General features: G+C 40.1%; 5 protein-coding genes, 1 long non-coding RNA gene and 4 pseudogenes across 10 annotated transcripts; 7 read left to right on the top strand and 3 right to left on the bottom strand.

The window, feature by feature from the left end:
• Positions 1-10,974: 10,974 nt before the first annotated feature.
• LOC137719926 (egg cell-secreted protein 1.4 pseudogene) lies at positions 10,975-11,427 on the bottom strand (annotated as a pseudogene).
• A 1,545-nt stretch (positions 11,428-12,972) lies between these two features.
• LOC137720503 (Transducin/WD40 repeat-like superfamily protein) lies at positions 12,973-16,383 on the top strand. Of its 2 annotated transcripts, none has more exons than XM_068459579.2 (6): positions 12,973-13,285; positions 13,384-13,704; positions 13,872-13,979; positions 14,065-14,110; positions 14,309-14,440; positions 16,115-16,383. In XM_068459579.2, the coding sequence occupies exons 1-6, from the start codon at positions 13,077-13,079 to the stop codon at positions 16,196-16,198; spliced, it is 900 nt and encodes a 299-aa protein (XP_068315680.2). In that variant the 5' UTR covers positions 12,973-13,076; the 3' UTR covers positions 16,199-16,383. The 2 variants fall into 2 exon arrangements, with proteins under 2 accessions (XP_068315680.2, XP_088555663.1); XM_088699537.1 differs by lacking the exon at positions 16,115-16,383 and adding an exon at positions 15,920-16,081 and having other exon boundaries at positions 13,047-13,285.
• A 6,688-nt stretch (positions 16,384-23,071) lies between these two features.
• Positions 23,072-23,716, bottom strand: LOC137719925 (extradiol ring-cleavage dioxygenase pseudogene; annotated as a pseudogene).
• Positions 23,717-52,382: 28,666 nt separating this feature from the next.
• LOC148699319 (uncharacterized) lies at positions 52,383-66,582 on the bottom strand. The gene is made up of 3 exons (XM_088696524.1): positions 66,312-66,582; positions 65,693-66,218; positions 52,383-52,671 (listed from the first exon to the last, which is right to left on the bottom strand). The coding sequence occupies exons 1-3, from the start codon at positions 66,580-66,582 to the stop codon at positions 52,383-52,385; spliced, it is 1,086 nt and encodes a 361-aa protein (XP_088552650.1).
• LOC137720095 (extradiol ring-cleavage dioxygenase) lies at positions 66,565-67,821 on the top strand. Its single transcript, XM_068459107.2, has one exon. The coding sequence runs from the start codon at positions 66,851-66,853 to the stop codon at positions 67,649-67,651; it is 801 nt and encodes a 266-aa protein (XP_068315208.2). The 5' UTR covers positions 66,565-66,850; the 3' UTR covers positions 67,652-67,821.
• A 19,827-nt stretch (positions 67,822-87,648) lies between these two features.
• LOC148699318 (uncharacterized) lies at positions 87,649-93,415 on the top strand. The gene is made up of 2 exons (XM_088684567.1): positions 87,649-89,086; positions 93,345-93,415. The coding sequence occupies exons 1-2, from the start codon at positions 87,661-87,663 to the stop codon at positions 93,413-93,415; spliced, it is 1,497 nt and encodes a 498-aa protein (XP_088540693.1). The 5' UTR covers positions 87,649-87,660.
• Positions 93,416-95,651: 2,236 nt separating this feature from the next.
• Positions 95,652-99,743, top strand: LOC137719923 (extradiol ring-cleavage dioxygenase-like; annotated as a pseudogene).
• A 5,252-nt stretch (positions 99,744-104,995) lies between these two features.
• LOC148699317 (cellulose synthase A catalytic subunit 6 [UDP-forming]-like) lies at positions 104,996-111,957 on the top strand. 3 transcript variants are annotated; one of them, XM_088699525.1, is made up of 7 exons: positions 104,996-105,207; positions 105,268-105,646; positions 106,621-106,697; positions 106,784-107,016; positions 107,129-107,515; positions 107,806-107,900; positions 111,839-111,957. In XM_088699525.1, the coding sequence occupies exons 2-5, from the start codon at positions 105,627-105,629 to the stop codon at positions 107,276-107,278; spliced, it is 480 nt and encodes a 159-aa protein (XP_088555651.1). In that variant the 5' UTR covers positions 104,996-105,207; positions 105,268-105,626; the 3' UTR covers positions 107,279-107,515; positions 107,806-107,900; positions 111,839-111,957. The 3 variants fall into 3 exon arrangements, with proteins under 3 accessions (XP_088555651.1, XP_088555647.1, XP_088555650.1); XM_088699521.1 differs by lacking the exon at positions 111,839-111,957 and having other exon boundaries at positions 107,806-107,995; XM_088699524.1 differs by lacking the exon at positions 111,839-111,957 and having other exon boundaries at positions 107,783-107,995.
• An 8,072-nt stretch (positions 111,958-120,029) lies between these two features.
• On the top strand, positions 120,030-126,617 carry LOC137719921 (cellulose synthase A catalytic subunit 2 [UDP-forming]-like; annotated as a pseudogene). The gene is made up of 10 exons (XR_015963955.1): positions 120,030-122,267; positions 122,521-122,667; positions 122,804-123,128; positions 123,267-123,404; positions 123,788-123,913; positions 124,063-124,275; positions 124,351-124,623; positions 124,931-125,127; positions 125,224-125,542; positions 126,045-126,617. The product of XR_015963955.1 is annotated as a cellulose synthase A catalytic subunit 2 [UDP-forming]-like (transcript).
• Positions 126,618-127,216: 599 nt separating this feature from the next.
• LOC148699316 (uncharacterized) lies at positions 127,217-128,551 on the top strand. The gene is made up of 2 exons (XR_015966223.1): positions 127,217-128,244; positions 128,318-128,551. It is a non-coding gene; the product is annotated as an uncharacterized LOC148699316 (long non-coding RNA).
• The last annotated feature ends 15,628 nt before the right edge of the window (positions 128,552-144,179 follow it).

Below are 144,179 nucleotides of genomic sequence, written 5' to 3'. Positions count from 1 at the left end.
GGGTTTGCTATTATAAATGGAGAAGAGAGTGCATTAGTTAAGGCCCCTCCAATTCAACATACAAATTGCCATGTGCAAAGCTTCTCAACAACCTTTGAGATTTTAGCCTTCTCCCCTTTCTTCCCGCCAACATATCTTCAGTTTGGATAAACAACACTGTGTAGGCAATCGGCAACATCTTTAGTTTGGATAGACAGCACTGGAGCTGTAAAATCAGCCGACCGAGGAGCACCTTCATCTTTGATAAACAGCATTACTTCAAGGCCGACTGGTTATTTATCCAAGTCTCAGTTGAGAAGGATTTCTGAATCCTTGTTGGCAGAGGTCATCTCATTAGCCTTCTCAACGAGTTGTTTTATGATTGGATACTCGCAAGTAAGTTTCAGAGTTCGGCATTCCAACGACCGAACCACATTTACCATCAAGACATACATCTCTTTCGAGTATTTGTGTCCATATAGTTTAGTGCCAGTTTGATGTGCTTATACTCTCACGAATATAATCACCGTGACCGAACCTAGTGCTTACAATTTGTGAACTTCGCAGAACTAGCAACCTTGTCTTCATGCTCTAAAACCCAAAGGTCGAGATGTGTTCCTTCCTCGGTCGCAATCGCAAGATGTAGAAGTCAGCAGCACACCCAACGTGACATCAACACATTTTACTCCCCGACCGAGCTCGGCCGACGAGTTGGCATGCCTTGCACATAACTGAAGGACGTAGTTAGCTTATTAGTTACTTGGCCCGCACGCCACGTAGGCTTGGTAGTTTTTAGGGTCAACAATATCATAAGCAAATTAAAGGGAAACTACATATTCTTGCTAAGGCTTGTGGCCTCGCCCTAGCAAACAAACTAGTTACTAACAATTATAAAACAAAATATTGTTAAGAACATGGGTAGAAAACACCTTGAAAATAAACTTGAATCTTCCAAAGTAGTGCGTGCGATGTCCTCTCCTTAACCCTAATGGCTAAAAAGCCTTATTTATACTACTACAAAATAAAATCCTTGCTAGAAAAGGTCTTCTAAAAATTAGAAACGTAAAAACGTAGAGAAACTAGGAAATAAAAGGGTTCCTATTTGAAATAATATTCGAACTTCTCAGAAAATCAGACTTTTAACCAATCAAATCAACTCTGATTTAGTCCCAAAAGGTCTCTTTTGAAGGTTGAAGACGTCCTTAACAAATCCTCAGAAGGAATCTTCCTCAACATATGCCATCTTGACCTCCAAAATGCCCAAAGTGTCCAAAAATATCAATCTGGGAAAGCTGCATGCTGGGTCTTAATTTCATCACCATGGTTAAATGGCTTGGTAGAAAAATCTGAAATTTTGATACAATCATCTTGAAAGACTTACGAACATCCTCCAATTAGAATCACTTCAAAATTCATCCGTTTGATCACTTTTTTCTCAAAAGGAAGTCGAATGTCCTACATTGAAAATACATAACAACGTATCAAAATTATACCAAAATAACCAATAAACTATAACTAAGAATAGGGTAAAATATATGGCATAATATGGACTCATCATTGATCTTGCAAAAAGACTTCTTTTCCCGCTCTTGAAGGAAAATATCGCATAAATTTGAGATGAAGAGCGTGTAAGCATTCTCACTAAGAAGTTCTTGCACAATAAAAAGGTTCTTCTGGTACTTGATGATGTGGATGAATTAAAGCTACTCCAAGTATTGGCTAGAAACCAAGGTTGGTTTGGTATGGGGAGTAGAATTATCATTACAACTAGGAATAGTAGTAGCATCACGTCCTTTCTATTGAACCAACTGGAAAAGTTTCAAACCAATTTCCCCTAATTTTCTAAAACGTTGTGTGGAAGTGCAATGAGTTTCAAATGTTGGGCCAGAGATGACAAGCACTACGCAACTTCGACTGGGTTTTGAATGAGAAGGAAGTTTTCAAACGAAAAGAAAGTCGGCTGCAAATGTTTTGAAACCGTTCGCGGGAAAGGGAGAGTTTTGGGCGAAGGAGATGACAACTGTTGTTGAGGAGAGGGAGAATTTAAGTTGATAAAAAATAACTATTGTCGGGGGTTGTGATTTTCACACATCCTTAACTACTTTTCCCACACCCCTCCATATTTTTTAATACTTAATTGGTATCCTATTATTTAATCTTTCATATATACCCTTCCTACTTTTTTATGGTAATTAATGAAAGATTAATGAACGATTAAATAAGGGCCGTCAAAAGAAGACGTGCAAAAACTGCACAAAAATTTCTTCAATTAAAATAAAATTTTCAAAAGGGTTTTTATCATAAATTATTTTAGAAATTGATGCATTCCATCTAGATGGTTTCGAAAATGAAAATTGATCAGTAGTTCATGAAAACGGATGTCGAAAATAAATTTGGTATTTTCATCAAAATTTTGTAAGAAATTTGTTATGAGCTAACGTGGCACGTACTTGAGTCCCACAATTATAATTAAATATTATCATGTAGCTAAAATACATAATAAAAATAATAATAATAAAGAAGAAGATGATGATTTGGGAACTCTACAGACAGAGCTGGGATGCCTCGACAACAAATGCGAAAACAACAGAACCTCTCCCCTCCCCAAAACAAACCCTAGAAATGTCCAAATTAAAAGAGCAAGCATCAGACTTGGATCCCAGACTTGGATCCCAAAAAGCCATGCGTCAAATGAAACCACCGCTCCCGCGCGCCGCTTCTATTACGAGAAATCAAGTCCCTCTCAACTGAAATCGGTTCCAATCCCCTTCAATTTCTTTGTAATTTCCAAGAAATCCTCATCGGCTTCGATGGAAATCCTCTGTTAGAACTATAAATCTTCCATCCTCAAACGAATGACCACATTGACCTCCCAAACCCCTCAATGCGGCGCCTATAGCCCTATCTAAACCAGCTCCATAGTCCTAGACTCCAGTAAACGCGGCGCCCTTGGGGCCGTTGAATTTGGTGGTGGATGAGGTTCTGGAGCCTGTATTTGGAATGAAGGATTGTATGGTATGGTGGTGGTGAATCAGAACATGGAGGGGAGATGGGGGCTCTCGTTTCCGTTTCGAAGTGGAGGAATCGAAAATTGTTTTTCCGTTTGGAAGGGGAAGTGGAAGTGGTGTTGGAATTTGGATCATCGATTTTTTTTATTTTTTAAGTTTTTAATTATATTTTGTCCTCTCAAGTTGTAATTTTAAGTTTTGTTCTATTTTTTTAACTAATTTTTTAATATTTAATTATTTTTATTTACCACATCAGTAAAAATATATGAGCCTTATATTTAATACGTTATCATTTAATGGTCAAATTAACAGTTTGACGAACGCATATATGTGATGAAGCTAATGCTGTCCACTAATAATCTCATGTTGTCCACTAATAATCCCACTAGCTGCTGTACAACCTGGACAACAGAAGGAATACTCCCAGCCAGACAATCACATGGCTTCTAACGCCTTTATTGTTGTTTAGTTTCTGCCACCTTTATTGTTGTTTATTGCATGCGTGTATATGCAAACTGTATATAAACCATGCTGCCATTGCAGCATTGGTAAGCATAAATATAAGTCATCAAAGACAATATTCTTTATGGTATCCAGAGCCATTTGTCTAACGACAAAACCTCCTGCATCTGTTTCCTCTTTCCTCTAACCCAGCAAGCTCGCGACTGTATTTTTTTTCTTTCTTTTTTTTTTTCCTCTGCCTTCTCTTCTTCTCAAATTTTCTTCCGCTTCCATGGCTGCTTCTTTTTCTCTTCTTACCAGCTCCCTTCCTAATATTTCCTATCTGGTTTCCATCAAACTTGATCGAACCAATTACATGTTGTGGCTTGCCCAGTTTAATCCCATACTTAAAAGTAATGATCTTGTTGCCTATGTTGATGGTACAAAAACATGTCCAACCAAGTTTCTTGAGAATACTACTACTCTCAATTCCGAGTACGTAACTTGGCAGCGACAGGACCAACAATTGTTGAGTTGGATTAACTCAACTTTGACACCTAATGTGTTTTCCATCGTCGCAACCTGTGACACATCCCGAGCTGCTTGGGATACTCTGAAAACACGCTTTGCTTCTCAATCTCGCACCCGTGTTCTTCAACTTAAGCACCAAATGCAGTCCACTAAAAGAGGTAACATGTCCATCACAGACTATGTTGATAAATTAACTAACTTTGCTGATCAATTGGCTCTTACGGGAAAACCTGTTGATGACGATGATCTTATGGAGCTGATTTTGAATGGTGTTGGTCCTGCTTTCGAAAGTATAGTTACTTCGGTTCAAGCAAGAGAAAATCCTATGAGTCTTGACGATATGGTTGCTTTGCTCTTGAGCGCTGAAAGCCGTATGGACGACTATAGCCCTACTTTCAGTCCTGATCACTAATGCGAGAATTATACGCACACAAATTAAACCCTATTTGTGACAATTGTAGTAATAATGTAAGTAGGGATCATTCTAACCGGGGATTAACTAGGGTTGCTAATCTATTTTGAATTGACTTGAAAACACAAAAACTAAATGTAAAGACTCTTAACAAGACTACTATGACTCAGAATAGCTTTGAAATACTCAAACTGCCTAAAACAATCAAATTGACTCAAACAGAAACTAGAACTTGATTTAGACGAATTTGAAAATGTTTATGACTCCAAATGCTTAAAGACACAAAAATAAAACAAATACGAATGATTAAGACTCAACGAAATATGGGGGAAATGTGTTTGGACGATATTAAATTAAATGGACAGAATATAATTAAAGGCAAAATGTAAATATGAATGTGATGAAAATATGGATGATGGAATAGCCAAGGGGTTCTTCTCCACATATGTTACACTTGCATACAAGATTGATTTTTAGTTGGTCTTTCGATAAGTTATGAAACTCAACACCCCGGGTTAATTAGGTCCGCTTAAATTAACTGTCAAGTTCTCCTTAAGTTAATGAATTGGATGGGTTAGCGCAACACAATTCACCACATTCTCCAAAAGTCCTTTACGTGAAAAGCACAATAAAGATACAATCAAAGATCATTAAGCATTATGAAAACTATAAGTGTTGACAAGGCATTCGTTACTATGATGAGCATGAAACTAGTGCCAAGAATTCATTTAACGCGATTGTTTATAAGCAACCTCCACTACTTGTGAATATAAGTTCATAACTATTAGGTGAAACTCACTTATATTTTAGCGTCGTATTCATGCATGAAAATTAAGCGTGCACTCTTAATAAACATACATAAATAAGTTATCAATCAAACGGTTAAACAAATTGAATCCACAACTTATGAAATTCCAACCGAAGATAATCAATTCATATTGCAAGCATAAACATAGTTTCGAATCACCCCCTAGCTAAAGGGGGTTTAGTTCCTCATACGTACAAGACAAAGAGAATTGAAATTAAACATTGAAATCAAAGAAACACCTAAACATTCCAACAACTCAAACTTGAATTGTATGAACGTTTAGGCCCTCTTCTCTTCCTCTTCGTTGCGGCACAAGGTCTAAGGAAGTGTTTAGGGCTTTAGGTGTATGTGGAATGGAGTGGGGAATGGTTGGAGTGGCTGCAATGGAGGAGAGAATGCTGGAAAACTGGAAGGGATAGGCACGGCATAGGTATTTGTGTTGTGTGTTGTGTTGTGGTGAATGGAATGAATTGTATGAATGCATTGCATGGTTTTATAGGGAGAGAATGGAGGGGAGAGCATGTTAATGGCAGCTAGGATGAATGATTAAAGGGGTTGCTAGGTTGGAAATGATTAAAGAGTGAGGGGATGCATGTGAAAACAGCTAGGAAAACTTGGTGGAATGCTGGAATTGCATGGGAGTACATGGCAAGGATTTGTGTTAGGTGATGGGTGCATGTGTTGGTTGAATTAATGATGGAAAAACAGCTAGGATGAATGATTAAAGGGATTGCTAGGTTGGAAATGCATGTGGAAGTGTGGCTTCAAAGAGAAGGAGAAAAGCTGGAAAATGGAATGGGATGCACGGCAAGGTGTGTTTGATGTTGGAAATGCATGTGTTTGCATGTGAATTAAAACTAGAGTGAATGATGATGAATGCATGTGGATTAAAGAGGGAGAATGTGGTGTAATGATGAAGTGGAATGCTGGAAATGCAAGGGGAAGGTACGGCTAAGGGTTGTGGTTTGTGTGAAGTGTGTGTGGATGGTGGTTTTGCATGGCTCAAAGGATTGTTTGATTGGGCTAGGCCCTTTGTTTTATGTCCAAAGTGCATACAAGGCCTTCAAATTCGTCCAACACTTTGGCTCCAAGCATATGCTATCCATTCCAAGCCCAATTTTGCTCCAAAATGCTCCAAAATGCATCTTTTTGCTTCCTTAGCCATATGAACCTAGAAACACACGGAAATGGCATAAAGGACTAAAATAACTAAAGAAACACAACGTAAATGCATGAGAACAAGCCAATTAAGTCGCATAAATATGCTCCTATCAATCACACCACTACAGCTCTCTTTGCCCCTTCTGGCTCCACTCCCAATCTTGGTCGTCGAACCACACTTCACCGAGGAAATGGTCGTACATCCTCATTCCGTGTTGGTGGTTTTCAAGATCGTGGCTTTTTTCAAGGTCGCGGTGCTGGTAATCCTTTTGTTGGCCGTCGTGGTGGTTCAAACAGTGGTTTGTTTCATGGTGGATCCGGTCGTGGCTCGTTTCAGAATCGAGGACTTCTTCCTACACCAAATGCTGGTCTTCGTCGCTCTTCCTATCTTCCCAACCATGCTGCGGATGCTCCCTCTTCCTCTAATATTTGTAACTATTGTGGTGATCATCGTCATTCTACCGCAAATTGTTTTAAGTCTCCTTTTTCCGAAGGCCGCTATCCACAATCTCATGCTATGATGGCTGCCTCTCCTGTGGTTAATGCACGGTCCCCTACATGGTATACCGACAGTGGCGCATCGTCACACATCACCAATGATTTAGCTAATTTGAGCCTCTCCACAGAATATATTGGCCAAGACCAAGTCGCGGTTGGTAATGGTGCAGGTTTGTCTATAAAGCATATTGGTTCCGGTTTCGTGTCTCAATTTCCTTTAAATTCTGTGTTGCATTGTCCTTCTGCTTCTGCTAATTTATTGAGCGTTCATCGCTTTTGTTGTGATAATCATTGCTACTTCATTTTCACTCCTACTGATTTCTTTGTGAAGGATCTATCCACGGGGAAGACGTTTTTCCACGGCAAGAGCGAGAATGGATTGTATCCGTTTCGTGTGGGTTTGTCGAAGTTTCCTTTCAAGAACGTGGCATTATTTGGACAACGAACCTCTTCATTTATGTGGCATCAGCGTTTCGGTCATCCATCTCCTACAATTTAAAAAAAAAATTATGTCCTCTATTCCTATTAAGGATTCTAAGTTCCCTAGTTTTTGCCCTACTTGCCCATTGGGCAAAAGCACTAAATTACCATTTGCTTTGTCTCCATCAGTTTCAGTTTGTCCTATTCAATTGATTCATTGTGATGTTTGGACTTCACCAATTGTCTCTGTTAAGGGTTCCAAGTATTTTATAATATTTCTTGATGATTACTCTCGTTATACTTGGATATTTCCTATGAGATTTAAACATGAAGCTTTTTCTTATTTTCAAAAATTTAAATTGCTTGTTGAAAATCTTCTATCTATCCATACTGTTTATAAGATAAAATCTTTCCAAACTGATGGCGGGGGTGAATTTATGAGTAAGGAATTTCAACAATTTTTAATTAATAATGGTATTGAGCACCGGTTAACATGCCCTCATACTCCTGAACAAAATGGTGCTGCTGAATGGAAACAACGCCATATTGTTGACATGGGTCTTACTTTACTTGCCACTGCTAAAATGCCTTCTTCTTTTTGGGTGGATGCTTTCAACACCTCAGTTTATTTAATTAACCGTCTTCTAGCACGCCAATTGAATTATATTTCACCTTATGAAAAATTGTATAGTCGCAAGCCCTCTTATTTATGTCTTCGTGTTTTCGGTTGTGCTTGCTTTCCCTATTTACGCCCTTATAATAAAAATAAATTGGAATTTCGTTCAAAAAAATGTGTTTTCATTGGTTACTCACTTCATCATCAGGGCTATCGCTGTTATGATATGTCAAATGGACGAGTTTATTTGTCACGTCATGTGGTTTTTGATGAGGAAACTTTTCCATTCGACAACCCTACACAATTCTCCTCAGTCTTGCCGTCAGAAGCTTACTCTCCCGTGGTTATCACTCCTTCTCCCTTACCACCTCTCCCTCAGGTACCTTCATCATCTCATATTTCTATTCCTCATACTCTAACATCCTCTTCTAGTGCAACACCTCTCTTCCCCTTGCAACCTTCCTCAAGTTCACCATTGTCTACACCTTCACTTTCCTCGCCACCTCATTCTCAACCTGCTCCTGATAGCTCTGACAGTTTGATTTCCATTAATGAGGCTCCTCCACCTTCCTCCGCTTCTGCTCCCCATCCCATGCTCACTCGATCTAAATCTGGCATTCGAAAACCAAACCTCAAATATGCTTTATTGACATCATTACAAGCTCCTGATTTTGAACTAACCTCGTTTCGTGAGGCAAATCAATTATCTCATTGGCGTGATGCAATGACATTGGAGTTTAAGGCCTTGAAAGCTGCTGGTACATGGGAGTTGGTACCTTCTTCAATTGCTACTCATGTTCTTCCTTGCAAGTGGGTCTATCGCACAAAGCGGAAATCTGACTGTACAGTGGAGCGATATAAAGCTCGTCTTGTTGCCAATGGATTTCATCAAACGATGGGTGTTGATTACACGGAGACGTTTAGTCCGGTGGTTAAGCATGTCACCATTTGTCTAGTTCTTGCCCTTGCAGTTTCTTATAATTGGCCTATACGCCAACTTGATGTCCAAAATGCGTTTTTGCACGGGAATCTCTCTAAAGAAGTTTTCATGAAACAACCACGTGGTTTTGAAGACCCCGAGTATCCTCATCATGTTTGTCGTTTACGCAAGTCCTTATATGGCTTGAAACAAGCCCCAAGAGCATGGTTTCATCGCTTTTCTGAATATCTTCTTGATTTGGGTTTTGTGGCATCACAAGCAGATCATTCTCTCTTCATTTTTAATAATCATGGAGTATATTTGATTCTTCTAATCTATGTTGACGACATCCTTATCATAGGCAATCAATGCTCTCATGTTGACTCCCTTATCCATGCACTTGGTCAGAGTTTTTCTATGAAAGATTTGGGACCCCTCCATTTTTTCTTGGGTCTTGAAGCAACTCGTGGAGCTGATGGGTTACATCTAAAGCAGACAAAATATGTTCTCGATTTGTTGCAGCGTGTAGATATGTTGGACGCCAAGCCTTGTGCTACTCCAGCTCAATCTAGCTCCCCACTTCATTCTCTTGATGGTGTTCCCTTGCCTAATCCTACCAGCTACCGCAGTGTGGTCGGCGCTCTGCAATACTTAACCATCACCACACCTGACATCACGTATGCTGTAAATCAGGTATGTCAGCATATGCACCAGCCCACCTCAGTTCATTGGATTGCAGTAAAACGCATCCTTCGTTACTTAAAAGGCACACCTGAAGACGGGCTTCAGTTTAGTCGTGGTGGTACTGATTTGGTCGGATTTTCAGACTCAGACTATGCCGGGGATCCACACACTAGACGCTCCACTGGTGGTTTTTGCATATATTTTGGTCCAAATTTAATATCTTGGAGCTCCAAAAAGCAACGCACAGTTGCTCGTTCAAGTACCGAATCCGAATATCGGCAGTTGGCCATCACGGCAACTGAACTTGTTTGGATCCAACAACTGCTGCAGGAGCTTTGCATCCGTATTTCGACTCCTTTAATTTGGTGTGATAACACAAGCTCCATTGCATTAGCATTAAATGTCTATCATGTGTCTACTACTTTTCAGATTGCAGACATATTCACCAAGGGCTTATCTGCTGATCGTTTTCATTTCTTAAAGTCCAAGCTCGTTCGTCGTCCGCTCATGAGCTTGCAGGGGGATGATGAAGCTAATGCTGTCCACTAATAATCCCATGCTGTCCACTAATAATCCCACTAGCTGCTGTACAACCTGGACAACAGAAGGAATACTCCCAGCCAGACAATCACATGGCTTCTGACGCCTTTATTGTTGTTTAGTTTCTACCACCTTTATTGTTGTTTATTGCATGCGTGTATATGCAAACTGTATATAAACCATGTTGCCATTGCAGCATTGGTAAGCATAAATATAAGTCATCAAAGACAATATTCTTTAATATGAAATTGCAATGAAATAATTAGTCAGGTATAAGATTGAAATATTTTAAAGATGATGTATAAAGTTACCACTGCATCAAAACCTGTGGCGTAAAATGTAATTTACCTTTCTTATTATTTAAATAGAGCACATAATTGAAAGAATTGTGATGAAATTGCCACGTTGATTTTCGATAACTATTTTCAATGAATACATTGATTGATTTTCAGTTCTAAATGCAATCTTGATAGAGTGAAACAATTTGAGAGACCATTTTTGATAAAAATTTATTCGAAATAGAGCAGATGCTGGACAAAATCAGGGGTTCCTACTTCCTAGAACCAAATCATTCCATCCACCACATAGAAGCCAAAATTGGCTAAATGATGCACCACACTATACTATTAGCTTGCCTACGTACATATATCAGAGACGTTCGACGCACTGAAAGTATTCAACAACATCCTGGAATTTTCTATAAGCATGCCCGCCCATCTCTTAGTTATCAGGTTCCTACTTCCTAGACTTCAATAACAAATAGAGGGAACATGGAATTAAATTCGACCGATGCGAAACATATAAGAAATGCCCAATTAAAATTACCATTCATTCAACAAATTAAGGAGTAGGTAGTACTACTTGAGAATGGAGATACATATTTTTATTCTCTAATTAAAGGGCCAAATATTAAACCAACACGGTCGCATTAATTGGCAGGAGGTGACAAGCGTGGCATTAGTGGGCGGGAGGCACAGGCGCGGTGGCGGTGGCAGCAAGAGGTGGCGAAGCAGGGGCGGAGGAATTAGTACTAGTAGAAGATACAGCGGCATCACAGTAGCCACGCAAAATGTTACCCTCCTTAGCCGTGAAACCAATAGAAGTGAGCATTGCAGGCCAGCAGTGGTGTGTAATAGTGGCAATGGCTTTGCAACAGTCGGGCCCTATATCAGCCTGCCCATTCAGGAAAAACAAAACCACCTCATTGGAGCATGATTTCAGCTCCACAAGGGCATTCCAGCAATCCGCTAATCTACCATCCCCTTCGCTTCCAGTTTTGATCCTTGCGATGATGGGGATGTTGTAGCCTGGCTGCATGGGATTAATCACGTTTCTTGCTGCAAGTGCGTGGTCTGCACCCAAGAATATTAGGCATACTGCCACCAGGAAAGCCACGTTTAGGGAAGCCATTGTACTTTACTGCTACTACTACCGATGGAATATGTGTATGAATTTGTCTTTGGTGAAAATCTGAGGGCTGACTGAGTGATGAAAATGTGAGGATTTGGGAAATAATTTATAGTGGAGATGAGTCCGGTGAGAAACCCAAGAGGGCTGCTAATTATTGATTAAGGTATTTATTAGTTTCATGATCATGGGGATTCATAATTTAATTTTGGTGTCTGGTTAATATTCCACCAAACGGTAACATGGGAAACAAGGTAATGAGCTGAATGTTGATGCCTGGTGGGTTTTCAGGAGGCGTTACACCGTCCACTCCGGAACTGCAATTTCATCGTTTCCATTATATATATATATATATATATATATATATATATATTTATAGTTTTGGAGCCACTTAGTGTTTAGTATATTGAAAGTCCCTTTGGATATTAGGGTTTTTCGGTATAGCTGTTTCTTAGAGTTTAAGTCAACTCTAGGAGATGTGTTTTACCTAGTTAATAGCTGTTTCTTATTTTCTTGTGTTTAGCAATTGTAAGAGGTCTTTTCCTTGTTGTCATCTCCGTAATTCAAGGTGATTAGTTAGGCTCCCTTGGTCAGCCTGTGTGGTGTAATTAAGGAGCTAATTGAGTGCTCATATGATCACTCAATCCCCTATATGTATTCTTGTAATCCTTACGATTTTCATAATTCAAAAAAGATCATATTGTGGAGCCAAAAATAATCAAGAAAAATATGAAGGCGACACGTGGACTTTTGGGTAAAAAAGATAAAATTACCCTTCAATCACATCGGGACTCCCACGCGCATGCAACAGACAATAACCGCTCAATCGAGGTCAAAGGTGATTGAAATGGTATTCTTTTAAGCTCTCTTATCACTTCTCATCAAATCCAGACCCATAAGGTAACTCCCAATTATTCTTTTCAAATTGGGATTAATTACCAAAATTAATTGATTAATTCCTTAATTAATTGACTAATTTCTTAATTAATTGCAAGATATTATTTGGCATAATATCTTGCAATTAGAGCAAAAAAAAAAACCACCATAAGTGGCCGGTCCCCATTTCTCCAAATAGGGACAGCCACATCCTTATATATAGCCCCTCATTTCTCCAAAATCCTAAGTCCAATTCTCTTAGCATTTCTAGGACAAATTATTGTTTAAAAAACCACCAAAATCTTAATCAAGTATAGTAATCTTCTACATGCTAGATTTAAACTTAGATACAATAAAAGTACATTGTTTTAACCAACTTAACTGGACACATGTTTGCAACAAGCACAAAGATTAGTTTGGGGAGTTGAGATCCTCTCTAGATCCCATTATCCAAAGCCCCAAGACCTTAAAATTCGGACGGTTCAAAGAGAGAGATAAGGACACTTGTTTTTGTGTGAGATGGTGGCCAACGGAATGGATTCATGAGAGCTGGAGAATTCAATTGAAGTGGTCCAGATTTCTTGGTCCTTGAGCTCCTAACAATGAGATCTGGGACGATCTAAACTCAGTTTTGGATGCAAATAGAAATCTTTTAAAGTTCAATCGTTTTCTAAAATGTGAGCCCAGAAACAAACGTGACTTTAGGCCCAACTCAAATAGTCCAGACGCAAACCCAGAAATAGCTGCAGCGAAGAGGTAGGCAGAGAAAGTGGGAGATGAGCGAATCGGAATTGCCAACGAAAGAGGCAATCGTGCTGAGGGGGCACGAGGGCGCTGTATTAGCCGCCAGGTTCAACAGCGACGGAAACTACTGCCTGAGCGCCGGCAAAGACCGAACCATCCGACTATGGAACCCTCACCGCGGCATCCACATCAAGACCTACAAATCCCACGGCCGTGAAGTCCGCGACGTTCATGTGACCTCGTAAGTCTCTAACTTTAATGTTGTCCTTCTGTCTTTCGAGCTTTTTGATTGAACCCAAATTTCCAAATTCCGATGAAACCATGTAAATTGTTGTTTAGGGACAATTCCAAATTGTGTTCCTGCGGAGGTGATAGACAAATATTTTACTGGGATGTGGCCACGGGTCGAGTGATTCGAAAGTTTCGGGGACACGAAGGGGAGGTGAATGCTGTCAAGTTCAATGATTATTCGTCGGTTGTTGTCTCCGCTGGTTTCGATCAGTCGTTGCGTGCTTGGGACTGCAGATCTCACAGCATTGAACCAATTCAGATAATTGACACATTTACAGATAGTGTAATGTCTGTTTGTTTGACAAAGACCGAGATTATTGGTGCAAGTGTTGATGGAACTGTTCGAACATTTGACATGCGTATTGGGAGGTAATGTTGTTACAGTGCCCTGAAAATTCAGAGACGAAAAACCCCATGTTTTTAGTTCAGCTGTACTGCTTTGTGACTTTGTGAAAATGCTAATATGTAGACACACCGAAGTTTAATTAGAAATTTCGTAAGCTTATTGTGACGATATTTAATGTTGTATTACATAGAGAACTATCCGATGACTTGGGGCAACCTGTAAACTGCATCTCAATGTCAAATGATGGTAACTGCATACTGGCTGGCTGCTTAGATTCAACTTTACGCCTTATTGACAGGTATACATTTGAGTTTACTTATTGTAGACGTGTATCTTGCTTAATTTGCACGCACGCTCCATTCAATAACTGTTTCTTATGATAGAACTTCTGGTGAATTGCTTCAAGAATACAAAGGACACACTTGTAAGGTTAGTATGCAGCTGTGTAGTGCGACTCCTTGTGATTTTTATTACTATACCATCCCCTTCATGTGTGTTCTCGGCTCTTTTCATCACTTTTTCTCTGTATCCAGTGGTGACTATGCAATATTTGACACAGGGTATTACGTAAGTTTTACTCTTTTGTTCATGACTTCTTATCATTTTAATTGGTTGTTTCTGTACCAGTCTTACAAATTGGACTGCTGCCTTACCAATACCGATGCCCATGTAACTGGTGGGTCGGAGGATGGTTACATTTTCTTCTGGGATCTGGTAGATGCATCTGTGGCAACAAGTTTCAGAGCGCATTCATCAGTGGTAAAGCTTATTTTTCTTTTCCAATCATTGTGTTTTTTACTTTTAAAATAGTGTTGATGTTGAATGCTCATAGCGCCTCTTCCTGTTTCTTGTGTATAAAGTTGTACATGTGACTAATCCAGCCTAATTGAATAAGATTGGCAACAAATTTAAGAATAATACGCTGTCTTTCATCATATTGTTACAGTTCTGATATTTTTCTTCTTTTTAAGGTGTATTTCTTTGTGATTCCTTGTTAATTGTTCTGTTATAATTTTGATTTTCCTCAGGATCTTGCTCTTTGATGTATCCTGCAATAGACTACACTTAGAAAATTAGAGAATAACTAGAAACACACAAGATTTATACTGGTACGGGCCATACGGCAGAACTTTTGCCTACGTCCAGTTGTGATTTCCTTGGGTAGAGAAACCATGGCTTCTTTGATTAATAATAGAGTTACAGTACTTTTGCAAAATCCTAGAACTAATCCCTCTTTGTCCCTCTCAGCTATCTCTGGCTTTTTCTCCCTAATTTCTAGCCTTGCCGCACCCTATTTATAAGTATAGGTTGTGGTTTACATGCCTATTTTCTGATTAAGTTTTCTATTTATGGAAATAGAAAGTAGACTTTCTTACCTATTCCAATTAGACTTCTAGGATTCCTAATCTAATTGTACAAGGAAACTATGATTCTTTCCTAGTCGAGGAGAAGAATCGGTGCACCGTTTCCCTAATACAATCCTAAACAAAATAGGACACTAACTTTTATGAGCCAAAATCCTAACATGTTCTTTTTAAATTTTCTCTATATTTTTTTGCTCTTCAATTGTGGTAGCTTTTGCTAAAGCTTTTTCTTTCTGTATATTGTGAACTGGTACATACTAATATGTCGTCCATTTTGTTCCGATTTATTGTCATAGAGTAGACAAAACATCATGGAGGTTAGTCCTCCCTCTTATGAAATGCTCCCCTCAGATAGAATTAATCAGACTGTCCTTGTAGAACTTGGGGAGCTTCCACAGGCATATGACTGCTATCTGTGGGAAGTTGGAAACCTCACCCACAATTATTGCTCTCTCCCCAGAGCAAACTCCACAATAACTTGAGACTGAGTCTTAAGGGCTTGCTGCTTGCTGGGTACTTTAATAATGTATTAGTTTTAAAGTGAAATGGTAAAGAAAATGCAAAACGAGTTAAACTTCGATGGTGAGTATGGAAAACACAAACTGAAAAGACCAAATTGTGAACTAGTCGAAGTTTACCTGTCACAAAATTATTCTATGATCTCAAAACAAACTTCGTCAAGAAATTGTGTTGCAACATTCATCGTGATTGTAAGGGGTTTAAAAGTAGTGTATTGGTTGCAACATTTTATCATTGCTGTGCTTCTTTCTCAAGCAAACTAGTTTACAGAATCAAAAATTTTACATGTACATTTGATTTTGACCTCGACCATATATGTTTCCTGTTCCTCCGTGTGTATTGTTATGTGGCCCAGGATCTGTTCCGGGTGAAGAACCGTACCGTTGTTGAAATATGGATGTTGATTGTTGAATGAAGCGATCATCAGTCATCCCCTGAGGACAATAACACTAGACATCTTAGTTTATGAAAATGTTCAAGTTTTGTTTTCCATGTAATGAATGGTTTGGAATACAATGTCAAACAAAAGTGGTTGAATTTTCTTTTATAGGTCACAAGTGTCAGTTATCACCCAAAGGACAACTGCATGATAAGTTCGTCTGTTGATGGCACCATTAGGGTGTGGAAGACTTGAAGAAGCAATTAAGCAACTGGACCTCGAGGCGTTGCTGTTTTGTACCAACTATCTTGCCCTGCACGGAGATTTTCCAATGACTATTCTACTGTTCAAAGGACAAGTACGTTCGAGCACCTTGTATTGATGATAGAAATTTGTTATATATACCTTGATTGGTTAAATATTTCGGAACTTTCCATCAATTTGCACAATGTTTTTGCATGGACATAGAGCAGGTAAATCTCCAATCATGTCCAAGCCAAGCGCCATTTTGAATAATAATCGAAATCCTGTGAAAGAGTGAGAATCCGCAAAGAGGAGATAATTGCTCGCACACTTAATTCATGGTGGGGTGAATGAAGAACGAGATGAGAGGGCATGAGAGAGCTCAAAGTTGAAGCCTCAAGCGGTTTAGGAGAATATCAAGAGGGTGCCTTTTACTTTTACCCCAGTACTAGAGCACTCGGCCCATTATGCCTACCAAATAATTGATCGTGCCCGAGCTGACGTCTCTACCTGCGTTCACTAGAGTTGGTCCCCGACGGCGTTCGAAAACTAACATTGTAGAATTCCTAAATGAAAACAAAAATCTTTGCAAAAACAAACCAATTAAAAGCAGGGGAAAGCACATACATGGGAAACTAAGTTGAGGTAACAGAGGAAGACGCGGTACGAAAAATGGCACAGTTCTAGCTGAAGCGACTATAAAAATTTGAAATTACTCCGAAGAAAGTCTATATGGACATGACCAGACGATCCCAGCCATTCATAAAAGAGGTGCCAAACGATTGGATCATGACACGTGGCGACTCGGTAGCTTTGCTTTTCAAATGGAAGGGACCTGCAAGGACTTCGCAGCCTACAAGGCCACGCATGTCTGCGGCATTTAATGTGAAGACGCCTCGATTCAGCCACCAACTCGCAGCGGACTCAAATTGAGCAAGCACCCACTTCTAACAACACTAGGTCCCCACTCAAAATTTGGTGACTAATGGAATTCTTAGCCAAGCGCTCACAAAAGAAGGAGCCAACCGCCAAAGGCCCACCATTCCGGGTATGTGACGCAATGCCTAACAGCCACCCCCGAATCCGACCGACTCATGCAACTCCCTACCTAAGAAGGACCCTTGGACAAGGAGTTAGGAGACTTGTTAATGCAGGGTTCATTCCGATTCCGATAGGCCCAAAGGAATATGGGCAAAATGAACACTGCCCCAAAGAAAGCAAAAGTCCAATGAGCATGGAAAGATGAAACCAAGCACTTTAAGGAGCCCATGGCCTCCCAATGTCTAATTGGCAATCGGGCCGAACACTTCTCTATCAAACACCTTCCGAGCACCAGAGGGCAAGTTGGCCACTAACAACTTTTGGGCACAAGGCTCTAGGAACATAAAGGGTAGCCTAGTCAAGCTTCTACTCCATGCCACATGGCAGCCATACAAGGGAATATAGGCCTACGAAGGGACATAATGGTTGACAAGAGAAGTGCTCGATTACGAATCCCCACCAACTTCGAGGGCCGAGCAAGGCGCTTGGTTGCGTCATCCCAAGAAAGGACACAAGTGGACCTACACAACACTACTACAAAAGTCCCCAGTAGTGTCATTTTAGAAAGCAACAAGAAAAACTCATTCATGTCTGATATTAAGGAAAAATCCGACAAAAACTCATGTAATGGCGGATAGAAGAACCGACATCATTGCTAGCGTCACGAAAAGGCTTTTGATGTCGGTTAGTTCCCTTAATCCGCCAAGAAAAAGGAAAGCGTTTACAAATAAAAAAATGACAATAGTGTCAGAGAAAAGTGACATTGAAACTCCCATAATAAACAAGCATTTGTGTTGCTCATAACCAACACCACTAACCATTAATAATAATAATAAATTTAAAAAGCCTATTTCAGTTTTTGATTAAATAAAATAAATAATTAACGGAATCTAAAAACACAAACCAATTTAACAGAGTTCAAAATTTCATTAAATCATAGAATATAAACTGAAAACAAACTAACAAAGTCCAGCTTCTCAATAAATTATAGATTCTAATACCAAAACCAACTAAAAAAATTCAAGACCAGTTAAGCGAATTTGCAAAAACCTATGGATTTTCAAGTCAAAAAATTTCACTTTTTCAGTAATTTTCAAATCAAAACAAAACACAATAGAAAAAAAAAAAATCACTTGTGCATTGACTCTAAATCAAAATCTAATCTAAAAGAAAAAAACAAAGAAAAAAAAAACTCAACTCTCAAATTTACCTGATAGAGGTAAAGAAGGCAGAGATTGGCATTAAACCCAAGTATCGATTTGTGAAGAAAGCTAAAACAACCAAATTACCAATCATTCAATCGAAATTAATCAAACCCAAGAATCGATTTCCATCAATAAAGAGACAGCGATACATACTTGCTCGTTGACGTAATTTTCGAGATCAAAAAGGATGTCAATGTTGTAAGGAGCTGCTCCACTACGACGCCACCTGTTGCTGTTGTAGAACTAATCTCCACCTCCTTTGAAAGTCAAAACCTTTTTAAATTCGCAACCTGAGGACCAAACCCAAAAAGAAAATTTTAGAGATGTGCAAGAATTCCATAAAAAAATTTAAACATTTTCTGCAAAGATGGTTTTTTTTTTTTTCTTTTTTTTTTTTTTTTTTTTTTTTTCTTCTAGAAAATACATTGAGAAAAAAGAGATTGAAAGTTTTGAGGAGTAGTGGAAAGAGAGCCGCGAGAATGCTTCGAAGGGGTAAGGTGAAGGGAGATGAAGGGAGAGCGGTGATGTTTCAAAGGTAGGTGAAAGAGAAAGAAACGAGGGAGAAGCGGTGCATTAAGAAAATGGGGGAAAAGAAGGCTTTTATTTAGGATAGAAAACTAGCGTTGGACAAAACCTACAGCATATATTAATTCTGTCGGTTACTAACAGCACCCTGAGCCCGCTGACATCACTCTTGTCACATCTCGGCCCGGGCCCCCACCACATCCTGGGCTCGACTCCACCGTAGCATGATATTGTCCGTTTTGGGCCCCGACCATGCCCTTACAATTTTATTTCTAGGAACTCACACGAGAACTTCCCAATAGGTCACCCATCCTGGGATTGCTCTCGTGCGAACTCGCTTAACTTCGGAGTTCCTACGGAACCCAAAGCCAGTGAGCTCCCAAAAGGCCTCGTGCTAGGTAGAGATGCGAATATACATATAAGGCATAGAGGATCCACTTCCTTGGGCAATGTGGGATGTTACAATCCACCCCCCTTAGGGGCTCGACGTCCTCGTCGGCACACCACGGCCAGGGTTAGGCTCTGATATCAAATTGTCACATCCTGGCCTAAGCCCCCACCACATCCCGAGCTCGACTCCACCATAGCACGATATTGTCCGCTTTGGGCCCCAACCACGCCATTACAATTTTGTTTTTGGGAACTCACACGAGAACTTCCCAATGGGTCACCCATCCTAGGATTGCTTTCGTGCGAACTCGCTTAACTTCAGAGTTTTTACGGAACCCGAAGCCAGTGAGCTCCCAAAATGCCTCGTGCTAGGTAGAGGTGTGAATATACATATAAGGCATAGAGGATCCACTCCCCTGGGTAATATGGGATGTTACAACTCTGCCCAACTCCGAGTGTAAAATGTGATGACCTGTCCCTACTTTTTCACTGTGATTTCTTTTCTGTTGGGGTGATTTGACGATTTTACCCTTTTTGGACAAAAGTGGAATCTGACGTGGATGTGGTTTTTGGCTTTCAGTTTCATTTTTCTAGTTTCCTACTAAATTAGTACTCGTCGTCACAAACGCGTGGACGCTAGTTAGACCCGAATTGGATTTGTAACGAAAAAGTTACGCTTCGTTAAAGTACGTTAATTATGGGTATTTTTGTACACGCGGGTACAAATTTATTAGTGCTTGAAACATTGTAGGGAGGGAGGCATATTTTGTAATTAAAAATTGTAAAAAATCCACCAATCCTTTCCTTAATTGGTGGATCCGGTTCTCTTCACCAATCAAATTCCTCCAATCCCTCTCCACCACTCATATCTTCTCCCTCTTTTACCTCACCAATCAAGAACTCCCTCTCACTGTCATTTTTAGAACGCAACTCTCTCTTCTCTCTCTCCCTAAAGACTCTCTCTCATACTCTCACTCTACAACTCCCTCAAACAGACACCACAACACACAAACGTGGCTTGAAAACCACACCGTCGAACTAGTCTCATCACCACAAACACAACCGTGCCCTTGGATCGTGGTTTGACCGAGTTTTGAACGTTGAACTCGAAAGCTCCAACTTGGTTCAGTTTTTCCCTGACGAGTTGCAAACGAGTTGCGAGTTTTTAGGAAGTCTAAAGGCTTCCACTCAACTCCCGGAGGTCTTTAGTGAAGGTTTAGAGAACCTTTGACGTTAAACAACCCAGTTTTGAGCAATCCCAGTTTTAGCTGTACTTTTCGAGGCTTTTTCAGGCCACCTCTATTCACTTTTTGGACTCCAAAAAGGTATAACATGATTCTACTCTTCATAAGCTTCATTTCCATATAAATTTTGTGAAAAATTGTTGAGCAATGAAGAAGATATGAAGGTTTGAAATTCTACCCAGAAACTAGCAAAAATTTCCAAAATCCGGCGAGCTCAGACGGTGGCGGACGGCGAGGGCCACCGGAGAAGATGACGGAATATTCTAACGGTGTTAGGTAACATCGTTAAACTTTGTTAGTTATTTAACAGAATATTCCGTCAAACTGACGGAATATTCCTCACGAACATCAGGCATTTGCCTGCGTGTGGTGATGCGTATGGCCATGCCTTAGCCAGCGCGTGAGGGCATGTCCGGTTTCCGATTTTCTTTCTGTCAATTTGTGTAGGTCCGTGACGTCGAGTAGATCGATTTCATATATTTAAACCTTAGGTTTGAGCAAACTATGGAGATTTTATTTAAGTTTCCGTTATGTGTTATTAAACTAAGTTAATTAGTAATTTCACATATAGGGGAAACGTATCCTGAGGACGTACAGGGTCAAGCAAGGCTTGGAGACTTCGTTTCGACTACGTAGTTGTGAGTGGGCAATTTGTTTTTATACCTATACATAGTTATAGTTTCCACAAACGCGTATTTACTCCATTTTTACGCTTATATTGCCAAGTATCGTTATTGTGACATTAAATGTGATAAATGCTACTATATGGTAGGGATATTACTGTCATGACATTCATACATATTTGTACATGCTTATCTTGCTGCACCCTGGTGTTAATACTCCGCCCAAGGCCAGGGCCAGTCCTTCACGTGTATGTTCACATCCGCTTAGGGCGAAGTTAGGTGCCAGTCCTGTCGTACAGATTGCATTAGGCAATTCTGACTCGTATGTGACCGCGCCTTAGGGCCAGTCTTCACGTGATCGTAGTACTAGAGTGTATTGATTACACCCAATCCTATCGTACAGGTTGCGTTAAGCAACTCCGACTCGTGTGCTAGCATAGATGGATGAGCGATTGTTTATACTTGATTATCACATGATTATATTACTGTGGCATTTGGTATATTATGACATTGCATATTTCTGGTTATATTGCTGTTATATTTTTGTTACATACTTACATAGTATGTTTTATGGAAACTATACTTGTTTTACAGCGAGAGGTTACTATGTTCAAAAATAAAGGTTTTCTTACAAAAGTTGTTTTGTTGACCCACTCAACTTTGTTTTTCGCCCTTCCAGGTTTAGTAGTTGTGCTTACGTGTAAATGAGGATTCTGGAAAATCTTAGGAGATGGTTATCTTCAGTGGTATAACCCTCGTCCTATTTACTATATTGTCTTATGCTCTGACATCACGTGTGAAATGGCTTCAATCCCACTCACCGCACACTCTTTTGACTAGGCACTTTTAGGTTTAAATTTATTCACATCCTTTTTCCACTACACTACACTTTATGGCTTCGTCATCCCCAAAGTGTCGGCCATCACAACTTGATTCGGAGTCCACGTGGACATTCCAGGTCAGGGTGTGTCACAAAACTAGCAGGAAAATTCTCGCCCAAATATTTCATGTCAATTTCGTCAGATAAAACCAACATTATGATATCCGACACAAGTTTGAAAATATTAAAAAAAAAAAACAAAAAGCAAGTCCTGTCGGTTATAAGTGACAGTACTGCCCAGTTTGAAAATATTTAAAAATAAAAAGCAAATCCTGTCGATTATAAGTGACAAGAATACCAACATTAAGCTATGCGACACAAGTTTGAAAATATGTAAAAACAAAAAGCAAGTCCTATTGGTTATAAGTGACAGTACTGCTTTGTTATCCGACATCATCTAAACAGGCTGTCAAAAATGTCTTTTCGAACAGTACATTGTATAAAACTGCCACCAGTCTCCGATACAATAATCATTTTTGTAGTAGTGCAAGGTTTAGAAGAAGGCCTATTTAAGGAGAATGAGCACTCCTTAGAAGGAGTCGGACGAATTGAGAGAGAAATTGGACCACATTAGTCGAGTGCTATTTGTAACATTGTTCTCCATTCATATAAAAAACTTAGTGGACATAACCGTGTTTTGAGTGTCGACCTGCTTAAATTTCGTGTCTATTATCATTTGTTTGCAAAGCCCAAGTCTATCTAGTGCAAACGCTCGACCCATTCAACCTTTGTTAAACTCACCATTTTTAAGCGTTAACAATCAACAACACAAAGTTGAGCCATAAATTATTCACCATAAAACAAAGAAAACAATCTCTCATTAGTCTTTAAATCCTTGAACTCTTAATATAGCAGCAATTCTATTGAAAACTACAAAAAATATAACTGCAATTTTATTGACATATATGGTTAATCGGCTGCAGCGGCGGCGGAACTAACACTATTTCAATCTTGAATTGGCAATTGGTACTTCAAGTTCAAGGTGATGTAAACTGGTATGAGGCATACAAAATAGCACCGAGGTCCCAACTGTTATGGATTTGCTTAGCCTTTGTTGCCAGACTAGCAGCACTGATCACCATATGCAGCAGGTAAAGATGGTCCGGCCAAGGGTACGCCATTTTCACATGCGGCACCTTATTCGCGTTCTCATTCACATCCTCGTACCTTCCTTCGAGAAGAACGTCCTTGATCCATGTGTCAAACTCAAGAGCCCAAGGATCAACCTCATTGTTCATGGTCCTCCTCATTGCCCTCAAGTTGTAAGCGGCGCTGCCTGACCCCACAATAAGAACACCCTCGTCTTTTAGTAGGGCCAGGGCCTTCCCCAGGTTGTTGTGATAGGTGACGTCCCTCCCCGTCTGGATGGACAACTGGCAAACCAGGATTCTCCCTCCAGGTACATCAACATGAAAAGGACCCAGGAGCCAGAATGTCTCCCTCTAGGTCCATGTCAACGCGGCCAAATCCGAAGGATGCAAGTACCTGCTTGACGCAGGTGGCAAGGTGAGGGGGGCCCGGGTGAGGTACTTAAGCTGGTACATAGATTTGGGGAAGCCGTAGAAGTAGTAAATTGTGCTGTAGTGGTCGAAAATGGAGCTAACGGTAAGGAAAAAAGGCATTGACAGTAAATCCAAAACCAAAAGGCACGTTATCTCATCGGTGATTAAACACATATTTTGAAAAATGTTAGAGTGATCAAATTTTAAATCAAATTTGTAAAATAAATGATGTGTCACTAATAGGAAAAAAAACATGTTAATTAATGCTTAAGTAATAATCCAATAATCAACAATGACATCATTTGGCTTGCAAATTTGGTATAAAAATTTTAGTCCCCCTAAAATTACCAAATATTACTAGTCAAGCGAAGAATTTTAGATTAGGAAGAATTTGTTAGGTTTTTATACAAATTTTTGTCATGTTGGTTTTTTTGCATAATTCAAAGCCGGCTTAGGGGAGCGAAATATACAATCGTACAGGGCCTCAAATTTGAAGTGGGTTATAATTTGAAATACCTCAAAATATGACAATTTCTTAATCTTGGAACATAAATATGACATTTAAAATATGCACACGCCAATGCCTTGCGCACGCGATGCACAACAATTGAATAGAAATAGGATTTTCCTACACCTTGAAATGATCTAATTGCCCTTGTATTTAAATGGGTTAATTTGTCAAATCAAGTCAGTATTTCTTCCTCCTTATTCGAAAATCTGTGGCACCCAACCCTTAGCTCCAAAGTCCCTAAACCCAAACGGTGCCACCCTCTTCCACCACATTTTTGACCGACGCAACCTTTTATGCCCTATTTCCGGCCAACACAACCCTTTTCCATCCCAGTTTCCGACCGACGCAACATTTTCCATCTACTCTATATATTTAAGAGGTGTTGTGCTGTGCATTTGCACATCCTTTCAAAATATTTGAAAAAGTTGTTTCCACCCTAGCATTTGCACATCCTTTCCAAAAGGTGTCAAAGGAAAAATCCAAAAAGAGGTATGCTTTCAAATGAAATTTAATTATTTGAACCTAGGTCTTGTAAAATTGGGAAGTTTGGGTTTTGGGTGTGAATTAGTGTTTTGTACAGTTAAGTTGTTTGATGTTAATTTCTATTGTGCATGTGGTTTAGAGGTTGGTGGAAATTAATTGATTGAAACATCTTCATCAATTCGTGCATACTGCATGCATAATCCGTGAATGTGTACATATTGGGCAAACTTGAATTTGGTCCATGAATTTGTTGAATTTGTGGATACTATATGTATATTTTGTGCATATGCTTTTGATATTCTTGGAAATATTCGAGTGAATTTTGTTCATGAATTGGTAGATACTATGTGCATATATTGTGCATATTCTATGCATATCATGTGGACGCATTGATGTTGGGCATAATTGATTAAATTTGGTTGATGAACTGGTTTAATTTGCGCAGACAATATGCATAAGATGTGCATATCATGTGTGCATGCTAATCTTATTTAATTGATTTGCTTATGTTTTAAATATTGTAGGTCCAAAGTCAAATCCACGTCTCCGACAGAACTCGTGTGTCCGTGGAATGAGGTGTTTCATGCAACCATCTCTTGTTTGTCATATGCCTCGGGATGTGTGGGTAATATTAGAGGCCGATTTACAAAGGATCTACTGAACAAATTGGAGGCTTTGTGTTTCAGCCATTTGGTTGATGTGGACTGCATTGACTAGTTTTGGTAGCTCACCCACTAATCTATCCTTAGAGCTATTAAGGATAGAGTGAGTGATGATTCCATCTCCTTCCTTTTTGGGGAACATATTGCGACTTTCAAAAGCCGCATGTTTGGTGACGAGACTTGGGTTTGGAGAATTCCCCCTCCCCCAAAGAGAAGGATGATGAATGTCGTCTCAAAGACATCTATTTGAAGAGGAAGAAAAAGATAACCCTGAAATAATTGGAGGGGCAATACAACATGTGCCAACATCCAGAAGATAGGTACAAGCTTGGTCCACTATACTTCACCCACTTTATTGTTTTGGGTAAGGAAAAGGAGTCAACCATTGATTATCACCTACTTCAGATGGTAGAAGATGAAGAAAAATGGGATATATATCCCTGGGAAACCGCATCATTCCAGGTGTTGATGCCAAGCATATCCGCAGCCACTTTGACCTACCACAAGGTTGTAAAAGAAAAAGCTGTAAAGAAACCGGGTACGATCCGGGACTCCTATAACTTGAGGGGGTTTCCTTATGCTTTTCAAGTAATTTCCCTTTTATTTTGTTGTTATAAGTTGAATGCACTTTTGCATTTGTTTTCGCTACAACTTATTAACATTATCACTTTAAATTTTGTAGATCTGGTTGTTTGAAACATTGTCGTACTTGAGGTTGAAAAACTATGCAAAGATGTGCATGAAGAACCCTCAGCTATTGCCCCGGATTTGTCGTTGGGACACCTACCTAAATTCGTCCCATCACAAGCTGAAGAGTGGCCTTTTTGCTCAAAAAAGGGTATCTGTTTGTTCGAGTTTTAATAAACTTAGTGAATTTTGTATTATGACTTGGTTGTACTTACGTATGCAACATTGATTTTGTTTGATGCAAGTTGTTGTCCACCTGATTACTTCGATCGTGAAAGAAAAGATGGCGCCTTACTGGAACGTCATGTTTGATGATGTGGAGGATGGTAGGGATGCAACACCGGAGGACAAAAGTAAAGGTGTTGCCGATGTTGATCAGGACTCCAAGGTCACGTCTTCATCTGAACTGAAAGGGAAAGCAAAGAAGGCCACACACGGGTGGAAGCATTGCCATCATCGTCCAAGTCAATGGTGAGTACATGAATCCCCGTAAATTGTAGTTTGAATTTACACGCATGTACTATTTCTGACCGGGTATCGATTTCGGTGGACATATGGTATGAAATCACTATTTTTTATACAAAGGAGTTTGAGTTTGTTTCTAAGCGACAGTTTGAAAAGTTTTTAATGACAATGGAAGTCTGGTTGAGGACAGTTGTAGAGGCATTGGAGGAGGAGCAACACGCCCACATGGAGTTGGCTGCTAAGTTTGAGCGTCTCCAAAGCGATGCACCTAGAAAATCGTTTGACAAGCCCTGGACGTCCACTGAAGATGAGAAGGTCAACAATTCCCTAGATGGTCCACCGAGTTATGAAGATCTCATCGCACCTTCCCCTCAACCTGAAACCTTTAGCGGGGAAAGGAAGTTAAATCAAGGAAAGGACATAGCCTCCGTTGCGAATTTGCCTACTGTTGATGTCGACTTGTGATAGGATTAAAAGCACACCACAAAGTAGCACACAAATGTCCTATTGATTTTCCTTATTAACACTAAGATTTGTCAATTGTAGCATATGAAAATAAGGGTCTTCCCGCAGAAGATTGTTTTATCTAACTACTTAAAATGTCACAAAAACTGGGCTGCTGTCACTACTGACCAGCCACCGAAAAATAATTATTAGACCGACCTACACTTATCTAAAGTCTACGAAATTTTATATGCAGATACTAGACACATAGAGCTACACTCACACAAATTTTTGGGATTTTTGGAGTTGATTTGATATTTAAATTAAATCGAACAAAAACAAGACAGAGACAGATTTTTAAGTAGTTCACAAATTAAGAAAAACGAGTTAGGGGAATTGCTATCCACCACCAAATAATCATGCAAACATGTTATGTTTCATTCAAATTCCTTTCATTTTCGGATGAAGATGCTCAAGTTGGCTCAATGTTAGAACCCAACCTATTACTCTTTCTTATGTAGTATGTTAAGAGAATGACGTTTTCAACTTAACTTAGTCCCTAACATGCAATCTAGAATGGTGTGTTCATAGATTTAACAAGTAGAAATCATTAAGAACAAAAAGAGTTTGAGTCATCATAAGGCATCGTAAGTACTAGCGTTGTCTTACTTATCCTAGAAATTGATTCACATGTTAATCGCAATTAACAAGTACTACTCTAGAACATATGTAGGTGCTCATTTGACAAGGGCAGGCACACACATATTCATAGCATTAGAATCCTAGATATGCTTACTAAGTATGCATCCATAGAAACACACATAAAAAATTCATCAATGAGACAAGTAGTGAACCAATCTTCATCCATTCGTAAAAGTAATTCAAACGAAATGTCATAACAAACTTGCAATCATATTCGGGGCTTCAAAACAGCCCCTAACTACTAAAAATTAGTTACACATAATTCTCAAATTAAACCAAAAGAAAGACATGAGTTTGAGAAGATAAAACCGAGAGAAGAGAATGCCAAGATTTCCTCCTTCCTTTCCTTCCTTCCCCAACGCAGCAGCCTTTTCTTTTTTCCTTGCTTCCTTCCTTGTTTTTTTCTATATTTTTTTCACACTTTTTCTCACCCTTTGCTGCTGCAACCTGTAGGTCTTTTTTTCTTCTGCTGCCACAGTTTTTTCTCCATAACTCCCCCCACTAACAGCCATTTAGTGATGACAATAAGTGGGAGGAAATGCTAAAACAATTGTAACTCTTTGGGCAGCCTTTATGCCCATTACTCTCACTTAATTTTTCATTTCCTCTGATATTTGAAGAGGTGTTAGCTGGCTTGTTCTTGGCTGCATCAGTTTTGGCTGTTAGTTTTGTGGGATTTATTGCTTTCAATGCTTTCTTGTCAGTTACAAACTGCTCAGCCTCCTGGGAACCTTTCAGTGTTAGAACGACCATAACTTTTTCTAGAAAAATGATATTAACAATCCGCAAAATGCTCCAGAAAAAAGACATCTGTAGCTTTCCAAGCATATAAGGCTCATTCTCTAATTCATTCTGAGCTGTCCGTAACTTGCTTCCAAAGTCAGCTGACCTGCACAGGCAGTTTTGACGAATTTATTACTTAGAATTCCACTTGTGTTATTTTTCTTTTCTTTACTTGACAAATCCTACAAAACACAAAAACAAAGTAAATAACTCAAAAATATAAGGAACTAACTAAGAAAAGACAAGTGAATTTGATATAAAATATATATAAATATGAGCTTATCAAATACCCCCACACTTAGCTTTTGCTAGTCCTCAAGCAAAACAAAGAAAACATGAAAAAGTAGCAACATGAAAAACATTAGCTTCCCCCTACGTGACCCTCATAGAATTTCATTCAAGAAAACAAATCATCAAGAACCTTAGCTAGCATCAAACAAGCTAATCCAAGCTCATCTTCCTGATTCAAATGTTAACAACGACCTTTTAATCATCCTTGAAGTGTAGTGTGTGTAATAGCCATGCTAATGCAATTTCAAGTTTTGTTTTAAAACACCACATGCAAACTAGTGACCTTCTCACGGGACATACACTCAATCACACATATGTTTAGTTTAACATGTTTCGCTCAAAGAATCAAATGTGAAAGATCTACCATAAGCTTGCATAAAGATCTCATCTCCACAATCATAATTGCAAAACTAAAATCAAGAGGACTTTTATTGGTTGTAATGAGGTTTAGGGAGAGGGTTATAGAAATGAAAGGATAGGTAAACACAAGTTCCAAGCTACATTGCAAGCAATTCTCTTGTTGAGATTTATAAGAACTCCAGCTCTCCAGCCACTCTACTAATACCTCCAATCACACCCCTAAACTTTATATTTGGTTTGTATACAATTTTTCTTTTTCTTTTTTTTTTTTTTTTAAACCAATTTTTGCACATAACTAAATACAAACATGAAATACCCCCACACTTATTCTTTTGCCAAACTCCTTCAAAGTACTTCACAAACATTTCTCATAAGACAATCTCACATTGCTCACTAGCTAGCTTGGAAAGGGTAAGGGAAAATACTTCAGGTATAAGGGTAGACATATCTGGTGATAAGAAATAAAAGGCTTAACATATACGGCTCAAATTGACAATCTAATGATATCATTTTTCTTTAGGAAACATGCTTATTTGGGCCATGGTGATAAACCTAGTGCCTCTATCCTTTTCAAGTTCATGCAATCAATGACAAACATTTCGAAAGATCGTTACGCAAGTTCTAGAGATGTAAGTCACATAAGTTCATCACACATGAAAGAAAAGGAGTGTATGAAAAATGCACACACTTTCGATAGGCTCAAAAACTCACATAGGTTGTATATGGCCACTATATTCACATACGAAGCTTTAAGTCATGCTTTAGTTTCACATCAACAAGGCTATGTGCATTTGGTTTTTCAAAGATGATTAAACATGTACAAGGCTAACAAGAGAATAAGGAATTTCACACAATACATGCTTACTAAGTTCTTGATCACCATGGTTCAAATTCAATCCAGTTATATCATTGGGCCGGGAAACTAACAAAAATCTAATTCAAAACAATAAAGAAAATAAGACTATTTTTGGATTTTCTATTTTTTTTCTTTTTTGAATGTTTTTCTCTTCTTTTGGGTTGTTTTTATTTATTTATTTTTTTTTAGGGTAAACAAAACTAATTAAGAAAACAAAAAGCAACAACAAAGAAACAAATTAAACCAGTTCTTAGTCAAAGGGACAAAAATTTTCAATTTGGTCATTTTTTCAATCCTTACCCCCAAACTTAAACTGGACATTGTCCCCAATGTCAGAAAACACAATAATGCATACAATAAAAATAAAATAAAATAATAAGAAACAAAATAAAGCATTTGGACTGAAAACTTCCCCAATTTGCAGTAAAATCAAGTGATGACCCCCAAACTTCAATTCTGCAATCAACTCCAAGGGTGGACATAACCAAAGATTCCTACAAAGAAAAGAAATAATTCAGCTTAGCATGCAAGAAAACTCAGAAAACAAAACAAACGAAAAATTGAAAATGACATAAAAAGACAATGAATAGAAATATTGGGTTGCCTCCCAATAAGCGCTTGCTTTTACGTCCGCAGCTGAATGGCACCAAGAGTAATCATTCAAGGGAAGCTGGTTCTTGGAGGGGTACAACCTCCACATCATGCTCCGCAAAAGACTCGTAATATGGTTTGAGTCTATGTCCATTCACTTTGAACACGTTTCTGGTCTTTGCACTTTGGATTTCCACTGCACCATGAGGAAAAATATTAGTTATAACAAACGGACCAACCCATCGAGAACGAAGCTTACCTGGAAATAACCGAAGGCGAGAATTAAATAGAAGAACTTTTTGTCCAATGGCAAAGTAGGAGCATATTCATGCGACTTAAATGGCTTGTTCTCGTACATTTACGTTATGTTTCTTTAGTTATTTTAGTCCTTTATGCTTCTTTTGTGTGTTTTCAGGATCGAAAGACGTGTTTGACGAAAGGATGCATTGTGGAGTGTTTTGGGGCCTTTTGGAGCACTATTGGGCTAAGGATGGATAGCTTATGCTTGGAGCCCAAGTGTTGGATGAAATTGAAGGCCTTGTATGCACTTGAGGACACAAAACAATGGCCCTAACCCAATTACATAACACCTTGCCATGGGCTTAACACAAACACCATTCCTTGCCATGCAAGGGGGAGCAATTTGGGTCCATTTCATGCACTTAAAACCTAGCCTAATTACACACCATTGCAGCCAAATCCATTCTTTCACATGCACATTCACCACCAATTCAACCACATGCACTTATTCCTCCATCATTGCACAACATTGCAGCCACATGCACCAAAAACACCCAATGCCGTGCACTTCCCTTGCCATTTTCAGCCATCACACTTCATCATTGCAGCCACCATTCACCCTAGTTGTCAATCACATACTTTCCCATTGTATAATACATCCACATGCATCTTTAACCAACAAACAAATTAGCCACAACACTCAAACACACTCAATGCCGTGGGGTACCATGCAATTCCAGCAATTCCAGCTTTCCAACCTAGCCACATTCACATGCATTCACTCATAATCATTCACCAAACTTGCAGCCACATTTCCACCTATTCCTAGCTGTCATGTTCCCTCTCATTTACCTATAAATAAGCATGCATTGCAGCCACAATTCATTCATTCCATTCACAACACAACACACAACACAAACATCACATCCTTGCCGTGCATATCCTTCCATTTCTGTGCAGTTTTTCTCATCCATTGCAGCCACTATCCAACCACTTCCCATCCCTCCAAAACACTTCACATAATCCCCAAACCTCACCTTAGACCTTGTGCCACAACGAAGAGGAAGAGAAGAGTGCCTAAACGTTCATACAATTCAAGTTTGAGTTGTTGGAATGTTTAGGTGTTTCTTTGATTTCAATGTTTAAATTCAATTCTCTTTTTCTTGTACGTATGAGGAACTAAACCCCCTTTAGCTAGGGGGTGATTCGAAACTATGTTTATGCTTTCAATATGAATTGATTACCTTTGGTTGGAATTTCATAAGTTGTGAATTCAATTTGTTTAACCGTTTGATTGATAACTTATTTATGTATGTTTATTGAGAGTGCACGCTTAATCTTCATGCATGAATATGACGCTAGAATATAAGTGAGTTTCACCTAATCGTTACGAACTTATATTCACAAGTAGTGAAGGTTGCTTATAAACAATCGCGTTAAATGATTTCTTGGCACTAGTTTCATGCTCATCATAGTAACGAATGCCTCGTCAACACTTATAGTTTTCATAATGCTTAATGATCTTTGATTGTATCTTTATTGTGCTTTTCACGTAAAGGACTTTTGGAGAATGTTGTGAATTGCGTTGCGCAAACCCATCCAATTCATTAACTTAAGGAAAACTTGACAGTTAATTTAAGCGGACCTAATTAACCCGGAGTGTTGAGTTTCATAATTTATCGAAAGACCAACTGAAAATCATTTTGTATGCAAGTGTAACATGTGCGGAGAAGAACCCCTTGGCTATTCCATCATCCATATTTTTATCACGTTCGTATTTACGTTTTGCCCTTAAATATAATCTTTCCATTTAATTTAATCTCGCCCAAACACATTTCCCCCATATTTCGTTGAGTCTTAATCATTCATATTTGTTTTATTTTTGTGTTTTTAAGTATTTGAAGTCGTGTGTACTTGCTTTGCGTTTTTGTTAAGAAGTTAAGTGTTTTAAAAGTTAGTTTTATTTATTTAAGTCAAGTGTTTAGCACCCCTAGTTAATCCCCGGTTAGAACGATCCCTACTTACATCATTACTACAATTGTCACAAATAGGGTTTAATTTGTGTGCGTATAAATCTCGTATCAAATTTTGGTGCCGTTGCCGGGGATTGGCAAAATTGCTAATCCCTTGTCTTGAGTCTTGTTTAATTAGTTTAAGTTTCTGTTTTGTTTTAATTTTTGCACCTTGTGTATATGTTTTGTTTTTGTGCCGTGTGTGTCAACTTGTTTTCTTACTTGTGCCAAGTCTATTAAGTTGGTTACTTATCTTGTTTACTCTTGTGTGTAGGTACTAGTTTATGACCCGTAGCTCACAACCTGTTCGTGAGCATATCTCCGACTTTGACGGTGATTTCGAGAGGACGTTGAGAAGGAAAAAGAAATCACAAGCATCTAATCCTCCTAGTCCCGAACGTGAATTTAAAGAGGAAGTACCAATCATGGCAGTGGACAATCGAACCATCAAAGAGCTTTCTGCCTCGGGTTTGGCCAATGCAGCCCCTCTTTGCATCCAATACCCCAATGCAGCCCCTGAGAAGACCGATGAGTTTGAACTTAAGTCTAGTTTATTACATCATATTCCTAAATTCCATGGGTTGTCCATGGAAGATCCTAACAAACATCTTAAGGAATTTGAAGTAGTTTGCTCAAGTATGACACCCATCAACGTTGATGGGAGTATTTTGAAGATGAAGGCCTTTCCATTCTCACTTATGGACAAGGCCAAAGATTTTGTTTGAATTGTCCCCTGGAACTGTCAATTCTTGGGAAAGTATGAAACGTGCATTCTTAGATAAATTCTTTCCCACTGCAAAGATCATTCTTTTGAGGAAACGAATTAGTGGCATCCAACAAAATCAAGGTGAGTCGTTTCCATCTTATTATGAACGTTTTAAATCACTTGTTGCTTCATGTCCACAGCACCAAATGAAGGAGGAGCTGCTCATTCAATATTTCTACGAGGGACTCCTTCCCATGGAACGTCAAATGCTAAATGCTTTGGCGGGTGGTGCATTAGTGGACAAGACTCTAGTGGATGCCAAAGCTCTAATTGCCAACCGAGCACACAACGCTCAACAATATGAAGGTGTTGGACAAAGAGAGGGGCCACGACAACAAAGTGTGAATGAGGTAAGTGCAATCTCTGATATTCAGTCACAATTGGCTAAACTTACTTCTCTCGTGTCTCAGGTTGTCAAAGGGTCAAAACTACAAGAGAACCAAGTGTGTGGCGTGTGTTCAATGCAAGGGCATCCATCCGAGGCATGCCCTCAGTTGATAGAGAATGGAGGATGGGAATCTGCCAATGCCATGGGCTATGGGAATCAAACCCAACCGAGGAACGATCCATATTCTAACACATATAATCCAGGTTGGAGAGACCATCCAAATTTCAAATGGCGGGATCCTCAACAACCCCAACAACAAGGAGGATTTAGGCAGCAACCACCGGGCTTTTATACAAAGCCATTCATCCCTAATCAAAACCAAGTGCAATCTGCCCCAACAACCTCAGGTTTGTCTTTGGATAATGATCAACTTGTTAAGTTACTTACTACTTTAACACAGGAAGTACAAACTCAAAATAAGGAGAGACAATTCCAAAACACAAGGGTGGATAATTTGGAGAAGCAAATGGGTCAAATTGCCGAGTTTATGGGGCAAATTAGAGAACAAGGCAAATTGCCTAGTTCAACTATTATAAACCCGAAGGGAGGATTTGAAACCGCTAAGGCCATCATGTTGAGAAGTGGTAAACAGGTTGGAACGGACTCAAATACACCCAAATCAAGTCAAGACGAGGAGGACAAGTTGCTGCAAGGAGAAGCACAGGGAGCAAAGCCCACGGCCAAGGATGACCAAACATTGCCGAATTCATCTAGTCCTCCTAAACCGTCCCAAACCACCAAGGTAAGTCCCAATTCGACTTTTTCTAGTTCTATTCCACTAAACGTGCCCTTTCCTAGCAGGTTTAGGCAATCAAAGAAGGAAGAAGCCGAGAAGGACATTCTAGAGACCTTTCGGAAAGTTCAAGTCAATATCCCGCTCCTTGATGCGATTAAGCAAGTCTTGAGGTATGCTAAGTTTTTAAAAGAACTTTGTACAACAAGAAGAAGGATTTCAAACAAAGAGGTGGTTCAAGTAAGTGAAAATGTCTCTGCTGTGTTACAAAGGAAATTACCCCCTAAATGCAAAGATCCGGGTAGTTTTACAATTCCGTGCGTTATTGGTAATACTAAGTTTGAACAATGCATGTTAGACTTAGGGGCTTCGATTAACGTTATGCCATACTCTATTTATGCATCTATGAACTTAGGTGATCTTAAAAATGATGGTGTGACAATTCAATTAGCCGATCGTTCTAACGCATATCCAAAGGGTGTTTTGGAAGATGTTTTGGTACAGGTTGGTGACTTGATTTTTCCAGCGGACTTCTACGTGCTTGACATGGAGGATTCGCCCCTTTCCACCCCATTGCCAATTCTATTAAGGAGGCCCTTCATGAAAACAGCCCGCACCAAGATAGATGTGTTTAAAGGAACTTTAACGATGGAATTTGATGGGGAAGTCATTGATTTCAATCTTTCTGAAAGTATTAAATTTCCTAAGGAAGATCATTCTTGCTTTTCTATTGATATAATTGATGATTTGGCACAGGAATTTTTCGATTCTTTGGGGAATGATACACTTGAAACAACAATTGCACAGGGAATTGGGCAAATAGCTGGTTTAGCTGTACCTAGAAATGTGGAGGAGGTTGAGATAGTGGCTGCCCTTGAGTCACTACCTCAACACCATGGTAAGTTTTCCAACCCAATTTCAATTTCCATTTCAACTAATAGGTTGTTACCTTCTTTGGTGCAGGTACCCAATCAATTTCAAGGAGCATACAGTGGAGGACATATCCCTCCATACAATGGGCTCTAAGTAAGAAATGAAGGTTTCGTCCGGCTGCAAGACGTAAAAGAAAGCGGTACTTGGGAGGCAACCCATGCATTCAACAAAAGAAGACTTAGAAAGCACTCCAATTCCAGATTTTGCATTCCTAAACTCTTCTCTTTGTTGCTATTTCGTTTCTGCCATGTTAGGTTGTTTAGTTGTTGTTTTGTTTGTTTATTTGTTAATTATGTGAGTCTATGATTGGAACATTGAGAAAATGCTTGATTTATTGATAGGCACTGCTAAAACAAAGAAAGATGGAGCCTTCACAAAGGTCGTTTACTAGAAGCCCCACTACTTGGGAAAGTTACAGAAGCGGGAGGCATCAAAGAAGAGGCCTCAATTGGTGGAACGCTGGATGAGCCAGGAAAAATGTGCCTCTGGAAGAAAGCCGCAAGCCGTTGACGGTCACTTTGACGGTCACTTTGAATGCGACCACTGGATTCTTGCAGCTCATCAAGCTTCCTCTTCATGCCAGTCGAATAGTTATTTGCAAGCACATGCAAACTTCTATTCTCATGCTTAAGCTGTTTGATCTCGTGCTTAAGACTTTCCACCTCCGCCATCAATGATTCCACTTGGCGGGTGCGAGCAAGTAGGCGTTGGCCCATGTTGGACACAGAGCCTGCGCACTGAACACTGAGAGTGAGGGACTCCTGAACGGCCAACTCATCAGACCGTTCTGAAAGCAGCCGGCTATCTTTTGGAGTGAGGAGGTTCCTAGCTACTATAGTAGCTATTGTTGTGTCCTTCATCACAGAGTCTTCACCTGTCAAAGGGCCATTAGAAGAAAAGAAAGAAGGGCACCATACATTTACCTGAGGCGGCGCACTCGGATCACTGCTTAGACTCAAATCTAAGCAAATGTTAGACGGGTTAGCCATTGTCAAATGGTTAAAAGAGAAAGGTGGATGGAGTAGAATCTAAAAGGGCCGAAGACGATTTTCACAAATGAGCAAAGTGAGCATGTTGGAAGTGATCGATACCTCTATAAAAAGCCAAGGCAACACGACCGCTGATTCAAACAGGCAGATTTTCCTGCGTGAAGTTAGGCGACGCTTTCGAAGGTTTTCAGACAACGCGTTCAACTTTGTCAAAAGCTCTCTGACAAAGTTGAAAACACGTGAAGGTTTTCATCCCAGCTACGCACTTTTGCCAACCCGTGTGGTAACAGAGCCGCACCCGTGATCACTACAGGCCATGCAGAAATCGAAGAGGCGCTCGCTCAGAAATCGAAGAGCCGTTTGCTCAGAAATTGAAGAGACGTTTGTCAACAAGGGTAAAAGAACAGTACCACCACTTGCTATTGAGAAATCCCTATATATGTCGACCTTCATCTCTTATGGCAAGGCAGACCTCAAGAAAATGTCCAACTCTTCCTCATCTCTGAGGGCGCACTCCCAGAAAAGCCTCTTGAAATACTCAATTTTTTCTCCCCCAAAGAAGATACCAGATACCTGGAGTACAGATGAGGCAGAAGGAAACGGTCGATCGAAGCATGTGGAGACAACCACAACAACCACATGTGCTGCTTCATTCACCGTTTCTTCAAAAGCAAAGGTATCTCATATCATCAAGGTCAAAAGCAAAAGTATCTCATATCATGCTTTTTCCCTGTCTTTTTTTTTGTCCTTGTTCTTACTTGCATAGCAAAGTGAGAGAAGCAATCAGCCGGCACTTGGAGTCAGTCTTCTGATCTGGAACCGACTGCCTGGAATCCATCCCTGATTGCTTACCTAGCTTTGCTCTCGAGTAGTCATCTTCAACGGTTGATACACTTCCAGAGAAGGGACTACTTCGGCAAGGGGAGCAAGCAAGGCAAGTGAAAATAATACATTGAAGCATGTGGAGACAAGCATAGGCTGAGTTATCCTCCAAACCTTTTCAAAACGAATTGGAAAGATTGAACAAAGAAATAGACCAAAGGAGTAAGCTCAGACCTTCGGGGGAGACCAAAAGAATCCTGCTGCCCAGTTCAAGAGTAGCACAAAGGAAAATCAACGATGGGAGGAACCCCTGTGGAATCACCAACATCAAGCCTCAATGCAATCAACAAGGAGAAGATGGAATTTACATTCCACAACTAGATTTGCGTCTCTAAACTCTTCTCTTTGTTATTTACATTCTGCCATGTTTAGTATGTTTAAGTTGCTGTATTTATGTTTACTTTTGTTTGGTGTGATTTTAAGCTTAAAACATTGAGGACAATGTTTGATTTAAGTGTAGGGGGGTAACTAATGTTGTTGATACAAATTCGTGAGATTTTATCACCCATAACTTCAAGTGTTGTTCCTTGCTGTTTTAAAATGTTTTTAAGCTGTTTAGTATGTTTTGTTTTATAACTCAGAAAATCATATAAAAATTTGAAAAACATTTTTTGAAAAGCCTAAAAAGAGTGTTTTGAGTCGTTTTTGTGTGTTTGTGTCTTAGGGTACCTTCCAACACAATGATGAGGATTTGGTTTGTAATTGCATGACTGTTAAAAAGAGTTATAAACATGGAGAAAAGTTTGATTTACTCTTGGTATATGCTTGGTTATGGTTATAATGTATGAATTCACATGCAATCATAAAAGAAAAATTCGTTTATGTAACATGCTTGAAGGAAGAAACTCATAATAAACGCTACATCCTTGTGAGACTCGAGCCATTACGTTCTTTGGAGAGTTATAATCTGTGATTCTTTGTTTTCTAAAGTTGTTGCATGATCTCATTATTCCTTGCTTGGTTGCTACTTAGAATGCAATTGTATCATGATAGAACTAAATGCTAGAACTTATATCTGTTTCATTCAAAGCATGACATTGAATTGCATAACATATATCAAGATGAAGTTGTGTAGTTGCGATCATAGCCAAATAGCCTTACTTCCCGTATTTCGTATATATTGTAAGTCTTAACCCCGTTGAGCCTCGTTTAGCCTATTTTCTTTGCTAACCACATCACCCCTTACCTAGCCTAAGATTAGGACCATCTGTACCCTTGTTCTTGAAGCATAGTAAGTATGACGGAAAATGAATTCCTTTTGAGTTACATTATGCAAGAAAATGAGTGTGGGGGAGTAAAAGTTTGCTCTTAAGTTTATATGTATATTTTGAGATTCAAAAGAAAAAGAAAAAGAAAAGAAAGAAAAGGAGTGAAAATAAGTAAGAATGAACTCACAAGCGTTGATGGTTGAAGAAAGGGTCCAAAAAAAAAGTTGAATATGGCCCTAAGATTTGTGTGATTTCCCCTTGGGTGTTCAAAGTTGATTTTTGCGTTCTAAAGGGAATTCTAAATGTCTAATTCATTACTTTGCTCACTATTTCTTAAAGAACCTTTGTTTTCCATACTCCTGCTTTGTTATCCAAACACCCCAAGCCCCGTTACAACTCGTGACTTCAATCTTGAGTGTTATGTATTTCAATTGTGGAGTTTGAACTTGGTATGAGCATATGGTGTCACTGGTTCTTGCATCTAAGTAGTAGCATTCCATTCATGAGATCATATCTAAACATGCTTATTAACTCCAGAAATTGCTTTCCTTTGAAATACATATATGTGAGTGTTCGTTTTTATGTTTACATCAATCTTCTCACATATAACTAGTTTAGGGTGTGTAGTCAGAAAATCTGAGTGAAAACAGAGTGCATATCTTGTAAGGAATTGAGCAAATTCTCTAAGGCATGTTACTACATTCAAAACATAGTTTTAAATGCTTAATTGTGAACTAATATGTGGTGACTATGATTAAGTATGTACTTAAGTGTAAAGATAACCAAAATCTATGGGAATGATGATTTTTAACTTGTCATGTGCATTGGAAATCCCTGAGGCAACGTTGGAAGGTTTAAGATTGTCTTTGGTTTGTTTTGTTTTGTTTCGTTTCGTTTTGTTTTGTTTTTCTGTTTTGCTCGAGGACTAGCAAAAGCTAAGTGTGGGGGTATTTGATAGGAGCATATTCATGCGACTTAAATGGCTTGTTCTCGTACATTTACGTTATGTTTCTTTAGTTATTTTAGTCCTTTATGCTTCTTTTGTGTGTTTTCAAGATCGAAAGACGTGTTTGACGAAAGGATGCATTGTGGAGTGTTTTGGGGCCTTTTGGAGCACTATTGGGCTAAGGATGGATAGCTTATGCTTGGAGCCCAAGTGTTGGATGAAATTGAAGGCCTTGTATGCACTTGAGGACACAAAACAATGGCCCTAACCCAATTACATAACAACTTGCCATGGGCTTAACACAAACACCATTCCTTGCCATGCAAGGGGGAGCAATTTGGGTCCATTTCATGCACTTAAAACCTAGCCCAATTACACACAATTGCAGCCAAATCCATTCTTTGACATGCACATTCACCACCAATTCAACCACATGCACTTATTCCTCCATCATTGCACAACATTGCAGCCACATGCACAAAAAACACCCAATGCCGTGCACTTCCCTTGCCATTTTCAGCCATCACACTTCATCATTGCAGCCACCATTCACCCTAGTTGTCAATCACATACTTTCCCATTGTATAATACATCCACATGCATCTTTAACCAACAAACAAATCAGCCACAACACTCAAACACACTCAATGCCTTGGGGTACCATGCAATTCCAGCAATTCCAGCTTTCCAACCTAGCCACATTCACATGCATTTACTCATAATCATTCACCAAACTTGCAGCCACATTTCCACCTATTCCTAGCTGTCATGTTCCCTCTCATTTACCTATAAATAAGCATGCATTGCAGCCACAATTCATTCATTCCATTCACAACACAACACACAACACAAACATCACATCCTTGCCGTGCATATCCTTCCATTTCTGTGCAGTTTTTCTCATCCATTGCAGCCACTATCCAACCACTTCCCATCCCTCCAAAACACTTCACATAATCCCCAAACCTCACCTTAGACCTTGTGCCACAACGAAGAGGAAGAGAAGAGTGCCTAAACGTTCATACAATTCAAGTTTGAGTTGTTGGAATGTTTAGGTGTTTCTTTGATTTCAATGTTTAAATTCAATTCTCTTTTTCTTGTACGTATGAGGAACTAAACCCCCTTTAGCTAGGGGGTGATTCGAAACTATGTTTATGCTTTCAATATGAATTGATTACCTTTGGTTGGAATTTCATAAGTTGTGAATTCAATTTGTTTAACCGTTTGATTGATAACTTATTTATGTATGTTTATTGAGAGTGCACGCTTAATCTTCATGCATGAATATGACGCTAGAATATAAGTGAGTTTCACCTAATCGTTACGAACTTATATTCACAAGTAGTGAAGGTTGCTTATAAACAATCGCGTTAAATGAATTCTTGGCACTAGTTTCATGCTCATCATAGTAACGAATGCCTCGTCAACACTTATAGTTTTCATAATGCTTAATGATCTTTGATTGTATCTTTATTGTGCTTTTCACGTAAAGGACTTTTGGAGAATGTTGTGAATTGCGTTGCGCAAGCCCATCCAATTCATTAACTTAAGGAAAACTTGACGGTTAATTTAAGCGGACCTAATTAACCCGGAGTGTTGAGTTTCATAATTTATCGAAAGACCAACTGAAAATCATTTTGTATGCAAGTGTAACATGTGTGGAGAAGAACCCCTTGGCTATTCCATCATCCATATTTTTATCACATTCGTATTTACGTTTTGCCCTTAAATATAATCTTTCCATTTAATTTAATCTCGCCTAAACACATTTCCTCCATATTTCGTTGAGTCTTAATCATTCATATTTGTTTTATTTTTGTGTTTTTAAGTATTTGAAGTCGTGTGTACTTGCTTTGCGTTTTTGTTAAGAAGTTAAGTGTTTTAAAAGTTAGTTTTATTTATTTAAGTCAAGTGTTTAGCACCCCTAGTTAATCCCTGGTTAGAACGATCCCTACTTACATCATTACTACAATTGTCACAAATAGGGTTTAATTTGTGTGCGTATAAATCTCGTATCAACCAACCCATCGAGAACGAAGCTTACCTGGAAATAACCGAAGGCGAGAATTAAATAAAAGAACTTTTTGTCCAATGGCAAAGCTCTTCCTTGATATCATCTTGTCATGAAATGCCTTTGATTTCTCCTTGTATATTCGACTAGACTCGTATGCATCATTCCAGATTTCATCTAACTCATTCAATTGAAGCTTCCTCTGCTGTCCAGCAACACTCATGGCCATGTTGTAGGCTTTGATCGCCCAATAAGCTTTGTGTTCTAATTCTACTGGAAGACGACATGGTTTCCCATAAACTAATCGAAATGGGGACATTCCAATAGAAGTCTTATAAGCAGTCCTATATGCCCACAATGCATCGTTCAAGCGCATGCTCCAATCCTTCCTACTAGGACTCACAGTTTTCTCCAAAATTTGTTTCACCTCACGGTTTGATACTTCTGCTTGACCACTAGTTTGCGAATGATAAGGTGTAGACACCTTATGTGTGACATTGTACTTCCTAAGCAACGCTTCAAATGTTCTATTGCAAAAGTTACTCCCTGCATCGCTAATGATTGCTCTAGGTGTCCCAAATCTTGCAAAGATGTTAGTCTTAATAAAATCTGAAACAATTTTTGAATCATTAGTTTTGGTGGCTTTCGCTTCCACCCATTTAGAAACATAATCCATAACCAATAAAATGTAAGGAAAACCATCTGAAGATGGAAAAGGTCCCATGAAATCAATGCCCCATACATCAAAGATCTCAACAATCAAAATAGAGGTTTGTGGCATTTGATTTCTTGGGCCCAAGTTACCTGTTCGTTGACAACGATCACGTGTTGCACAAAATTCGTACGCATCCTTAAACAAACTAGGCCAATAAAAACCGCTCTCTAACACCTTCAGGGCTGTCCTCTTTGCTCCAAAATGGCCGCCACATGCATAAGAATGACAGAAAGTTAGAATATATTTAAACTCAGATTCGGGGACACACCTTCTAATCAATTGATCAGGGCAATATTTCCACAAATAAGGATCATCCCACTCGTAGTATTTGGCGGTTTTGACAAGCTTATCTTTCTGAGCACGTGTAAAATCATCCGGAATCTTTTTGGTGACCTTGTAATTGATAGTATCTGCATACCAAGGGTCAGTAACCTTTAATGAAAACAATTGCTCATCCGGAAAACTCTCACGTAAAGGGATGAAATCTTCCTCTGTGTTTGAGTGCACAAGTCTGCTAAGATGATCTGCTACAACATTCTCACTCCCTTTCTTATCCTTGATCTCCAAGTCAAACTCTTGAAGCAGAAGTATCCATCAAATGAGTCACGGTTTTGCATATTTTTTTGTGAGTAAATACTTCAAAGCTGCATGGTTAGAAAACACAATAACTTTAGTTCCAATCAGATAAGATCTAAATTTTTCTAAAGCAAATACAACAGCTAGAAGCTCCTTCTCTGTTGTTGAATAATTCAACTGAGCATCATTGAGTGTTCGTGATGCATAGTAGATGACATGTGGCACTTTGTTGACACGCTGTCCTAGAACTGCACCGACAACATAATCTGAAGCATCGCACATTAACTCAAAAGGTAAACTCCAATCTGGTGGCATGATCACAGGAGCCGTGGATAACAACTCCTTAAGTTTGTTAAATGCTACCACACACTCTTCATTCATATCAAATGTTACATCCTTTTGAAGCAAACGACACAAGGGTCTAGAAATCATTGAGAAATCCTTCATAAACCTACGATAGAAACCTGCATGTCCAAGAAAAGAACGAACCTCCCTGACAGTAGTAGGGAGAGGTAAAGAACTAACAAGTTCTACTTTAGATTTATCAACTTCAATTCCATTTTTAGATATGATATGCCCTAGAACTAATCCATGTGAAACCATGAAATGACATTTTTCCCAATTTAAGACCAAATTAGTTTCTTGACAACGTTTTAAAACTAGGGACAGATTATGTAGACATGTATCAAAAGAATCACCATAAACTGAAAAATCATCCATGAACACTTCAATTATTTTCTCAATCATATCAGAAAAGATACTTATCATACACCTTTGAAATGTGGCGAGGGCATTGCAAAGTCCAAACGGCATCCTCCGGTATGCAAATGTGCCAAATGGACATGTGAAAGTCATCTTTTCTTGATCTTTCGGAGCAACTGCAATTTGATTATATCCAGAATAGCCATCAAGAAAGCAATAATGAGAATGACCAGCTAACCTTTCTAACATTTGATCAATGAATGGAACTGGAAAGTGATCCTTGCGTGTGGTGCTGTTTATCTTCCGATAATCTGTACAGACTCTCCAACTATTTTGCACACGTGTAGGCACTAGCTCACTAGCTTCATTCTTAACAACTGTGACTCCGGATCGCTTCGGAACTACTTGAACAGGGCTCACCCATTTGCTGTCTGAGATAGGATATATGATGCCAACATCAAGAAGCTTGATAACCTCTTTCTTGACGACCTCCATCATGAGTGGGTTCAAACGGCGTTGAGCTTCCCTTGTAGGTTTTGCACCTTCCTCCAGCAGAATCCTATGCATACATGTAGCTGGATTTATACCTTTGATATCTGCAATGCTCCAAGCTATGGCAGTTTTGTGATCCTTCAGTACCCGGATCAGTTTCTCCCCTTCTTCTGTTGTGAGTTGTGATGATATGATGACCGGTAATGTTTCATCCTCTCCCAAAAATGCATACTTCAAATGTTCAGGAATCGGTTTAAGCTCCAATTTGGGTGCCTGAATTACAGAAGGAAGAATTTTTTCGTTAGAAGTAGGAAGAGAAATAAAATAGGAAGAAAACTTACCACGAATTGGTGAAAGAGACTCAAGGGCTACCACTGTCTGGATTAATTCTTCTTCAATGTGCTCAGAATAATTAAGTTTTCCATGTGTAATGCTATGCACTAATGCCTTCTCTAAATTGTCTTGTCCCATACCTTCATTAAAACAATCCTGCACAAAATAGTCAAACGCATCAATAGACAAACAAGATTCAAAATCACTAGGATACCTCATAGCATCGAAGATTTTGAACTTGACACTTTCTCCATCAATTTCCATGGTTAAAGTACCATCGTAGACATCAATCTTCGTACGCGCCGTTCTAAGGAATGGTCTTCCCAATATAAGAGGAAGTGCAGTAGGCATAGGGTCATGTTCCATCTCAAGAACAAAAAAATCAGCGGGAAAAATAAGTTCATTCACTTGCACAAGTACATCCTCCAATAGGCCTTGTTCTTGGTTGCATCAGTTTTGGCTGTTAGTTTTATGGGATTTATTGCTTTCAATGCTTTCTTGTCAGTTACAAACTGCTCAGCCTCCTGGGAACCTTTCAGTGTTAGAACGACCATAACTTTTTCTAGAAAAATGATATTAACAATCCACGAAATGCTCCAGAAAATAGACATCCGTAGCTTTCCAAGCATATAAGGCTCATTCTCTAATTCATTCTGAGCTGTCCGTAACTTGCTTCCAAAGTCAGCTGACCTGCACAGGCAGTTTTGACGAATTTATTACTTAGAATTCCACTTGTGTTATTTTTCTTTTCTTTACTTGACAAATCCTATAAAACACAAAAACAAAGTAAATAACTCAAAAATATAAGGAACTAACTAAGAAAAGACAAGTGAATTTGATATAAAATATATATAAATATGAGCTTATCAACTTGGAGGAGATAATTAAGGTCGAGAATGCAAACGATGTCGCCCAATCACTACTACGTATATTGTAGTTTAGAGTGGAGGGTGAGTTGGGAGAAGGGCAAGGTTTCTATCTTCAAGAGGAAGACAAGGACACAGAGATCAGCGAGCATAGTACCCACTAACGAAGGCGCCGACGTAAACGAGGTCGCCGGTCTATCTGGTTCGAAGCTCTTTATTGGTAAAGGAATGTGGCGGAAGCGTAAAGGATTGCAGCTAGTGCACCCTTTCACCCTTCTCGAATCCTACAAAAGAAGGAAAGTTGGCAATGGTCGTTCCATCAAGGATTTTATTGTTCTCCCAGAGCCTTTGCGGATCATCCCAAAGCCGGATGGGGAGGTTTTCGTCGACGTCTTGAAAATTGGGCCCCAAATTTTGGCGGTGGTTTGAATTTCCCACTTAGGAAAATTGTGAAAATTAATATTTTTAATTTTCGTGCACATGCTATGCACAATACATACAAGTTTTCCATGCATATACCATGCACTTAGTATGCACATAGTAGGCGCATAATATGCACATAGTCTGCATACTCAGTGCACATGATATGTACATATTGTCCAATTTCGTACAATTTCTTAAGTTCTTTAGTTTTTGTAAAAAAAATATTAACTTCTTTTAAGGATAACTGAAAGCATGGTACGCTAAATGGTGAAAAACAAAGTGGAAGTAATCATTAATCCCATTTCATTACAGCGAGTGGCAATGCATACTACATCAAAGTCATTAAAATTACTATCTTGATGCCCCAATGTCCCAATTTAAGAAGAAGGACAGTGGTGCAGCAAGTTGCGAAGGTCTTTGTAATTTCAACTTTGGAAGATAAAATTGGTACCAGGTGGGATAACCTGCAATTTAAAATCTATATACATGCTTGTCTGACTAGTCAGCAACACTCATCAACTAAGATCAGATATGTTAGTTTACTCATAGCGGAAGTAGTCAAGTTTAAGCACAGTTTACTAAAATGTTCCAGGTTAACTAAGATCCATTTTAGTGCACATTTTAACTCTAACAATCTTAGTTGCATGGATTTATCTCTTTGCAAATAATAATGAACATATAACACAAGCAAAGGGAAGATAAGTAAACTAGAAAAACAATAAACTGCACGGGATGTTTTTGGCCGGAAAAACCCACCTCTGGGTTAAAAAATTGGGAACTATCCACTAAGTCCAATCCACTAGCACAACCAAGATTCTTACAAAGTACCATGCAAAGCTCAATTCCTAGATCCCTATCTATGGAGTAGCTTTACCTTTGTGCAACCTTGCCTTACATGAGATGGACTCCTACGGTCTTCACGAAGTGGCTGCTCTTCCTGAGCTCTTCACCTTGTGGCACCGAAATCGAATCAACTTATGCAAATGATGTTATGATGAAGTTGATGCAAATCTAGATAGTTTCACTAGTCAAACACTTGAAAGATGAAATTGACGCGAATCCAAAAAGAGGCCAGCTCAAAGATTTGAAAATGAAGAAGCTTGACCTAAAACAAATATCAAAATCACAAAAACAATGATGCCCTAATATGTAACGATGTGGGTGTTTAGTGCATGAATGTGATTTTGTGGCTAGGGTTTTCAAGTAAGAACAAAAGGGCAGCTCTTAGCTGAAAAACAACCTTTATCAAAAAAATTTAAATCTCTTAACCAATTTGAAATGAAACCCTAGATGAAGCTTTTATAGTGGGTTGATGTTTCAAACAAAAAGAGGGAATGAAAAGCCATGTGTCTTGTGCAAAAGCAATCTGAAAAGATCTAGGGTTGAAAAACCATTTTCGGGAAAAAGTTGTCAGATGGCCCATGTGAGTTGTCTTAAAGTGTGTGCCCAGCTCTCGTGATAGCATAGAGAAGTTTTGACAAGACAAAATAACTAGACAGAATGTACTGGAAATAATGACATGAAATACATATGAATGAGCAAACCTTTGATGTAAGAAGTTAAGTTCTTGAAGAGATATTTCCAGCAGTATGATCCCAAAAGTAGCATTTTAACCTAATTCTAACTAAAGCATGTGTGGTACAATTTACAACATTTCACAAGGGAAGCCAAACAATAAAACTAGACTTCACAATCTCTCCTTTTGGCTTTCCTTGACAAAATAACCCAAACCTTATAACTAAATTCACCTAACCTCACTCAACAGAACACAAAAAGACAAATCCTAGAAAGAAGTACTCTTTACAAAGAACGAGTGAAAAGTTAGCACGGTTAAAGAAATTGCAAGGAAGTAAATTGTTTAGCATTCTACATGATTGCAACACAACACAAATTTTCAAATTTTAATTTTCTCCCCCATTTTGTGATGGCAAAGACAAAGGATGTAAAATGAATGATATGCCATTTTCGTTTAACAAAATAAATAGATATGTCAGTTAAGCTCATCAAATAAATATTCCACCACAAATGAAGTATGTAAGAACCAATAACAAAGACAGCAAACAACAGAGACAACAACAAGTTTAAGCACAACGTACAATTCTTAGTACCAAAATATTGAAAGCATAAAAGTATGTCAATGAAATCTGTTCAAAACACTCATTTGATTAGGATAGCCAATATTAGCTAAGCCAAGAGTAACATAACAATAATTACAAAATATGGAGTTTCAATTAAAAAGAAAATATCATTGTTAGAATAACCAACAGTCAAATTGAATTCCCCCAAAACATGTGTTCTCCTAATGTCCTACAATCACAACCTACACTCCCCCATCATCTGGAATTCCTCATAATGAGATGATGACTTCGAACGCAGAGGAGATCCAGAGGCATCAGTTTCAGCAACCACATCTTCAATTGCAGCATTACTATCTTTATGTTCATCATCAGAGCACGTGAATTGAATATGCTTGGCCTTTTGAACCAGAGGAGAATGCACAGGTTGAACATCATAAGAAGAGACTTATTTCCCTTTTTTTAGCACATATAGCTGCCACCGCACTAGAGTGACCAGATGAACCAGCAACAAAGTATAAGGAAGATGATGGTGCCACAGGACGGTGGGGGACCAATTTTGGAAGACACACATATGGTTTAGGAACAAACGATGAAGGGTTCAAGGAAGACTGACTTAATGACTGGGTATGAGGGGAATGACTGATGTGAGGTGAGGACACCGTTTGACCCATTGAGGATTCAAACAACACAAATTGTTATCGAAGAGAATTAAGTTCAGGCTCAAGGTGGGCAATCTTTCTTTCCTATGATGCTTTAGGAGGAAGAGGTAGATGAGGATCACCATAAGCAACGGCAGAAATCACATTGCTCAGGTTCATGGGACCTTTATCCAATTCCTTGGTGGACCTAGGACAGACATCATCTGGATGAAACAGGACACCAGCACGTTAACAAATAAGAGTTATAAGGCAAGGATGAACAGTGAACCCACATTGTTTTTTGCCTGGACGCTTGGTCTTAAACATAATTTAATGAAAAATCAAGACTCCAAAAGGAACATTGGAAAGATTCATCATAGCATAAAGAACCTTAGTAGCTTCTAAAGTAGGATTTCCATTGTTTGAGGATCCTCGAACATTTATATGTAGAAAATCTGACCACAGTCTATAGAAAGGCTTAAGGTGAGACTTTGACACTTAATTTTTAACCAGAGGTATAGAAAAGTCTAAGTAAGCTTGACAGTGGTAGGCATGAATATCATAATGATAGGTGATTCAATCAAATGAATGCATGCTAGATGCGTTTGAGAGTTCTAAACTAGGATATCATAGAAGACATTGGAATCAAAAGGAACATAGACACCACAAACATACACTTGACCTTCAGAATCTGGAAATTTGGATGGAACATTGGCATATAACTCTTGAACCACTGAAAAATTAAAAGTGGGAGGAAGGGAATTTACCTTATGTAACTTGTAACGGTCTATGAGACCATCTTCAATTATGGCATCTCCTACCAAAAGATCATCCTAAATAACTTGACACTCTCGAACAACAGCCCTAGCAACCACCACTTTATAGAAGAAAGGATTAAGAATTAGAGTGACAAAGTGACACCTGACTCAAGGACATGATGGGCAAGGAAAACCAACGACAGTTGATCGGAGTTTGAGAGATGAAGGGGTGTACGAACGAAAATCAACGGCACAAGTGAAGGTGAATGTAAAAACCTAGTGAGGTTAGAAAGGGTAAATATCTAGGACTCTGTGAAACAATTTGAACTATAGAGATGAAATCAACAATTGAGATTAGAAAGGTTAAAACATATCCGACAAAGACAGGAATACCCTTAATGAACATCTCTTTTCCAATGAATTCCAGTGACTGGACCAAAAACAAAAAAAACAAAAACCCTCCATTTTGAGAATAAATTAGTATCGAAACAATGACCCCTGGAGAATACCACGCTCAAGACCAGAAAATAACACAGAGAACGAGCATAACCTTGGTACCATTAAGCTACAGCTATCCAAACAATTCTCAGGAGAGGCAAGATGAACAACAGGTCCAATGTTTATGCTTCCAAGCAAATTAACTAAACTTAAATAAAGACTTGAAAGGAAATATGATATGCAATGCTATCTATAAAAGTCTTCAAAATCATACATAGACAGTAATACAAGGATTAGCACATGTTCATAAGGCAACCATAATGTGCCATCTTTAAATTATAACAACATTCCACTAGGCTGAAAGTTAATTTTAAGGTTAACCAAACTTTTAATAATCCATTAAGTTCAAGAAACAACACTTGGAACATAAATTGGGCTCAGAAGAAAAACGCAAAACAACGCACAATGGGAAGCCAAAGCCAAAGGGAACTTTGAGATGGCATATGAAAGTAAGAAACCCAAGTCATTTGATATGGCTGGTGCAAGATGTATTTGAAGCACTCCAAAACACTTTTGAACATTTTATGACAGGTGGGAATGATTTGATTGAACATGACATTGCATGTGAGAACATGTTTGTAGGGAAGAATGATTTAGATTCCTCTTTTTGGATAAGCTTTTAAGAAGATTGCTCATAGGTGATGGTAATGATGCTCAAGTTAATGATTTTTTTTTTGTGAAGCATTGAGCAAGAAAGCAAGACAACTATAGATGGTGTTTTGCACTGAAATTGATACATAAACTCAATTTATGGAGTAAGTAAAGTCACTACAACCCAATCAAGACCACAGTAAGTCTAACCCCACAATCAACATAAGTTTTTGCTAACTGAAAGAATGATTTTTCAGAGACTATCAACCAAACTAGGAAGAACCTGTGACATCACAGTGGAAATATTATTTAAGGTTAATCCACAAATTATCATTCATGTATGACAGTTAAGAGATGCAAAACAAGAACAGAATTGACTATTGAGAAGATTGTCTAGTCACATGCAACTGATTAAACTATACATACAATAAAGAAAGTTCGAAGCATAACTGTTCAACCTATTCAATTGATGGCACAAAGAGCAACAGACCATCGAAGATTTTTATGCCATTGATGGTCCAAAGTTCTTGTGAGATAGTTGTTTCTCAAAAGAAACTAAGATTGAAGCACATGCCTTTCTTTCCACAAACTCACCAATGAAATGAAATTGAGTTCCAAAATGATTTATCGTTAAATGCAAGATGGGGCCATTCCAAAAATCAATTTCACACATATTATTACAATGAAAACAAATAACCAATAGTTTTACACCAAGGTTATGCAACAGATACAACAACCACAACCGAATATCACGAGGAGACAAAACAAGGTCACAATTTGCAATTGCATGATAGAGAGAGACATACCTTTGTTTTTCAATGCCATTGACAACAGAGATTGTTTTCATGTGAGACATCATAGAGTGTTTTTCCAAGTTGGATGATTCACACAAATGACATTGAGAGAATAAAAGTTGTGGATGCCCCTTAGAACCCATGGTATATTGGTTTCTTTGTTCCAATTTGTATGCTTACCACCTTAAGGAATGAGAAGAAAGTAGCAATTACCCTTTGATGGAATAACCAGCATATTCTTTCCATTTTTTCCAATAACTTTGCAACATCTCCTTAAGAAATGAACTTCATCAGCAACATCATCACACAGTTGGATGATGCTTAGAAGGTCTGTCGTCAACCCATCCACACAACAGACATTTTCTAGTTAGGGAAGTTTAGGAATCTTGATAGTACCCTTTCCAGTAATGTGGCCCATGCAACCTCCACCAAACTTAATCACATTGCCGTCAGTAGGTGCAAGTGACAGGAATGCCTCTTTGTCACCCATCATATGACAAGAGCATGCATTATCAAAGCACTAAACATCTGGTCTAGGGTTCAATAGAGCACAATGAGTTTCTAGACATTTTTCATAAACCCTTTGAGGATGACTCAGACATAACTTGACCTTCCCAAACCTAGAAGAATCAACTAATTGAGCCATTCTGCTGATTTCCACATCTAGTGGATTAACTTTACTTTTCAAGTCATTCTTCCTTTCTGAGAATAGTTTTCTATATGTAGGTTGAATATGACCAATTTCACCACAATGATGACACGTGGGAATAAATCTTGTCATTGAAGAGGTGTTGACCATAGGATTCACGGACAAAGATTCCTCCATAACCTGAGAATTTATACTCTTTGAGCATGAACCACTTTCCACAAAAACCAAAGCATTCTTGTCATCATATAGACTCCAAACACATGGAACTTTGTTGAATTTTTTTATTATCAAGGGTCAAATAATCCACTTTGTACACAACCTCATTCAACTCAAATGATAGCTTGAAGTTGACCTCATGAAGCATTTCATTGTTGATCAATTCCTAAACCTGAGCTTCAAGAGATGCAATAAAATCATCTCTTTCATCTTAACCAATGGAAATAGGAGTCATTTCATTTAGTCCATGAAGTTAAGCTTCAAGAAAAATAACTTTCTCATTCAACTTTTTTCTGACCAAACGGATAGACTCAATTTCTTCTTACAGCTCATACACCTTCTCGATCAGCTCTGTATTTTCCAATTTTAAAACAAAAATTTCATCAAACAGAGAGTTAGAAGCATCATGATGCACTAGATCTTTAGAAACATTCAAAACATCATCATCATTGTCACTATTAGAGGCTTCCTTTACAAATGCAACAAAGGCAACAACCTTTTCTTCTTATTCTAATTACTTGTCAGAGCAGCCATAATCTCCATCTTCACTGTCACTCCATATGGCCATAATGACTTTTTCACGTTTCTGACTAGACATTCTGTTGTTTGCACACTTAGCAGCATGATGTCCTTTCTCACCACATTCGAAACACAGTTTAGGTACACTTGAAGAAGACTTATCCCTCCTATCAACAAACCTCCCTTGATTTTGTCCAGAAAAGAGCTTATCATGATGTTGACCAAGAGACTTGCTTGATGACTCCCCAACCCTTTTGACATCTTTTCCTTTGTTCTTGAGAATCCTTCAAAATTGTTTAACAAATATGGCAAGATCTTCATCAGGGGATTGATCATATGATTCATCCATTATTTGAGATTTGTCAACACTTTGAAGAGCAACCTCTTTTCTTTTCTTGGACTCACCTTCATCCAAATCTAGCTCCATCTCATATGTGATGAGTTTGCCAACCAACTTTCCAAGCTTAATTTCATTCAAGTCTTGAAATTCTTGTATAACAACCTTCTTTGCTTGAAATCTCTTGGGTAAGGTCCTCAAGATTTTTTGGACAATTGTTGTCTCATCGATAGGTTTTCCTAACCCCAATGCCTCATTAGTTAACATTTCAACTTTGTCATAAAAGACCGAGAAAGTCTCAGACTCTAACATTCTTAAATCTTCAAACTTTGAAAGAGTCATTTGGAGTTTAAGATCCCTCACTTGTTTGTCACCTTTATGAAGAATTTGGAGTTTGTCCCATGCTTGTTTTACAGTAGTGCAATAACGAATATGTGCAAATTAAGTTGGTGAGATGGCAAAAAAAATTGGCATTCTGTGCTTTCCTATTAGCCATAGCCATAATTAATCTCCCCTTGAGTCCACTCACTTTTGGCCTTTACCACACATTCTTCATCAACAATCCTCGAATGAGCCTTCCATTCAAAAGTAAGATAATCCACAACAATTAGATCTTATGCTTCTAGAAAGATTTGAAACTTCTCGCTCCATGCGGCATAGTTCATTCCATCAAAGAATGGAGGAGAGTTGCAAGAACTCACAAGACGATCACGATCCATGGTGAGAATCCACACAATACCAACAACTCCCAAAGACCAGTCTATGTATATCTAGAACACGGCTCTGATACTAATTGAAATTGGTACCACGTGGAATAACTTGCAATTTAAAATCTATGTACATGTTTGTCTAACTAGTCAGCAACACTCATCAACTAAGATCAGATATGTTAGTTTATTCACAGTGGAAGTAGTCAAGTTTAAGCTCAGTTTACTAAAATGTTCCAGGTTAACTAAGATCCATTTTAGTGCACATTTTAACTCTGACATTCCTAGTTGCATGGACTTATCTCTTTGCAAATAATAATGAACATATAACACAGGCAAAGATAAGTAAACTAGAAAAACGATAAATTGCACAGGATGTTTTTTATCGGAAAAACCCATCTCTGGGTTAAAAAACTAGGGACTTTCCACTAAGTCCAATCCACTAGTATAATCAACGTTCTTACAAACTACCACGCAAAGCTCAATTCCTAGATCCCTATTTGTAGAGCAGCTTTACCTTTGTGCAACCTTACCTTACATGAGAATGACTCCTATAGTCTTCACGAAGTGGCAGCTCATCCTGAGCTCTTCACCTTGTGGCACCAAAATCTAATCAACTTATGCAAATGATGTTATGATGAAGTTGATGCAAATATGGATAGTTACACCAGTCAAACACTTGAAAGAAGTTAACTTAAAGATTTTGAAACTAAAGAAGCTTGACCTAAAACAAAGATCAAAATCACAAAAACAATGCTGCCTTAATATGCAATGATGTGGATGTTTAGTGCATGAATGTGAATTTGTGACTAGGGTTTTCAAGTAATAACAAAAAGGCAGCTCCCAGCTGAAAAACAATCCTTATTAGAAAAATCTAAATCTCTTAGCCAATCTGAAATGAAACCCTAGATGAAGCTTTTATAGTGGGTTGATGTTTCAAACAAAGAGAAGGGATGAAAAGCCACATGTCATGTGCAAAAACAATTTGAAAAGTTCTAGGGTTGAAAAACCAATTTCAAGAAAAAACTGTTAGATGGGTTGTTCCCCCACATTTAACTTTTGCTAGTCCTCGAGCAAAACAAAACAAACAAAACACAATCTAGACCTTCCAACATTTACCTCAGGGATTTCCAATTAACATGACATATTAAAGAACACTACTCCCACAGATTTTAGCCATCTCTACTCTTTAGCAAACACTTAACCATAATTACCACTTACTAGCTCACATTTAATCAATTAAAACAACATTTTGAATGTAGTAACATGCCTTAGAGAATTCCCTCAATTCCTCACTAGATGTACTCTCTGTTTTCACACAGATTTTCTAACTACACTCCTTACACTATGTATATGTGAGAAGATTGATGTAAACATGTAGACTAGCACTCATATATGTTATAACAAAGAAAGCATTTTCTGGAATTATTAAAATGACATGTGTATGATCTCATGAATGAAATGCTACTACTTAGAATGAGAACCAGGGATTCCATATGCTCATACCAATTTTCAAACTCCACATATTGAACACATAACATCAAGATAGAAGTCTAGGGGTTGTAACGGGGCTAGGGTATTGGCTAACAAAGAAAGTTAGAGGATAAACAAAGGTTCTTAAAGCAATAGGAAGCAAAGTGATGAAATTGACACTTAAGATTCACTTTTGATGGTAGAAATTAACTTAAACACAAGGGGAAAGTTCATGCAACACTTAGGGTCAAATTCAAACTTTTGGACCATTTCTTCAACAACTAATACTTGTGATTCATTCTCACTTATTTCTCAACTCTTTTTCTTTCTTTTCACATGCTTTGAATGAAATGGGCATGAGTTCTAGTATTTGGAACTATAATGATGAAATGCATTCTAAGTAGCAACCAAGCAAAGAAACAATGAGATCATGCAACGACTTTAGAAAACAATAATCCACAGATTTATAACTCTCCAAACAAAGTTTAGGCTCAAGTTTCTCAGGGTTGTAGTGTTAGTTTGAGTTCCTTCCTTCAAGCATGTTACAAAAACTGATTTTTTTTGTTTGTGATTACATGTGAATTCACAAACAACAACTATTACTAAGCATAAACCAAAGAGCAAATCAAACTTCCATCCATGTTTGTAACTTTCTTCAATAGTCATGCAATTAAAAACCAAATCCTCATCATTGTGTTGGAAGGTACCCTAAGACACAAACAAACACACAAAAAGAACTCTAAAACACCTCTTTTTTGGGTTTTTCAAAACTGTTTTTCAAATTTTTTTCAAATTTTCGTATTTTCTGATTAAGAGATAAAAAAACACTTCAAAACACTAAAAACACTTAAAAACAGTGAGTAACAACATTAGAAGTGATAGGTGATAAAATCCCACGAAAATCATGCAAAAACAACTTGTTTACTCCCCCACAGTTAAATCAAACATTGTTCTCAATGTTTCAAAGAAAGACTCACACTCAAACAAGCAAACAACACAACAAACAAACACAACTAACATGGCAAAGTAAAAGCAATAAAGAGAAAAATTTAGGAACCCAAATCTAGTTGTGGATTGTTGGATTGCCTAAGTCTTTTTTATTTGACTGCATGGGTTGCCTCCCAAGAAGCGCTTGCTTTAACATCTTCCAGCCGGACGATAACTTTTCTTAAACTCTATTAGGGCCCACAACATGGAGGGTACATCCTCCACAATCTGCCCTTCAACATTCTCATAATATGGCTTCAAACGATCCCATTCACCTTGAATTCTTGGCCATTCCTTAAGCTTTGGATTTGGACTGCACCATAAGGAAAAACATTAGTAATAACAAAAGGACCGATCCATTTAGAATGTAACTTACCAGGAAACAAACAAAGGCGAGAGTTGAAAAGTAACACTTTCTGCCCAATTGAGAATGTCTTGCTACAAATCATCTTGTAGGCCGTACGATAAGCCCACAGTGCATTCTCCAAACATAAGCTCCAATCCTTTCTTGTTGGCCCAACGGTCTTCTCCAAAATCTGCTTGATCTCTCTATTTGAAACCTTGGCTTGGCCATTTGTTTGAGGGTGATAAGGTGTTGAAACCTTATGTGTGACATTATATTTCTTGAGCAGCGCCTCAATTGTGCGATTACAAAAATGAGACCCTCCATCACTTATGAGCACTCTAGACATCCCAAATCTAAAGAAGATGTTACTTTTGATGAAATCTGCAACCACTCTAGAATCATTAGTACGGGTGGCTTTTGCTTCCACCCATTTCGAGACATAATCAACCGCAAGTAAAATATAAGTGAAACCATATGAAGAAGGAAAAGGACCCATGAAATCAATGCCCCAAACATAAAAAATTTCAACATTGAAAATAGGGGTCTGTGGCATTTGATCCCTTGCACTTATATTGCCTGTTCTTTGACAACGATCACAAGTCATACAAAAAGTTCTAGCATCCTTAAAGATTGTAGGCCATTAAAATCCACATTCTAACACCTTAAGGACTGTGCGTTGTGTGCCAAAATGAACTCCACATGCATAAGTGTGACAAAAAGTTATAATTGAATTAAACTCAGAATCATGCACACACTTATGAAGAATCTATTAGAGCAATATTTCCACAAATATGGGTCATCCCACACATAAAACCATGCATCCTTTTTGAGTTTATCATATTGGTGTTTGTTTAGGTTGCTTGGAACTTGTTTAGACACCAAATAATTCACCAAATCTGCATACCATGGCTTACTTACCTCAATGGACATCAATTGTTCATCTGGGAATGTCTTTTGGATGGATAAAGACTCTTCATTGTGCACCAAACAACTCAAGTGGTCAGCCACCACGTTTTCACTTCCTTTCTTGTCTCTAATTTCAATATCGAACTCTTGGAGGAGGAACATCCAGCTAATTAGCCTTGGTTTGGCCTCTTTCTTGGTGAATAAGTACTTCAATGCTGCATGGTCAGAATAAACAACAACTTTAGTGTCAAGTAAATAAGAACAAAATTTATCTAAAGCAAATACAACAGCAAGAAGTTTTTTTCAGTGGTAGAGTAGTTCAATTGAGCATCATTCAAGGTTCGGGATGCATAACAGATGACATGTGGCTGCTTGTTCTTCCTTTGGCCTAAAACAGCCCCTATTGCATAATCTGAGGCATCACACATGAGCTCAAAAGGCATGTTCCAATCTGGTAGAACTATGATTGGGGCCGAGGTAAGCATCTCCTTAAGGTGTTTTAAGGCCTTCACACATGCTTCATCGAACACAAAGGACACTTCCTTTTGAAGGAGACAGCAAAGAGGTTGTGCAATCTTTGAAAAGTCCTTGATGAATCGTCTACAGAATCCTGCATGTCCAAAAAAAGAATGAACCTCTCTCACCGAAGTAGGAGAGGGTAAGTAGCGTACAAGATCTATTTTTGATTTATCAACCTTAATTCCTTTTTCAGAGATTATGTGACCCAAAACTATGCCTTGTTTTACCATGAAACGACATTTTTCCTAATTTAAAACAAGGTTAGTTTCAATGCATCTTTTCAAGATTAAAGTGAGATTATGTAAACAATCATTAAACGAATCACCAAAAACACTAAAATCATCCATGAATACCTCAATGATCTTTTGAACATAATCTGAAAATATACTTACCATGCATCTTTGAAATGTGGCTGGTGCATTGCACAAACCAAATGGCATTCGACGATAGGCAAAGGTACCAAAAGGACACGTGAATGTGGTCTTTTCTTGGTCATCCGGAGCTATAACAATTTGATTATATCCTGAATAACCATCAGGAGAACAATAAAAAGAATGGCCGGCTAACATTTCAAGCATTTGATCAATGAATGGCAGAGGGAAGTGATCTTTCCTTGTAGTGGCATTGAGCTTCCTATAATCGATGTAAACTCTCCAACCTGTTTGGATACGTGTGGGTACAAGCTCATTCTCTTCATTCTTCACCATAGTGACTCCAGATTTCTTTGGAATAACTTGGACCAGCGAAACCCAACAACTATCAGAGATTGGATAGATCACTCCACAATCAAGTAGCTTAATAATCTCCTTTTTCACAACTTCCATCATTGGAGGGTTGAGTTGGCGTTGAGCTTCTCGAGATGGTTTAGTCCCCTCCTCCAAGAGTATTCAATGCATGCAAGTTGTAGAACTTATCCCCTTAATGTCGGCCAAGGTCCATCCAATGGCTATTTTGTACTCCTTTAGCACCCTCACCAACTTGTCTTCTTCTTGTGTCGTGAGTGAGGAAGCCATAATGACGGGAAAAGTTTCTTGTTCTCCCAAGAAAACATACTTCAAGTGGTTTGGTAATGGTTTAAGCTCAAGGGAAGGTGGTTGTATCACTGAAAGAAGCAACTTATTAGTAGAAACGGGATTTAGAATTGGGATTGGAGACTTACCATTTTTTCGTGGCAATGACTCTAGAGCAGCCGCCATCTCAAAGACATCTTCACAAGGGGGCACGGCATGGAATTCCTGATTGGTGCCGTGGGTTGGTGCTGCTTCTTAGTTTTTTAGTTTCATTCCACTTGTAATGACCCTTTCAATTGCATCCTCATGTAATTGTTCCAGATGTTCCTACGCCAATGAATCAATAATATCAATAGAAAAACATGAATGATCATCACTAGGATATCTCATAGTTTCAGAAATGTTAAAATCAATAATCTCGCCATCAAATTCCATTGTCAATGTCCTTTTGAACACATCTATCTTGGTGCGGCCTGTTTTCATGAATGGTCTCCCAAGTAGGATCAGCAAGGGTGTGGAATGGGCTGTATCTTCCATCTCAAGCACATAGAAATCAACCAGGAAGATTAAGTTATTAACCTGCACCAAAACATCTTCCAAAACTCCCTTTGGATATGCATTAGAATGATCGGCTAATTGAATAATAACACCATCATTTTTCAACTCTCCTAAGTTCATAGATGCATAAATAGAGTATGGCATGACATTAATGGATGCACCTAAGTATAACATGGCATGTTCAAACTTAGTATTGCCAACAACACAATGGATTGTGAAACTACCTGGATCTTTGCATTCAGGAGGCAATTTCCTTTGTAAGACCGCTGAAACATTCTCACTTACCCTTACCACTTCCTTATTCGAAATCCTCTTCCTTGTTGTGCAAAGCTCTTTCAAGAACTTGGCATACTTTGGAACTTGTTTGATTGCATCAAGGAGTGGAATATTGACTTGCACCTTTCTAAATCTCTCAAGAATGTCCTTGTCATTCTCTTCTTTCTTTGATTACATAAATCTGCAAGGGAAAGGTACATTGGGTGGAATTGAGTTAGAATTAATGGAACTTGAACCCAACTTACTTGTATTGGACGAATTGGATGCATTGGGGTCTCTAAGTGGTTGTGGCAAGGGTGTCTCTACCCTTGCCGTGGCTTAGCCTTGTCCCTCTTCCTCAAATTGCAGCTTTTCATCCTCTCTTTGACTTGATTTGGATGGTCTTGGGTTAGTTCCAACTTCTTTGCCACTTCTCAAGGTGATAGCTTTGGCAGATTCAAATCCTCCATTCGGGTTGATAATGGTTGAACTAGGCAATTTGCCTTGGTCTCTAAATTGTCCCATGAATTCCGCCATTTGCCTCATTTGATTCTTCAATTCATCCACCTCTTTAGCTTGATTTTGTACCCCCTGCGTCAAAGAGGTGAGTAATTGAATAACTTTATCATTATCCAAAATGTACCTGAGCTTTGTTGAACCGGAGGTGGTTAAGGTTGCATTGGTGTGAATGGCTTTTGATATATCCCAGGGGGTGTTGGACGAAATCCTCCTTCTTGTTGAGGTTGTTGAGGCTCCCTCCACTTCATATTTGGGTGATCTCTCCATCCCGGATTGTAAGTGTTGGAGTATGGATCATGCCTTGGCTGATTTTGTCCTTGATAGCCGACGGCATTGACACTCTTCCATCCTCCATTCTCAATCAATTGAGGGCATTTTTCATATTGGTGTCCTTGAATAGAGCATACACCACATATTGTGTTTTCTTGCATTTTGGGTTTCTCAATAACCTGCGACACAAGAAGAGTGAGATTAGCCAATTGAGATTGAATTTTAGATATTGCACTTACTCATTCACATGTTGTTGTCATGGTATGTCTCTCTGTCCAACTCCTTCATATTGTTGTGCATTCAAGGCTCGGTTTGCAATCAAAGTCTTGGCATCAATTGATTTTTTTGTCAACCAAAGCTCATCCCGCTGATGCATTTAGCATTTGTCTCTCAATTGGAAGAAGTCCTTCATAGAAATATTGAATTAAAAGCTCTTCTTTCATTTGATGTTGAGCACATGATGCAACAAGAGTCTTGAAATTCTCATAATAGGCTGGAAAGGACTCCCCTTGATTTTGTTGAATTCCACTAATCTTCTTCCTCAAAAGAATGACTCTCGAAGTGGGGAAATTTTTTTCTAAGAATGCTCTCTTCATGCTCTCCCAAGATGTGACCGTGCCAGGTGCTAATTCATACAACCAATCCTTAACTTTTTCCAAAAGAGAGAATGGAAAAGCTTTCATCTTCAAAATGTTGGCATCCACATTGATTGGAGTCATGCTTGAACAAACCACTTCAAATTCCTTCAAATGCTTGTTTGGATCCTCCATAGACAGCCCATGGTACTTTGGAATGTGGTGCAGAAAGCTAGACTTTAATTCGAACTCATCAGTCTTGTCTTGAGCCGCCCTAGGATATTGAATGCATAGGGGTGCGGCATTGTGCATTCCTAAGGCTGAAAGTTCCTTGATGGTTAGATTATCCGTTGCCATGACTTGAGCTCCTTCTTCCTCTCTTGCCGTGGCCTCTTCTTCCTCCTCAAAATTAAATTCTAAGCTAGAACTAGGTGGATTAGGTTCTGGCTTCTTCCTCTTCCTTCTCAAAGTTCAATCAAAATCGTCGTCAAAGTCCAAGATATTTGCACAAACACGTTAAGAGCTTCAAGTCATAAACTAGTACCTAAAAACAAGAAAAGAAAACAAAGTCAGCAACTAAAACAAAAACACACAAAAAAGAAACAAAAAGAAAAAATGGGGGATTAAGCAAAGTTGCTAATCCCCGGCAACGACGCCAAAAATTTGATGTGATAAAAGATAGCACTCAAATTAAACCCTCTTATTGACAATTGTAGTTAAGATGTAAGTAGGGATCGTTCTAGGCCCGAGATTAAGAGGGATTGCTAATCTACTCAAAACTGACTCAAAAACATAAAACTAGGCTTGTAAACACTTAACTAGACTCAAAGAACTCAAAACAAACTAAAAAGACTCAAAATAGCACAAAACAATCAAATAGACTCAAATTAGACACTAGGACTTAATTTGGATGAATTCTAACTTTAACTTGACTCAAAACACTTAAAAACACAAATTGGACATATTCTAGCTAATTTGACACAACAAAGTAAAGGAGATTGGGTTTTTGACAAATTTAAAGTGAAAACAAGTAACTTAAAGACTTAAACAAAGTTTGGCACGAAATTGAGTGAATGGATGGGTGATAAGCTAGCTAGAGGGTCCTTTTCCACACATGACACACTTGCATACAAATTGATTTCCAGTTGCTTTTTCAATAAACCATGAACCTCAACACCCTAGATTAACCGTGACATCATTAATTAACCTTCAGATTTTCCTTAAGTCATTGAATTAGATGGACAACGCATCGGCAACCAAATTATTCTTCCCAAGTTCCCTACATGAACTGCATAATAGAGACACAAGCAAAGATCATTAAGCTTCATGAAAATCATAAGCATTGACAAGGTATTCGTAACTATGACATCATGATACTCATGCCAGGAATTTAACTTAACATGATTGTGACAAGAAACCTTTACTACTTGTGAATATAAGTTTGTAACAGTTATGTGAAACTCTCTTATATTCTAGCATCAAATTCAAGCATGCAAACTAAGTAGGCCTCCTTAATCAACATACAAGAATAAGTTCTTAATCAAACGGTTAAGTAAATTGCATTCACAATTTATGAAATCACAACTAGAATTAATTAATTCATATCACAATATAATCATGGTTTCAAAGTCTCCTCTAGCTAAAACAAGTTTAGCATCTCATATTCACAGCAAAACAAAGAGAATTTAAATTAAACATTGAAAACAAAAGATAGATTACACCTAAAAACATTCCAACAATCCAACTTGAATAGAAAAAACGTCCAAGGCTGCTTCTCCTCTCCTTCTTCCTTGCTAGGCTGCGGCACAAAGGTGTAAGGGTGTGAAATTGGGTTGTGGTGTGTTATGGTGAAGGAGGATTGATGAATGGTAGGGAAGTATGATGGAAGATAGGGTGCGGAATTGTGTATGAAGGGTGATGAAGGCTGTGGATAGGGTTGTGTAAGGATGAATGATGGCTGAATTGTGTATATGAATGAGGTGATGTGTTTATGGGTGCGGCACAAGGTATATATTTTAGGAAAAGGATCATAACTTTAATTAATTATTTTGGGAAAGAATTGGACCCCAAATCCACAAGGAAAAGGAGAATTAAAGTCAGAATCCTAAGGGAAAAGGGAAGGGATTTGAAGCAAGGAAAATAGGAAAGGGAATGTGTTTCCCTTGCACGGCAAGGAAGGGAGAAAGGGCAAGGAGGTGCGGCATCCCTCTTTGGCTGGGATTAAGGATTCTAGAACTTATATTTAAGTGTCCTAAATTGATTAGGAACACCTTTGATAGCTGGAACATAAGTAGGAAAAGATTAGGATTGACTAAGTCAAAACAAGAAAGTTTGACTCATGTTTCCTTCTTTGTGGTTGATTCCTTTTCTTCCAAGTCTTGAATTAATTTCTTCCACCTCTTTAACATATTCCTAGCCTCCTTTGGTCTTCAATTTCGTCCATCCACTTTGCTCTAAGCATGTGCTAACCATTCCAAGCCCAAAACTGCTCCAAAATGCTCCAATTTGCATTTTCTTGCCACTTTAACCAATTGGACCTACAAACACATGAAAATAACTTAAAATACTAAAATAACTATTAACTAACAATATAAATGTAAGGAAACAAGCTAACTAAGTCGCATAAATATGCTTCTATCAATTGTCTTGAAGTGTGTGCCCAGCTTGCATGATAACAGCGAGAAGTTTTGACGAGACAGGATCCCCAGACAGAAAGTACTGGAAATAATGGCATGAAATGCATATGAATGAACAAACTTTCGATGTAAGAAGTTAAGCTCTTGAAGAGATATTTCCAGCAGGATGATCCCAAAAGTAGCATTTTAACCTAAATTTAACTAGAGCATGTGTGGTACAATTTACAACATTTGACATGGGAAGCCAAACAATAAAACTAAACTTCACAGATGACTAAATAAAAAAAAGACCTTCAGTTTACAAAAAATGGTGGCCAATGCCAAACCTAGAACAAACGCCTACGAAGAAGATTACGCTTGTCGGTCACATCGACATCAAGCCAATCCTTGTTGGCTTTGGCGCTGATGTGAAGTTTGGCATACGCCCGGAACAACTCAACTCCTCCCTTGTAAGCCTTTTTTTTTCTTCTTCTTCATCTCAAGCTCCTCGGAGACCTTGAACTGGCTAACATTATTGTCATACTAACACCAGCTCAATTCTTGCCCTACATGCCTTTTTTTTTTTTTTTTTCAATGTCGAAGATTCGAGCCTTGAAAAATGTAACATGTTCCCTAGCCACGAGGTTTGCCGCATTGAAATCAAAGTTGCTAGTGACTTCGTTCTCGTGGTAAGATTCCCCAGTCGGCGTCGTATAATCAGACATTATTGAACTATTGCAGGTATGAAGGTTGATCATGTGATGAAGTTTGCAATGTGTTTATGTGTGTGTGTGTGCACACGTGCATGTGTGGAGTTAGTAATGTAATGTTATGGTTTAATAGGTGAACAAAGACATGATTGTCTATGAAAAAGGCAAAAAAATTGGCGCCAGCAAATTGTTCTGGTTCCCTAGACAAAGGATGGACACATGGCGCCAAAAAATACCTTGGTCAGATACTTTCCCCAATTTTTTAACAAAAAATGTGTGATAAAGAGCAATGTAATGTACAATTTGGGATTCTCGTCAACAATTAGCGGCAAATAGGATGATACTTAGCCCATTACTTTAAGGTTTATTTTATTGGAAAAGGCACCATCCTTATAGTTGCTCAAGTCCCAGGCTAAAAAGTGGAAATTGGTTAGCAAAAGTTGGCTTCCATGGTTTGTTTGCAAATGTATTGGTTGGCTTGCTAACCTAATTGATAAGACAAGGTAGATGAGTTGTACATGTGTTGTACATGACCTCGCCTCTCTGTCTTGTCCTAACCTACTTGAGGTCTGCATTCCATGTAAATGTGTAAGATGTCCTTTCTTTTCATGGCAACTCATAAATGTCTAATAATAATATGTTACAAAAAAGAAGGTTTTAATTAGGGTTTTATTTGGCCAATTAATTTGACCCAATGGGTTTTCACCCCCATCATGGTAGACTTGTATAAATATCCTTTTTTCATATAGACCTTATCCTATTCAGTGTAGGTTATAAGCATGACAACTAAATATCCTTCTTATTTGTAAAACAAATGCACGACTGAATGGATGTACAATATATGCACAACCCATGCACAAGGAGCTGCTTCTACCATTTAAAAAAAACACACACACACACACATACACTTTAATCCAAAAATACCATGACATGCACATTACAGGGACACCCCATGCAAGGGAAACAACCATGTAGTGTGGGGGATATCAACAAGTTCCCTGCAAGTCCGTTGGTTATGACCAAGCTTCTGGCAATGCTTGCATTTTCGATAGATTATATCTTATCCTTGGGACGGGATACACTGCTTCTTTGGTCTCCCAGCTAGTACCTTCCTTATCAGAGGTAGGACTAACGTGCGTTTGGCTACATGTTTTTCATTCCATTACAGGGTAGGGAATACCGGGGATATGGAATCAGAATAGGCTATTTCCCACACTATATGACTGTCGTAGGTCGAAACCAACTCATAGAAGTTGCAGTTTGCAAATAAGCAAGCTGTAATGCCGTGTTTGTAGGGCAATTACTCAAGATCGAATTTCTGGCAAATGCAAGTCTTGTTACATATATTGACCACTGCTTCACGGTCCGTGTGGCAAACACGAAACTCGGTGTCACTTACTTTATGGACACACATGTGCCTTGCATCATGTACCCTTTTTCTTAATTTTTTTTTTCTCATCGAGATCAGGGCACAACATGGTAGTGGTCATACACGCTATATCCCCCCTTTGACAAAACCATTTTTGCAACGCCGCCCTAATGAAATTGATCAAGTAAAGTCTAGGCAAACCCTTCGCAAAGCGCAACATCGCATTAGTGCTCTCGGCAATGTTAGTGGTCATTACGTTGTACCTCTTCTCGTTCATTCGAGCCCACGACCACTTCTCCACAACCACATCATTTAGGTACTTTGCTACCAAGTCTCTCACCTTGACGAAGTATAAGTCGAACTCAGCACGGGAAAAGGATTTCGTTGCCTTGTGGTAGTGGTAGAAAAAGTTGTCCTTCTCTTTTAGGTGAAACTTGGCCTTAATATTCCCTTTCAAGTGATACATGCATAAACCATGTTGAGTTTTTTTGAAAACCTTATTGACCACGTTTGCAATGATTACGTTGCAGTTTGAAATTATAACCAAATTCAGTACTTCCCCAATCACTCTATGGAGTTGCTTGAAAAACCACTTCCAACAATCATCGTTCTTTGTGTCGCCTATGCCGAAAGCCAAAGGGTAGATGTTGCGGTTGCAATCGAACACTGTCTCGACTAAGAAGACACCTTTGTACTTTTACTTCAAGTGAGATGCATCAATCGCAATAACTAGCCGCATCCATGACAAGAAACCCCTGATTGACGCACCGATTGCAAAGAAGAAGTACTGAAAATGATGGTCTCCATCAGTTAGAATGGTTGTCTTGTTGCCCAGATTTAGCCTCTCAAATTCAGCACAATAGGCGAGAAGATTGGCATATGAGTCCTCAGGTGAACCGCATCTCGATGCCAATGCCAGTCCTTTAGCCTGAGATGCTGACTTATAGCTAAATGTGACCCCAAGAGTGGTTTTAACATCACGCACAAAATCCTTGGCGATGTATGTCGTATCGGGATCAACTTTTATTATAATTATCATAAATCTCAAAACATAGATATAATACTATTGAAGTTCAAATTTTGGTTATTTTTTCAAATTTCCACTTTTTCTTTTTCTTATACTGCGATTATCTCTAATTTTACAGAGACCCGAATAGTTAGGTGGGGACTCCATACCTAATCCTCATCCTAAATCAAATTCACAAATTCCCAAATCCCTAACATTTCCAAATCGAAGAAATTTTCTTGCTGTTGGGTTTTCGTTTTTGTGGTCATTGAATTCTCAAAGAAAAAGGAAAAAGATTCTTATGGCAGTGAAGGACACGTTCTACCTATCGCACGGATCCCCCACGCTGAGCATCGACGAGTCGATTCCGGCCAGAAAATTCCTCCAGTCTTGGAAGGACACGGTCTATCCTCACAAACCCACCTCCATTCTCATCATCTCGGGACACTGGGAGACCGCCGTCCCCACCGTCAACTCCATTTCCGGCCGCCACGACACGATCTACGACTTCTACGGCTTCCCCAAATCCATGTACCAGCTCAAGTACCCTGCCCCCGGCTCCCCCCACCTCGCCAACTGCGTCAAGCAGCTGCTTACGTCCTCCGGCTTCGGCCCTGTGGACGTAGACAGCAAGCGGGGGCTCGACCATGGCGCATGGGTCCCGCTCATGTTGATGTACCCGGAGGGAGACATCCCGGTTTGCCAGTTGTCGATTCAGACAGAGAGGGACGCCACTTACCACTACAACATGGGGAGGGCGCTGGCTCCACTCAAGGAGGAGGGCGTCCTTATAGTGGGGTCCGGTAGCGCCACTCACAACTTAAGGGCGTTGAAGGAGACAAAGGGCAATGGTGTTGTCCCTTGGGCTCTCGAGTTTGACACATGGTTCAAGGACGCTCTTCTCGAAGGAAGGTACGAGGATGTGAACAATTACGTGGAGAAGGCACCGCATGCGAAAATGGCGCATCCTTGGCCGGATCACTTTTACCCGCTGCATGTAGCGGTGGGGGCTGCTGGTCCGGATGCGAAGGCTAAGCAAATCCACGACAGCTGGGAGCTCGGTGCTCTTTCGTATGCCTCCTATCAGTTTACATCACCTTGAACTTAGAACTACTTGCAAATTCCAGTTGAAGATTGTAATAGGGTGTGCCGCGGCGGCGGCGGCTGCGGCCATCAATCATGTCAATAAAGTTGCCATGAATGAATGATTGTGTATTACTGAATGCTAATTTGTCAGTTACCCCATTATCCAATTTCACTTTGTTTGCCTTCTTTTTCTGCTTCTTTTACTGCAATTATCTAAATATATTGGGTTTCTAATCCTTGTTTACCAGAATTAATCTTCCTGCTAATATTACACAGCCTAATACCTGCGTACAAATATGACAATAAGATGACACATCAAAGTAACTCAGAGTTCGGGTTGGCTTTGGCGAATCATTTAGGATGGAAGTTGAGCCTCTGCTTGAGAAAGCAAGGATTGTAGCTTTGTTTTTGATAAAATCTTGTTTGTTCCTGTAAACTAATGTTTGGCAATTGGCACTGATATTATGCTTTGACAGGCTACGGCTGAGTATGTAGCAAGAGTTTCCTCTGGAACTGCCCCTGATTGCTTCCATTCTACTTGTATTTACTACAATGTTGTTCCTTTGTTTTTTGGTATAAGGTAATTTATAGGGTCATTTTATTGTCTTTATTGTTAAATGTTAAATAATTTTGAATTATGTGCAGGATGGTGGACACTAGTGTTCTGGTTACAGCGAAGACACAATTGAGGGAGACGTGGAGGAAGGTCGTATTACTCAGGGGGGGTCACTTTTTTCATGAACCCCGTGACCTCTTTTGGTAACACCGTCTATACTACGCTTTTCATAATACTTGGAAGGGTTTCAGGTTTAATTTTTTTAGTTGTTGGAACTTGGAAGAGACTTTTGTTCACACCTCGTTTACATTTTATTTCCTCAAATAGGAGCCGGCGAGCACAAGGGATAACAAGATGCAGTTAGTTATGTAGTGGGCTGAATGTACCCATTGGCTCTTTGCTAGTTTTGCGTAGAATGAAAGTATTGACTTTGTGGATGTTGTCTTTTAGATTATAAACTCCATGAATCCTTAGAGAACTCTTAACAGCATAACTCTGAATCTGCAGGTCGCCGATAGGCTCCATTGGTACGTAAAGGATGGAGATACGGTAAAGAATTGTATGCTTATATGTGAGATAGTTTTAGTAGATTGGCATGCAAGTGCACTACATTGTAAGATGAAATGTATTTTGGATGTTTCTTTGAGTTATGTAGTTAATTTTCTGATCGATTGTACTAATCCAAATTAAAGTGCATACAATCGATCTTGCAATGAACATATTCATCTCGTAAGCCAGTGTTTCCTGGAATGATCGCCCTTGTGTTGTATTAAATGAAAATACGATTTTGCTTTTAGAATTTACAATCGACCTAGCCATAAACATATTCATCTCGTAAGTTAGATTTTCGTGGGATGATTGCTGTGCTGTATTACATGAACAGGAAAGAGGACTGGTGGTGTTGTGATTCCTTATTCAATGTTAATGTTGGATCATGAGAACTGCTGTACTTGTGTCTACTTACTATATAGGTATGAGAATCATTTCACTTCTAAACTTTTCTACGCGTCTTTGCTGCGCCGGTTGTGCTGCTAAAGGCAGTGGCGGAGCCACATAGATACTAGGGTAGTCCAAGCCCATCTCGGAATTTAAACTTACATTAATTGTCTACTGATTTTTGCAAGAATGAGAATGTGGTATTGGTTGATCAGATTTTGGACCTATCCTGGGGTCGACACCTGTGGATGGAAAACTACCTTTTGGTTTTTTAAACCCCCACCTAAAATAAAATTTACCATATATAAGTACTCTTTTGCCAACATTCTGATTTCTTTTAAACCAATTCTTTTTTTTTAGTTTATATAAAACAAGGTATATACATTCGAGATGAAGATCAATAATATTAAAAGAAAAATCTCATAATAATAGTTTGAGCTAGTTATAACGTTATTATCAATGCTGCTTAACATGTCAACACAGGTTGTATTTACTATGACTTCTCTCAATACTAATTTTTTTTCATACAAATTTTAAAGCCCCATCACTCTTGTTTGATTAAATTTTTTCATGATATTACTAAATTTTTTTTTTTTCTTCTAATTTCTTTCATTAGCCTAAAGGCCCATTCTGGTATGAATTTCTGGCTCCACCGCTAACTGAAAGTCATACGGACTGGAAGCCCTTGTAGTAAGCATAAAATTAAAGTAGCCCAAGCTTATTAATAAGCTTAACATAGTCAAGATGGGTGGAGTAGGGGGCTACTCATGGTCCACACAGTAATAAATGTTTCAACTATGTATTTGTATTTGTATTTAAGCTTAACCCTCGTTATTGGAATTGACGCTTTTTCTTTACTTAAAAAAAAATGGAAAATAGAGCTATTGCCTGCCGCCATAAACTTAGTGTCTTGACCAATTTGAAAGATCACCTAATGTAATTGAAATAACGGAATTTTGGGTTGTTCAAACAAGTAAAGGAAATTTAATAATGGAATTGATAACCGGCTCAATCTTGTTTTACATCCATTTTGTTTTATTTTCAAGTAAACAGGAATGCTTGGCTTGACTGGTAATATTTGTTTAATGAACCAATGAGATATGTAAGTCACTTAGCACAATGGTCTAGTGGTATTTCTCTTCGCTTGTAAATGAGAGGTTTTAGGTTCAATTCTCATCAAAGGTGAATTTGAACCACATTTTATTAGTTCATTATGAGCCTTAGCGCACTCTTTCACCCTCTTAGTATAAATAATATTGTTTGTCCAAAAATAATAATGAGAGAACGTGAATTAGACAACCCTGTTATTTCCTTGATGACTTTGATTGTTAAGCGACCAAAAAGACTATGATAGTTATTGGACCAAAAGGACTAAGATAGTAAACCGGATTAGAACAGAGCAGAGCAGACCAGACCAAATCGAAACTGACTAGATCAGATCATATCATATCATATTCACTGAATAAAACGTATTATATTGAAACCCCACATATTGTTGAATACACCCCACATACTTAATACACCCCCACATTTGCTTTTTTAATTAAAACTTATCTTAATACACCTCATTTACTTTCCTATAATACCTTCACACGCCACACTCTCACCATATACCCTACATTTTCTACGTACACCCCACACTCTTCAAATCTTAGGTGCAAATACATAAGGTCATCCAAAAGTACCTTTGGTGTAAAGCTGAAGCTGGTGTGATTTCGAAATTTTTTTTAATTTTTCCATTGGAGTGGTGCCAACAATTGTTTGATTATTTGCATGTTTATTCCCTCATGTTTCTCTATCGGGTCATTTTGGTTCCGGTCCTTAATCAACCTAATTGTTAGACTGAAACCTTATTTGTTTAAATATTTTGATTAAGGTCCTTAGCCTCATTTAAAAGATTTAACTAATGCATTTATGCATTTAATGTCCCACAAATTATGAAATTTAAACAAATTCAAATAATATTTTTAAATATAATAAGTACTTAAAAATCAATTTTAGAGTAATATTGTTCTTCACAAAAATTATAGCAAACAAATAATGATACACCCCGACCCGGAATGTCCACTAGAACCCCGAATCGAGTCGTGCTGGCCGACACCTAGAAGGTGACGAAGCCATAAAGTGTGATAATGTAAAAATGTGAATAAATTAAAATATAATTTGCCTAAGTACACGAGTGCGCAGTAAGCAGGTTTGGACCCATTTCACGCATGATACAGAGCATAGGTATAATACAGTAAGGTAAGATAAGGATTATACCATCATAAGAAGACATCTGTAATGAAAAGTGTCACGAATCCTCGTTGATACAGAACTCTGCTGCTAGAACCTGGAGGGGTGCAAAAATAGAAAATATGAGTGAGTGAAACAAAACTTTTCAAACCAATTTCAATTACCAAAGGTAGTAGCCCCTCGTTGTAACACCTGTATAATTTCCCAGAAAATAGAATACATATGTATATAGAAATCATGCTCAACAGCAATGAAAGCCAAGTATATGCCATGTCAAGAATCTCAACAGGAATAAGAAACCCAGGTGAAATAAATCAATATGAAATGGTATGTCAGTCGGATCCACCTATTATGGCCTGTACGGCTAAACCAATAGCTCATCAACATGCTAGCCAGAGTCACCTCACGTGACTTGTATGGCTTATCCATATCTCATCAATCAATGCTAGCACATAAGTCAGAAGTCACCTATAGTGATATGTACGACTTAATCTATAGTTCATCAAACATGCCTGCACACGAGTCGGAACCACCTCTAGTAGTCGGTATGACAGGACTGGGTGTAAATAAGTACGCTCAAGTGCTACGATCACGTGAAGATTGTACGAATAATCGCGGGTCACCTACAAGTCGAAAACACCTATAGTGGTTTGTACGACAGGCCTGTGCACCTACCTTGAGTCCAAGGTGAGCGTAAGGTGCGGGAGGTGAACATCACGTGAAGGATTGTGCCCTGGCCATGGGCAAGAGCACTAACACCGGGGTGTAGGTTTATGAGCTCTCAATGCATCTCAATATAACATGTACAACTCATGGGCAACCTGTACGACAGTGTCAGAGTTGCCTAACACATAAATGTAGTCATGCCATTACTCCATCAATTCAACTAATACTATAAACTCACCTGAACTTACCTGGGTGTCCTGCGTTCACCTTTGCACTTCAAAGCATTCACAATAATTGTGTGCAGGTAATATACATATGGATATACCATGATGCAATCTAATACTCAACCATGTCATAGCATTTTCAATTATATACATATATATAATATGGCATAAAATGCATAAGTTGTAACGCCTTACTCCCGAACTATTTATTTTCGAGGATAATCAACAATGATAAGTCCAACTAGACACTAGTTTAATTAACTATCATTACTTATGTTTCCTTACTTTAATTTCTTGATTCTTCACACATTGATTTGTAACCAACATTTAACCACCAACACATAAGGTTAAATCTCACATTTTACACCAATATCCCTCACATTGTTCAATTCCCCAAACTAAGCTATTGTCTCAATTATTTAATCGCACTTCTTCTATGGTTGCATCTAACGTCTCGTTAGACTACCTACGTAGCCTAAACAGGGATCAAGTCATTCTGTAGACATCAAAATTTCGGTGAAATGAATGTTGACCAATAATTAAAATTTCAACGCTCACGTGTCACATAAATTTTACATGTAGCGTGTGACTCAACGAAAAATCGAAATAAATTGGAAAAGTCATCAAATAGGACACGTGTCAATACCTGGCAGAAATGATTTATTTCATCTGATTATTTAAATCCAAAAATCAAGTTTTGGAATTCTATAAATAGGAAGCCAAGGCATTCATTTTGAGGAAGAAAAGAAAGAAAGGGAAGAAAAGAAAGAAGGGAATTTACATCACACCAAAACCTTGAAGCCTTGAAACTCTAAAGCTCTCAAGAAAATCCCGAAGGATCAAGAAAACACTTTTCGTTCTTCGTCAAATCCTCCTTCAAGGTCAAACCCCAACGGCCCTTGAAGAACTTCCACCAACTCAAGATCAAGCCCCGACGGCCCCTTGAAGAAAGTGTTCATCGTTCATCATCCGTTCATCCCAAGATCAAGCCTCAACGGCCCTTTGGATCAATAACACATCAACAAATCCACACATCCAATCGTTCTTCAAGATCAAGCCCAAAAGCCCTTGAAGATCCGCTCATCCATCAACCTTCAAGATTAAGCCTAAAAGCCCTTGAAGAAATCCGCACAACTATTCTTCAAGATCAAGCCCAACGCCCCTTGAAGATCCATTCATCAACTGTTCATCCCTAGATCAAGCCCCAACGGCCCTTTGGATCAACAATCTCAACAAACCTATACACCCATTCTTCAAGATCAAGTCCAACGCCCCTTGAAGATCCATTCATCAACTGTTCATCCCTAGATCAAGCCCCGACGACCCTTTGGATCAACAGCTCATCCACAAACCTACACCCTACGAAGATAGAATCAGAGGATCAAATTACAAAGAGATTGTAACCCCAAAATCATTAAACACAAAAATATGTTTTGTACACGTTATTCTTGTTTCTTGTTTCAGGAATTTTTCATGTTTACACATTCGTAGTTCACGTTAGTACTTCAAAGCATTCACAGTAATCATAAGCAATAATCAATTTATAAACGTTTGTGGAATTATCAATCATATATATATACACACACGATAGAAAGGAAAAGACCCACTCACTTAAGATCCGCGCTACGACTCCCTAGCACGCATATCGAGACATCAAGAACCAATGTCGCCTAGAACAATTATCAAATCACATCTCAGAGTTCTTACCGATAGAATACATAATTTACATAAAACACATCCCTGCGTAATTCACTTCGGAAGATCTGCATCACGGATTTCCGATCCATTACTTCCAAAGATTCACATTATGTTCCTAGAACCACGTCCTAATGTTTCATTATGATCCAACGGTCGGATCTCTGCCAATTGCCAAAACCAAGTGGCGGTCAACATTTTATTTTATGAACTTACAAATCCAATTCTGGAAGATCCGTACGTCGAATTCCCGATCCATAAGTTTCTATGGTCCTTAAATATTATGTACTATAATGTATTAAAGTTTGGAGACGATCGAACGGACGAATCATCGATTCTTATAAAAGTCAAGTGATGTGTCGTAATGAAACTAAGTTCCAACAATCAAACCACATCATATGGATATCAATTATGGCATCAAAACATCTAATTGAACTTAAAAGGACATCGTCGGCCCATTGGCCAGGCCGTTGCAGCAGGTGGCAGTCGTTCGCCCCGACTTACCGGAAAATTCGACTATTTACAAAAAATTTACCAAAATTTACAGAAATGAAGATCTCAATGAGTATAGCAAGTTTTATACCTGTGGCCAAGTCCAATTTGGCAGGAAAATCCCCAAATTCACTCAAACCCGCCGGAAACCCTAAGATGGGTGTTCTTCGATTCGACTTCCTCGATGTTCCAACGCCCCTACAACTAATTGGGTCTTGTTCCTAGGTCCAAGGGGAGTTGATTAAGAGTGGTGGTGGGTGGTGAAACTCGCCGGACCGGAGGAATCACCGTCGAGCACCTCCGGTGCTCCGGTGAGGTTTTTCACAATTTTGGTCCTTAAACCCTTCGATCTTGGGTGGAAATGGAAAAGGGAAAGTCACTGAGTGTTTTGAAAGTGTTGGATGGTAGTGGTTCAACGGAAAAAAGGGCGAAAATCGCCGGAGTTCGATCCGTTTGGGTGTGCGGTTGCACTGCCCAACGGGAAGGTTTCTTTATTTATTTATTTTCTTTCCTCCTCCCTTCCTGATTGGTTCTCCTTTTCCTCCCTCTAAAAATTTGATTGGTCCCCTTTATTTTAACTAATTTCACCTTTAACCCACATGTGGAAATTAAATAATTCCCACAATCTATAGTTTTACAACTTCAAACGTCCGTAACTATACCGATATAATCCGAACTTGCAAACAGCTTTCGCCTATGCATTTGCACCAATGAGTACTACACAAATGCGCTAAGTGCATAAGTCAAACGTTTCTCTACACGTTGGTCAAAGAATGTCAAAACCTTCACCTCTAAGGCATTGGGCATAAATTCATTCTTTTAAAATTTATAAAATCATAGAACTAGGGACAAGTTGTCACAAATAATGTACCCACATAATTATCAACATATTTAAAAAAAATAACTATTGATATATTTTAGAACATAAAATAAATATACATAATTTGACACACCCCGACCGAAATCAAGCTGTGCTGGTCGTCACGTGAGGGTGACGTAGCCATGTGCACAGTGCGGAAGCAAAAGATAATAATAAAAGTACGAATAAATAAAAACCAAACTACTAAATAAGCTAGTTAAAGTAACACACTAGTGTGAGACTAAGTGGGATAAACATATTTAGTGCACAGAAAGCCTAAGTGCAGTCCAGAAGAACGAATACTAATTACACAACACCCAAAGGTGATCCTACATTTGTGATGTTCTGTCAGAACCACCGTCAAGTCCTCGTGAACCACCAAAGCTGCTTCCAACTAGAACCTGGAAAGGTGCAAAACAGAAAATGTGAGTGGGCAAAAACAAGGCTTTTCAAAATCATTTCATTATCAAAAGTTCTAACCCTTCGCCGTAAAACCTATATAGTTTCCTAGAAAATAGAATATACACATATATCGAAAACATGTTCAGAAATATGCCATGTCGAATGCCTCCACATAAAATGTAAGTAACCCAGGTAATGTCAATCAATGCAAGTAACATGTTAGCCGAAGTCACCTAACGTGACCTGTACGGCTGAATCTAGAGCTCAAATCCCCAACTCACTAACTATACCTGCACACGAGTCGGAACCACCTATAGTGGTCTGTACGACAAGACTGTACACCTAAGTTGGATCCAAGATGAGCGTGTGGTGCGGAAGGTGAACATCACGTGAAGGACTGTACCCTACTCTGGGCGGGAGCACTAACATCGGTGGTGCAGGTTATGAGCTCTCTATGCATCTCACATAACCACTAATTCACAATCATAAACCATAAACTTACCTGGCACTTACCTGTGCATCCGCAACACTAAACATACATATATGCAACTACTAATGCATAAATAAATAGGCAAACGCTATGCATGGCATTTAAAACATATAAACATTCCATTTCATTTTTTGGGAAAAACCACAAGTATATAGGTATATACAGAAAACCAAAAGCCCTCTCACTGATATGTGGAAGGGTCGTAACCCCCTTACCTCGAGTGACTGCGCTCATCCTCAAGATGGGTCTCACCTATATGCGAAACAACTATAAAATCGTCAATTTAAAGCACATAACCAAAATTAGGTAATAACTTCTCATACAATGCTCAAATGGGATGTTTGGATATACCAACGTGATCTACTCAACCTCACGAACATCCCCATATTTTTAAAATAATTTTCTGAGACCCCACACGCTGGCGAGTGCACAGACCTACGCGTCCCCCAAGCGCGGCCATGTGCCAGTCACACTGACAGCATCAGTTAACGCCATTAGGAATATTCTGTCAAATCCTAACGGATTCCATTAAATCTAATTGACAGCGTCAGAATATTTCGTCCAAACTGACGGAATATTCCGTCATCTTATCCGGTGAGTCACCAGTCGCCTGAAACCTGGAAAAACTTCAAACCCTTCGTTCTCACTCGTTTCATCACCAATTTCTATGAAATTTGCACCAATGGAAAGCTGGAGATGAGTAGAACAACATTATACCTGTTTGAAACCTCAAAGATCACAGGATCTCGCCAGAAAAATCAAGAAAAATAGGCCAATTTCAAAACTAGCTTTCCCGACGTCCAATTCCACTCAGTGCACCACCCCGAGCTTCCTAAGGACCTCACTAAGCTTCCTATAAGCTTCAAATTCCTTGAAAAACAATATTTCACGTGTGCATGAACAGTGACCAATTCGGAGATTCCTGGTTCGACGTCAAATCGAAGGATTCCTTACCTGAAATTGGTATGGTTGAACTCGTATGATCCTCACAAACACAAAGGCACCATTTTTCACTTCGATCTGCAACGTTTGCAAGGGTTTTGAGCCCCGTCCACACAAGTGAGAAGGAGAGAGAGAGAGAGAGAGAGACAGAGAGAGATACATGAGGGAAAGAGATGATGTGGATGTGGGTGAGTATATGGTCCAGATGCAACCAACAAAACCACAAAACAATCACCCCAAAATGACAAATACCCGCCAAGGGAAAAATCATCATTTCACACATACGGTACAAATAATTCGAGATGGGCTGTCACAACCTACCCCCTTAAGAAAATGTCGTCCAGAAATTCATAACAACAACTCAAACAAACCACTAGTAATTATAGAACAAACGAGGATACAAATATCTCATCCGGTCTTGTGTTTCCCAAGTAGCCTCCTCCGCTGAGTGATTCCTCCACAAAACTTTCACTAAACTAACAGTCTTGTTCCTCAGAACCTTTTCCTTCCAATCCAGAATTGTTACTGGTTCATATGTTAAATCCGGGTTAATTTCCAATGGTTAAAGAGGTATCACATGCGACAGATCCGCAACGTAATGACGAAGCATGGACACATGAAAAACATTATGCACTTTAGCCAGCTCAGAAGACAACTCAAGCCTGTAAGCCACTTCACCAACTCACTTGGTGATCAAGTATGGTCCGATATACCTGGGACTTAACTTACCTTTTTTTTCGAATCGTACTACACCTCTCCACGGTGAAAGCTTCAGAAACACCCAATCACCAACTTTATACACCCTGCCAATGGCATGCCTGTCCGCTAAGCTCTTTTGTCGATCCTGGGCCACTTTCAGGTTAGACTTAATTACCTGAACATTCTAAGTAGTCTCATCTACAATCTCGGGGCCCACCAAAACTCGTTGTCCGACCTCTGACCAACATAAGGGTGTACGACAAGATTTACCATACAGTGCCTCAAATGGTGACATGCCTAAACTCGAATGAAAGTCGTTGTTGTAGGCAACCGCTTATGCCAAGAATCGCTAAACTGCAACAGCGAAGATCTCAACATATCCTCCAACATCTGAATGGTCCTCTCTGATTGTCTGTTTGTCTGAGGATGATATGTCGTACTGTAGAGTAATCTCGTACCCAAAGCTTCCTGAAAAGCCACCCAAAATTTAGAAGTAAATTTTGGGTCACGATCCGAGACAATACTCACTGGAACACCATGGTACTTCACAATCTTCGATATGAATAATTCAGCTACTCGACTTAAAGAATACTTTTCCTTCACTGGAATAAAATGCGCTTACTTAGTAAGCCGATCAACTATTACCCAAATGCCATCAAAACCATTATGTGTACTCGGAAGCTTGTACACAAAATCCATAGTAATATTTTCCTATTTCCACTCTAGAACGAGAAGCGGCTGCAACAACCCAAACAACTTCTTCCTTTCAGCTTTAACCTGTTCGCAAATGGCACACCTACTCACATACTCAGCTATCTCTCTTTTCATACCTGGCCAATAATAGAATGGTCGAATGGTATGATATATTTTAGTACCTCCTGGATGCATTGCATAAGCTGAGATATGCGCTTCATCAAGAATTGCTTTCTTTAATTCCAAATTATTCGGCACATACATTCTACTCTCCTACATAAGCATGCCATCTGATTCTCAAACTCTGAAGTCTTTCTTCTTCCCCTGATTCCTTGCTTGAATTATTTCCTGGGTCTCTTCATCAACCATCTGGGCTTCAAGTACACGATCAATTAAAATCGGCCTAACTTGAAAATTAGCAAGTAAGGCTACCTCTTGATCTTCTACCTCTAACCGCACTCCAGTTGATCTCAAGTCTACCAGAAGAGGAACACGACTAACGTACAACGCGTTAATACGGCCTTAAGATTTTTTGCTAAGTGCATCAACTACCACATTCACACGACCAGGGTGATAATCAATCGTGCAATCATAATCATTAAGCAATTCCAACCATCTCCGTTGACAAAGATTAAGGTCTCTTTGAGTGAAAAGATATTGAAGACTCTTATGATCCGTAAAGATCTTACATTTTTCTCCATAAAGATAATGTCTCCATATCTTCAAAGCAAAGATAATGGCCGCTAACTCCAAATCATGCGTAGGGTAATTCAACTCATGAGGCTTTAATTATCGTGAAGCATAAGCAATCACCCTACCATGCTGCATTAGCACACATCCTAGACCATTTAAGGAAGCATCATTGTAGACTTCGAAATTACCACTATAATCCAAGAGTGCCAAAACAGGTGCATGAGTGAGACAATACTTTAATTGCTGGAAACTCTGCTCACAATTATCATCCCACTCAAATTTAACATCTTTCCTAGTTAGCATCCCCAGTGGTAAAGCAATCACGGAAAAATCCTTTACAAACCATTGAGTAATATCCTGCTAAGCCAAGAAAACTCCTCACCTCAGAGATGGTCCGTGGCTGCTCCCAATTCTCCACTGCTGCTACCTTTTGAGGATCCACCAAAATACCTTGAGCAAATATGACGTGTCCCAAAAATGCCACTTGATCTAACCAAAATTGGCACTTGCTAAACTTAGCATACAGTTGGTGTTCCTTCAACCTTTTCAACACCAAAGTAAGATGTCGAACATGCTCAGATTTAGACTTAGAGTATACCAGGATATCGTCAATAAAGACAATGACAAACCTATCCAAATACGGTTGGAATACTCAGTTCATCAAATCCATAAAAGTTGCTGGCGCATTCGTTAATCCAAATGGCATTACCATAAACTCGTAATGACTATAACGAGTCTTGAAAGCTGTCTTAGGAACATCTTCACCACTGATCTTCAACTAATAATAACCAGACCTCAAATCAATCTTGGAAAATACACAAGCACCTTGCATCTGATCAAACAAATCATCTATACGCGGCAATGGATAACGATTTTCAATTGTTACTCGATTCAATTGCCGGTAATCAATGCATAGTCTCAAAGTTCTGTCTTTCTTCCTCACAAACAACACTGGAGCTCCCTAGGGTGAAGTACTAGGTTGAATAAAACCTTTATCCACTAATTCTTGCAACTGGATTTTCAATTCCCTCAACTTAGTAAGAGCCATTATATAAGGAGTTAAGGATATAGGATTAGTACCTGGAAGCAAATCAATAGTGAACTCCACATCTCGGTCTGGCGGCAATCCAGGTAAATCATCAGGGAATACATCAGGAAAATGCTTGACTACCGTTATGTCCTCCATGCTACTAAGAGCAACATCGTTCAACACTACATGAGCTAAGTATCCCTGGCAACCTTTTGATAACAACCTTTTTGCTCGCACAGCAGAAATAACGCCATGTCTCACCCCACTCTGTTCACCCACAAAAGTGCCAGAGGTAATCCAGGAAGATGGAAGGTAACAGTTTTCCTGTAACAATCTATGTTGGCACGATTAAAATGCAACAAATCTGTGCCCAAAATCACATCAAAATCAACAATATCTAACGGGATAAGGTCATCTAGCATACAACATCCTCCACCATCACTGGACATCCTAGATACACACAATCGACATAACATTTCTCCCCTCTAGGCATAGCAAACTCTAAATCATACCCTAGAGGTGTAGGGTAAGGTTGCGTCACTTGAGCAAATGTATGAGAAACAACAAAATGTGTCGCACCACAATCAATCAATACTCTAGCAAAATAACCAAGGATATTTAACGTACCCATGATCAAGTCTGGATTATTCTGAACATCTTACAGAGAAATATTGTGGATGCGTCCCTGGGTCTGCTGTCGTCCATTACAACCTCTTCTAGTCTGACCACCTTGACCCTGCACATTACACCCCTGACTAGGCTGACCAGACTGCCTTGAAGATCCCGCACTACTGGTAGTAATCACTCCCTGCTGAGGCTATCCTCCCTGGTACCACTGAGATCCACCCACTGGAATGCGAGGATACTGCATATAACCTCCGGAGTACTGAGGATACCCACTCTAAGAATAAGGATCTTGGGGATACGAATATTGCCTTGGAGCATAAGGAACGGCATCACCCTGATAATAGTAAGCACCACCACGACCCATCTGGCCATAACTACCAGGCCCTGGAACCTGCTGGATCGGCGCAGGTGGTGGTAAGAAAGACTGCTAGGGCCTCTGCTGATTCTGAGGACAATTTGCAGCTCCATGTCCTATTTGCCCACAAGTAAAACATCCACTGCTGCCTCTCCTACATTCTTCAAAATGCCGATTGTTACACCTGCGGCACAACGGAGCTCTTCCTCTACCAGTATAGCCCTATCTCCGGCCTCTAGGACTCCCAGAAAATCTACCACCTCTTCCTTGACCAGTGGCACTAAAACCTACGCTGGAAGAACTGGAACTAGCTCCATTCTGCTTAAAACTCTGAGTCTTGCGAGGTCCTTGAGATGCTTGACCTTTGCCTTTATCGTCTTTCCTTTGATTGCCATCTTTTTCTTCTTCCTCACTCTTGCTAGGCATATCTTCAGAATCCTCAATCCTCAACACAATCTCATAGAACTCTTGATAAGAGTCGCAAGGAGTAGTGGTTGCCATAGAACGCCACTTCTTCTTAGTACCCAATCTGAAACGACGAAGCATCTCAACCGGATTGGCAACAAGCTCCGGATGATAACGAGACAAATCAGTGAATCTCCGATACTACTCATTCACCATTAACTTCCCCTGCTTCAACTCGGTAAATTCTTGCTTCTTACGATCAATGTACTTAGAGGGCACAAACTTTTTCCTAAACAACTGCTTAAACACTTCCCAATCAGCCCTTTCTTCTAGGGTCAAATGACGGACCTCCTGTTCCCACTAGGATGCCGATTCTTTACCTAAGAACCATGAGGTCGTCTCAACCCACATTTCAAAATGAAGATTTCCCTTACTCTGCAATACTTGAAAAGTCTTTTCAATATGCTCCAGCCACCGCTTAACACCCTCATATCCTTCATGACCCTTAAACTTATCCAGCTTCAGATTATACACGGTCTCTAGAGGAGTCCTCTAAGGAGGGCGGAGCGTAGACTGAATAGCAGTAGCAATAGCTTCCCCAAACTGAGCTATATCGGGGAAACTAGGCTCAACTGAGCGACGTGATTCTCTACGAGGCGGCATAGTTTTGACAGAAGACACCAAAACAATTAGAACACTCACACAATAAGCAGGACTGCCAAACGTATGCTCTGATACGAAACTGACACACCCCGACCGGAATCAAGGCGTGCTGGCCATCACGTGAGGGTGACGTAACCATGTACACAGTGCAAAAGCAACAGATAATAATAAAAGTACGAATAAATAAAAACCAAACTACTAAATAAACTAGTTAAAGTAACACATTAGTGTGAGACTAAATGGGATAAACATAATCAGAGCACAAAAAGCATAAATGCAGTCCAGAAGAATGAATACTAATTACACAACACCCAAAGGTGATCCTACATTTGTGATGTTCTGCCAGAACCACCATCAAGTCCTTGTGAACCACCAAAGCTGCTTTTAACTAGAACCTGGAGGGGCGCAAAACAGAAAATATGAGTGGGCAAAAACAAAGCTTTTCAAAATCATTTCATTATCAAAAGTTCTAATCCCTCGTCGCAAAACCTGTATAATTTCCTAGAAAATAGAATATACACATATATATCAAAAACATGTTCAGAAATATGCCATGTCGAATGCCTCCACATAAAATGTAAGTAACCCAGGTAATGTCAATCAATGCAAGTAACATGTCAGCCAGAGTCACCTAATGTGACCTGTACGGCTGAATCTAGAGCTTAAATCCCCAACTCACTAACTATACCTGCACACAAGTCGGAACCACCTAAAGTGGTCTGTACAACAGGATTGGGTGTAAATAAATACGCTCAAGTACTACGATCATGTGGAGACTGGGCGAATAATCGCAAGTCACCTACGAGTCGGAATCACCTATAGTGGTATGTACGACAAGACTGTGCACCTAACTTGGATCCAAGATAAGCATGTGGTGCGAGAGGTGAACATCATGTGAAGGACTGTGCCTTACTCTGGGCGGGAGCACTAACATCGGGGGTGTAGGTTATGAGCTCTCTATGCATCTCACATAACCACTAATTCACAATCATACACCATAAACTTACTTGACACGTACCTGTGCGTCCGCAACACTAAACATACATATATGCAACTACTAATGCATAAATAAATAGGCAAATGCTATGCATGGCATTTAAAACATATAAACATTCCATTTCATTTTCTGGGAAAAACCACAAGTATATAGGTATATACGGAAAACCAAAAGCCCACTCACTGATATGTGGAAGGGTCGTAACCCCCTTGCCTCACCCATATGCGAAACAACTATAAAATCATCAATTTAAAGCACATAACCAAAGGATGTTTGGATATACCAACGTGATCTACTCAACCTCACGAACATCCCCATATTTTTAAAATAATTTTCCGAGACCCCACGTGCCGCCACGCACTGGCGAGTGCACTGACCTACGCGTCCCCCACGCGAGGCCACGTGCTAGTCACACTGACGGCGACATTTAACATCGTCAGGAATATTCCGTTAAACCCTAACGGATTCCGTTAAATCTGACTGACTGCGTTAGAATATTCCGTCCAAACTGACGAAATATTCCATCATCTTCTTCGGCGAGTCTCCGGTCGTCGGAAACTTGGAAAAACTTCAAACCTTTCGTTCTCACTCGTTTCTTCACCAATTTCTATGAAATTTGCACCAGTGGAAAGCTGGGGATGAGTAGAACAACATATACCTGTTTGAAACCTCAAAGATCACAGGATCTCGCCGGAAAAATCAAGAAAAATCGGCCAACTTCAAAATTAGCTTTCCCGACGTCCAATTCCACTCAACGCACCACCCCGAGCTTCCAAAGGACCTCACTAAGCTTCCTATAAGCTTCAAATTCCCTGAAAAACAATATTTCATGTGTGCATGAACAGTGACCAATTCGGAGATTCCTAGTTCGACGTGAAATTGAAGGATTCCTTACGTGAAATTGGTATGGTTGAACTCGTATGATCCTCACGAACACAAGAGCACCATTTTTCACTTTGACCTGCAACATTTGCAATGGTTTTGAGCCCCGTCTGTACAAGTGAGAAGGAAAGAGAGAGAGAGTTTGAGACAGAGAGAGATACACGGGGGAATGAGATGATGTGGATATGGATGAGTGTGTGGTCCAGATGCAACCAACAAAACTACAAAACAATCATCCCAAAATGACAAATACCCGCCAAGGGCAAAATCATCATTTCACACCTACGGTACGAATAATTTGGGATGGGCTGTCACATAATTAGCATGGGTACATTTAGTAAAATTAAAAATGGGTACAAATAAATTGAAAAATATGGGTACAAATGCAAATAAAAGTTTAAAAAATATGGGCACAAAAAGGAATTAATATATGGGTACAAATTGAAACTGAAAAGAAAATTGTACAAATTTAAAAAAAAAGGTTGCAAATTAAAAATGGGTACAAACTAAAAATAAAAATATATGATAAAAAAATTTAGCCATGAATATAAATATAAAAAATTTAATGTTTCCAACACTATATGAATATATTTAGAAATAAAAAATATTTTATTATTGAAATAATTAAGGGAATTTTAACGAAAAGCTTCCGGTATTATTCATTTTAACGAAAAACCACATTTTTACACTAAAAAGTCAATCCTGATACTATTCACTTTACCCTTTATTTTGTCTTTATCGTTAAAACTCAAAGTTTTCAAGCTCTTTTCATTAGTTTTCCTAATAATTAATGATGTTAATTAAAATCTTAGGATCTTGATAAAAAATTGAAAATGAATATGGTTTTAATCAATGGAGTAGGAAAAATAAGGATGGGAACCTAATTTTTCCTTCTCTATTCTTTCCATGGAAAGAGGTGGAAGGTTGTGGGTATTCTGTACCAGTAGATGAGGAAGATGATTTTCACAACCGTGGATGAGGAAGATGAGGAAGATAAAAATCCAAAAAAAAATAATGGTAGCTATAGAAGTTTAGAGCTTTATATAGAGTAGGAGTAGGAGTAGGAGCAGTAGCAGTAGGTAATGGGGATTAAATAAGGAAATTCTTATTAGCACTTCAAAAATCTCATTCGATACTTCTCATAAGTTTATTTTTCAAAAATTTGGAGTGCAAAATGAGATTTTTAAAGTGTGACATCCCGTCCCGGAAGCAGCGGAAACGTGCATATGAAATGACCCTTTTACCCCTAACTTGTTTCGTATTATTGTTTTGGGTTGTTTTGTGTGGTGTTGGCAAGCTTAGGGCCACACACACACACCTGCACACTCCCTGTCTCTCTCTACCCTTTCTCTGTCTCTGTCTCTCATCTGTCTCTCTCTTCCTTCCCGTTATCACAAACACATACGTACGGACAGACACAAAACCCACCAAATCTTAGTGGATCGAGGAAACCAAGCGTACAGTTGTGATCGTGAAGTCGAGGGGAACACAGACGTACCATTTTCAGGTAAGAACTTCGATGTTTTCACGTCGATATCGCGATGTCAGTTTTGAGCACTGTTCATGCAACATTATTTTACTTATTTTTTGGACATTTGAAGCTTGTAGGTGTGTTGGTGAAGTCCTAAGGAGCGTCGGAGTAGCTCGTTGGACGAATTTGGACGTCGGGAAGGCCTGGTTCGAAGTTGGCCGGTTTTCGAGTTTTGAGACAGGTATGATCGCGTAACTTTTAGCTTTTAAAAGTGGTCCAACGTGATTCTACTAGTTTAGGGCTTTCTTTTGGTCCAAGAATCATAGAAAACGGTTGAGAAACGAGGGAGATTAGTGAGTTTAAACTTTTCCCAGTTTTCCGGCGACCGGAGTCCGGCGAGAGTTGATCGGAGAAGAAAGAGGAATATTCCGTTAGGTTTAACGGAATATTCCCAACGGCAGTGACGGCATCCGGTTAGATTTAACGGAATATTCCTGACGGCGTCTGTTGACACCGTCAGTATGCCTGGCACGTGACCGCGCGTGGGGGCGCGTGGGTCCGTGCCTGTGCTGGCGCGTGGGGGCGCGTGCGGGGTCCAAAAATTATTTTAAAATTATGGTTGTGATCCTGAGGTTGTGTAGAGTACGTTGGTATATTCATTTGTCCATTTTGAGCAATGTATGAGAAGTTACTTCGAGAAGTTGGTTATGTGCTTTAAAGTTGACGTTTTTGTAGTTATTTCGCATATAGGTGACACGTATCCCGAGGACGAGCGTGGTCACGCGAGGCAGGGGGGCTACGACCCTTCTACATATCAGTGAGTGGGCTTTTGTTTTCCGTATATACCTATATACATTTATATTCCCAGAAATAGATTAAAAAGGGTAATTGATTTATGCCATGCACTTTATTATTATCGTTTATGCATCATTGCATGCTTTATTAGTGGCATACATATACATACGCATATTGGGTGCTGTGGACGCGCAGGTAAGTGCCAGGTAAGTGACATTCACGTTTATGTTTCAGTAGTGGTTGAGATGCCTAGAGAGCTCATAACCTGCACCCCCGGTGTTAGTGCTCCCGCCCAGAGTAGGGCACAGTCCTTCACGTGATGTTCACCTCCCGCACCACACGCTCAGCTTGGGATCCAAGTTAGGTGCATAGGCCTGTCGTACAGACCACATTAGGTGGTTCCGACTCGTAGGTGACCCGCGATTAGTCGCACAGTCTTCACGTGATCGTAGCACTAGAGCGTATATATATGTTACACCCAGGCCTGTCGTACAGACCACCTTGAGTGGTTCCGACTCGTGGGCAGGTTCAGTTTAGAGTTGAGATTTGAGCTCTAGATGCAGCCGTACAGGTCACGTTAGGTGACTCCGGCTGCCAGATGTTATGACGTTGATATGATTTTATACCTGGGCATTTACATTCATATTATGGCTTTGGCATGGCATATCTTGAGCATGTTTGGCATACCCTTGAGCATATTGGGCATACCTATACATACGTATATATGTTTATTTTCTGGGAAGTATACAGGTTTTACGGCGAGGGGTTAGAATGTATTTTGCTAAATGGTTTTCAAAGAGTTTTGTTTTTGCCCACTCACGCTTTTGTTTTTGCGCCCCTCCAGGTTCTAGTTGCTTAGCCGTTGCGGTGGTTTCCTTTGAGAGCTCTTCGGCGTTCTGACAGACACTCCCTATTGTAGGGCTGCCTTCGGGCGTGCTACTGTTATCGTTTTATTTGGGCTGCTATAGACCTGCTCTGAACTTGTATCTCACTTACTAGCACTTATTCTAGTACTTTGTATGCTAGTTTTTAATTGTTCGTACTTTTATATTACTACTTTATTAGCTTCCGCACGTGCACATGGCTACGTCACCTTTGTGTGACGGCCAGCACGCTCCGATTTCGGTCGGGGTGTGTCAGTTTGGTATCAGAGCCTAGGTTTGGCAGTCCTGTGTCTGTGTGAGTATTCTAATGGTTTTGGTGTCTTCTGTCAGAACTATGCCGCCTCGTCGGGAACCCCGTCGCTCTTCTGAGCCTAGTTTCCCCGATCTTACTCAGTTGGGGGAAGCTTTTGCTGTAGCCCTTCAGTCAGTGATGCGCCCTCCCCAGAGGACTCCTCTGGAGACCATGTACAACCTGAAGTTGGATAAGTTTAAGGGCAGTGAGGGGCATGAGGGCGCAGAGCGCTGGCTAGAACACTTAGAGAAGACTTTCCGCGTGCTGCATAATCAGGGGAACTTACCTATGGAGAGGTGGGTCGAGACGACCTCGTGGTTTTTGGATACGGAGTCGGCAGCTTGGTGGGAGCAGGAGCTTCGTAGGTTGACTCCGGATCAGAGGATTGATTGGAATGTTTTTACTGAGTTGTTTAGGAGAAGGTATGTGCCCCCTGAGTACATTGACCGGAAGAAGCAGGAGTTTACCGACCTGAAGCAGCGGAAGATGTCAGCGAATGAGTACTACCGGAAGTTTACGGACTTATCTCGTTATCACCCTGATGTCGCTGGTAATCCGGCAGAGATGCTCCGTCTTTTCCGTTTGGGCACCAGGAAGAAGTGGCGTTCTATGGCGTCTACTGTCCACAGCGAGACTTACAGGGACTTCTATGAGATACTGCTGAGGATCGAGGATTCGGAGAATATGTCGAGCGATACTGATGAGGAGAAGGATAGCAACCAGAAGAAAGATGATAAAGGAAAAGGTCAGGCATCGCTCGGGCCCCGTCAGACTCAGAACTTCAAAAGAGGTGGAGCTAGCTCGAGTTCTTCGAGTGGTGGCTTCAGTGCCACTGGACAGGGCCGTGGAGGTAGATTTGCGGGTGGCGCTAGAGGCCAGAGGCAGGGCGATGGTGGGCGAGGCAGAGCCCCAGTTTGTCGTAGGTGTAGCAACCGGCATTTCGGCGAGTGTAGACGTGGCAGTAACGGGTGCTTCACATGCGGACAGGTGGGACATAGAGCGGCGAATTGTCCCCAAGGTCAGCAGCAGCAGAAACCACAGCAGACCTTTATGCCACCGCCTGCACCACTCCAGCAGATCCAGGGTCCTAGTAGCTACGGCCAGACGAGTCGAGGTGGTGCTTACCACTATCAGGGTGATGCTGTCCCTTATGCTCCGGGGCAGTATCAGTACCCTCAGGATCCTTTTTCCCATGGTGGTTATCTCCAGTATTCAGGCGGCTATATGCCGTATCCTCCAGCTCCAGCGGGTGGTTCACAGTGGTATCAGGGAGGACAGTATCAGCAGGGGGAGATTGCCACTAGCAGTGCAGGGTCTTCGAGACAGTCGGGTCAGCCCAGTCAGGGGCGTGGTGCTCAGGGACGTGGCATTCAGGCGAGCAGAGGCCGAGGCGGGCGTCAGCAGGGACAGGGGCGTCTTCACAATATTTCTTTGCAGGACGCTCAGAACAACCCGGACTTGATTATGGGTACGTTGAACATTCTTGGTTGTTTCGCTAGAGTCTTAATTGATTGTGGAGCTACACATTCCGTAATTTCTCATACATTTGCTCAAGTGACGCAACCTCGCCCCACACCTCTAGGGTATGATTTAGAGTTTGTTATGCCTAGAGGAGAAAGTTGTGTTGTAGATTGTGTGTACCCAGGATGTCCAGTGATCGTAGAGGGTGTTGCGCTGTCAGCCGATCTTATCCCGTTAGATATTGTGGACTTTGATGTGATTTTGGGCACGGATTGGTTGCACTTCTATCGTGCCAACATTGACTGTTACGGGAAAGTAGTTACATTTCACCGACCTGGACTACCTGTGGTTACTTTCGTGGGTGAGCAGAGTGGAGTGAGACATGGCGTTATTTCGGCGCTGCGAGCGAAAAAGTTGTTATCTAAGGGTTGTCAGGGGTATCTGGCTCATGTGGTGCTAGATGAGGCTGTTACTAGCAGAGTTGAGGATGTGAGAGTGGTCAGACACTTCCCTGATGTATTCCCTGAGGATTTACCTGGTTTACCCCCAGATCGAGACGTAGAGTTCACTATCGAGTTGCTTCCAGGTACAAATCCCATTTCTTTAGCTCCTTATCGTATGGCTCCCGCGGAGTTAAGGGAATTGAAAGTTCAGCTGCAAGAGTTAGTGGATAAGGGATTTATCCAGCCTAGTACTTCGCCTTGGGGCGCTCCAGTGTTGTTTGTGAGGAAAAAGGATGGAACTTTGAGGTTGTGCATCGATTACAGGCAACTCAATCGGGTGACGATTAAAAACCGTTATCCATTGCCTCGTATCGATGATTTGTTCGATCAGCTGAGAGGTGCTTGTGTGTTTTCGAAGATAGACTTGAGGTCTGGGTACTATCAGCTGAAGATCAGTAAGGATGATGTCCCTAAGACGGCATTCAGAACTCGTTACGGTCATTACGAGTTTCTGGTTATGCCATTTGGGTTGACGAATGCACCAGCCGCCTTTATGGATTTGATGAACCGAGTATTCCAGCCTTACTTGGATAGATTTGTCATTGTCTTCATTGACGATATTCTGGTGTATTCTAAGTCGAAAGCGGAGCATGTTCGACATCTTACTTTGGTGTTGAAAAGGTTGAGGGAACACCAGTTATATGCTAAGTTTAGCAAGTGCCAGTTCTGGTTAGACCAAGTTGCGTTCTTGGGGCACGTCATTTCTGCTCAGGGTATTCTGGTTGACCCTCAGAAGGTTGCAGCGGTAGAGAGCTGGGAACAACCGCGGACCGTCACCGAGGTGAGAAGTTTCCTTGGCTTGGCGGGGTATTATCGGAGATTCGTTAAGGATTTTTCGGTGATTGCCTTGCCGTTGACGAGGTTAACGAGGAAGGATGTTAAATTTGATTGGGATAATAGGTGTGAACAGAGTTTCCAGCAGTTGAAGCATTGTCTCACTCATGCACCTGTTTTGGCACTCCCAGACGATAGTGGTGATTTCGAGGTTTATAGTGATGCTTCCTTGAATGGTCTGGGATGTGTATTGATGCAGCATGGTAGAGTGATTGCTTATGCTTCGCGGCAGTTAAAACCTCATGAGATGAATTACCCTACACATGATTTGGAGTTGGCTGCTATCATTTTTGCGTTGAAGTTGTGGAGACACTATCTTTACGGGAGTAAGGTTAGAAGCGGAGGACCGAGATGTGGCTTTACTTGCTAATTTCCAAGTCAGGCCAATTTTGGTCGACCGGGTGCTTGAAGTTCAGGTAACTGATCAGGAGACTCAAGAACTTATTCAAGCTAGAGAGCAAGGAAGGAGGCGAGACCTCAGAGTTCGCGATTCTGATGGCATGTTGATGCTAGAGGGTAGAATGTTCGTGCCTAATAGTGTGGAGTTGAAGAAAGAAATTCTCGATGAAGCACATATCTCGGCTTATGCCATGCATCCAGGAGCTACTAAAATGTATCATACCATTCGACCGTTTTATTATTGGCCAGGTATGAAGAGGGAGATAGCCGAGTATGTGAGTAGATGTGCTGTTTGCCAGCAAGTTAAAGCAGAAAGGAAGAAGCCGTTTGGGTTGTTGCAGCCGCTTCCCGTTCCGGAGTGGAAATGGGAAAATATCACCATGGATTTTGTGTACAAGTTGCCGCGTACACAAAATGGCTTTGATGGCATTTGGGTGATCGTTGATCGACTCACTAAGTCGGCTCATTTTATTCCAGTGAGAGAGAAGTATTCCTTGAGCCGTTTAGCGGAGTTGTTCATCTCGAAGGTTGTGAAGTACCACGGTGTCCCTGTGAGCATTATTTCGGATCGAGATCCACGATTTACATCGAAGTTTTGGGTAGCTTTCCAGGAAGCTTTGGGCACGAGGTTACTTTACAGTACGGCGTATCATCCACAGACAGACGGACAGTCAGAGAGAACTATTCAGACTTTGGAGGATATGCTGCGAGCTTCGGTGTTGCAGTTTAGTGATGCTTGGCACCAGCGGTTAGATTTGATGGAATTTGCTTACAACAACAGTTTTCATTCGAGCATTGGCATGGCGCCATTTGAGGCCTTGTATGGCAGAGCTTGTCGCACACCGTTGTGTTGGTCAGAGGTTGGAGAAAGAGTCTTAGTAGGTCCAGAGATTGTTGAGGAGACTACTCAGAACGTTCAGGTGATCAAGTCTAACCTGAAAGCAGCTCAGGACAGGCAGAAGAGTCTGGCGGATCGGCATGCTACGGACAGAACGTATGAGGTCGGAGATTGGGTATTTCTGAAGCTTTCACCGTGGAGAGGTGTTGTGCGGTTCGGAAAGAAGGGGAAGTTGAGTCCCAGGTACATCGGACCATACGTGGTCACAGAACGAGTTGGTGAGGTAGCTTACAGGTTGGAGTTGCCTCCGGAGTTGGCTAGAGTGCATAATGTTTTTCACGTGTCTATGCTCCGACACTATGTTGCTGATCCATCTCACGTGATACCTCCTCAACCGCTTGAGATTAACCCAGATTTGACGTACGAGGAGGAGCCGGTGACGATACTAGATTGGAAAGAGAAGGTTCTGAGGAACAAGACGGTAAATTTAGTGAAGGTTCTGTGGAGGAATCATTCAGTTGAGGAAGCTACGTGGGAGACAGAAGATCGAATGAGGGATTTGTATCCTCGATTGTTCTTTGACCACTATACTTGGTTGTTTTGAATTTCGGGACGAAATTCTAATAAGGTGGGAAGGTTGTGACATCCCGTCCCGGAAGCAGCGGAAACGTGCATATGAAATGACCCTTTTACCCCTAACTTGTTTCGTATTATTGTTTTGGGTTGTTTTGTGTGGTGTTGGCAAGCTTAGGGCCACACACACACACCTGCACACTCCCTGTCTCTCTCTACCCTTTCTCTGTCTCTGTCTCTCATCTGTCTCTCTCTTCCTTCCCGTTATCACAAACACATACGTACGGACAGACACAAAACCCACCAAATCTTAGTGGATCGAGGAAACCAAGCGTACAGTTGTGATCGTGAAGTCGAGGGGAACACAGACGTACCATTTTCAGGTAAGAACTTCGACGTTTTCACGTCGATATCGCGATGTCCGTTTTGAGCACTGTTCATGCAACATTATTTTACTTAGTTTTTGGACATTTGAAGCTTGTAGGTGTGTTGGTGAAGTCCTAAGGAGCGTCGGAGTAGCTCGTTGGACGAATTTGGACGTCGGGAAGGCCTGGTTCGAAGTTGGCCGGTTTTCGAGTTTTGAGACAGGTATGATCGCGTAACTTTTAGCTTTTAAAAGTGGTCCAACGTGATTCTACTAGTTTAGGGCTTTCTTTTGGTCCAAGAATCATAGAAAACGGTTGAGAAACGAGGGAGATTAGTGAGTTTAAACTTTTCCCAGTTTTCCGGCGACCGGAGTCCGGCGAGAGTTGATCGGAGAAGAAAGAGGAATAGTCCGTTAGGTTTAACGGAATATTCCCAACGGAAGTGATGGCATCCGGTTAGATTTAACGGAATATTCCGTCAAACTGACGGAATATTCCTGACGGCGTCTGTTGACACCGTCAGTATGCCTGGCACGTGACCGCGCGTGGGGGCGCGTGGGTCCGTGCCTGTGCTGGCGCGTGGGGGCGCGTGCGGGGTCCAAAAATTATTTTAAAATTATGGTTGTGATCCTGAGGTTGTGTAGAGTACGTTGGTATATTCATTTGTCCATTTTGAGCAATGTATGAGAAGTTACTTCGAGAAGTTGGTTATGTGCTTTAAAGTTGACGTTTTTGTAGTTATTTCGCATATAGGTGACACGTATCCCGAGGACGAGCGTGGTCACGCGAGGCAGGGGGGCTACGACCCTTCTACATATCAGTGAGTGGGCTTTTGTTTTCCGTATATACCTATATACATTTATATTCCCAGAAATAGATTAAAAAGGGTAATTGATTTATGCCATGCACTTTATTATTATCGTTTATGCATCATTGCATGCTTTATTAGTGGCATACATATACATACGCATATTGGGTGCTGTGGACGCGCAGGTAAGTGCCAGGTAAGTGACATTCACGTTTATGTTTCAGTAGTGGTTGAGATGCCTAGAGAGCTCATAACCTGCACCCCCGGTGTTAGTGCTCCCGCCCAGAGTAGGGCACAGTCCTTCACGTGATGTTCACCTCCCGCACCACACGCTCAGCTTGGGATCCAAGTTAGGTGCATAGGCCTGTCGTACAGACCACATTAGGTGGTTCCGACTCGTAGGTGACCCGCGATTAGTCGCACAGTCTTCACGTGATCGTAGCACTAGAGCGTATATATATGTTACACCCAGGCCTGTCGTACAGACCACCTTGAGTGGTTCCGACTCGTGGGCAGGTTCAGTTTAGAGTTGAGATTTGAGCTCTAGATGCAGCCGTACAGGTCACGTTAGGTGACTCCGGCTGCCAGATGTTATGACGTTGATATGATTTTATACCTGGGCATTTACATTCATATTATGGCTTTGGCATGGCATATCTTGAGCATGTTTGGCATACCCTTGAGCATATTGGGCATACCTATACAGGTTTTACGGCGAGGGGTTAGAATGTATTTTGCTAAATGGTTTTCAAAGAGTTTTGTTTTTGCCCACTCACGCTTTTGTTTTTGCGCCCCTCCAGGTTCTAGTTGCTTAGCCGTTGCGGTGGTTTCCTTTGAGAGCTCTTCGGCGTTCTGACAGACACTCCCTATTGTAGGGCTGCCTTCGGGCGTGCTACTGTTATCGTTTTATTTGGGCTGCTATAGACCTGCTCTGAACTTGTATCTCACTTACTAGCACTTATTCTAGTACTTTGTATGCTAGTTTTTAATTGTTCGTACTTTTATATTACTACTTTATTAGCTTCCGCACGTGCACATGGCTACGTCACCTTTGTGTGACGGCCAGCACGCTCCGATTTCGGTCGGGGTGTGTCATAAAGTGCTAGTAACAATTCCCTTAAATAAATATTAGGGTTGATGATGATGATTCCTCTTCTTTTCCTTTGATCGAATTATGGGAATGGATTTAGTTATTTAATCATTGAATTGGAGGAAGAGATTAGGTTGTTACGATGCTTTTAAAATCAAGGGATCTTTGTGATCTAATGTGGCTAAGGTTTATTAAGTGTGTGATTCTCATCATCAATCATATTTATTTTTAATGGATATCATTCATAACACAGCTATATGCATGCCGATGTCGTTGAAATCACTAAAACAATGAAAATATGAAGTCTTACCTCATGTAAAGCTTCTGAAACGTTGATGAGCGTGGTTTTGAGAGTTGAAGAAGATAAATAAACTTGGGATATACATGTGAAAAGTAATTTGGATTTTTTTTTTTTTTTAAACCTTATATGGTCGAAATTGACATTACATATTAGGTATGTAAGTCATTTAATATTAAATTTTAATGAGGGGTGTATTCAACATATTGTGGGGTGCTAATAAAAAAAACCTATCTATATTGAAAAATGATCGAAGCAGATACGAATGCAAACTTAGCAAAACATCCTATCCTTCTATTTTTGATCTTGTGGCCAGAAATAAATTTAAAAGGTGAAATTTTCACGTAAAACAAGATAAGATGAAAATGAAAGGTTGTGATGTTTTGCTCAGGTTGCTCAGCAGGGGATCTAGAGGTGATCCCAGTCCCATTCACCAAACCTGGATTACGACCTATCACTATAATAATATTCAATAAGGAAAAGGGTTTCTATACCTATTCCTTATCCCAGATTTGGATCCTCACCGAATCCTCTCCATAGGGATCCTAGGGATCAACGCACGTGGACCGTTGATCAGAAATCGTGCTACCACAATTAAATGCTTTTTATATTTTTAAAGTAAAGCAGCCTCGTTTTGCGTGAAAAATATAAAAAAGAAAAAAAATGTGGCCGCATGATTTTTGATCAACAGTCCATGTGCATTGATCCCTAGGATCCCTAGGGAGGGGATCTGGCGAGGATCCAAATCCCCTTATCCCAAATCAAATTCCCAAATTCCAAATTCCCAAATCGAAGAAATTTCTTGCTGTTGGGTTTTCATTTTTGTGGTAATTCAATTCTCAACGAAAAAGGAAAAAGATTCTTATGGCGGTGAATGACACATTCTACCTATCGCACGGATCGCCCACGCTGAGCATTGACGAGTCGCTTCCGGCCAAAAAATTCCTCCAGCCTTGGACGGAAATGGTCTATCCTCACAAACACACCTCCATTCTCATCATCTTTGGACACTGGGAAACCGGCGTCCCCATCGTCAACTCCATTTCCGACCGGCATGACACCATCTACGACTTCTATGGCATCCCCAAATCCATGTACATGATCAAGTACCCTGGCCCCAGCTCCCCCTACCTCGCCAACCACGTCAAGCAGCTGTTTACGTCGTTCGGCTTCAGCCTCACGGATGTGGACGTTAAGTGGGGGCTCGACCACGACGCATGGGTCCCGCTCATGTTGATGTACCCGGAGGAAGACGTCTCGGTTTTCCAGTTGTCGGTTTAGCCAGAGAGGGACACCACCTACCACTACAACATGCAGGCCTAGTCCAGAGTATTGTATTAGAGAAAGACCGTATTGTATCAAACCAAACAATGTGGTCAAGAGTATTGTATCAAACCAAACAATGTGGTCAAGAGTATTGTATTAGAGAAAGACCGTATTGCATTTGTAATCCTAAAACTGAATAGGTTCTCCACCTCTTCTGATTAGCTTGGGTAACCATGACATGCTGCTAGGCGTCAACCATGGTTTGTGGAAGCCCTAAAAGTGTATTATCACTAACGGGAGAATTGAAAGTAAGTTTCAATTCCCAATCGATTAGAAAGAGTTTTAATCGCCCACTGCCTCGCTAAAAGGAACCTAATGGATCGTTCACCGAGTAAGGTAGAGTTTGAAGAAACAACGGAGATGAGTAAGAATAATTAAATGGTTTAATTATTTATCTAAGGCTAGGATTAATTAATATGTTAATTAATCAAACGAATAAGTTCGTTAAAGACCTCGGGTTAGTTTTGGGCCGCAAGGCCCAATGGGATTTGAATGTCAAGCCCATTAACTCAAGTTGTATGACAACTTGAATAAACAAAGGGCTTGAAAGCCCAATAAACCCTATAGGCCGGCCATGTTAGAAGAATAGGGCTTTTGGTCCATTAGGTCACTTATTTGAAGGGACTATATAAAGGACTTTATAGCCTAAAATTCATTAAGGGTTGTTTTTGGGGAAAGGATGAGAACACAAGCTCTCATTTCTCTCTAAAATTTCGGCCACCTTGGAGGGATCATCTAGCAATCAAACTCCTCCAAGGTCACTCATTTCTTCTTCATTATGCCTTGGTGATGAATCACTAGAGGTTCTCAATTTTGGGAACTTTGGAGAAACCTTTTTTCATCCATCCAAATCCATAGATCTAAGATGCAAGGAATGAAGGCCCTCTCTTTGGGTGATTAGCCTTTGTTTAAATACAAAGAGGAATCTACAAAGGTATATATTTCAACTCACTTTGTTTTGAGTTGATTATTGGTTCACCATTTTACTAGGCTTTGAACATTCATGGGTAATGTTTTGTTTTTAAGTGCATGCTAGCATGATTCCGCCTTTAATTTGTTAATTGCATGCTAATGATGTTGCTTAAATGAACATGTCATCTTCCAAAATAATCCTTCAATGATATGTCAGCCGGAGTCACCTAACGTGACCTGTAAGGCTGATTCTAGAGCTCAAATTCACATCTCAGCAACTATATATATCTATCTCATCAACAATATGCCTGCACACGAGTTGGAACCACCTAAAGTGGTTTGTACGACAAGCTGGGTGTAAATAAATACGCTATAGTGCTACAATCACGTGAAGGTTGTGCGAGTATCGCAAGCCACCTACAAGTCAGAACCACCTAAAGTGGTGTGTACGACAGGCTGGCACCTGCCTTGGATCCAAGTTGAGCGTGTGTGGTGCGAAAGGTGAACGATCACGTGAAGCCTAGGCCCTCAACTCTGGCGGAGCACTAACACTAGGGTGCATGTTAATGAGCTCTCTAAACATCTCACATAATCCTCAATTTTTACATAAACACTAGTTACAACCATAAACTATAACTTATTTGGCACTTACCTGTGCGTCCGCAGCACCAACATACATATGTGCAATTACTAATGCATAATTAAATAGGCAAAGACTATGCCTGGCATTTAAAACATATAAACATTCTCAAGTATATAGGTATATACGGAAAACCAAAAGCCCACTCACTGGTATGTGGAAGGGTCGTAACCCCTGAGCCTAGAGTGACTGTGCTCGTCCTCAGGATAGGTCTCACCTATATGTGAAACAACTATATAAAAGTCAATTTAATGCACATAACCAAAACTAGGTAATAACTTCTCATACAATGCTCAAATGGGGTGTTTGAATGTACCAACATGATCTACTCAACCTCACAAACATCCCCATATTTTTAAAATAACTTTCTGAGGTCTCACGCATCCCCACGCGCCGGCCACGCGCAGGCACGTGCCTGGCACACGGACGGAATCCCTAACGGCATTAGGGAATATTTCGTCCAAAAGCAAGCATATTCCGTTAAAACTAACCTGACGACGTTAACTACTGTTATGAATATTCCGTTAATCTTAACATAATATTCCCCTTTCTTCTTCGGCTAGTCGCCAGACTCCGTCGCCGTCGCCGGAAACTGGGAAAAACTTTAAACCTTTAAATCTCAGTCGTTTTTCATCCAAATTTCATGAAATCAGTACCAAATTAAAGTTCATAACTTGTAGAACATTCCCTTACCTGTTTGAAGCCCCAAAAACGATGGAATATCGTCAGAAAAATCGCGATATTCCGGTCACCTCTGCAATTCACTATTCTCGAGTTTCCTAACGTCCAATTTCTTCCAAAATGCTTCCCCGAGCTTCGTGAGAGTGTCTTAAAGCTCACAATAACCTTAGAATCCTCTGAAACCTTCATATTTACGTATGCATGAACAGTGCATGAAAACTGGGTTCTTGGGTTCTCGGGTTTTCGAGGGTTTCAAGTTTTAAAAATGGTATGGATGTACTCAGGAGCTTGCAAGGAGTTCAAATCTTACCTTCTAGACGTCGATCCGTGCGTGAAAGGTTGGTTTTGAAGTTCGTCCGTACACTTGCAAGGGAAATGGAAGGAAATCCGAGAGAAAAAAGAGAGAGGGAGTCACGGGGAAAAAGGGATGGGTGTGTGTGAGTGTGTGTGTGGTCCAAATGGCAGCCCACCAACCAAAACAAATCAAACACCCTACAATGCTAATTAACGTCTAGGGGCAAAATCCTCTTTTCACACTAACATTACAAATAATTCGGTATGGGCTGTCAGAGGACCTCTCGTTAATTTTAAACAACAAAAACCATTACTTCTAATTAAACTTCTTGATCATTTAGCCAAATTTTATAAATTTATACTGTTATGATAAGAAATTTGTAAAAATTAGAATGTAAATAAGCACACATGGTGTTTTGAACCTAAGACCTCTTTATTCATTTTAAACAACAAAACCGCCAGATCTAGTTAAATTTCTTTATCACTAAACCAAATTATATAAATTTATATTCTTATAAAAACATATATAAATATATAACCCTAATAATTTTGGTACTCCTAATTTTTTTAGACCCCAGATGATCGCCCTACTTACACTAGGCCTGACAACATGGGGAGGGCGCTGGCTCCCCTTAAGGAGGAGGGCGTCCTTATAGTGGGGTCAGGCAGCGCCACTCACAACTTAAGGGCATTGAAGAGGGAGACAAAGAGCAATGCATGTGCCGTCCCTTGGGCTCTCGAATTTGGCACGTGGATCAAGGAAGCTCTTCTGGAAGGAAGGTACGAGGATGTGAACGAGTATGTGGAGAAGGCGCCGCATGTGAAAATGGCGCACCCTTGGCCAGATCACTTCTACCCGTTGCATGTAGCAGTGGGGACTGCTGGTCCGGATGCAAAGGCTGAGCAAATCCACGACAGCTGGGGGCTCGGTGCTCTTTCATATGCCTCATATCAGTTTACATCGTGCGCCTTGAACTGAGAATTGCAGCACTGCCAGTTGAAGATTGTAATAGTGCATGTGTCTGCCGACGCTGCTCCTGCAGGTCAAGCATGTCAATAAAACTGCTGTGGATGAATGATTGTGTATTAGTGAATATTATGTAAAGTGTGCAAGTGAGATGTGCTTCTCCTTTAATTGTGGCTGAATCTTAATATCACTCAATGGCCTTTAGGATTTCTGCTTAATTTTATTGAGAAGAAACGAAAACTTTTGCTCCCTTTCAAAGGACATGACCATAGTATTCACCTAACAAATATCGTATCCTCAGCGATTCTGTATTATGACTTGCTATAGAATCACCCAACAGACTCTGTATTCACACAATGCTGTGGATGTTGTTTATTTATGCAATGGATTCAACCAACCCCATTACCTTTAAATTTATCTGGTCTGCACAAATTGCCTTTTTTAAACCTGAGGTGTTGAACGTTGAATCCTTATCCTTGAAGAATTCTGAAAGCATAATTCTGAATATGCAGCTTCCTGATAAGCTCCACTGGTATGTAAAGAATGGAGATACGGTAAGGATGTATTTGCCCTAGATTTTGATCAAGTACTCAACTGTTTTGGAAATAAAGATTGATTAACTTTGTTTCGGGAAGTAAACTGGCTAATAATATCCTAGGAGATATGCAAGTGCATAAATCTTGCTTGCCTACGATGATGAATGCGTATGGAATTTTTGGGTTGGGTTTTATAAGGTTTGTAGTTACAGTGGAATGCAATTTCGACAACTTGCACTTACAACTTACGAAGTATTCATGGATCTTGGTTACCGTTCATCATCATTTTTGCTTCAAAAAGTTTTGTTATTACTTTTATCTCGCGATTCCTTCCATATGCCACATTCTAATGTTCAATTTTAGGCTGTTGTGTGCGTGCATTTTATAGGATTTAAGACGAACTTGGAAACTGAATTTTGTTTTGTGATCTTTCATTTGGCATAACATTTCAATTTTGAGAGGAGAGATTGGATGACTGTTGCACCAAAAGAGTTACCGACAGTGTCAGAATTGTTAAGAAATTGGGGCATTTTTTTACTTGACAGACGTTTGTGTTCCTGAAGCCTTGTGTCAATTGTTTCTGCCTCTCAAACTCTGTTTATTATGCAGATAATGGGGTTAAACCCTACTTTCGGGGTTAAAGCAGGCGTGACAAACAAGTTTATCTATAAGGCTCTTGAGCTCATGCCAAACATCATTGTTCTAATTCTTCCAACAGAAACTCAAGGGTAGCAGCTTGCCGTTGTTCATCTCTATGTGTCTCTGTGTCTCTGCGATGGACACGCATATACACCCTTTGAGAAAATGAACCTGGGCATGAAATACAGGTTTGGGTCATAATTCTCAACCCAGTAATTATTCTTCACGCCAATGGCCTTTAACTTAAAAGGAATGCATGAGATTTTGAAGCACTAATAAATGTAATTTTTCTTAATATATTATTTCATGAACTCAGTTCGTTTTTTTTTGTTTTTCAGGGTCTGCCTCTGAATCAAAGGAAAAAGCAGTAAACTACGTTAATGCGAAGAGTATCAAAGATGTAATACGCACCATCTACTCATAATACACTATATGCACACCACATGCCCATAAATGTACAGTACATGCACAAGATATGCACAGAACGAGAGAAACTTTAACGACAACATATTGATATAGGGGATACAATTAAAACATAATTGTTATGCATATAAGGTTACAGTGACAGTCTTGTTATGTATATCAGCCACCACTTAATCGTGCACGTGGAAAACATGATACTCGTTGTCATTATCTCACAAACACGCATGACCCTTAACATCCTCTAAGTTTTTCTTAATTTTGTATTTCGCTGAGGCCAACTAGGTTATGGTCATACTCTCTAAATTCTGGGGCACAACATACGTGCATTACAACTAGTGAACATTCCCGTTTTTCATATTAAGATGTAGCCATAATGCACACCATATGCGCACCACATGCACATTACGGAAATTTTCACAAATTTCTGCAATTGAACACTTGACCAGAAATTGTTCCATCCCATTCTTGTAGCACATCAAAACTTGAAATTTATTCCATAACCCATCGTCCCAACATGAAACACAAACCCTAATTTAATTTCTAAGTATTAATTCATCTTACAAACAACCAATTTATTCCATAAATCATTGATGAAGAAACTTGAAACTAAACACCCTACCTTACTATGCTTGCCGAAGCTTTAGTCGCCGGAAAAAACGGAACTTTTCAGCCAAAACATAAAATATGGTACAAAACCGAGCCCACTCTTCTCACCTCTCTCTTGCATCCTTTTGGTTCGAAATCAGAGGTATGAGGTGAACCCAAAGCCCAGCTCAATCTTCTCGCCTCTCTTTGGACTTCCATTGCTTCAAAATCAGAGCTCAAAGATCTGAGGAAGGGAGAGAGAGTAGAGAGAGAAAGTGAGAGGAGAGAGAGGAAGGAAGAGAGAGAAATAAGAAAATGAGAGGAATAACCCATTTATATGTGGGTATTTTAATAATTTTGATTTTATACATAATGTGCATGGTCGATTTGTCCTATTTCTGTGTGAAAATTAAAAAATCGTCTCATTTTAAAATATTTCCCAAACAAAAAAAAAAAAACAATACCTTGGCTCTTTCTGGCTCTTGCCATCTTTAAAAGTCATAGTATATGAGACATCATATGACTCGGTGCGTTTGGTTTCGAAAGGTACCATTTGGTACATGGGACTGGACAAAACGGAGTGGGATGAGGCGTTCCATCCCACGTTTGGTGTGCCCAAAATGGGTGGAACGCGTTGTCCCGCGAGACGAATTTTGGGTGAATTTTGGTTCCGCCTCCCCCTGGAACGACTTGTTCCACATCCATGGAACATAAAATTATAACATTTTAAGACACAAATACCCCTTATCTTTTTCAATATTTACACCATCCAAAAAACAAACCCTAAAATTCTATCTTCTTCGTTCCATCTTCTCTGCCTGCTGCTGCCTTTTCCCATAGCCTTCCTCCTCATCTTCTCCTGTAGCAGCTGCATCTCCAGGTTTGATCTTGATCTTCTCCTGCAGCTGCTGCGTTGCCAGGTTCGATCTCGATCTTCTCCCGTAGTCGCTGCATCTCCAGGTTCGTTTTCTTGAATTTTCCATGGAAAATTTCAATGTTCTGGGAAAATAGGATGATTATGAGAAAATAAGTTAGTTTTCTTGGTTTCTCTGGTTTAACTTGTGCTTGGGAACAAAGTCTGATTTTTAAGATTTATTACGATTCTGGTTTGTAAAGATTAGATCTGGTTCCGATCTGTGCGATTTAGTGGGTTCGGTTGTGAGCTTGGCTTTGTATGATGGAAAAAGTGGTTCTTTCTGCATTTGGTCAGCTGAAATGTTAATCAATTTGATGCATTTTAATGGTTATTTTACTGAATATTGGTCGGTGTGTATAATTAAGCCCATTGTTTACAATTAGAGGAGGGTTAGTAACGCTCATCGTATATTTCCGTATGCTTGTTTTCAGATGCGAGGGATCTTTTCACATGTGTAGTTAAGTTGATTTATGCAGATGCATATGTTTCGTTACATGCTTAAAGCTTTGGATTTTTGTACTATAAGAAGTCATTCCCTTTAATCGATATAACCTATTTGTTGTAGTGTATGATGTTTTCTGCAATCAATATGCTGCACGTGTGTCAGGAGATGAAGTTTATGGATTTGGTTCTGGAAAGTGTGATCAATTGGGTATCTCCAAAGGTAAGATCAAATTAATTAGTCTTTCCTGAGTGAACTTACGGATTTGAAGGCATGATAATTGCAAGCATCGCTACAAATGGAGATCATAATGCATCATTGTGTGGTGAGTGCAACAAATCCCCCTTTCTTGATTTGCTCATATAAAGTTGATCACATTGCTCGTCATACGTGTCCAGCTTAAAAATGTACCAGTTCATGAAAGATCTAAGGACTTCCATGCTAGTTTGGTCCATGGTTTCCCACATAGGAAAGAAGCCGGTGCCGTAGGAAGTACCAATTAAACACTATTTGCCTTGGTAGCTTGATTCTCTGATTGCTGTTTTCTTTGTTGTTTATGGCATCAGCTGAGGGGCATTTGTACACTTTAGGAAAAACTATGTGAAAGATTGTGACTTGCAAGCAGTTTTACTAGTGTGTGTAAATGTAAAAGATGGTCAGTTGAAGTTTATTTGGTGTTCTCATATGCTCATCTCTCCTCCTTGTACATGGGAGTTCTATCGTTTAAGTGTTGAATGAATTACCGTTTGAAAAAAAAAAAAAAAAACATGATTTGGAATTATCACAAGATTGGTCATTCATGGCTTGATGATAAATTTGTGTAGTTTTTCTGTTTTATTATTACTTACCAATGCTCTTTGCTTTTGGTTTTATAAGTCTCCATGTATATTGTTGCAGCACATTAGATTATCTTAAAGATCCAATGTTGTCCTAAATAGCCATTTATTAGATGAATACTCAAGAAACATGAAGTTATTGCTTCAGGCCACGGGTCTGTTGACTGATATGTACACATCAGTATGGCTCTACAGACACATCAGCATGAAGGTTACACATCAGCAAGGCGCACATCAGCAAAGTAGTTAGTTTGTTGAGATTGTAGGAAGGCTGTTAGTCTGTTGGGATTTGTAGGGATATGAAGTTAGTTGGTTAGTAGTTATGAGTGAAGCAAAGAGTACTTGTATAAATAAAAAACACCTCTCTCTCTGTAATTCATTCATTGTTCAAGGAATACAATCTTTAGTCATTTACTTACTCTCTCTAAATTCTTTACCATTGTTTTTCGTTTTGCTTCTTCTACCATGTCTTCAGTCAAGAAATGGCATAACATACATCATGGCATAACACATCTTCAGCCATGTACTACTGTAAAAAATATATCATAGATAAGCATATATGTGTTTAAATATGAACAAGTTAAAAAAAAAAAATATTATCCCGTCCCATTCCACACATAAACATTATACCAAATAACAGACGGAACAGGGGTAAGTTAGTCATTCAATCTTTTAGTTCTGTTCCGTCCAGAGCATACCAAACGCAAAATGGAACAACCGTCCCGTTCCATCCTGCGCGTACCAAACATAATACGGAACCTCAGTTCTGTCCTGTCCTATCCCTTCCCGTCCACATACCAGATACCAAAGGATACCAATGGGACCCACAAGCTGCTGTCCCCACAAGGATTAGAAGTTTTTAGAACTTGCTCAATTGTCTCTGGATCCTACTTTCACAAGGCTCACGTGGCATGCTACTATTTGACATTGTCATCAAGTCAATTCCAATATAAAAAAAAAAAAAAAAAAAAATCAAAAAGACACACTTTGAAGATGAACCGAACAAAGTTTGGTAACCCACAAATCAGAGACGGGACTCCTGATTTAAAAACAAAAAAGAAAAGAAGGGACATAGGTTTTTATAATTTTTACTTTACTAAATAGTTTTTTTCCCCTTCAAATTTCAGTTCTTGCCAACTCCGGTGGGGGCACAACTCAGCGCCACCACCACTCACCTCAGTCCTCCTCACTATCATCTTCTCAATCAATCCTCACAATTGCTGGTCTGCATTTTCCATTTCCTCTCTCTTCTTCCTTCCTACGCTTCCTGAATTTCCACATAGGTCTGCATTTTCCATTTCCTCTCTCTTCTTCCTTCCTACGCTTCCTGAATTTCCACATACGCTCACTCTCTCCCTCTCCCTCTCTCTGCGTGTATCTGGATAAGAAGAGAAAGAGGAGGCAGGCAGGCGAAAGCTGGGATGAATTGACCGAGACAGTGGACCCGCTGGCAATATTTTTTAAATGCGGGGTTGGGGTTGGGGTTTGTGCTTGGGTTTTGTTGGGGTGTGAATAGCAAAAGTGGGTTGTTGTGGGGGCCGGTAGACTGGGTGAAAGATCAGAGCTTTGAGCTAATGAGCCATGGAAACAAGAGGAAAACTTGTTGCTGGTTCTCATAACAGGAACGAGTTTGTGCTCATCAATGCAGATGAAAGTTCACGGGTATGCCCATTTCCTCCTTTTTTTTTGTTTTCTTGATTTTGGCAATAAAAACAAACTTGGGTCCTAGTCAGTTAGGGTTTATTTATTTATTTATTTATTTTTTATATGGTAGTCCTCCAATTGGAATACTGATTTGGATTGGGGTTTTTTGGTGGGCAGTTTTATCTTCACTACTTAACAACTTTTAGTCTGTCAGCATTCTGTAATCTCCAATTATTATTTTTTGATTAATTATTTTGAAGGACTTGTTTAGCACTGCGAATGTAATTTGCTCCAAGGAATTTCAAGAATTTTTGAAATTGTGAGCATTCATCTCTCTTTCTCTCACACTAACCAATTGACAAAGAATGAAACAAAGTATGAGATTGTCACAGAGTCAAGGAACATGGAGTTAGGAAAGAAAAAGTGAGCTAGAAAAATAATCTTATTTCTTTGTTTTGGAACAAGTTAGTGAGAGACAGTAGCTGATCGAACTAGCGTTTCAGTTGGATGAACCGGTGCAAATTTGAAACGAAATGTAGGAATGCTAGCATTGTTGAACTTTGTGGAATCATTTTGAAAACTCTTAAATTTTTACCAGTGGCGCACTACTTGTGTGATTTGTTATTAATTTACTTTGGTTTGACAAGTAACAAGTTGATCATCGACCACAACGATAGATGTACACTTTAGTGGGCTATAAAGGGGGTTTGAAAGGTTCTGGAAGCTATTACTGAAAAATTATAGTAATGATGATAAGATTTCTCGGCTGTGTATTCGGCTTATCATCTGTATTATGTGTTTAATGGATGTTCAGAGAGGTTATGTTACATCTTAAGTCATCGCATTTACTAATGTCTTTTGAGGTTGTTACACATAAAGTCTGTGCAAGAATTGAGTGGACAAATATGTCAAATTTGTGGAGACGAGATTGAAATTACAGTTGATGGAGACCCCTTTGTTGCCTGCAATGAATGTGCTTTCCCTGTGTGCAGACCGTGTTATGAGTACGAGAGAAGAGAAGGAAATCAGGCTTGCCCTCAGTGTAAAACCAGATACAAGCGAATCAAGGGTGAGTCTGTTCTGCATTTTTCTAAGTACAGTTCAATTTCCCACTAAAGTTTCAAACTTTTTCTTAACAACCGAAACAACTTGCAGGTAGTCCGAGGGTTGAAGGTGATGAAGAAGAAGATGGCATTGATGATTTGGACAATGAGTTCAATTATGGTAATCTTGATGCTTTGGGCCCTCATCAAGTTGCAGAGTCTGTGCTGTCTGCATGCCTTAACCTTGTAAGTGGTTCCGACTACAATTGCAGAATTCCTGCACATTCAGAGCATGAGTCCTCTCCCTTGGGTTCTGAAATCCCACTTTTGACCTATGGTGAAGAGGTAAATATGTCAGAAATTGCAATTTGTCCTGTCTATTATGATTGCATGCTTTTTATCTGTATGCCCCTATGATTTGATTAGTGCCTTACTGTGATGATTTTTCTTCTTTTAGGACTCTGAAATTTCTTCTGATCGACATGCTCTTATTGTACCTCCGTATATGGGTCATGGAAACAGAGTCCATCCTTTGCCTTTTTCTGATCCATCTTCTTTTAAGTTATTTTTTTTTAAATTACTTATTTGTGTTCTAGCATGCTTGTAACTGTTTTCATCCATCTAGTAGTAATCTTAGTACTTTGAATGTCGTAGTGCAACCTAGACCAATGGTCCCTAAGAAAGACATTGCAGCATATGGGTATGGGAGGCTGGCGTGGAAGGACTGAATGGAAGAGTGGAACAAAAAGCAGAATGAAAAACTTCAGGTTGTAAAGCATGAAGGAGTTAGCGATGGAGGGATCTTTGGTGGGAATGATGAGCTGGATGATCCTGATTTACCCATGTAAGTGACTAATGGCTATTAAAATTAAAGAATGCAAATAAATTTATCAAAGTTCATTTTGAGAGAATTACATGACTATTAAGCAATATGACGATTATACAACCACACGCACGCACACAGACAGAACATTGTGTTCCGCAGAACTCCAAAGCCCTCATTGTTCGTAATTGGTAGTTCACCAATGATGTTAGTTGATTGTTTATTCTTTATCTTGATTCTATTAAGTAACCGTCATCTGCTCATTACTTTTTTTTGTATATTTACAAGATTGACTTGATATGCTTTATCAGGATGGATGAAGGCAGGCAGCCACTTTCAAGAAAGTTACCTAAGCAAGATAAACCCATACAGAATGATAATAATATAGAAACTGGAAACTTCCTATGTAAGCTTTCCAATTGTATTTCTGAATTTTTTATTTTGTACACTGTGAAGACATATATATAGCCTTTGGCTATTTACAAAGATACCCCTTAACTACCTACCTTATAACAGTTCTAACTAAACACAAACATTAGCACAGCTAATTACATTTAGAGATAACAGACTATTTTACAGTAACTGAAATGGGTGACTTGTCATTTTCCCTAATACACCCCCTCAAGCTAGAAGGGGAATCAGAACAGATTCCAATGGGAAGCTTGGAGCACAGGAACTGAAATCGACTTTTGGATAAGGACTTGGTGTGAAGATCAGCTAATTGGTCTGCACTGCAAACATACTGAACTTTGAGAAGATTAGCTAGAACCAATTCTCGAATATAGTGGTAATCAATCTCAACACGCTTTTGTACGAGCATGAAAAACAGGATTAGATGCTAGAGAGATGGCTGAGATGTTGTCACACCAAAGTGTAGGCAGTGTAGGGATAGGGAAGTGAAGATCTCTGAGGATTTTGCAAACCCAAGTAAGTTCAGCAGTTGTATGAGCTAAGGAGCGATATTCAGCCTCTGTAGATGACCGTGCAACAGTACTTTATTTCTTAGCACTCCAGCTAATGAGATTGGAGCCTAAGAACACACAATAGCCACTGGTAGATCTTCTATCAAAAGTACAGCCAGCCCAATCAGCATCAGAGTATGCTGAAAGATGGGTTGAACCCTTTGTGAACCATAAACCGTGGGAAAGAGAACCTTTAAGAAATCGGAGAACTCGTTTAGCTGCCTGAAGATGTTGTTCCCTGGGAGCATGCATGAATTGGCAGATCTGGTTGACGGCAAAAGCGAGATCCGATCTAGTCCAAGTAAGGTATTGTAATCCCCCAACTATAGAACGATATTCAGTGGGGTTGGACAAGAGAGGCCCACTGTTATCTAATTTTGTGGAACTAAGGGGTGTGCAGCACGGTTTGGCACCCTCCATGTGTGTTTTCTTAAGAAGATCAATTAAGTACTTGGATTGATGAACAAAAATGCCATGGGAGGATCTGTGTACTTCTAAGCCCAAGAAGTAGTGTAAAGGACCAAGATCCTTTACTGGAAACTGAGAACTGAGTTGGGTGATAAACTGTTGACAGATTTGGGAGTGAGGACCGGTTACTAGAATGTCATCAACATACACAAGAACAATAACCAAATGAGGACCATGAAGAATAAACAATGAGGCATCGGATGAAGATTGTTGAAACCCAAGAGAATGAAGAGCTTGAAAAAGTTTATCAAACCAAGCTCGAGGAGCTTGTTTTAGTCCATATAGGGATTTCTTCAACTTACAAACTGAAGTAGGAGAATTGGGATCAACAAACCCGGGAGGTTGTTGCATGTAGACATCCTCCTTTAAGTCACCATGAAGAAAGGCATTGCTTATATCCAATTGATTGAGAAACCAGTTATGTTGGACAGCAAGACTGAGTAAGATCCGAATGGTAACTGGCTTGGCAACTGGACTAAAGGTCTCTTGGAAGTCAATACCTTCTTGTTGATGAAAACCCTTTGCCACTAGTCGGGCCTTAAATCTGTCAATGGTGCCATCAGCTTTTTTCTTAACTCGAAACACCCATTTACATCCAACTATATTTTGGGAAGGATGAGAGGGGACAATGGACCAAGTACCAGTAGAGATCAATGCATTATACTCATCTTGCATTGCAGCTCGCCAATGAGCATGCTTAGAAGCTTGCAGGTATGTACTGGGAACATAATCAGTGTCAACAGGAAGATGATGCTTAGTTGCTATATAGGCATGAGGGATAGATTTATAAATGCCAGCCTTGGATCTTGTGATCATTGGATGAGAATTAAGAGGAAGAAGAGGAGGATTGGACTGACTTAAGGGTAAGGTGGAGGATTCAGAAACAAAGTCAGAACTGGAAGCAGCAGGGACTGAAATGGGTTGAGAAGAAGAAGGATGGGGAGAATCAGAGGCAGAAGTAGAAACAGGTGAAGAAGATGGTGCACGACTAGTAGAGAGATGGGGAATATATTTCTCAAAATAAAGATCCAAAGAGGAAGAGCTTTGTGACAGCCCGTCCCGGAAACATTTTAACGCACGTGTGAAAGGACAATTTTGCCCCTAGTTCGTTTCTTTTACGTCTATTGGTTGTTTTTGTGTTGTGTTGGCATGTGTTGGGCCACACACTCACACTCTTACTCTCCCTACCCCTCTGTCCCTTTCCCTGTGATTGTCCCGAGCCCCCTTTCCTCCCATTTCCCTTGAAAACGTACGGACACACACCCAAAACCTATCAAACCTTTACAGATCGAGGGAACCAAGACCATTTTCGAGCTCGTGAGGCTGGGAGGAGTGCAGCTATACCATTTTCAGGTAAGAACATCAACGTTTTCACGCCGATTCTACGAAGTCCGATTTGGGTACTATTCATGCACACGTGATTTCTCACGTTTTAGGAAATTTGAAGCTCGTAGGTAGCTTGGTGAGGTCCCAAGGAGGCTCGGAGTGGTTCGTTTGAAGGATTTGGACGTCGGGATCACTGGTTTCGAAGTTGGCCGGAGTTGGGTTGTTTTGGCAGGTGAGATTTCGTGATTTTTAACCCTTGAAAGTAGTATAATTGTGTTCCTCTAGTTCCAAGCTTCAATTTGGTACCAATTTTGTCAAATTTGGATGAAAAACGAAGGAGATATTGAAGTTTGAAAATTTTCCAGTTTTCCGGCGCCGGCGACGGCGCCGGGCTCGCCGGAGAAGGAGACGGAATATTCCGTTAAGTCTGACGGAATATTCCTGATGCCGTTGACGGAATCTATCAAAACTGACAGAATATTCCCTACGGCGTCAGTTGACGCCGTCAACGTGCCAGGCACGTGCCTGAGCGTGGCCGGCGCGTAGGGGTGCATGCGGCGGTGGAAAATTTTTCTAAAAATTTGGGTGTGTTCCTGAGGTCGAGTAGAGCACGTTGGTTTATTCATTTGCCCAATTTGAGCAATGTATGAGAAGTTATTACGAAAGGTTGGTTATGTGCTTTAAAATTAACGTTTTTGTAGTTGTTTCGCATATAGGTGATACGTATCCCGAGGACGAGCGTGGTCACTCGAGGCAGGGGGGCTACGAGCCTTCCACATACCAGTAAGTGGGCTTTTGGTTTTCCGTATATACCTATATACATTTATTTTCCCAGAAATTGATTGAAAGGATTATTTGTTTCATGCCATGCATTATATTATCGTTGTTTATGCACCATTAGTCACATTATTAGTTGCATACATATACATATGCATATTGGGTGCTGTGGACGCACAGGTAGGTGCCAGGTAAGTGTTATTCATGGTTATATTTCAGTAACGAGTCAAGATGCTTAGAGAGCTCTTAACCTGCACCCCCGATGATAGTGCTCCCGCCCAGAGTAGGGCACAGTCCTTCACGTGATGTTCACCTCCCGCACCACACGCTCAGCTTGGATCCAAGTTAGGTGCACAGTCCTGTCGTACAGTCCACTTTAGGTGGTTCCGACTCGTAGGTGACCCGTGATTATTCGCATAGCCTTCATGTGATCGTAGCACTAGAGCGTTTATATGTATTACACCCAGGCCTATCGTACAAACCACTTTAGGTGGTTCCGACTCGTGGGCAGGTTTAGTTATTGATATTGAGATTTGAGCTCTAGATGCAGCCGTACATGTCACGTTAGGTGACTCCGGCTGCCAGATTCTATGTTATTGATATGATTTGTACCTGAGCACTTACATTTCATTCTGAGGTTTCGACATGGCATATTCTTGAGCATGATTGGCATATCTATATACATACGTACATATGTTCATTTTCTGGGAAGTATACAGGTTTTACGGCGAGGGGTTAGAATCTTGTTTTTGAAATGGTTTTTGAAAAGCTTTGTTTTGCCCACTCACGCTTTTGTTTTGAGCCCCTCCAGGTTCTAGTTGTCTAGCAGGTTCGGTGGTTTCCCAGAGGGCTTTCCCGGCATTTCTGACAGACGATCCCCAGAGTAGGGTCACCTTCGGGTGTACTGTTGTCGTATCATTTTCTTTTGGACTGCTGTAGGCTTACGCTCTGAACTTGCGTCTCACTTACGCTAGCACTTGATTTTATTACTTTATGTTGCTAGTTTTTATTTATTTGTACTATTTGTATTACTATTTTATTAACTTCCGCACCGTGCACATGGTTACGTCACATCCGTGTGACGGCCAGCACTCCCTGATCTCGGTCGGGGTGTGTCAGTTTGGTATCAGAGCCTAGGTTTGGCAGTCCTTTGTCTTTGTGAGTATTCTAATGGTTTTGGTGTCTTCTGTCAGAATTATGCCGCCTCGTCGGGAACCACGTCGCTCTGATGAGCCTAGTTTCCCCGATATTGCTCAGCTGGGGGAAGCTATTGCTACCGCCATTCAGTCGGCGATCCGCCCTCCCTAGAGGACTCCTCTGGAGACTATGTATAATCTGAAATTGGATAAGTTCGAAGGTAATGAGGGTCATGAGGGCAAAGAGCGATGGTTAGAGCACATTGAGAAGACTTTTCGTGTGTTGCACAATCAGGGGAACCTTCCTGTTGAGAGGTAGGTCGAGACGACCTCATGGTTTTTGGGTACGGAGTCTGCAGCCTAGTGGGAACAGGAACTCCGTCGCTTGACTTCAGCTGAGAGGACTGATTGGGACGTTTTCAAAGAGTTGTTCAAGAGGAGGTTTATGCTTCCTGAGTATGTTGATCGTAAGAAGCAGAAGTTCACCGAGCTGAGACAGGGGAAGATGACGGCTAATGAGTACTATCGTAAGTTCACTGATCTGTCTCGCTACCACCCAGAGGTTGCAGGTAATCCGGCGGAGATACTTCGTCGTTTCCGCCTAGGTACTAAGAAAAAGTGGCGTTCGATGACGACTACTACCCACTGTGATACCTACCAGGATTTATATGAGATATTGTTGAGGATTGAGGATTCTGAGAACATGTCGAGCGAGAGTGAGGAAGAAGAAAAAGATGGTAATCAGAAGAAAGATGACAAGGGTAAAGGTCAAGCGTCGCTCGGGCCTCGTAGGACGCAGAACTTTAAGAGGGGTGGCACTAGTTCTAACTCTTCTAGCGGTGGTTTTAGTGCCACTGGTCAGGGACGAAGAGGTAGGTTTGCTGGTGGTGCCAGAGGGTAGAGACAGGGTGATGGTGGTAGAGGCAGAGCTCCAGTTTGCCGCAGATGTAATAATCGGCATTTTGGTGAGTGCAGGCGTGGCAGCAGTGGTTGCTTCACGTGTGGGCAGATGGGACATCGGGCTGCGAATTGTCCCCAGAGTCAGCAACAGAAGCCGCAGCAGACTTTCATGCCACCACCTGCACCGATTCAGCAGATTCAGGGTCCGAGTAGTTATGGACAGGCAGGTCGAGGTGGTGCCTACCATTACCAGGGTGATGCTGTTCCTTATGCCCCGGGACAGTATCAGTATCCCCAGGACCCGTATTCTCAGGGTGGTTATCCTCCGTATCCTGGCGGCTATATGCCGTATCCTCCAGCTTCAGCAGGTGGTTCTCAGTGGTTTCAGGGAGGACAGTTTCAGCCAGGAGAGATTGCTACTAGTAGTGCGGGGTCTTCGAGGCAGTCTGGTCAGCCCAGTCAGGGGCGTGGTACTCAGAGTCTTGGTGGTCAGACGAACAGAGGTCGCGGCGGACGACAGCAGACCCAGGGGCGTATTCATAATATTTCTCTGCAGGATGCTCAGAACAATCCGGATTTGATTATGGGTATGTTAAACATCCTTGGTTAATTTTGCTAGAGTATTAATTGATTGTGGAGCTACACATTCTATGATTTCTCATACTTTTGCTCAAGTGACGCAACCTCGCCCCACACCTCTAGGGTACGATTTAGAGTTCGCTATGCCTAGAGAAGAGAGATGTATAGTAGATCGTGTGTACCCAGGTTGTCCAGTGATAGTTGAGGGTGTTTTGCCAGTTGATCTTATCCCGTTGGATATTGTTGACTTTGATGTGATTCTGGGCACAGATTGGTTGCATTTCTATCGTGCCAATATATATTGTTACGGAAAAATAGTTACGTTTCACCGTCCTGGACTACCTGTAGTTACTTTTGCGGGTGAGCAGAGCGGGGTGAGACTTGGCCTTATTTCGGCTTTGCGAGCGAAAATGTTGTTGTCTAAGGGTTGCCAGGGGTACTTAGCTCATGTGGTGTTGGAGGAGGCTGCTCCTAGTAGAGTTGAGGATGTGAGAGTAGTCAGACACTTCCCCGACGTTTTCCCCGAGGATTTACCTGGTTTACCCCAGATCGAGACGTGGAGTTCACTATTGAGTTGCTTGCAGGTACTAATCCTATTTCTTTGACTCCTTATCATATGGCTCCCGCTGAGTTAAGGGAATTGAAAGTTCAGTTGCAGCAATTAGTGGATCAGGGTTTCATTCAGCCTAGTACTTCACCGTGGGGAGCTCCAGTATTGTTTGTGAGAAAGAAAGATGGAACTTTGAGGCTGTGTATTGATTACAGGCAATTGAATCGGGTGACGATTAAAAACCGTTATCCATTGCCTCGTATCGATGATTTGTTTGATCAACTTCGAGGTGCTTGTGTATTCTCCAAGATTGACTTGAGATTTGAATATTATCAGCTGAAGATTAGTAGGGATGACGTTCCTAAGACGGCGTTCAGGACTCGTTTCGGTCATTACGAGTTTCTGGTTATGCCATTTGGGTTGATGAACGCACCGGTTGCTTTTATGGATTTAATGAACCGGGTGTTCCAGCCAAATTTGGATAGGTTTGTTATTGTTTTCATCGACGACATTTTGGTGTATTCGAAGTCTAAAGTGGAGCATGTTCGACATCTTACTTTGGTGTTGAAAAGGTTGAGGGAACACCAATTATATGCTAAGTTTAGCAAGTGCCAGTTTTGGTTAGATCAAGTTGCGTTTTTGGGGCACATCATTTCAGCTCAGGGTATTTTGGTGGACCCTCAGAAGGTCGCAGCTGTGGAGAGTTGGGAACAACCGCGAACCGTCACTGAGGTGAGAAGTTTCCTTGGTTTGGCGGGGTATTATCGGCGTTTTGTTAAGGATTTCTCTGTACTTGCTTTACCGCTGACGAGACTAACGAGGAAAGACGTTAAATTTGAGTGGGATGATAAGTGTGAGCAAAGTTTCCAGTAATTGAAGCATTGTCTCAGTAGAGATTCTACCCTCTTGCATCAACATGCCACTCGATTCGCGAACCCTGAGGTCTCTCCTCCTTCCACGATCTCGAGCTTGAATTAGTTCTTGAGTCTCCCTATCAGATACCTGAGCTTCAAGCACCCGATCAACCAGAATTGGTCTAACTTGAAAATTAGCAAGTAACGCCACTTCTCGATCTTCTGCCTCACTCTTGTAGCACGCAAGTCCGCCAAAAGAGGAATAGGACTAGCGTACAACGCATTGATACGGCCCTGAGACTTCCTGCTAAGTGCATCAACCACTACGTTTGCACGACCAGGGTGATAATCAATCGTGCAGTCGTAATCGCTGAGCAACTCCATCCACCTCCGTTGACGAAGATTAAGTTCCTTTTGAGTAAAAAGATACTGAAGACTCTTATGATTTGTAAAGATCCTACATTTCTCTCCATAAAGGTAGTGTCTCCACAACTTCAATGCAAAGATAATAACGGCCAACTCCAAATCATGTGTAGGGTAATTCAACTCATGAGGTTTCAACTGTCGTGAAGCATAAGCAATCACCCTACCATGCTGCATCAACACACATCCCAGACCATTCAAGGAAGCATCGCTATAAACCTCGAAATCACCACTATCGTCCGGGAATGCCAAAACAAGTGCATGAGTGAGACAATGCTTCAATTGATGGAAACTTTGCTCACACTTATCATCCCACTCAAATTTAACGTCTTTCCTCGTTAGTCTCGTCAGCGGTAAAGCAAGTACAGAGAAATCCTTAACAAAACGCCGATAATACCCTGCCAAACCAAGGAAACTTCTCACCTCAATGACGGTTCGCAGTTGTTCCCAACTCTCCACAGCTGCGACCTTCTGGGGGTAAACCAGGTAAATCCTCGGGGAAAACGTCGGGGAAGTGTCTGACTACTTTCACATCCTCAACTCTACTAGGAGCAGCCTCCTCCAACACCACATGAGCTAAGTACCCCTGGCAACCCTTAGACAACAACCTTTTCGCTCGCAAAGCCGAAATAACGCCATGTCTCACCCCACTCTGCTCACCCGCAAAAGTAACTACAGGTAGTCCAGGACGGTGAAACGTAACTATTTTCCCGGAACAATCAATATTGGCACGATAGAAATGCAACCAATCTGTGCCCAGAATCACATCAAAGTCAACAATATCCAACGAGATAAGATCAGCTAGCAAAACAACACCCTCAACTATCACTGGACATCCTGGGTACACACGATCTACTATACATCTCTCTCCTCTAGGCATAGCGAACTCTAAATCGTACCCTAGAAGTGTGGGGCGAGGTTGCGTCACTTGAGCAAAAGTATGAGAAATCACAGAATATTTAGCTCCATAATCAATTAATACTCTAGCAAAATAACCAAGGATGTTTAACGTACCCATAATCAAATCCGGATTGTTCTGAGCATCCTGCAGAGAAATATTATGAATACGCCCCTGGGTCTGCTGTCGTCCGCCGTGACCTTTGTTCGTCTGACCATCGCGACTCTGAGTACCACGCCCCTGACTGGGCTGACCAGACTGCCTCGAAGACCCTGCACTACTAGTAGCAATCTCTCCTGGCTGAAACTATCATCCCTGAAACCACTGAGAACCACCTGCTGAAGCTGGAGGATACGGCATATAGCCACCAGGATACGGAGGATAACCAACCTGAGAATACGGGTCCTGGGGATACTGATACTGTCCCGGGGCATAAGGAACAGCATCACCCTGGTAGTGGTATGCACCACCTCGACCTGCCTGTCCATAACTACTCGGACCTTGAATCTGCTGAATCGGTGCAGGTGGTGGCATGAAAGTCTGCTGCGGCTTATGCTGCTGACTCTGGGGACAATTTGTAGCCCGATGTCCCATCTACCCACACGTGAAGCAACCACTGCTGCCACGTCTGCACTCACCAAAATGCCGATTATTACATCTGCGGCAAACTGGAGCTCTGCCGTTACCACCATCACCCTGTCTCTGCCCTCAGGCACCACCAGCAAACCTACCTCCTCGTCCCTGACCAGTGGCACTAAAACCACCGCTAGAAGAGCTAGAACTAGTGCCACCCCTCTTAAAGTTCTGCGTCCTACGAGGCCCGAGCAACGCTTGACCTTTACCCTTGTCATCTTTCTTCTGATTACCATCTTTTTCTTCTTCCTCACTCTCGTTCGGCATGTTCTCAGAATCCTCAATCCTCAACAATATCTCATAGAAATCTTGGTAGGTATCACAGTGGGTAGTAGTCGCCATCGAACGCCACTTCTTCTTAGTACCTAGGCGGAAACGACGAAGCATCTCCGCCGGATTACCTGCAACCTCTGGGTGGTAGCGAGACAGATCAGTGAACCTGCGATAGTACTCATTAGCCGTCATCTTCCCCTGTCTCAGCTCGGTGAACTCCTCCTTCTTACGATCAACATACTCAGGAGGCACAAACCTCTTCTTGAACAACTATTTGAAAACGTCTCAATCAGTCCTCTCAGCTGAAGTCAAGCGACGGAGTTCTTGCTCCCACCAGGCTGCAGACTCCGTACCCAAAAACCATGAGGTCGTCTCGACCCACCTCTCAATAGGAAGGTTCCCCTGATTGTGCAACACACGAAAAGTCTTCTCAATGTGCTCTAACCATCGCTCTGCGCCCTCATGACCCTCATTACCTTCGAACTTATCCAATTTCAGATTATACATAGTCTCCAGAGGAGTCCTCTGGGGAGGGCGGATCGCCGACTGAATGGCGGTAGCAATAGCTTCCCCCAGCTAAGCAATATCGGGGAAACTAGGCTCATCACAGCGACGTGGTTCCCGACGAGGCGGCATAATTCTGACAGAAGACACCAAAACCATTAGAATACTCACAAAGACACAGGACTGCCAAACCTAGGCTCTGATACCAAGCTGACACACCCCGACCGAGATCAGGGAGTGCTGGCCGTCACACGGAGGTGACGTAACCATGTGCGCGGTGCGGAAGCTAATAAAATAGTAATACAAATAGTACGAATAAATAAAAACTAGCAACATAAAGTAATAAAATCAAGTGCTAGCGTAAGTGAGACACAAGTTCAGAGCGTAAGTCTACAGCAGTCCAAAAGAAAATGATACGATAACAGTACACCCGAAGGTGACCCTACTCTGGGGATCGTCTGTCAGAAATGCCGGGAAAGCCCTCTGGGAAACCACCGAACCTGCTAGACAACTAGAACTTGGAGGGGCGCAAAACAAAAGCGTGAGTGGGCAAAAACAAAGCTTTTCAAAAACCATTTCAAAACAAGATTCTAACCCCTCGCCGTAAAACCTGTATACTTCCCAGAAAATGAACATATGTACGTATGTATATAGATATGCCAATCATGCTCAAGAATATGCCATGTCGAAACCTCAGAATGAAATGCAAGTGCTCAGGTATAAATCATATCAATAACATATAATCTAGCAGCCGGAGTCACCTAACGTGACATGTACGGCTGCATCTAGAGCTCAAATCTCAATATCAATAACTAAACCTGCCCACGAGTCGGAACCACCTAAAGTGGTCTGTACGATAGGCCTGGGTGTAATACATATAAACGCTCTAGTGCTACGATCACGTGAAGGCTGTGCGAATAATCGCGGGTCACCTACGAGTCGGAACCACCTAAAGTGGTCTGTACGACAGGACTGTGCACCTAACTTGGATCTAAGCTGAGCGTGTGGTGCGGGAGGTGAACATCACGTGAAGGACTGTGCCCTACTCTGGGCGGGAGCACTATCACCGGGGGTGCAGGTTAAGAGCTCTCTAAGCATCTTGACTTGCTACTGAAATATAAACATGAATAACACTTACCTGGCACCTACCTGTGCGTCCACAGCACCCAATATGCATATGTATATGTATGCAACTAATAATGTGACTAATGGTGCATAAACAACGATAATATAATGCATGGCATGAAACAAATAACCCTTTCAATCAATTTCTGGGAAAATAAATGTATATAGGTATATACGGAAAACCAAAAGCCCACTCACTGGTATGTGGAAGGCTCGTAGCCCCCCTGCCTCGAGTGACCACGCTCGTCCTCGGGATACGTATTACCTATATGCGAAACAACTACAAAAACGTTAATTTTAAAGCATATAACCAACCTTTCGTAATAACTTCTCATACATTGCTCAAATTGGGCAAATGAATAAACCAACGTGCTCTACTCGACCTCAGGAACACACCCAAATTTTTAGAAAAATTTTCCACCGCCGCATGCGCCCCTACGCGCCGGCCACGCCCAGGCACGTGCCTGGCATGTTGACGGCGTCAACTGACGCCGTAGGGAATATTCCGTCAGTTTTGATAAATTCCGTCAACGGCGTCAGGAATATTCCGTCAGACTTAACGGAAAATTCCGTCAGACTTAACGGAATATTCCGTCTCCTTCTCCGGCGAGCCCGGCGCCGTCGCCGGCGCCGGAAAACTGGAAAATTTTCAAACTTCATTATCTCCTTCGTTTTTCATCCAAATTTGACAAAATTGGTACCAAATTGAAGCTTGGAACTAGAGGAACACAATTATACTACTTTCAAGGGTTAAAAATCACGAAATCTCACCTGCCAAAACAACCCAACTCCGGCCAACTTCGAAACCAGTGATCCCGACGTCCAAATCCTTCAAACGAACCACTCCGAGCCTCCTTGGGACCTCACCAAGCTACTTACTAGCTTCAAATTTCCTAAAACGTGAGAAATCACGTGTGCATGAATAGTACCCAAATCGGACTTCGTAGAATCGACGTGAAAACGTTGATGTTCTTACCTGAAAATGGTATAGCTGCACTCCTCCCAGCCTCACGAGCTCGAAAATGGTCTTGGTTCCCTCGATCTGTAAAGGTTTGATAGGTTTTGGGTGTGTGTCCGTACGTTTTCAAGGGAAATGGAAGGAAAGGGGGCTCGGGACAATCACAGGGAAAGGGATAGAGGGGTAGGGAGAGTGAGAGTGTGAGTGTGTGGCCCAACACATGCCAACACAACACAAAAACAACCAATAGACGTAAAAGAAACGAACTAGGGGCAAAATTGTCCTTTCACACGTGCGTTAAAATGTTTCCGGGACGGGCTGTCACAAGCTTGCTGGTAAGGATGGGTTGGGACAGAAACAGGGAGGCTGCAGTGATTGAAATGGATAAGAACTTTCATCAAAGACAACATGTCTGGAGATGTAAATTTGAGTGGTGAGGGGATCAAGACATCTATAGCCTTTGTGTTGAAGGCTATATCCGAGAAAAATGCAACTTTTGCTCTTGGCATCTAATTTGCTGTGAACATATGGTTGGAGCCAAGGGAAGCATTGGCAACCAAACACTTTTAAGTTTAGAGTAATCTGGGGGTTGCTTGAATAATAATTCCCATGGTGATGAGGAAATACCAGAGATGGGAAGCCGATTAATAAGATAGATGGCAGTGGAGAAGGCTTCAACCCAAAATACATGAGGAACATGAGAAGCAACTAGCAAAGTACGAGCTGTCTCAACAAGATGCCTGTGCTTTCTCTCAGCACAACTATTCTGTTCAGGGGTATGTGGACAGCTAAATTGGTGAAAAATGCCATGTGTACTGAGAAAGGAAGCAAAAGAGGTACTGATGAATTCACCCCCCGAATCGGAGCGCAAAACTTTGATTTTATTGCCAAGTAAATTTTCTACATAAGATTTGAAGACAACAAATGTAGAAAAAACATCTGACTTGGACTTCAAAGGAAAGAACCAGCTATATTTGCTAAAGTCATCAACAATGAGCAAATAGTACTTGAAACCACTGTTTGAGATAACAGACGCTGGACCCCACAGATCACAGTGTAGAAGTTGAAGACTCTGATTTGTTGTTGAAGAAGAAATTCCAAAAGGAAGCTTATGATTCTTGGCAAGAGCACAATCTGAGCAGAAGAAATCAATAGTAGACTTGCCTTGTAAGGCCAGTTTATTAGTAGAAATTACCCTTCTGAAAATAGAGGAGGATGGATGACCCAAGCGTCGGTGCCAACCTTTGACAGGAGCCTTGACACTGAGCAGAGCTGAGGGAGAAGAAAGTGAAGAAGTGCTGGAGCCTTGAAGAGGGTAGAATCCATCTCTAACGGGTCCCCGCAAAAGCATCTTCCCCGAAATACGATCCTTGACAGTGGATCCATAAGGGTCAAGGGTCAATGAACAGTTATTATCTTTGAGAAACTGATAAGCAGACAAGAGATTATGTTTCATGTAGGGAACATGTAAAACATTCTGCAGCTTAAAGGAAGTATAAGGAGTATGCAAAGCAGATGAACCAACATGATGAATAGAAAGACCTTTACCATCACCAATATACACTTTATCTTCACCAGTATAGGGAGTGGGAGAAGAAATGTTGGCAACATCATTAGTAATGTGAGAAGTCGCACCCGAGTCAATCAACCAAGGCTGAGCTGGTTTGGCAGATTGATTGACATACATAGCAGCGAGTTTAGCAGGAGGAATCCGACCACAGATGTCAGGATTCATTCGATCAAAACAATCAAGAGCCTCATGACTGTTAGAACCACAAATTTGACAGGGAACTTTGAAATGGGAAGAGCCTTAAGGATGACGAGAGCCTTGAAAGTTACGATTTCCACGAATGTTGGAGTAATTGCCACGGTTCATTTGGAAATTGCGATTGCCTCTGTGAGAGAAGGAATGGCCTCTGTTATGTTTGCCACGATTTGCAGATTTTGATTGTTGCCAGGATGAAGATTGGTGCTGAGCAGCAAACATAGAAGGAGTAGGTAGCAGAGGAGGCTGAGAGTGCACCGAGAAGGCTTGAAAAGGTTCAGCAGCAGAGGATGAATTGATATTTTTGCGTCGAGCCATGGACAGTTCTTTAGTGAGAAGAAGACCATGGAGTTCATCAAGAGAGGTAGAGGACAATCGAAGCATGATTGAGTCAATGAAGGACTTAAAATCATCAGGCAAGCCATGAAGTGTGGCTGCAATTAGGTCGCGATCAGAAACGGAGGCACCAGCAGCTTGCAAGGAGTCTGAGATTTCCTTAATTTCTTGAAGATACTCGGAGATGGAGCGAGAACCTTTCTGAACAGATTGGAGACGCGACCGTAATTGACCGTAATTGCGGAAGGATCGATGCTGTGAAGCAGAAATGGCTCTGATACCATATAGAAACTGGAAACTTCCTATGTAAGCTTTCCAATTGTATTTCTGAATTTTTTATTTTGTACACTGTGAAGACATATATATAGCCTTTGGCTATTTACAAAGATACCCCTTAACTACCTACCTTATAACAGTTCTAACTAAACACAAACATTAGCACAGCTAATTACATTTAGAGATAACAGACTATTTTACAGTAACTGAAATGGGTGACTTGTCATTTTCCCTAATAAATAATACTCCGCCTTGTAATACTTGGCTTATTCTTTCATTATAGAATCCTCCATCCAGTTAATGATGCATATGGCTTGTGGTTGACATCAGTCATATGTGAAATATGGTTTGCTATATCATGGATTCTGGATCAGTTCCCCAAATGGCATCCAATAGAGCGAGAAACATACCCAGATCGACTATCACTTGGGTAGGGCCAACTTATTTAGTGTTGTGTTGTCCTCAAGTTGTCAGATTTTATTTCATTTTATTCATTTCCACTTGCTTTGGGGATTCCCACATAAGTTGGAATAAGTTGCCTCATGATTTGCTTCACGTATTCCCAGGTATGAAAAGGAAGGGAAGCCATCTGAATTAGCCAGTGTAGACATCTTTGTTAGTACAGTTGACCCTATGAAAGAACCTCCTCTAATCACTGCAAACACGGTTCTGTCCATCCTTGCGGTTGATTATCCAGTTGATAAAGTTGCATGCTATGTCTCGGATGATGGTGCTGCCATGCTTACTTTTGAAGCTCTCTGAAACATCCGAGCTTGCCAGGAAATGGGTTCCTTTTTGTAAGAAGTTTAGTATTGAGCCCCGAGCCCCAGAATGGTATTTCTGTCAAACAAAGTTCATCCAGCATTTGTAAGGGAAAGATGTGCAATGAAGGTTTGTGACTATATATTGTTACTATTTTATTATTTTTCATGCAGTTTATTGTAATGATTTGAATGCATGGATTTTCAAATAGATTTTGGGTTTTTGCTTCTAGTTTTACCAGAATTATTTTATCTATTTTTTTTGCAGAGAGAATATGAAGAATTTAAAGTTAGAATCAATCGTTTGGTGGCCATGGCACAAAAACTTCCCGAGGATGGCTGGACAATGCAGGATGGGACCCCCTGGCCAGGGAGTAATGTACGAGACCATCCTGGCATGATTTAGGTGGGATTATATTTCTTTCTTTAAGTTTTTGGCAGCAATATTTTAGTGATATGATTACAATGTACACTCAACAACATGAGGCTTTTGTCTTTCACACTGTTTCTTCTTTGTAGAATTGTTAGTTCCACAATAATTATTCTCATGAATTTTGTCAATCGTTGATTAATATTCATTAGGAGTTAATGGTGCCTCTGGATTGCTGAAGATGCTTATATATAACCATACACATATACACAAGATATCAAGAGCTTACACAAATTTGAGCTTCTTGTGCATTTTCAGTGTGTCTTTGTACATTTTATTAGTTTTTAGGTCTTTGGCGTTTTTGGTGACCGTGTAAGAGTTCCTGGAGGATTTTCTATGTAATTTCTGTTCATTTACAGGTCTTTCTTGGTAACAATGGTGTTCATGATGTTGAAGGATATGAGTTACCTCGTCTAGTTTATGTTTCTCGTGAAAAGAGACCAGGGTTTGATCACCATAAAAAGGCCGGTGCCATGAATGCTTTGGTAAGCCTTAAAGTTCATGTTTGTGTTGCTTACAGTAGGCTACTTTTCCTTTTCTTCCCCTCTTTGTTTTTGTAATCCTTTTCAGTATTATGTTTATGAATTAATATTGACAAATTTTTATTTTTTAAAAAATATATATTTATTTGAAGATTCGAGTCTCAGCAATTCTCTCAAATGCTCCTTATCTTCTGAATGTTGACTGTCATCACTACATCAACAATAGCAAGGCAATCAGAGAAGCCATGTGTTTCATGATGGACCCTACATCAGGGAAGAAAGTTTGCTATGTGCAGTTCCCTCAAAGATTTGATGGGATTGATCGTCATGATAGACACTCCAACCAGAATGTTGTATTCTTTGATGGACATATATGACTCTTTATTTGAGATTTTAATTTCTGTTGCCACTGTAAAATGCTAATCTGGTATTGAAAACAGATCAACATGAAAGGGTTAGATGGTATACAAGGACCAATATATGCTGGAACTGGGTGTGTTTTCAGAAGGCAAGCACTTTATGGATACGATGCTCCTATCAAGCAGAAACCCCCTAGCAGAACCTGCAATTGCTGGCCAAAATGGTGCTGCCTGTGTTGTGGATCTAGAAAGAAAAAGAATGCAAAATCAAAGACAGAGAAAAGGCAAAATTGAAAAAGAGGGAAGCATCAAAGCAGATACATGCACTTGAAAATATTGGAGAGGGAATTGAAGGTAATGGTTGCACCAAGAATGTAACTATCATTCTTTTAGGGCAATTAGCAGGAATGGTCAGCTTTTAAGATTTGGTTGCGGAAATGGTCACTTTTAGTAACGGCGACATATTGATGATTCAAATGATAACAACCACGACGATGGTGTGATGACGACATAATAAACACTGATTATTTCTGCAACCAAATCTCAACAACTAATAATTCCTGCTTTTGCCCTTCTTTTATTGGTGTTTTAATTTCTTTCTTTCTTTATTTTTTGGTTTGAAAATTACACAGCCAATGACTACGTTGTGTTGGTATTGCAGAATTAAACACCAGCAAAACATCCAATATGTCCCAGCTGAAATTGGAGAAGAAATTTGGGCAGTCTCCAGTTTTTGTAGCCTCTGCAGTTTTGGAAAATGGTGGAATACCGGAGGATTTCAGCTCTGCATTGCTCTTGAAAGAAGTCATCCAAGTCATCAGCTGTGGTTATGAAGATAAAACAGAATGGGGAAAGGAAGTACGTAACTGGGAGAGATGTTTAAAATTTTCTAAACTTATAATCCCCGAACCCATCTTTTATTCACTCAATGAATCTAATTTTGATCTCAAACAGGTTGGCTGGATATATGGTTCTGTTACTGAGGATATTCTGACAGGATTTAAGATGCACTGCCATGGATGGCGGTCTGTCTACTGCATACCCAAACTTCCAGCATTCAAAGGATCAGCTCCTATTAACCTCAGTGATCATTTAAATCAAGTTCTACGGTGGGTCCTTGGATCTGTTGAGATCTTCCTTAGTAGACATTGCCCAATCTGGTATGGATATGGGAGTGGATTGAAAAGCTTGGAACGATTTTCGTATAAAAACTCAGTTGTATATTTGTGGACCTCCATTCCCTTGATCATTTATTGTATTCATTGTCCCTGAGGTAACTCTACTCTCTTTTTCCTGTTTTTTTGTGGGAAAGATGCTTAATTGGAACAAAATATGTGGTATGCTGATTTGAGTTGCATATTTTGGGCTCTGAAGGAACATATTTAGCTCATTAAATGTGCTTTATGTTTCATATTATTAGAATAGCAATACTTGCCTTCTAAAATTTGGTGGCCTTCTGCTAAAAGGTTTTCACAAAGTAAATGACAGTAATACAGTACAAACTAGGTTAATGATAATAATTTTTTTATTGGGTCATGATCTTTTTACTGTGAGTCTCTGCAAATGTTACGTGTTTGTATGATGATGAAGGTTTGTCTATTAGGTACTAAACCTATTTTCCAACTTCCTTTGAATATGAAGTATGCGAGCACAGTTTTCTACATTTGGATTAACAATAGTTTTAGTCCAAAAACTAAATCCTTGCTTGGGCTGTTATACCTTGTACGCTTGAACATGCCTGTTCTAACTATTGGTACCTTAACTTGAACGTATAGATAAGCAACTATGCTAGCATTATTTTCATGGCTCTCTTCATATACATAGCTGCAACTGGTATCCTTGAGATGCAATGGGGCGGCGTCGGGATAGATGACTGGTGGAGAAATGAGCAGTTCTGGGTAATTGGAGGCGCTTCATCACATCTTTTTGCTCTCTTCCAGGGTCCCGTACTCAAGGTTTTGGCTGGTGTTGACACAGACTTCACAGTTACATCAAAGGCAGCAGATGATGGAGCATCTTCCGAACTTTACATCTTCAAGTGGATATCATTATTGATCCGTCCTACAACTTTTTTATAATAAACATAGTCGGGGTTGTCGTTGGTATTTCAGAAGCCAACAATAACGGGTATGATTCATGGGGTCCGTTGTTGGGTCGGCTATTTTTTTGCCTTCTGGGTCATTGTGCATCTCTACCCCTTCCTCAAGGGATTGCTGGGTAAACAAGATAGGATGCCTACAATCAATATTAACTCTTATGTGGGTTCGAATCAATCCCTTTGTGTCAAAAGATGGCCCCGGATTGTTATTTGTTCTGTTAATTCTTTTATTACATCCGGTGGATTTTAGGGTTTTGTTTTTCTTGTTTGTTTCTTTGTGTCCTCCACACCCCAACCTTTGGTCTTACATTCTGAGAGAGAATTGCATTCTTATTTTTCGCTCCCTTGCCAACTTTAGGGTTTCATACGATTGTCATAAAAACGAATATCTCGTGCACCTTTTGGTTTTTTTTTTTTTTTTTTTTTTTTACTGTTTTCTAAAGTTGGACGTGTGTGTTTTTTTTTTTTTTTTTTTTTTTTTTTCTTTCAGAAAACAATGGACCTATAAATGTGTTGCCCTGACGTGTTCGAAAGTTGAATGGGTACTTTCACCCTTCCAACAAACCATAGACGACTTAGGCTAAGAATTTCGTTGACCACAACTTTTATTCGAATAAGCCGAAGATTGCCCTAAAAGTTTTACTTAATTAAATTCTCACTCTGATGGGGGACCTCAGAAGAGCAGTGCGAGCCTCGTGGCCGTAATAAAGAGCCATGACAACGGTTGACACCGTTGGATCTAATCTTAACGGCTGCCAACGTATCAGCCAAAGCAAGCTTAATGTGTAAAACCTTGTCATAAATGACCCATCAATAAATGACCCATCAATTTGGGAAATTTTGGTTTGATGTAGGTTTATGCACAATTGTTGACATGTTGTGTATTATTGTTGAATTTATTTGTGTTGAAGTTATATTGTTCACTTGGGGTTGAGTTTTGTTAATGAATGCATGTTTAATTTTATGAATGAACTTAATTTTCCTAAATTCAAAAAGCTTTGTTAATGGTTGATGTATGATTATGAAACCTTGTTGACAGGTTGCGTTAAGGTTAACTATTGTTGAATTTGGTTGTGTTGAAGCTATATTGTTGACTTGGGGATGAGTTGTGAGATGAAAGTTTGTTTAACTTTATGAATGAACTTAATTTTTCTAAATTCATGAAGCTTTGTTCACGGTTGATGTATGGTTATGAAAACTTGTTGAAGTGTTGTGTTAGGTTATATGTTGTTCAATTGGGTTGAGTTGGAGTCATATCGTTGACTTTGGTTCATTTGTGTTGATGAGAAATTGCTAAAATTTATGAATGCTTGTATAGTTTTGTGTACAGGGGAAGGGTGAACAAGCCACATGAGAAGAGGAATCGTACAAGGGAAGGGTGAACAACCTTTTTTAACCTTCTCATGTTTTAGGGCTTTTGTGGCAAACATTTAAATGATGCCCAGAAGGCTGCCTTTAGAGCTTCTTACTACAGGTAGTTTGAAAAGGTTGATAGAATGGCTTGCAGTGGTAAGTTGTTCCATGAATTGTCGCTCCGCAGAGTGAAAAATCAATGGGTGCAAGAATTGGAGGGACTTAGCTATTTAATTGGCCGTGAAGTTACGCGGTTCACCAAGGACTTTTGCCTCATCAATGGGCTTAGGTGCGACGAACCCTACGACATAGAGGTTGACCCTTCTGAGATTAGGTTACTGGAGGAGCGTTTTCCTCAGAAGTTTGGTACGAAGGAGAGACCAAGAACAGTAGGAAAGAGAAGGGCAATACTAAAGCGAAGAAGGCCTCAAAGAAAGGGAGCAAGATGGTTTCAATGACTTGTGCCGAACTAGAGGGGCCAAAGATCCACATGGGGCTGCAAAGGATTTACGTATACTTTTCAGGTAATATGTGTTGGGTTAGTAGTGAATTGGTTATTTATTATTGTGGTTGAGTACTTATTTAGTATATGTGCAGGTGTGGGCATACGAAAAAAAATTCCACAATTAGATAAGTCCATACATTATTGTAAGATGACTTATCCAAAAGCCAGCCTGCGAATTTTTCAGTAGAAAACAATCAAGAAGTAGCCCACTTTTGAGCTACTCAAGATGTAGATTATCGAGAGTAGACATGTATGACTGTCTGTGAATGTATATGACTATTTATGAATGATATGAATGTTTATGAATATTTATGACTACCTATGAATGTCTATATGACTGTGCACTACTGTGTGTGAATGTTTAAGTATGATCATGAGTATAGTCTGATGACTGTTATGTTAATTGAAAGCTTGTAGGCATTCGACACTTTTTTACAATTGATGTAGAGAAGAAGCAAGCTACTAGATGTGGGGAGATGACAAGGATATTCTTATACACGACAACCTAACCCCCAACATGAATGATGTTGGTGAGTTGAAATTGAGGATAAAGCAGTTGAAGATATCTTTAGTGCGAATGGCACATGAGAAAGATTAAGGAGTTGTGGAGAAAGATTAGGAGTTATCCGCTATTATGGAAGAAGTAAGAAAGAGAGGTAAGACAAAAGCGGTTGAGGAGTCTAGTTAGGAAGCAAATGAGTAAGAAGGTGAAGAAGAAGAAAGGGGTCATGTTGCAAGTGAGGAATTAACGAGGGAGAAAGTGATGAAGAAACGGAGGCAGATGTAGAAAAAGAAGAAAGAGAGGCTAAACATACTGTTGGGGAAGAAAGTGAGAAAGTGAAAGGGGAAAATGGTAAGGACAAAGGGGAAGGGAATTAGTTGGTGATTCTGGAAGTGGAAGAAAAAGTAGAGGGTTTGAAGCTGGTGCTAGAGACTGTTGATTAGGACATTCCTATAAAATATTTGTGCAAGGCTTGTAGACTTGTTTAGAAAATTGCTACTGGAGCGGTATGGAGAAGTTGGTGCTTCAGATGATGATGATAACGAAGTGGTATTCATTTCTTAGGGGGAACATTTGGGCACCAAAAGAAAGGTGCGTCTGACGAGGGCAACAAAAAAGCAATAGCAAAGAGAAAGAGTAAAAAGAAGAAATACATGATGTGCCTAGATTCTACAACGATGGTATTTGACCTTACCAAATCCAGAAATATGGAAGCCGATAAACGTTGGAAGAAGCGGTGCATAGAGATGACCCTACCAAAAACCTTTATGGAGCAAAAAATAATCTGAAAATTCCTGGAGCTGACAAGTGGATTTTTACTCGAAGAAGACAAGAATGCCCTTATTAATTTGACAAAGTCCATGAAGATTTTCATGTGCAGTTCAGCATCCCTGAAGACCTGAGCAACTAACTACAACCTCATTAAGTTGTCCTGCCCATGGCAAGGACAAAATTCGAAGGCATTAAAATTAGGATTAATTACTAAATCTTATCATTAATACTCTCCTAATCAAGGACTTCCTCCTACACGCACCAGAGTAGGCAACACAGAGGATGGAGAGAAGCATAAGCATTGTCCCGCTTGAGTTTAGCTAGCAACCTACTCCAAGTGCAACCACGAGCAGCTCAATCGCCAGCCAGAGACAAATCAGGTGTGCAACATAGGTGAGCAGGAAAGGCAGAAGAGCAGCACAAACCTGCAGGTTACTATGGGGGCAGTCGAAGGCTCCGCTGCCCCTACAGAGCCAGATCCAAGAATAAGTAGAAAAGGCTTTTAGCTAAGCGATTGTGCGACTTCCAGTGCATTGAGACCACTGACAAGGTGCCTCAGAGGGACGTTGCCGACATAAGTAGGTCACTATTCACAGACGGGATCGAGCAAATGGAGCCAGCGCGCTAATTCAACCCTCCACATTTCACTGTTTTCAAGGGAGACAATAATTCAGAGAGACACCTAAAGTATTACCGCGTGATGATTTTCTACAAAAATAACCTCATATGAAAGATTTTCGCCACAACTCTACAAGGCAAGGGACAAGATTAGTTTTACACCTTGCCGCCTCGGCCAATCCGGAACTTAAACAAACTTTCTTTGGTTTTAACCGAGGAATATTCGTCTTAATGAATCACACTCACACGAAGAGATTTAAGGTGGAGAATTCTAAGATTGTCAGATGTGACAACACTATAGCCAATACAGCTTTCAGGAAACGACTATTGGCAGACCACTCTATGTTTAAAGAATTGATCATGGGGGAAGACTTGACCTTGGAAAACTCGTATGCTTTGACAGAAAAGCATTCACTTTGGGCTAAAGCCGAATGAGCCTAGAAAGCACAGGAGCAACCTTGGAAAGACCCAGAGGCAACTCAGAAGAGACTAGACAAGAAGCAGTTTAATGACAAAAGCAAGCTAGGAAATAAGAGTAGGGACTGTTCCTCAGCGAAATGAGGCTCAACGCCCTAGACGTACATGAAGTCCACAATCCAATCAACCAATCCTCTGCAACCTCAAGAACGAACCATGGTTCAAACTACTACCAATATCGAAAGGACACACTTCTAAGCTTGACTAAAAGAAGTATTGTGCATTCCACCGAGGTCCAAGACACATGACAGACACCTGTTACAAGTGGAAGAACTACCTAGAAAAGTTGGTGAAGGAGGGCAGATGTGACAAGTACATCGACAAGCCGATGTGAAAAGTCAAAGGCATTAAAGATAAGATTAATTACTAAATCCTGTCTTTAATACTCTCCTAATTGAATAGTAACTCTATCAATAATGCATTGTTGAAAACATGGAGTTTTTCTATGACTTCAATAAGGATAAGGAGAAGGAAAACGAGTAATTTAGTCTTTAAAATTGCCGTTCCTGTTTATGCATGAATTTTAAGTAATTGTTATGAATGCATTGATCATGTGAATGTTTTTGTTAACAATGTTAGTCTGGTGGCTCCGTTAGCCAATAGCATGAATAGGGATACTGAATCCGTTAGCCAATAACATGACTAGGGATACTAAATTTTAGAGGCGCATCGTTAAGCATGGAGCAATTGGCCAAGCTTGCTGTAAACTTATTGTGAACATCTAATTAAGCATGGCATTTTAGCAGCACAATGATTTACAACTTTGGCTCTTAAGGAAGCACCGGCACGAGCTTGAAAATGTTCGGCCCGTGGTGACAGCTAATACAACTGATAATTTTCTAATAAAGTAGCACAATTTGCATGCTGTCAAATTCTTGTTTTCAAACCTGCAATAGACACTAAAGTTCAAAATTGTTAAATAAGATCAGCAGGCAAAGGATGTTGGAGTATAAGTATGGCAACTGGTTCAACCATTTAAGGTTGCTGCAATGAAGAAGAAGAAGCTTAAAATGTATAAGTCATGATTCTAAAAGACGCTAGGCGCTAGTCGGGCGGCCAGCTGGGGCCTAGCGCCTAGGCTGCTAGGTGGGGCCTAGACGGACTAGGTGGATTTACGTAAATTATTATATATTATAGTAGGTTAATTAAATTTAATATATAATTATTGAGTAATATGTGTTTTAAAAGAAGAACATACATATACATATACATATATATATATATATATATATATATAAGCGAGTATTTTACGTAGATAATATGGTAATCTAAAATACAAGACAACAAGATATTATTTATATATCCTCATAAAACATTATTTTAAGTAGATAAATAAATAAAAAATAGACACCCCAATGCTGGGTGGTTGGCTTCATAAAAAGTTAAAACCAATCAATTACTCTATGTAACCCTCTCCCCCACGTTTCTCACATAATCCAAGGTGGAGTCCGGATATTACTACATTTGACCCCCTGCAAAGTGGAAACCCTTCATTTTAAATTTATTTCGTTTCTTCTTCCTCCTTCAGAACTCAAACTAAATCTGAAATCCAAAAACCAGGCTGAAATGTTAAGGTTGCTCTCTCTCTCTCTCTCTCTCTCTCTCTCTCTCTCTCTCTCTTTCTTTCTCTCTCCGCTTGTTCTCTTCCCTCATCGACACACAGATGGCAAGCTGCAAAAATTCTGCATAAGGCTCTACTGATACGATAAAAATTAAGAGTTGCAGATCTGATGAAGAGCTGTAGCGAGATTCAAAATGCCTAGGGTGCCACCTAGCACCTCTTAGACCGCCTATAGTACCCAGTGAGCACCTAGGTGGCCTCCTAAATCTTCCCCACCTTAACCAAACATTTTGGCCTAAATCGTGTCGTAGCTTCACCGCACAGCGCCTAGGCGGCCACCTAGGTTGATTTTTAGAACACTGGTATAAGTGTAGGAGTAGTTTGTATTCAAATTATGTAATGAACGGACAAGATTAAAACATCTCAATGGTGTGTATCTTGCCACATGTCTAGTTAGTTAGAAGTTAAGTGAAAGCATTTGTGTTGCACTTGATCATAGTCAAGGTGCTTTGATGTATTGGCAACGGCTGTATAGTTGGTTTTTAGTCGAGCTTCTTGGATTGAATCCAACGCATATTCAAAGGGAGCAACGTACTCTTCTTCGTGAAAGTTTTTCTCTGATATCCTAGCTTTGCATTCATTCAATTTCTAGCTAAAAAGTAGCTCAAACACTAACATTGTGATAACCCGTTCCTAATTTTACGATTTTATTAATTTTGAAAGAGTGATTTGACGAAAATACCCTTAGAGGTGAGGGTGTTGACTTTCGTGTATAGTGAGACGTACGAAATATTCTTTTAGCGTATCCTTGAAGTACCTGACGATACGAATGCGTAGGCGCAAGCGAAATCAAATTTGGAGCTACGATTAAGATTTTACGAAATTCGAAACGCAAGGGCAATTTTGGTAATTTTTCAAGTAGAGATATTTTTCACTTCGGACCATTCCCGTGCTTACACGTGGCAAGATTTCCCCCTTTTTTGGGGGGGGGGTCCTTTCCTGTCCCATGATCTCTCTCTCACTCTCTATTTTCTTCTTCTTCTTCTTTCACCCTCACTCACCTTTACTCCTTCTCTTCCTCCTTTTGCCGAGACACATACACACACACACGCACCTCTACACCTACAACTACAGCAAGGCAACACCCCAACCATCATCCCTTGTAATCCTTGTGAACCATTGGACCTAGAAATAAGAGAAAAACACCTTGAAAACCACCTCCCCGTACTGCACAGTACAAGCACTGTGCATTACTTTTCTTTGGTGAATTCTAGCCATTTCCGGCCAAGGAAAACCTCGAAATTGGTCCCTATCATTGTAGATCATGTCTAGGCTCATGATTAGTAAGTTTTTGTGTGGTTTGAGTGGTGTAGGAGCTCGGAAACACAAAGGAAGGTCACTGTTCATTATAATATGTGTGTGTGTGTGTCTACGTATGCCTGGATCAAACTAAAGTTTATAAGAATTAACGAAATGGCAGAACTTATGAAATATGCTACATTCTACGGGATGCACACGTATGATATGATTATTGGTGTCATAATTATGTTTACAGCTATGAATGATAGTATGTTGATTAGAACTATGGAATCACTATGGCATGACTATATTTGTGTTTTATGCTCATCATTGCTGTACCTCGGTGTTAGTGCTCGCCCAGGGCCAGGGCCAGGGCTAGTCTTTCACATGTATGTTCACCTCCGCACTGTACGCTTGCCTTGGATCCAAGTACGTGCCAGTCTTGTCGTGCATATTGCATTAGACAACTCCAACTCATAGGGGACCGTGAATAACGCCAGTCTTCATGTGATTGTAGCACTAGAGCGTATATTATGAGCTATCGTACAGGTTGCATTAGGCAACTCTGACTCGTGCGCTAGCATAGATTGATGAACATCAGTTTAGTCGTACAGGTCACATTAGGTGACTCAGACTTGTGTGCTAGTATAGATTAATTGAACACCTAGTTATACTTATATTACTGTTGAGATATTGTGATGTGGCATACTTCTGGATTTAGTGTTGATTTGCATTTGATTTCATATCTATGCGTAGTATGATTTTCTAGAAAATATACATGTTTTATGGCGAGGGGTTATAACGTTTTCAAAAGGTTTGTATAAAACTTTATTTTTAAACCCACTCACCCTTGTTTTTCGCTCCTTTAGGTTTTAGCTGCTGAACTTTTGTATTGACGAGGATTCTTGGAAAATCTTAGTATAGGTGGCTGCCTATAATGGTATAATCCTTAACCTACCTTACTGTACTTTACTTATGCTCTGTCATCACGTGTGAAATGGGTTCATTCCCGTTCACCAGTGCACTCTTATGTTCAGGCACTTTTAGGTTTAAATTTATTCACATTTCCCACATCACTGCACTTTATGGCTTCGTCACCTTCCAGGTGTCGGCCATCATAACTCGATTCGGAGTCCTAGTGGACACTCTGGGTCGGGGTGTGTTAGTTTGGTATCAGAGCATAAGTTTGGGCAGTATTGCGTTCATCACACACGTGATGTAAGCATTCTTGGTTCTTGAACCTAAGTGTTGAATCTTGCCACCTCATCGAATACAAAAAATGTGTTGACTTTTCCAATGTTTTGGACGTTATAGACGACTTATCAACATGCTAGAACATTATTTTGGTAGAACCTCTATACTTAAATGAAGAACCTCTCTGCCAAGGAAAAATCCCGAATGGAGACAAGTTGATGACCCTTAAGCAGGGCTAACGTATCGATAATTGTATGCCACTAGAGATCTACTGATCAATCACCTAATCATTTCTACCAACCTTTTTGAGTTAGGAAACTAGAAATGGTTTTGATTCCTTTATAGTGCCCGTTAGCATACAATCCATTTGAATCCTTATGAAGTTTTACTTTTGTCGAGATTTTAGAAATGTCTTAAGTGACAATGTGGCGCTAAAGTGGTAGCACTCGACGGAAGAACATCTAGGGACAACCACTTTTGGTCCCCAATAGCGTTAATTTTTTTCAAACGCACTAGTGATCATTCCGGATCTTCAGGAGGAAGATCGACTTCTGTTTAAGTCCGTTCTAGAGTAGATTATTAACAATTACTTTTCTGGCCTTAGGACATGCCAACCAATATTAGTTTCCAGAAAATCTTTTGGTGTTGTACTCGTCATTTTGATGAGTTTAGGCATGAGGGTACGAGTTGTTATACCTACAGTTAGTAGAAATCCTCGAAGTAGTAAGTGTTTTTCCCTAGAATTAATGAAACCACCTCATAGGACCAATTCCTTACCAGTCGTCTGAAACCATCGACCTGAGTAGGCTCTAACCTGTAATCAGTCTACAGTGGCGCTACTAATTGATGATACTGTCTGATATTGAAGAACTATCAACCAGTATCCAGGCGATATGATTTTTGATACCGGACACATGTACTAGTATCTGGGAGTGATACCTTTATGCCAGAAAGCCGGTTCACAGTTTTAGGGTAACGAACAATATCAAAATATCTTATATGCGTTAATTAGCTGCATGACTGAGAGAATGATTAATAGTGACTACATGAGCCGAAGAAACTAAATCTTGGAAACTTAGTAGTAAACTTTGTTGGAGAACAGTAAACTTGTAGTTGTTTTAACCATATTTTCCACTTGGGTGACCCAAACCACTTCGACCAGCCATCTTTTCGATCACTTCCACAAGCAGATATTAGTTTGAAGCACGAAGTAGGTTCCGCTGTAAGAGCGATTTGAATATCGAGAAAGCTGTGAAGACCTTTTAGCACGTGGTGTAGTGAAAAGAAGTAGCCTACTACGTTCCGAGGATGTATACCTTTGGCGTCAATTCTTAAAAGTACACCTGAGATTTCACCAAATGGTGAAATGGATTACACCATCGATCTACTTTCTAGTACTACACCAATTTTTCTTGTATCTTTTGAACAACTCATACTTTATTGAGAGAACTTAGTTACAAGAGCTTGCCGATTGGGAATTTACCCAACCAAACACTTTATCTAAGAGAACCGTAAACCTATTCGCGATGGTGAAAGGTTGAACTTTAGGATCGTACCTAGATTTTAGCAACACATTCAAGTGATGATTAAAACCGCTAACCCATACTTCGAATTGTTGGCCTTTTTGATAAACTTCTTGAGCCCTAGTTTCTTCCATAGCCTGATGAATTCGTAGTAGTCTTACAAACAACTTTCTCACCTCTCCTAGTGATGAGATTAAATTCTCTAAACACTAACAGTCAGTTTTATACCAAATTCCACAAATGTTAGCTTTGTTTAAATGGGTACGTTTCTTGGGAGACATGCTCTTAGTGGACGATATTCTTTTCTTTTCCCAAAAAGGTTCTGGGGGAAGAAAATTGAAATTCTCACAAAGTGTTGTGAAATTCGAGATATCCTTGGTCTTGTCGATTACATCGATAATTTGTTAGCGATCTTTCAGCCATAGTGTTTTTCCTCACTTATCAACTGAGGAAAGTTAGTTTAGTTTGGGATGTTGACTATGAATAAAGTTTCTGACAACTGAACTGTTGTCTCACCTCACCTCTATTTTAGACCTTTCGATGACATTAATCATTTTGGAAATTCATGATGACGTGTTCTTTGGATGTTTCGGTTATGTAGAGACAACATTGCGGAGTATCGCTTATATTTCCCAACACGTAGAATTGTTTGAAATGAACTATCTTATTCATGACCTAGAGTCAATTGTCATCATCTTCATTTGGAAAACCGGATGACACTTCTCTATGGGGAAACGTGTCCAGAACCTTCACCAACCTCACAAACGTCTTAAATGCAATTTCTCTTGAAAAGAGCTAAACTTTTGACAGCGATGATGGAGATACCAAATCAACGTCTATGCTTGCACTATCATGTATTACCCTGGTTGTGCAAATGTAATTGCTGTTACAGCAACAAAAGATATATCTACCCTTGAACATCTTTAGCTTGTCCTATTCCATTCTAGTTGGGATTCGGGAGTATTGATATGACGTTACCTACGAACGCTCAAGAAATCATTCGAGTGGTTAATCACTTACTGTATTTGAAAAGAGATGGGAAATATCAACATAATCTCCCAATATGAGGTATCTTGTACATGTGGATGTTATGATGATGTGTCGGTGATTATCTATCGACTCGACAAGTCAGCTCACCTTCTGTTGGTCCGATACATTTTAGACCACTTATCAAAAATTCTCATTCTTGAACTTATCAGACTTTCTGACGTTTTGATCGACATCTACTTTGACTGTGATTCCATATTAACATCTTTGTGCCGGAAGGCATTCTAATCAACCTTGGGTATCTGTCGACCCCACTGCACTTCTTATTATTTTTGATGCAGATAGATTGTCTAGAAGAATTGCTCGGACTTTGAAGTTTTGGTTGTGACCATTAATTTTTCAATCACCCAACAAATACTCTATTAAGTGAATCGTTACCGTTGGTGATTGAATATTCCAGAAACTACCATTGTAGTGAGATGTTATGCATTAATCTAGTTGCTTTGTATTCTAGATTGATGGACTTGTTTTGACTCTTAATTCTTCATTGTTCTTTTAGTCTTCTCGACACAGTTTTTCACTAAATTCGAGAGAAAATTTCATAATGAATCTACTTGATGAGGCATATGTGAATTACAATGTTCAGTTACATAGTGTACATGACACTACTATATTTCACAGTGATGCGCGTTTCACTTCCAAAGTCTTAGGAAGCCTTCTTGAAGGTTATGTGTATTAAGTTTTGTCACATACCACATTTCACCCTCAGACTAACGGTTGGTCTGAATGAACTATCTGAACCTTAGAGAACATATTGCTTTGGTATGTTTTACAGTTTTAGCCAGTTATGTTAGACACTTATCTCCGCTTATGTTGCGTACGACGATATTTATTATTCTGGTTTGGCTGTGGTATTGTTGAGCCATGGTATAGAGATTCTACGCACAATATAGGATTGATAGATAAGTAATTTGAACATGCATTCCAATAATCGTGATTACAATTTAGGAAATTGTGCTAGTTATGTTGTCGCTTGAGAGGGTAGTACGTGAGTGCAGTTGAGGCACTAATCAGACGATGTATGTGTATTTCCCAATGGGGGACATGATTCTAATATTGCACCCATGGGAATTGGTTATTTACTTATCGGGACAACAATGAGTTATCGGTATTGTGGGCTGCAGATCGTAGTATCAAAAACTTATTCGTTGGGTTCATCAAGTAAGTAGACAATTAGGCCGTCTACGTTAGTATTTTCATCTATTTGTTTATATAGTTATATATTTATTTATTTATTTATTTATTTTTGGGTGTGACCCAAAGATACTACACGCTTATTTTCGGAGTACGTGACGCTAAGAGTGCGTACGAGAAAATTTTCTATGTTCAGTTTGGATTTCAGTACAACTCCTTTAAATTGTACGTTACATTATGTACGTATTTTGATGACATGTTTCTATATATCTATTTTTGACTTGATGTTTTTATAAAGGATTGTTTACGGTAATATTATATTTTAGTATTGTACTGAAGGAGAAGGAAAGTATGAGTTTGGAGGCATGAAAGAGGAATCATTGCAACCCAATCGCGACGAAATGTCACTCTCTTTTATGCAACCACTCTAGCTTGATTTCTTCTACATATATCTTCTTCTTACCTTTTCAGAGTATTTTATGTATAACAAGTGATTTCAAATTTCGGGGATAAAATTTTTTTAGGGTGGATAGATTGTGATAATTCGTCCTTAATTTTACGATTTTATTAATTTTGAAAGAGTGATTTGACGAAAATGCCCCTAGAGGCAAGGCTATTGACTTTCGTTGACCAACGTATAGTGAGACGTACGAAATATTCTTTTAACGTATCCTTGAAGTACCTGACAATACGAACACGTAGGCGCAAGTGGAATTAAATTTGGAGCTACGATTAAGATTTTATGGAATTCGAAATGCAAGGGCAATATTGGTAATTTTTCAAGTGGAGATTTTCCACTTCGGACATTCCCATGCTGACATGTGGCAAGATTTCCCCATTTTTCTAGGGGGTCATTTCCCGTCCCGTGATCTCTCTTTCACTCTCTCTTTCTCTGTTTTCTTCTTGTTCTTTCACTCTCACTCACCTTTACTCTTTCTCCTCCTCATTTTGCTGAGACACACACACACACACACACATCCCTCTACACCTGCAACCATAGCAAGGCAACACCCCCACATCATCCCTTGTAATCCTTGTGAACCATTGGACCTAGAAATAGGAGAAAAGCACCTTGAAAACCACCTCCCCATGCTGCATAGTACAAGCACTGTGCATCACTTTTCTCCGGTGAATTCTAGCCATTTCCGGCCAAGGTAAGCCTCAAAATTGGTCCCTATCATTGTAGATCATGTCTAGGCTCATGATTAGTAATTTTTTGTGTGGTTTTGATGGTGTAGGAGCTCAGAAAACACAAAGGAAGGTCACTATTCATTTATGAAAATTTTTTATCCATGGTCGTTCGGCCATTTTCCAGCCATTTTTCTGACGAACTCCGATCTCCATTGGGCCTCCTAATGGTATGAATCTCTTCTCTACATTTTTTTACTTCAAAATGGGTTTTGAATCATCAAGTTTGGTTAAGTATCAAACTAGAAATTAGCTATGAAAATTGGGAAACAAATTTCCAGATTTCTGGAAAATTTGGCCGTGACGATCAAGGCATTTTTAGGCCATTCCCCTGTCCAACTCAGGCCACAATTGGACCCCAAACTAACACAATCCTCTTTCCCACATTCCTAGTTTCTAGTTCGCTTTTGAATCATCGGATTTGGTTAAGTATCAAGTTAGATATTAGCTCTAAAAGTTGGGATGAAATTTCCCAAATTTTTGGAAAATTAGGATCCGTGGTCATTTGGCCACTTTCAGGCCATTTTTCCGGCCAACATTGACCTTAACTCGACCCTAATTTAGTGGTTTTGTTCCCTACATTTCTAACTTCAAAATGGCTTTTGAATGATTGATATTGGTAGAGAATCAAGCTCAATAGGAGCTCTGGAAGTTGGACTAAAAAGCTGCAAAAAAGCAAGAACTCGCGAGGAAGGCGAGTACGTACGTACTCGCAAGTGCGTGCGGTGGAGCGTGGAAGAACCCGGGGTCCCTCCTTAGGTTTCTCGACGTGCCGGACTTGAATCCGCCGTCCGTTTTCTGAAATTCGACCTTTTTAAGATAGTTCCTTTATTAGCCGTACTTTGTATAAAAAATACGTTTATTCGTTAGTACGGTATATATTTACATTAATGGTTTCATTTCTAGTAGAAATGCATCGCAAGGACTCTCGATGCCATGAGGCAGGATCGAATCGACGACATGATCTATAAGTGGGTCTTTTCCTTTTTATAGTGTGTATATATATATATATATGTATATGATTGATAGTTTCCATTTATACATTTGAAAAAGAATCCTCTACGTATGCCTGGATCGAACTAAAGTTTATAAGAATTAGCGAAACGGCAGAACTTATGAAATATGCTACATTCTACAAGATGCACAGGTGTGGTATGATTATTGATGTCATAATTATGTTTACGGCTATGAATGATAGTATGTTGACTAGAACTATCAAATCACTATGGCATGAGTATATTTGTGTTTTATGCTCATGATTGCTACACCCCGGTGTTAGTGTTAGTGTTCGCCTAGGGCCAGAGCTAGAGCCAGTCTTTCACGTGCATGTTCACCTCCGCACCGCACGCTCGCCTTGGATCCAAGTAGGCGCCAATCCTGTACCTATCGTACAGGTTACATTAGGCAACTCTGACTCGTAGGTGACTGCAAATAGCGCCAGTCTTCACGTGATTGTAGCACTAGAGCGTATATCATGATTACACCTAGTCCTATCGTACATGTTGCATTAGGCAACTCCAACTTGTTTGCTAGCATAGATTGATGAGCATCAGTTTAGTCGTATAGGTCGCATTAGGCAACTCCGACTTGTGTGCTAGTATAGATTGATTGAACACCTGATTTTACTTATATTACTTTTGAGATATTGTGGTGTGGCATACTTTTGGATTTACTATTGATTTACATTTGATTTCATACCTATACGTAGTATGATTTTTTGGAAACCATACATGTTTTACGGTGAGGGGTTATAACATTTTCAGAAGGTTTTTATAAAACTTTATTTTCAGGTTCACTCACCCTTGTTTTTCGTCCCTCCAAGTTTTAGCTGCTCAACTTTTGTATCAACGAGGATTCTTGGCAAATCTCAGTATAGGTGGCTACCTATAATGGTATAATCCTTATTCTACCTTACTGTACTTTACTTATACTCTATTATCACGTGTGAAATGGGTTCATTCCCGCTCACCAGCGCGTTCTTATGTTTAGGCACTTTTAGGTTTAAATTTATTCACATTTCCCACATCACTACACTTTATGGCTTCATCACCTTCCAGTTGTTGGCCAGCACAGCTTGATTAGGAGTCCTAATGGACATTCTAGGTCGAGGTGTGTCAAACATGGCCTCAGAGCCAGGTTGGATTTGAATCTGGGAGTGAAGCTGTGAATTTATGAGTGTTCATTTGCGTTTTCAACGAAGAACTCAGAAGCTTAGAAATGGCTGGATCTAGCAACGATCTTCTTGCGCCATTATTCACCGAAATCAATTATGAATTCTGGTGTATCAGGATGAAAACAATTTTCAAGTTTTATAATCTGTAGAGTTTTGTTGAAGATGGTTTCACATTGTCGAAGGAAGGAAAGGAGGCGGATGAGAAGCAATTCCTTGCTAATCAGTATCTCATCTCCAGAGATGTAATGGTGGTGGGACTGATACAAGGAGTTGTGAGTGATGAGATCTTTCCCAGAATCGCAAACCAAGAGATTGCAAAGGATGCTTGGGATGTTCTTAAGCAAAAAGTCAAGGGTGATGCTCAAGTCATGGGTGTGAAATTAGAAGGTATTCGTCGTGATTTTGAATATGCTAGGATGAGAAATAATGAATCTCTCTCTGATTATCTAGCTAAATTATCTAGCCTTGTGAATAAGATGAAGATGTTTGGTGAAACCTTGCCAAACAAGACACTAGTTGAGAAAATGCTAATTAGTCTAACTTCTGCATATGATAATATTGTTTTTGTTATTGAGGGAACTAAGAAATTGGATGAGATTGATCTAAATGAGGTTGTTGCAACTCTGAAAGGATTTGAGCAAAGATTGAAAGGACATATTGAAGATGAATAAGTAATTAAGACTACATTTAAAGCAGCCTTAGTACCCAAAATAAACGTGGATCACATACCACTACGTACAAGGGGAAGAAACCCTTCAAATTTAGAGATAAGAAGGGTGATTTTAAGGGTAATGATAGGTTTCAATATGCTGTCAAACCCTGGTTTAATAAGGAGAACACAAGAGAGACATGTAAAATCTGTGGAGATATGCACTATGGTGAATGCAGATTCAAAGTGAAGCCTAAGTGCTACAACTGTGGCAGATTTAATCATTTTGCTAGAGACTGTAGAAGTAAACCAGTTCAAAGGTTCAAGTTGCATAGAGAATGGAGGCGGGAACCTCAATGTTCTTTACTTGTAATTCTGCTGCACTTATCAAAAGTGAGCATGTTTGGTATATTGACAGTGGATGTAGCAACCACATGACTTCACATGAGTCTATGTTGATTAATCTAGACAGAAGTGTCTCAACAAGAATCAAAATGGGAAATGGACAGATTGTTCAAGCTTGTGGAAAAGGAACCTTCGTGATTGAAAACAAGAAGGGCACTAGACACATTAAAGAAGTAATGCTTGTGCCAGGTCTGGATGAAAATCTCCCAAGTGTGGGGCAAATGATGCAGCATGGTTATTTTCTATTATTTAGAGATAATTAAGTTGCAATCTTTGAAGATATGAGTTTGGATAGTCATGTTGTTGTAGTACAAATGACTGGCAATAGGTGTTTCCCATTGCCCATGGAGGATATAAGTGGTTCTACACTAAAAGCCAGTTGTGAGGGTGATGCTCGGGAATGGCATAAAAGGCTGGGGCATTTGAATTTCAATAACTTGTAGTTGTTATCAGATAAGGAAATGGTGTTGAGGTTACCAAAACTTAAGAAGTCTTCTGGAGTATGTGAAGGATGCATTGCTAGAAAACAGCATACAGATGCCTTCAGTAAAGAACATACTTAGAGAGCAAGTAAGCCTTTGGAATTAATCCACTCAGATGTTTGTGGACCAATGCAGGTTACAACATTTGGAGGAAACATATACTTCTTGACTTTCATTGATGATGCAACCAGAATGTGTTGGGTTTACCTTCTAAATCACAAGTCATAAAGCCATGGTTAAAGCAGAGTAGCTACAAAATTCTAGAGTTAAAAAGTGACAGAGGTGAAAAGTAAAACTCTCATGAATTTAATCAGTTTTGTGAAGATTTGGGGCTTGAGAAACAATTGACAGTGGCTTATTCCCCACAGCAAAATGGTGTTGTTGAAAGGAAGAACAAAACCATTGTTGAAATGGCTAAGAGTATGCTTTATGACAAGCACTTGCCCTATGAGTTCTGGGGAGAAGCTGCTAACACAGCTGTGTACCTACTCAATAGGTGTCCAATCGAGGCTGTGGAACACAAAACTCTTTTTGAAGCTTTTAGTGGCAGAAAACCAGGTATTCAACATTTAAAGGTGTTTGGATGTATCTGTTATGGTCACATACCTGGGCAATTAAGATGAAAGTTGGATAAGTCTTCTATGAAAGGTATATTTGTTGGATATGCGAAGATGGAGAAATGATCCAAGATCTACAATTTGAGTACCAAGAAGATCTTTTTGTCAAAAAGTGTTGTATTTGATGAGAAGGGTACCTGGAATTGGAATGTAGAAAGTTGTGACAAGCTGTTATTTCCTGTTAATCATAACCTACTTGAGATTGATCATGGTTTTTAGCTAGAATGGAGCAAGTGTGTAACACATGAATTCACTGATTCTCAAACTGAGAGTGGTGAGTCAAGCACAACTAACGCTACACCAGTCAAAGAGAG

Source organism: Pyrus communis, chromosome 1 (genome assembly GCF_041283825.1).
Source record: "Pyrus communis isolate YQ-2024b chromosome 1, ASM4128382v1, whole genome shotgun sequence".
NCBI classification, from domain to species: domain Eukaryota; kingdom Viridiplantae; phylum Streptophyta; class Magnoliopsida; order Rosales; family Rosaceae; genus Pyrus; species Pyrus communis.
Note: the sequence above shows the minus strand (reverse complement) of the source record. Positions and strands in the feature narration are given on the sequence as shown.

Bases quoted from the DNA above. Each gene is read 5' to 3' on its own strand.
- LOC137720503 (XM_068459579.2), top strand. From the start codon at position 13,077: ATGAGCGAATCGGAATTGCCAACGAAAGAGGCAATCGTGCTGAGGGGG. The intron at 13,705-13,871 runs GTAATGTTGTTA...TGTATTACATAG, and splicing joins TTTGACATGCGTATTGGGAG to AGAACTATCCGATGACTTGG. The intron at 14,111-14,308 runs GTTAGTATGCAG...TTTCTGTACCAG, and splicing joins ACAAAGGACACACTTGTAAG to TCTTACAAATTGGACTGCTG.
- LOC148699319 (XM_088696524.1), bottom strand. From the start codon at position 66,582: ATGATAATTATAATAAAAGTTGATCCCGATACGACATACATCGCCAAG. The intron at 66,219-66,311 runs GTGCGTCAATCA...GTGTCTTCTTAG, and splicing joins GTACTTCTTCTTTGCAATCG to TCGAGACAGTGTTCGATTGC. The intron at 52,672-65,692 runs GTTTTGTCAAAG...ACAATTTTGAAG, and splicing joins AGGGCGGCGTTGCAAAAATG to GATTCTCAAGAACAAAGGAA.
- LOC137720095 (XM_068459107.2), top strand. From the start codon at position 66,851: ATGGCAGTGAAGGACACGTTCTACCTATCGCACGGATCCCCCACGCTG.
- LOC148699318 (XM_088684567.1), top strand. From the start codon at position 87,661: ATGCCGCCTCGTCGGGAACCCCGTCGCTCTTCTGAGCCTAGTTTCCCC. The intron at 89,087-93,344 runs GTACGTTGAACA...TTTCGCATATAG, and splicing joins CAACCCGGACTTGATTATGG to GTGACACGTATCCCGAGGAC.
- LOC148699317 (XM_088699525.1), top strand. From the start codon at position 105,627: ATGCAGATGAAAGTTCACGG. The intron at 105,647-106,620 runs GTATGCCCATTT...CCCTGTGTGCAG, and splicing joins ATGCAGATGAAAGTTCACGG to ACCGTGTTATGAGTACGAGA. The intron at 106,698-106,783 runs GTGAGTCTGTTC...AACAACTTGCAG, and splicing joins CAGATACAAGCGAATCAAGG to GTAGTCCGAGGGTTGAAGGT.